Source organism: Hemibagrus wyckioides, linkage group LG01 (assembly GCF_019097595.1).
Source record: "Hemibagrus wyckioides isolate EC202008001 linkage group LG01, SWU_Hwy_1.0, whole genome shotgun sequence".
NCBI classification, from domain to species: Eukaryota; Metazoa; Chordata; class Actinopteri; order Siluriformes; family Bagridae; genus Hemibagrus; species Hemibagrus wyckioides.
In genome coordinates, this window is record NC_080710.1 from 18,245,007 (window position 1) to 18,382,788 (window position 137,782).

The 137,782-nt window shown below is 37.3% G+C and overlaps 15 protein-coding genes, 1 non-coding gene and 1 pseudogene across 26 annotated transcripts in view; 9 read left to right on the forward strand and 8 right to left on the reverse strand.

Annotated features, from left to right (window-relative positions):
- Positions 1-11,544, reverse strand: part of foxo6a (forkhead box O6 a) — a 27,734-nt gene extending 16,190 nt beyond the window's left edge. The window contains exon 1 of the mRNA XM_058406662.1: positions 10,199-11,544. Within this exon, the coding sequence (XP_058262645.1) occupies positions 10,199-10,672 (474 nt within the window). The 5' untranslated portion in view covers positions 10,673-11,544. The remainder of the gene's footprint in view (positions 1-10,198) is intronic.
- A 3,819-nt stretch (positions 11,545-15,363) lies between these two features.
- med18 (mediator of RNA polymerase II transcription, subunit 18 homolog (yeast)) lies at positions 15,364-17,077 on the reverse strand. Its single transcript, XM_058406544.1, has 2 exons — positions 16,516-17,077; positions 15,364-16,166 (listed from the first exon to the last, which is right to left on the reverse strand). The coding sequence occupies exons 1-2, from the start codon at positions 16,586-16,588 to the stop codon at positions 15,613-15,615; spliced, it is 627 nt and encodes a 208-aa protein (XP_058262527.1). The 5' UTR covers positions 16,589-17,077; the 3' UTR covers positions 15,364-15,612.
- A 4,399-nt stretch (positions 17,078-21,476) lies between these two features.
- Positions 21,477-25,852, reverse strand: LOC131357082 (uncharacterized). 2 transcript variants are annotated; one of them, XM_058396137.1, is made up of 8 exons: positions 25,568-25,852; positions 23,850-24,149; positions 23,480-23,752; positions 22,595-22,822; positions 22,133-22,267; positions 21,997-22,034; positions 21,834-21,851; positions 21,477-21,643 (listed from the first exon to the last, which is right to left on the reverse strand). In XM_058396137.1, the coding sequence occupies exons 1-8, from the start codon at positions 25,629-25,631 to the stop codon at positions 21,614-21,616; spliced, it is 1,086 nt and encodes a 361-aa protein (XP_058252120.1). In that variant the 5' UTR covers positions 25,632-25,852; the 3' UTR covers positions 21,477-21,613. The 2 variants fall into 2 exon arrangements, with proteins under 2 accessions (XP_058252120.1, XP_058252119.1); XM_058396136.1 differs by having other exon boundaries at positions 21,506-21,851.
- A 7,292-nt stretch (positions 25,853-33,144) lies between these two features.
- Positions 33,145-40,080, forward strand: LOC131359813 (cytochrome P450 4A6-like). 2 transcript variants are annotated; one of them, XM_058399986.1, is made up of 12 exons: positions 33,145-33,416; positions 34,849-34,993; positions 35,114-35,158; positions 35,460-35,587; positions 35,704-35,828; positions 35,925-36,079; positions 36,161-36,270; positions 36,798-36,988; positions 37,458-37,591; positions 38,160-38,224; positions 38,315-38,397; positions 39,166-40,080. In XM_058399986.1, exons 1-12 carry the CDS (start codon positions 33,216-33,218, stop codon positions 39,341-39,343), a joined length of 1,560 nt encoding a protein of 519 aa, XP_058255969.1. In that variant the 5' UTR covers positions 33,145-33,215; the 3' UTR covers positions 39,344-40,080. The 2 variants fall into 2 exon arrangements, with proteins under 2 accessions (XP_058255969.1, XP_058256033.1); XM_058400050.1 differs by lacking the exons at positions 35,704-35,828; positions 35,925-36,079; positions 36,161-36,270.
- A 1,283-nt stretch (positions 40,081-41,363) lies between these two features.
- On the forward strand, positions 41,364-50,302 carry LOC131351735 (cytochrome P450 4B1-like; annotated as a pseudogene).
- A 936-nt stretch (positions 50,303-51,238) lies between these two features.
- On the forward strand, positions 51,239-57,355 carry LOC131346273 (cytochrome P450 4A12B-like). Of its 4 annotated transcripts, none has more exons than XM_058381613.1 (13): positions 51,372-51,511; positions 51,793-51,883; positions 52,200-52,414; positions 52,538-52,582; positions 52,881-53,008; positions 53,123-53,247; positions 53,364-53,515; positions 53,597-53,706; positions 54,686-54,876; positions 55,089-55,222; positions 55,322-55,386; positions 55,500-55,582; positions 56,356-57,353. In XM_058381613.1, the coding sequence occupies exons 3-13, from the start codon at positions 52,339-52,341 to the stop codon at positions 56,531-56,533; spliced, it is 1,287 nt and encodes a 428-aa protein (XP_058237596.1). In that variant the 5' UTR covers positions 51,372-51,511; positions 51,793-51,883; positions 52,200-52,338; the 3' UTR covers positions 56,534-57,353. The 4 variants fall into 4 exon arrangements, with proteins under 4 accessions (XP_058236841.1, XP_058236038.1, XP_058237596.1 ...); XM_058382424.1 differs by having other exon boundaries at positions 52,270-52,414; XM_058380858.1 differs by lacking the exon at positions 51,793-51,883 and having other exon boundaries at positions 51,239-51,511; positions 52,270-52,414; positions 52,902-53,008; positions 56,356-57,355.
- Positions 57,356-58,594: 1,239 nt separating this feature from the next.
- On the forward strand, positions 58,595-66,311 carry LOC131352591 (cytochrome P450 4A7-like). Of its 2 annotated transcripts, none has more exons than XR_009204533.1 (12): positions 58,595-58,871; positions 59,384-59,528; positions 59,640-59,684; positions 59,799-59,926; positions 60,042-60,166; positions 60,258-60,409; positions 60,491-60,600; positions 61,858-62,048; positions 62,278-62,437; positions 62,816-62,880; positions 63,030-63,112; positions 63,887-64,026. XR_009204533.1 is itself a non-coding variant. In XM_058388805.1 (12 exons), the coding sequence occupies exons 1-12, from the start codon at positions 58,671-58,673 to the stop codon at positions 64,062-64,064; spliced, it is 1,557 nt and encodes a 518-aa protein (XP_058244788.1). In that variant the 5' UTR covers positions 58,597-58,670; the 3' UTR covers positions 64,065-66,311. The 2 variants fall into 2 exon arrangements, 1 of the variants encoding a protein (XP_058244788.1); XM_058388805.1 differs by having other exon boundaries at positions 58,597-58,871; positions 62,304-62,437; positions 63,887-66,311.
- Positions 66,312-66,917: 606 nt separating this feature from the next.
- LOC131352578 (cytochrome P450 4B1-like) lies at positions 66,918-75,905 on the forward strand. 2 transcript variants are annotated; one of them, XM_058388793.1, is made up of 12 exons: positions 66,918-67,337; positions 68,391-68,535; positions 68,641-68,685; positions 68,800-68,927; positions 69,052-69,176; positions 69,276-69,427; positions 69,510-69,619; positions 70,706-70,896; positions 71,063-71,196; positions 74,583-74,647; positions 74,819-74,901; positions 75,124-75,905. In XM_058388793.1, exons 1-12 carry the CDS (start codon positions 67,137-67,139, stop codon positions 75,299-75,301), a joined length of 1,557 nt encoding a protein of 518 aa, XP_058244776.1. In that variant the 5' UTR covers positions 66,918-67,136; the 3' UTR covers positions 75,302-75,905. The 2 variants fall into 2 exon arrangements, with proteins under 2 accessions (XP_058244776.1, XP_058244769.1); XM_058388786.1 differs by having other exon boundaries at positions 66,919-67,337; positions 69,273-69,427.
- Positions 75,906-76,184: 279 nt separating this feature from the next.
- Positions 76,185-85,736, forward strand: LOC131352598 (cytochrome P450 4A6-like). Of its 2 annotated transcripts, none has more exons than XM_058388824.1 (12): positions 76,185-76,535; positions 77,219-77,363; positions 77,745-77,786; positions 80,136-80,263; positions 80,381-80,505; positions 80,590-80,744; positions 80,826-80,935; positions 82,003-82,193; positions 82,385-82,518; positions 83,728-83,792; positions 83,998-84,080; positions 85,162-85,736. In XM_058388824.1, the coding sequence occupies exons 1-12, from the start codon at positions 76,335-76,337 to the stop codon at positions 85,331-85,333; spliced, it is 1,551 nt and encodes a 516-aa protein (XP_058244807.1). In that variant the 5' UTR covers positions 76,185-76,334; the 3' UTR covers positions 85,334-85,736. The 2 variants fall into 2 exon arrangements, with proteins under 2 accessions (XP_058244807.1, XP_058244816.1); XM_058388833.1 differs by having other exon boundaries at positions 80,593-80,744.
- Positions 85,737-86,632: 896 nt separating this feature from the next.
- LOC131351742 (cytochrome P450 4A12A-like) lies at positions 86,633-92,965 on the forward strand (the record flags this gene model as incomplete). The annotated part of the gene is given in 6 exon segments (XM_058387262.1): positions 86,633-86,871; positions 87,063-87,166; positions 87,169-87,195; positions 91,248-91,312; positions 91,518-91,600; positions 92,656-92,965. Coding segments are annotated over 6 exon segments (690 nt in total), but the record flags the coding sequence as incomplete, so codon positions are not given.
- A 433-nt stretch (positions 92,966-93,398) lies between these two features.
- Positions 93,399-97,860, reverse strand: ppp1r8b (protein phosphatase 1, regulatory subunit 8b). The gene is made up of 7 exons (XM_058388843.1): positions 97,739-97,860; positions 97,170-97,230; positions 95,483-95,636; positions 95,180-95,394; positions 94,911-95,055; positions 94,745-94,809; positions 93,399-94,173 (listed from the first exon to the last, which is right to left on the reverse strand). Exons 1-7 carry the CDS (start codon positions 97,789-97,791, stop codon positions 93,838-93,840), a joined length of 1,029 nt encoding a protein of 342 aa, XP_058244826.1. The 5' UTR covers positions 97,792-97,860; the 3' UTR covers positions 93,399-93,837.
- Positions 96,881-97,045, reverse strand: LOC131361839 (small Cajal body-specific RNA 1). Its single transcript, XR_009206103.1, has one exon. It is a non-coding gene; the product is annotated as a small Cajal body-specific RNA 1 (non-coding RNA).
- A 6,972-nt stretch (positions 97,861-104,832) lies between the features above and the next one.
- themis2 (thymocyte selection associated family member 2) lies at positions 104,833-108,851 on the forward strand. The gene is made up of 6 exons (XM_058400366.1): positions 104,833-105,210; positions 106,022-106,162; positions 106,482-106,907; positions 107,021-108,207; positions 108,472-108,586; positions 108,715-108,851. Exons 1-6 carry the CDS (start codon positions 105,105-105,107, stop codon positions 108,795-108,797), a joined length of 2,058 nt encoding a protein of 685 aa, XP_058256349.1. The 5' UTR covers positions 104,833-105,104; the 3' UTR covers positions 108,798-108,851.
- Positions 108,852-108,923: 72 nt separating this feature from the next.
- Positions 108,924-115,828, reverse strand: rpa2 (replication protein A2). The gene is made up of 9 exons (XM_058400382.1): positions 115,670-115,828; positions 113,815-113,909; positions 113,599-113,700; positions 113,356-113,469; positions 111,485-111,559; positions 110,798-110,914; positions 110,371-110,505; positions 110,021-110,115; positions 108,924-109,300 (listed from the first exon to the last, which is right to left on the reverse strand). Exons 1-9 carry the CDS (start codon positions 115,680-115,682, stop codon positions 109,213-109,215), a joined length of 834 nt encoding a protein of 277 aa, XP_058256365.1. The 5' UTR covers positions 115,683-115,828; the 3' UTR covers positions 108,924-109,212.
- A 352-nt stretch (positions 115,829-116,180) lies between these two features.
- smpdl3b (sphingomyelin phosphodiesterase acid like 3B) lies at positions 116,181-123,422 on the forward strand. 3 transcript variants are annotated; one of them, XM_058396514.1, is made up of 10 exons: positions 116,181-116,322; positions 118,657-118,734; positions 118,940-119,047; positions 119,427-119,643; positions 119,840-119,937; positions 120,040-120,183; positions 120,329-120,498; positions 120,606-120,786; positions 120,900-121,033; positions 121,626-123,422. In XM_058396514.1, the coding sequence occupies exons 3-10, from the start codon at positions 118,978-118,980 to the stop codon at positions 121,986-121,988; spliced, it is 1,377 nt and encodes a 458-aa protein (XP_058252497.1). In that variant the 5' UTR covers positions 116,181-116,322; positions 118,657-118,734; positions 118,940-118,977; the 3' UTR covers positions 121,989-123,422. The 3 variants fall into 3 exon arrangements, with proteins under 3 accessions (XP_058252497.1, XP_058252488.1, XP_058252507.1); XM_058396505.1 differs by having other exon boundaries at positions 118,962-119,047; XM_058396524.1 differs by lacking the exon at positions 118,657-118,734 and having other exon boundaries at positions 116,241-116,322; positions 118,962-119,047.
- On the reverse strand, positions 122,231-125,103 carry mecr (mitochondrial trans-2-enoyl-CoA reductase). Its single transcript, XM_058396538.1, has 10 exons — positions 124,728-125,103; positions 124,549-124,646; positions 123,870-124,001; positions 123,623-123,766; positions 123,420-123,522; positions 123,192-123,294; positions 122,955-123,028; positions 122,809-122,869; positions 122,631-122,703; positions 122,231-122,500 (listed from the first exon to the last, which is right to left on the reverse strand). Exons 1-10 carry the CDS (start codon positions 124,949-124,951, stop codon positions 122,337-122,339), a joined length of 1,176 nt encoding a protein of 391 aa, XP_058252521.1. The 5' UTR covers positions 124,952-125,103; the 3' UTR covers positions 122,231-122,336.
- Positions 125,104-129,251: 4,148 nt separating this feature from the next.
- Positions 129,252-135,197, reverse strand: lin28aa (lin-28 homolog Aa). The gene is made up of 4 exons (XM_058399329.1): positions 135,167-135,197; positions 134,398-134,573; positions 131,320-131,504; positions 129,252-129,471 (listed from the first exon to the last, which is right to left on the reverse strand). Exons 1-4 carry the CDS (start codon positions 135,195-135,197, stop codon positions 129,252-129,254), a joined length of 612 nt encoding a protein of 203 aa, XP_058255312.1.
- Between the last annotated feature and the right edge of the window lie 2,585 nt (positions 135,198-137,782).

A 137,782-nucleotide genomic window follows, 5' to 3' on the forward strand; every position in this document is an offset into this window, starting at 1 on the left:
CCTCTTATGAGCTGTTATTGCATCCATCTAATTATTGATTTATACCAGAAGCTTAGCAATCTTGTTGTCTGGTGAACAAACCATGCACATTTCAGCCAGTGAGTGAGTGCTTGATGGGAGCAAGTGTGTAGATGTGCCACAATGTGTGTGTGTGTGTGTATTAATGGATACACACTTGATTTAGAGTGTGCTATTTCCCTCTGTCTACCACACCTGCAACTCTATCCACATCCCTCTCCTTCTATTTCTTTTCACTCAGCAGGCAAAAACGTGGTGGGAGCAATATGGAAGCCTAGGCTAGAACCCTGCTCCAAAGCAGCAGTCACATCCTGGCAGAATGGAGGTTGAGACGACCCCAGCCCTGACCTTTCTCAATCACTGAAAAACCTGAGGACAGTAGTAGGCTGCAGCCAGAATCCCTGAGCCTGCAACACATGCCAGTTCTCTGTCACTGTGCTCTACCAGGTCACCAACACACCCTATCTAGACATGAACTGAGGTGAGTCTCAGGGGTAAATAGAGAGAGAGAGAGAGGAGAGAGAGAGAGAGAGCAATGAAGACTTTGCACTCTGTCAGGAGCTGCCCATAAGTGTCACTCATGAAAAGAGGTGTAGGCATAGCGAGACAGTCGTAGCACAGTAGGTGCAGGGGTCTCGAGGTTGCACACTAACCAGCAGACAGTAAGAAGACACAGAAGGCAGTGGAGTGAGACTGAGAGAAACAGAGTGAGAACTGGAGGGAATGAAGGAGATGGATGAGTCAGGGATTTATAGATTCTTAGAGTGCGCAGAAATAGTGAGAGGAATGCTAAACGAGAGGGGGAAACAAACACAAAGATGAAGATTGGGAGACTGAAAAGTGTGAGGGGGAAAAACACAGGAGACTACAAGTGTGAGGGAGAGCGGGAGCAGAGGGATGAATAGAGATAGAGAAACCAGCTGGGTTCATGACAGGCTATCTGCCGTCTCAGAGGTTAGCATTCACATGGTCAGAATATTAAACATATGCTCTGATCCTGACCTACTTTCATCCACACTGACACACAAATCCACCTAGGACTGCCACGTCTCAGCCATCTGACTCACCGCAACGTCCCCCCAATAACTCCACAATCACCCTGGCCAAATAGTGACCTACTGCCTAAGCAACACAATCCTGCTACCTAGTGACCGCATTAAATCCATAAGAAGCAAATGCTGTAAAACAGTGAAACCACACTTGAGTCACTTCCAGTGCATTACACCTCCTACGCCAAAAGCTGTCCCGCTCATAATAGGTCTGACATTGGCTCCTACTATACTCCCTTACCAAAGTCTGACCACATGCCACATCCACAACCCACTAGTCCTGCTAAATATTGCTCCTACACATCCATAAAACAAAATCAAACTGCTTGCTGCACAGAATAGTGCAGACTTTAGAAAAAAAAACATTTAGGGGGGTTTGATGCTTATGGGCGAAAGCAATTTTACAGAAGACACCAAATCCTGCTACAGATATGTGTTATTCTTTTTTGATAGCAATCAACATATGGCCACCTTTATGTAATCATTAAAACACTTAACTGAATATTTACCAAATGCTTGTACTGGCTGGACAGAAAAATGAAAAGTTTGTGGACCAGACACTTGAACCAGACACTCTATTTTGGTTACTCTAAATGTGTTCTTAGCCAACTATTTATAGTTATATGCTTACTTAACACAGTAATGCAAATCTGCGTCTGTACAAGCCTATAGAACCCGTTTTTAAATCAACAGGTCCAGGATTATCTAATACTTCTTGTGTCCTTCCATGCACTTATTATCTTCAGCCCAGGAGAAAGACCAACATGAAGAGAGTCAGCAGATGACAAGGGCAAGCAGTTCTCATACTAGCCACAGCCAGCATGCCCTCCCTTGGCCTGCCCTCTACTGTAGACGGTGGCATTGAGATGTCACACTTCATATTCCTCTCCCACTGCTGCAACTGGAGTACAGGATCTGAACTGATGCACTATTTCTGCTCCAGTTAAGCTACTGTGCACATAATGAATGATGCCTGAACAGACATAGCTGAGTCATAGCTGATCCTAGATCAGAGTTTCAGTTCAGGTATTTATATGAACCCAGTCTCAAAACTTCACATAACATAGGAGAGCTGCACGTCACCTTGGAGAGTGTGCCTAGCCTTCCTAAGCCTGTCAGTATGCTTCAGCTGGAAAGGAGAGCAGCGTGAGATATGGCACTCTCTAAGGCATAAATCACCTCAGGTTCCTCACAAGACACATTAATAGCCATCAATCAGCACTCAGCAGCAGCCTACGAGCGAAAGCCATGTCGCTGGGTCTGAATCAATCCACACATCTCAGCACTCTCCCAAAAGCATGCTGTCAAGCTGCTACGATCATTTCACACTTTCTCAGATTTCCACATTCTTTCCCTGATACACGAGAGTTCATGGGAGTACTAACATGCTGATAATTAGAACCTAGCTAGTAATGGGCACAGAGAAGCTCAGTAATGTTGTGCGTGGAATCTGAACTTTGCTAGAATCTCAAACCTTGTGACTGAAGTTGGGATGCACTTGCACTTACTCATGGCAGCACTACATCTTGTGCAAGACTTGAGCCAGGAATGCAGAGGATTATAAATATAGTGGATTAACATAGCATGTAATTTCACAACTACATGAGTAGTTGGGCTGATTAGCATTTTCTGGATGTCTGGGAAGAAGAAATGGGAGTCATTCCATAATTCTGTCTCTGTAAGAGGACAGAAGAATCTGTAAGAAGGAACATGCTGTGATTACACTGAAAGATACATGTTACATATGTGAGGCAATGTGGGAAACCTTGCTTTATGTAGCTTTTGAATTAATGTAAGAAATTAAGTCAAAATAACTTCAAAAGTAATAAAAAAAAGCTACAAATTTCTGCTGTATAAATATGGTATTAGAAGTTTTAGAATATAACATAAATTGGTTGGCTAGCTTTTTTAAGAGTAAATTTGTAACAGAGTTAGTACTCTCAATGCTTTAAATATATTTTGAAAGAGTAAACCTCAATATGTTGAGCCCATGTCAGGTCTCAGATATTCAGATTTAAACAAATAGGAATTAGTAGAACAACTACTAGACAAAGTAGTACTTTATATAACATACTTTATACTTTATATTTACCTTATTGTGATATTGGATGTTGGTAAAGGGAATTAACTGTCCTCATATCATGTATGATATGTTTTGTTGGCTAATATCCACATACCCAGGACAGTTAATTATGTTTCTCTATAATGTTTCTTGAACATATATTATGCCAGTTGCTTCTACGTACAATCAATGAAGGTTTGTGATATTTAATGAATTTAAATTTTGGTTTTTCCCCTTCTAATTTCTGCAGTAAACAAACTTTAAATTTCACTCTTAGAGAACCTTTCATTTAAACCTACATATTAAATTGAAAAGGTCAATATTTTCCATGTGAAGTGTTTTCACAGGCCACCACACAGGCTTGAGCTATGAGATAAGGAGCATATGCAGAAGCAGTATACTCCCCATAGTGCAAAGTATCTTCACTTTAGGAAAGCAGGTTCACTTTTCTACATATGTGTATACAGGAATCATATATCTTACACACATATACATAAACACATCAGAATTGATTTATATGACTAAAGCTGCAGAAAGCCTTAATTCAAATATATTTGCATGTTTTTTTTTCCGGTCAACAATGTTGTAATCTGTTTTGTATATAGCACCTAATTTCATAGGACTTTTACTAATTAGACAATTGGCTGCTCAGTCATTTATTTGGTAAGCAGTGTGTCAATGTATCATTAGTTCATTTCCAAGAGAGCAAACGGAAGTTCTGAAGCTGATTTGTATGTAGCACTGTTTACTCTCGGCAAAATACCAAATCCTGCAGATTATCAGGAGGCTGAAATATCAGAAGCACGGCTAAACAAAATAAGGTTTCTCAAAAACCTGGTGACACAGGTATCTATTATTACAAAAAAAAAAATTCCCACTTGTGAGACAATTGTCTCACCAGCAGCAGGATGAATTCTCAAGTGTATAAAAGCACCTTAACTGTTCAGAATTTAGTATTGTATGTATTTTACTATACAGTGATCTAGAACAAAAATATTTTGAAGGTGTGTGTGCGTTGTGTGTGTGTGTGCGTGTGTCTATGGGGGGGTGTCTTGAACACGATTAGGTATTTTACTGCATACAAGACTTAAGTTACAAAACCCAGAAACAAGCCAAAAATTGCTCCATTCCAGGTCTGAAGGAGCATCACCTGAAAAGATACTAAGCATCTGGTCATCCTCACAGGTCACAGACTTTAGGCAGTTATTGATTAGAAATACAACCAATTACTAAACATAGCTATTTTATTTTATGATAATTTGTTAATTACTAATGACATCACAATAATGGTCATTATGCATTAAAGGGACTATGATCTTAATATGGCTGTAGAATAATGTATAATGATGTAGAATGACGTGGCAGAGACAACACTGTTCATTTTATCCTCTTAGGCTTTCATTCCAAATCTGCATATATGTATATAAATTTGAGTGTGTTCAATGAGAAAGAGGTAGAGAGAGTGCGAGATAGAGCAAGAGAGAGAGAAGGAGAGAAAGTGAGAGAGCACAGCGTGACTACAGACTGCCTGAGTGGAGCAGGCTGCCTGCAATTAAGGTGAAATCAGGGAGAAATCTGCACTGCCTTGATAATGAGCCTCGTCTGAATTATTAACGAGAGTTATTCCCCCAGGACCCAGTCTCCCACTGAGCCCATCAACACACACGCACATGCGCACACACACGCAAACTCACAAACACATAGACATTCACATGAATGCAAGTGCACACACATACACACACATTCACAGTGCCTCCCTCCCTCTCTCTCTCTCTCTCTCTCACACACACACACACAGAGGTAGGTAATACAACATACCCAATGGACTGACAAATGTGCACGAAAACACCCCCCTACACACACATGCGTGCACACAGGTAGGTAATACAGCATACACGATGGACTGACAAACATGCACAACACACACACACACACACACACACACAAACCCTTCAATATCCACAGTATTTTAGATCCATGGAATGCCCACACACAAAAGAAATCTTCAAGACCCACTGAGTGAAAGGTCAAAAAATCACAGAGAGATAGGGACCTCAAAAACATTAAAATAGTTCAGACACTACCGTCAAATTGTCAGAGACAAGATATACGTTCTGTCTGCATTTTATGCATAGGCACACACAATACTTTTCTTTAGATTTCTACATACATATTTCATTCTAATCCTAATATTGCATTCAAATCACTTTAAGTAACACCTAGACTGATGAAAATATACTGAGGAGCAAATGAAGCCTTTATTGAAATCATCCACTTTCATAGGCAGAACAGTTTGTTCTTGGTTCTTATCCAGTTGAAGACATTTCCTAACCTCTCAATGGCACCTGGCCATAGAATCCTTTTTAAAAGTTTACTGATGTCAGAAGGTGAAGAACACGTGGCCTTTTTATAAGACATATGGAATCACCAAGGTCTGACTGATGGCTAACTGGACAGATCTTTCCAAACTATTCTGAATCACTACATAATTTCTTCTCTATGACTGCTCCCAGACTCCTTCCTGCATGTGAGCAGGGAAAAAGGCAAAGCTTTGGAAAATAATGTTAGGTGCTAAGAGGCAAGCTGCAGTCAAGGCCTACACTTATGGCTCTGTGGGTCCGGTGTACCTCAGGGGTCTGTGTACAACCATCTGGTTGGCACGTGCCCACACATTCTTCTGTTTGTTGGTCTCTTGGAATTTGCACACAATGCAGTTTATTCTCCTCACACATTATAACACTTCATATACAGCAAGTGAACAAAGACAGCTATGGCCAAATCAGTCATTCCAACTTAAGCACCCACTCCAAGGGCAGCTCTCTCTGCCTGCCTGCCTGCTTTCCATCTCGTAGTTACTAGTATGGCTGCACTCTAAGTTTGGCATGGACATGTGTTACTCTGTCCACTTTGTGTTCATAAAGTCCTGGTACATCAGTCCAATCCAAAGAGCCAGAAAAAAGCACCAAATCTGAGGAGGCACTTCAAAACCCCACAGCACACACCCTTCAGAGCAATAATTTAAAAAATAAGGGAAGAAGCAGCAATAAAAGCAGCAATCAAGCTGTTTCAGGATGCAAGAGCATATCCTAATCAATCAATCTGGAAATACTGATCTTGGATCACTTTCTGCACACCATGGGTGTTTGCACCTATATTTAAATTTTTAAGTAATTAAAATTTACCCTAACCACAAAATGGTGCATCTTATGCAGACTAATGTAGTCTTCACTAATCTATCAAATTACTCACAGATGAAATATGCATGAGTAACTGAAATATTCTATGACTACAGAGAACAGGGATTTGAGTCTGAGTTCTGGTCTGGCTCTGCAACATCCTGTGTAATCTGTGCACCATGTGTGGCTTTGAAGACTAGTGAGAAGCTATGTGAAGCCAAAGGCTATGTGTCATGGCTTGGATGAGTCCAGTGCAGCCACAATGTTCCCCTTTGAGCAAGGTATGTCACCTCAGTAGATGACATAATCTCAATGTAATTGCACTCACCAGAAAATATATTTCTGTTTTTCACTGTGTTGCTTCCTCTTCATCATCTGTCAGATTTGCTCACTAGCAGCAATAAAATATGGATAAGACCTCAGGTTACTTTCTATCTTTTATCTTTGATTCCTGCCCTTAAGAATGAGCTCCAGTGCTTATAGATTCACTCACGCACACAGTGTAACCACTTCAGAGTGCTAAGAGTCCATTTACAAGGACTGTGTTTTATATGACTCGTAAATACTACACCATAAAAGCATGGACTTCGGGTAATGGTAAACCAAAATGACAAAAGCAAGATCTGCCTAAACAATGAAAAATAATATAGATCCCATACATTTATTTTGATCATGTCTTTCTGAAACGTGTTTTATTTAGAATCATAGAATCACAAAGTAATATACACTGTTTTCTTAATAATAAAATGATTAGAATATTTAGAATAGACTTCCTATTTCCCTCAGTGTTTCAGCGTTTCCTTCTCCTTTTCTCACAGTCTATCCCTTCCCACTGACTGGTTTGCTCTCATTTTGACAGTCTGCATGCAATGGCAGGCTGCTGACCCTTTGCACTGCTGGCCTGTGCTCGTACCTAAAGACACGTTATAAATAACGCTCTCGTCACTTCAGATTAGAGCATCTGACTGACTGCTTGGCACACGCTCTGACCTGACTTGCAATCCCCTGGCACCAGAACACCAGCGGTCAGACACTCATACACTCCATCACTTGCTCTCTCCCTCTTCTCTCTCTCTCTCTCTCTCTCTCACACACACACACACACACACGTGCGTGTGCTTAAGGCAATAATTTTAAATATTTGCAAAAAACAGAAACCACAGTACACTGCAGAAAAGCTAATCTGACACTTGCATTCTCACAGATATCCACAAAAATCAAGATGTACTGTCTTTATTTTAAATACTTTCCTTCAGCCATGCCCTTGTACACAAAAATAAAAACATCTGAGCGGTACATAATCCGCAGCGATGGCATGCTGTCACACTGATCAGAGGATCCCCCTACACACACGTCTACAGAATACGACACCACTTCCTCAGCAGTGTCAGTAGGATTCAACCAACACATGGTCAACATAATTACACTAAACAACAGAATAGTATTGGCTCAGTGGTTATGGTTCTGTACCAGTGATCCAAAGGTTTTTAGATCAAATCTCAGGAATTCTCAGAGAGCCACTTTGGTGTGTTGAGAGAGCTTTGCTAATGTGTAGGTTTGCAATGTCTTAAACTGTGTAAAGGTAAAACAAACAGAAAACATGCAAATCTAATGAATTTTGATTACCAGTACTTATACAGAAAAATACACCTGACCTCCTAAACCAGAGCGCAGGGACAAAGGTCAAGCTGCATACTTAAATTATTTAACACTGTTGTTTTTCGTGTTATTTTGCACAGAAGCACTCTGCAGATTCCACAATATCAAATAAAGTGATACAGAACCTTATTAGACTTCCTGTTCCTCAGAATGTCTTATTATACTTATATGCTGCTTTTAAAGACATTTTTGAAGTTTTCTTCTTATACTAAATATGTTCCACTCCCTCTCAAGTGCTAATCATGCATAAGCTGCAAAAGAAAGAGTTCAGGGAGTAATTTCAGATTGTCACTGATAAATCACCAGTACACATGACAAAATACGAATGTTTTAGTCAGCAGGTCCCTACTCAATGCAGCCTATATGGCTGTGTTTATGGTATATTTAAAAAAATATATATATATTTATATTGTTTTTATCTGAAACAGGGTCACGTCTATAACTGAGCACAAGTGTGCTATTAAAAGCATGCCTAATCACCTTCATTACCTGGGCTCAGGCTATGTCTGGACAAGTTCTAAAAACTGCTGCAGTAGTAGACTAACAGTGCTTGTGGTAAACCCCTTAATTTACCCTTATGCAAGCCTGCACTGGGACAGTAGTGCTAAAGATATGGAGTCCACTCTGTGGTTGACTAGCACAGTGTCCTGTCACAGGGAAGGGATAATGGAGCTCAGACACCTATAGACACACCTCAGCACATATTGTTTATAGATAACCTTGCATCAGGCCCAGGTGCCTAAGCAAAGAGAAACTACGAGTCTATTGAGCACTTATAGGGTTTGGATTTATACTCAGTTCTTTTTTCTTCCCACAGCCCACAGAGCGGTGAGCCACAGAGCTGTGGTCATGGCTGGGTCTTCAGTGTGCATTTGTCTCCCATCAGTGGACATTTTCAAAACAGTCAACCTATCACTGCTGACAGTGAGTAAATAGGCTAAATGTAAGTCTGGTCTCACCGTTTCAACTGAAGTAATGGAACAGATAGCATGCTTATTGGAAAGTAGCACCCAGGTAAAATCATGTCTTTGTATTTTACACCAAATGTTTTGTATTATCAGCAGTGTTCTTAATGAATGGTGAACAGAGAGAACATTGTCAGAATGACTAAGCTGCAATATAGATGGAACCTACATGAGCAATCCTGGACCACCTTAGGGATAGAGTGCATGAGTGTGGCCTAAGTATCTGAAGTAGTCAAGTGTTCTGTGGAATGTCCCAAGGCTCGTTTGTCACTTAACTTCCTTAATCAAATCTACATTAAGACCTGTTCCATACAAACTGGCAAAGAAACATGAATTTAGTGATGCCCAGAAGTACAGAATAATATATATGATAAAAAAAAATCAAAGAATGGGATTACAAACAACAAGCTTATTATAGCAAATCTATTTGAATGAATCCAAAAGAAGTTGCAGACAAGCTCAGCAACTAGATGATGGTGTAATTAAACTACTCAAAGAGAGTGTGAAGGGATGTTTCACTGTGCACACCGCAAATGTGGAATTTGATTATTTTTGTTATTGTTGTTTGATGGCTTGTATCATTCTTAGTATGCTGCTTAGTAAATTACGGACTATAGTTGGCTGTGGAAAGTGAAATGTGTTAATATATGATATAATGTAACTTCATTCCATTTGATATCTTGTAATTAAGATAATAGTAATTCTAATAATAATTAGTCCAGTGTAGAGCTGGACCTCTGAAGCTAATTAACAAAAAAAAAAAAGATTACATTTAATTTTATATTGTAATTTTATATTGAGAAGATGTGCTTTATAAACAGAAAGCGTTTTCTAAAAGTGGTCTGATGCCACACATTGAATCTGGAATTTATTCAATAATTACTCAAATGTGTTTAGGTAGGGCAGTGTGATGAGTTAATATAGAAATGACTGGTAATGATACTACACAATACAGTGAGTATACTACCGCAGGTGTCCCAAGCACTAATGACACCTTTTGATTTAGTTCTTTACAAAATATTTTGACTTCTTGAGCATGCTTAAGAAGAACAAGCAACAGCCAAACTTCCAGTGTTCTTCATGCCTGATGATAGAGTAGTGTATAAGAACGAACTCTCTTAATAGACCAAGACTAAAGTAAATGCAATACAGATGCAAGCAAGAAAGTTAGAATGAAAGAATATATTTTTTTTTACCTATGTCATAAAACCCTGTCCCTATGGTGGTTGCAGCCTAGTAATTCTGCGTACGCGTGCACGTGCGTCTTACCTTCCATCCAGCCGAGCTGTTGCTGTCTCCTTTATCTTTGAAATAAGGTACGTATCGCACCATCCAATCGTATATCTGCGACAGGGTGAGCCTTTTCTCGGGCGTGCTCTCAATGGCGCGGGTGATCAGGTCCGCGTATGACAGGTTCCCCCACGCGTTGCGTCGTGAGGACTTGGCTTTGCGCAGCTGCCCGGCGACATCGAGTGCAGTGCCGCTTAGACATGGCAACGGCGCGGCTCCGGCTTCGCGCTTCACCTCGGCGGGGTTCACACTCTTCCGCCCTGATCTGCACGGCGGGCCGATCTCGGCTTCCGTCTTTAACAGTGGACAAGGAGCTCCGCTGAGCTCCGCTGCCGTGGGGAAGTCCTCGGGACACGGCGGCGGCCAGGTGCACGAGCGCGGCCGGCTGCGCGGCTCTAAGTCCGCATCCAGGTCAAGTGCACGCGTATCCAGCTCCTCGTCCTCCACCATCATCGTCCACAGTACTAAATTCGATGGAAGCGTGACTCCGCGGCGTCCACACTATCCGTCACCCGAGCCGAAATGTCTACTTCAGTGGGAGGACAGTGAACCGGCAAGCGAAGAAACACGGCATCTCGAATTGACAGCTCTCAGAAACCGACACGTAGAAACGATCTTCGATTAGACAATACAAGACATTCCATTTCTCCTGCTAAAATGACAATATATGAACTGTTCAGGGAATCCACCAAGCACATTCACCACTACAGTCTGTCCAGATTAAATGCACTCAGTGATTTGAAGAGCTTTGTAATCTGCTCGGGCTTTTAATTAAACCGACTGCAGCAACAGATGATATCTAGGATGCGACCAGGCTGTGATTTATCCTAAGCGCTCTGAAAAGTTGCATCGTTACTTTCTATTAAGAAGGTCAAGGGTGGAGAAGTCCTCGATGAATCATTATGCCATGACCAGTGAGGAGAGCGACGTCCCTTCATTAGAAATTCTTGAGTCTGAGTGGAGTATGCACAGTCATGCGTTCATTATTAGCCTGTGTATGGAGACAACTGCGTGGCTCAAATCCAGTCCAGGTTCGTCTTAGTTTAAAAGCTTAGTGTTTTACTCTTAATCGCCTGAGCAGGTCTTCCTCTCTTCGCTGTATTACTTTCGGTCCGCTGAGATCCCGTTCACGCGCCGCTACGCTCGGCCCGTTTGGCGGTTGTAAAAGGATGACGCACCGGCGGTGTGGAGTTGAAGAAACGCAGCTCGCCCATAATTGGCCAGTGAGAAGGGTGCGAGGCCATGCCCACCTATTGCGATGGAGGAGATTAGCGTTGAACAAATGCTTTAAGATGTTTCGATCTATGATGGTCTGTGTGTCTTCGTCAAACAAATCCCAGATTTACACTCAGGAGCTTTGGGTGATCGAAGTTTCCACAGACGTCTCACCCACGATCTGTACAATCACACGAAGAGCATCAGTGTCTCTACTGAGACTACTCAAAGGTTTCTTCTCAAAATGCTTGCGATCGTATGGAACAGAGCACATGTTATTTCAGAACATTAATATGTACGGTTGTATGTCTACACTTTCAGAAAAAATTACTAACTTGCCCTTTTTTGTCCCTGGAGTGGTACAAATTTCCCACCTTTAATATGTTTACCAGGGAACATGCATAAAATGATTTAAGGTAACTTACATAATGTGGACCCTTGAAGGTCTCACTCCATCGATAAGGAAAGATACACTTTGGTCCCCTTTTCTGATATTGTATAGAGGAAATTACACCAGCATCGAAGTTACTATAAGCGTATATCCAGTAGGATCAAACAGAGCCTGTGCTTGATAACCATCAGCCAAATTACAAAACAGCAATTTTATTTGAGTCCATCTGGAAAACCAGAGAAATGAAGAAGCAGAAGAGTTCATTCAGAACACTGGCCATTGCACTGTATCAGGCCTGGGTCTGTTCTTTCACCTGTCTGAAGAGAGGATAGAGAGTTCACCACCATTCAGGATATTTCACCCAGATATAGTCTACAGTTTGTCAATGAACAGATTTAAAATGAGATGATCTTGGATTAGTTAGTCTAGAGTGGAGTGCCAGGGTAAAGTATGAATTTTTCCAGTCTAGATATTGAGACTTTTTCAGCTTTTGAGACTTGTCTATTTGTATAATGGCCTATTACCACTGAAACAAGATTCTTAAAAAACACCATTCACTATTACAGTAACTTTACTAACAATCAGATATAGGACTTTAACTAGTGACTCCAAATACCTCTGCTGTAGGCTGCTTTTTGCTCTGCCATTTACATTTACATTTCTGTCATTTTTAGACACCCATTTCCAGAGCGACTTACATTTTCATCTCATTTTATACAACTGAGCAATTAAGGGTTAAGGGCCTTGCTCAAGGGCCCATCAGTGGCAGCTTGGTGGAATTCAAACTTCAAAAAAATAAAAGAAAAATTCCAAAAGCCTGGGCTTCAACCTCACAACCTTCTGATCAGCAGTCCAATACCTTAACCACTAAGCTACCACATGCCCTTCAAAAAATAGACTCGGTTAGTTTCGGACCAAGTCACAGCAATGTATTCAAATTCACACCTTACTTCTCGAATACTCATCTTAAATTTCTCTATAATATTCTATATAGATCAAACAGGTATTTGATATATGCAAATGCACAGAAGCCCAATGTTACAACTTTAAATACATTTTCAATTTCCTATACACAAAAAGATTAAACAACATTTTATCATGAATAATTAAAACAAACTACAATTGTGTGATCAGCTGTCAGTTTTCCTTGTTTGTCATCAGAATAATATCAAGATATCTTTTGATTTGTTTTTGTCATACATGTGTCAAGGAAATAGATTTAAAAATAACAATTAATTAAAAAGATAATCATGATTATGAATAAATAACTACACATGCATGTGTATATGAGATCCACAAGCCTTTCACATAATACACAATTTAAATACACTTCATGACTTAAATTTAACTAAAGACCTAGTCTTCTGTTTACTGCCTAATGTTTGGTGAAATCCCAGCCACAAAATATTGCAGTCTGTGGAAATGATATGCAAACTATTCTTGAAAAACTACATGCAAAATTTCACCTCATTCTATAGCATACATATTAGCTACACATTTTATTTGGTAAAATTTAATATTAAATATAAACATTTTAGAATTTTTTCAGAATTGTTAAGGTGGTAAGTCTGTGTTTTCTTAAGATATAATGAAGGATCTGTCCTTTTTTAAGTACACAATGCACTTGGACATTCCACAAGTGACAAAAGTTACCACTTCCTTAGAGACAAAGCCACAAATCACACCCCTACACATGGATGAATTCTTACTCATACCCACCCAACACACCTATGATTTGGACACACTCGGTTACACAATACACCCACTGAATCTTCAATGTGTGCTGCCATTTACTTTGGAAATTACAGTTGTGTTATTGCACATGCTAAACATAGAACAGGTATGAGGTGTTCTGATGAGTCATATGCAACCTGAAGTTCAGCACTCTCTTGGGATTTGGGTACCAAAAATTTAGCACACCACAATCAACAATTCACATCTACTAACGTCCCAAACAAAAGAATCTTTAGTTGGTGCTGATTAGAAAAGGTATTTTTACCATTTTATACAGTGAGATGTGCAGAACAATTAGACCCAGACCCAGTCAAGATATATCAACATAGATAAGAATCAACCATGTACAGTAATCCACCATATTTAAACTGTTTGTGTATTATTTAATAAACAAATGCATGAAATGAATGCCTAAGTCAAAAGGAGTAGTGCAGTCTTTGTGGAGCGTGCAGTCCAGAGCTGCGAGTGTGAGCATTACAGCATCACCAGGAATTGGCTTGAATGCTGATACCAGTACAGAGATACACTCAGCAGACTACTAACCCACTAGACTAGACATCGTTTCACAGTTTCCTCAGTTTCTGGTTATTAAAATTTCTCTGAAAAACACATTTAATTGAATCTACCTACAGCATGCACAATGTGAGATTAAGTACCTATGCATACTCCCTTTGACTGGACCTGCAACACTTAGCTAATCATGCTGGAGCTACTGGCATTGACCACTCACAAAATAGTCCCAAATTTCATGAAAAGTTTAGAGATGAAAGGATGACGTTCAATAAGCCAGGATGATGTTCAATTAAGACAGGGCACAAGTCTGAAAATAGCTGACTGCTGTTTAAAAGAAAGAAAAAAGCACGCATGCACACACAAACACGAGCTGAAAGAGTTCAACTAATGCGATACACTCGATAAAGCTTCCAAGGGAGGAGGAAATTTGGAATGATACCATTTTCCCGTATGCAGTATAATGGAAACATGCTCCATAGGGACTACTGATAATCTAGGGAATGTCATGTAAAGTGAAAGTTGAATGCATTTAGGTCCATTCATTTGCAGGGCGCAGGCATGAGATCTGATTAGGCTTATAAAATAGGTTTAAAAATACTTCCAAATCTAACCAATTGCTGTACGATTTTTGAGACTCTACTCAATTCTAGTAATAGTGCGGGTTTTTTCATGACTATAAGGTGGTATGAAACTGAGACTGACTAACACGTCAGCACAGGGCCAATGGGATTCTGCAGTACTATACATACTACATACCCAATCCACCTCTTTATGATAGGAAGCCAACATCAATTCGATTCATCTGAAACAAACATGAGCACTCCAGTAATTTCTATCTCCATTCAAATGAGTGTATGTACTAAAACAGAAATTAATGGTAAATTCTCTCATACATTTTAAATAGTGGGATCCCAGTTGGAGCACCGGAAGAGTAATGGCCTCATCTCTAGCTGCCATCTCTGGTGTCAGCTCTCATGAGTTAATAGTAGAGATGAGAGCAGATAAGGGGAAAAAAATATCTGCACTTTTCTGACAGGGAAGAAAGGAGAGCTTTCACAGGTCCATGTATCATTAAGCAATTGAGAAAGCTAATTAGAGATACTGGTGGTGGGGGTGCAGATCTCACTCCTAATTATTGCCATAGCAACTGCATCTCTCACTTGTGAGGTATAAAAGAAATGCCACTCAGTGAGGAACCAGGAAAAGCATAAAACAGGGTAGGAGAGCCACCTAGTGCAAAAACAGTGTAAAAACAAACAGAAAATTCACAGCTATAACATGAAACCCATGCAATGTTGAATGAGGCATGTTTTTATTTTGAAAATAACATTTACACAATCTTCATACCCAAAGCTGCATATCTTTCAGCCATAGAAAGCAAATTGTTGAGAAAAAGTCTTGTTGTCATGGATAAATAATTCAGCTTCAAATTAGACATGTTACAATCTATTACAAGACATGATGTTTTGGGGGTGATGTCAGTTTCTTCCAAATAACTCAAAGCTGCCACTTCAAGTTGAGTCAAGATGACTTCTGGCACCTACATGAGCCTTTTGGGATCGATTTTCTCCAAGTGAACCAGTGGCTTAAGCTGTTCTGCAAAGCTACGCATGTCCTCAGATACAGTGTCCTGTCCAGCTGGTGCCAGTACACTGAGTTCCACTAGGTAGGACAGAGACAGAGGTTCAGTGTTGTCTGTGTTGCCTGGAACAAGCACTCGAGACAGTTTGCTCACAACCACCTTGAGGACACCTTTGCGGAAAATGTGCCCTTTGGCAACAAACTCGTGATCCATTCGGAAGCCCATCTCATTGAGGAAGTCAGGCAAACTATGGGAGGCTGCAACATCCACACAGTTCCGTACCAAGGCATGACGACTCTTGTCACCCACCTCAGGCTGCCCAAGGTATCGTAGGTGCCAGGGAGCAGTAGGATGAGCAAGTGACCGTCTGGCTCGCAGGATGAATGGATTTCCCTGTTGACCTTTCAGAAGGTAAACAAGCTCATGATCTGCGAAGCTTTCTGGCTCAATGTTGTCACATAAACCTCTAAGCCGATGGAGTAGGCTGTCCAAGGACTGGTCCAGTACACTACCTGTGAGGAGGTGCACGCAAACATATACGTTATAAAGAGGTGTCAAAATCAAATGTTTAGCCATAGCATTTATGGTTTTTAAACCAATAGTAATACAGGACACACCTAAAAACCTTTCTGCTAAAACGGGCATCAGCCCAAACACTATACATTTAGCTACACTGATCAGGCATAACATTACGAGCACTGACAGGTGAAGTGAATAACACTGACTGTCTTCTCATCATGGCTGGAGCTGCATCTGATATTGTGGTTAGGAAAGTCATCGCACTGTACTGCACAATACCACTCCAATACCATGAACAAAGTTTTAAAAATTAGTTTAAAGCAAGAAAATGATTTAACTTACCTTGTAACAGGTACTCCATCATATTAAGTGTGCCCCCTGTAACAGGCATGACAGTGACCGGAGGAGCTTCCATCGTTCAAATTATTCGACGTACAAAAGCAAACAGCACAGGGAGAATGAGAGAGTGGTCCAGAAGCTAACTAGCTAGCCAGTTCCGTTCAAAATGCAAACACAATGATTATTTATTAGCTTTAGTGACCAAGCAAAGGAACGAGTATTTCATTGTCTATTACTCTGATCAGGAAGAGTCCTATGGCAGAACCACGGTGCGGTGTCCTGCAGCGTTATGACGCTCTGATCGGCCAAGCGCTCAAATGCACACCGAGGATGAGTAGGCCGCGCCGCCTGTAGTGCAGCGAGACTAGTCAACGATAATTACCAACCACTACGGAGGACTTTTACTAAAATATATTATTTAAAAGCATTCAAGCGTGGTGGTGTATGTGACTAAAACTCACACCACACTCACCTAGTTAAATAAATTTATATATGTATTTGATAACTACCTCACTCGTTAATTTTAGCGGCCTTTATCATGCGCATGCTCAGTTAACATTGACCGGGGTTGCCAGGTTCTGCCAAAATGTCCAAAAAATTCTATTTCTTTTTCTGTTCTGCACACGTATATAAACACGTGAAAGTCTACGTCTAAAAGCCTTTATACGATATAATACCAATATCAAGATAAATGATGTGTGATAATTACGAAGTAAGGATATCGTTATATTTTATAACAATTATAAGATTGTAAACTGTTTTTCCCTAAATCTGTAAAATTGCCAAATGTTAATGTTTTACAGAATAATAAAACATGTAAAAATATTTCAACAGTTGTACTAAATCTATAAAATTGAAGAAAAAAAAGAAAAAAAAACATTATATAAGTTTACTGCAGCTTTAATGTTTGGGTGGAGAATTTTCTCTCTGGAGAGTCCAAACGTTTATTACTCCAGTGTGTATTACACCATAGAGAAGAGAGTACACTCTCAGTGAATCTAATATCAGAGCAATTCAAGTAATAGACTGAATTGAAAATACATTACAGCTGTATCACGCAGATCACTCATATACACTGACCAGTCATAACGTTATGACCACGTGCCTAATATTGTGTTGGCACCAAGTTGTTAACAGCAGATTCTTTGCGTCCTGTAAATTGCAAGGTGGGACCCATGGAGGACTTAAAGGACTTACAAGATACTTTTGATCCTTTGGAAATGTTTGACAAGAGCTGCAGTTTTGGAGATGCTCTGATCCAGTAGTCTAGCCATCACAATTTTGCCCTTGTCAAACTCGAAGTGCAATCCTTAAACTTGCCCATTTTTCCTGCTTCTAACACATCAACTTTGAGGACAAAATGTTCACTTGCTGCCTAATATATCTCACATACTAGCAGGTGTCATGAAGAAGAGATAATCAGTGTTATTCACGTCACCTCTCAGTGCTCATAATGTTATGCCTGATCGGTGTACTGCATAGTTCTGACAGATGATTGGTTATAGAGAGAAGGAGAGTCTATAATTATTGGTAAATGATCAAATGACTCTGAAGAAGGTGGAGTAAAGGCAGGATTATATAAGATCAATGAACTTTAGGTGCACTCTAAAACTGGCTTAAACTGGTTCATTTTTTCCAGCTGGGCAATGAGAAATTATAACATTGAATATGTTTAAAATTTAAATGATCTGTGATATCCTTAGTGACTGGGGAAGACCAGAAGCTCCAAAAAAATTACTACGTTTGAAGGCAAAAGATCAAGCTATTGCCAGATATCTTACCTTACTACCTTATTTTTAGTAGCTCTAAGTTGCAAATTATGTAAAATAGTTTTTTATTTTATTGATTTCTTTATTGATTTACTTCATGTTGCTAAATATGTAATATGTGACAGGTTTAATATTAATATACAAAAGTGTTGATGAAAAAAGAAGAAGAAGAAAATATACTCTATCACTAAAGGTCACCTACACAGCCCTAAACAAAGTTCTATTTTAAAATGTTATTTTAAATGTCTATTTTAGGCAGAAACATTCAATATGATACATGCTACCTTTGTTTTCTCCTGAAAGTGAATTATAACTTTACTATACTGTACTATACCTATAACTAAGTAAAATGAGAATAATGTAAACAACATGGTTAGTTTCACCTAATTTTAGCTGAAGTTTCCTTGCATGTGACTAATGCATCTAGAGGTCAAAAAGCACTGTGGTTTTTAAGTGGAACGTGACAAACGTACCTGACCCACTTATACAGTATCACAGAGCAGCTCACAAACAGTAAGTTTCATGGGGGAGGTGTGAAGTATGATGTGGGGGGGATTGCCCATAATCATATACTATATTCGTTACTGATTTTTTTTTTTAGTGTTAAAGTGCTCTTGAATGCAAGGTGTAAAGTGCATGAATAATATCAACACTAGATTTAAAGTGCTATAACATGTTCACCCCCACTGTTCTGTGTTAAGACCGCACATGATGCACTGTTTTGATACCTCGCCATTTCTGCAACGCTTTGCACATTACTGCCATCCTACCCCATTGTCTCTGTTTGCACATCACACTTAATGCTACTTGTTGTATTCCACTTCTGGATAGATGCTAAGTGCATTCCATTGGCTTTGTACTTGCTTAATGACAACAAAGTTAAACACACACACACACACACTTACATACAAATCTGTACTGTTGTTATAAAGTAAGCAATTAAAATAAGCCACAGTATAAAACATGCACAGTAAAATATTTTATACAGGGTAGAGTTTAATGTACACAGATTCACACAGCCATTTATGACAATACAGTATGTGATCCAAAATAATGTAAAAGGCTTTTTTATGTCCTAAAGCAAGCAAGGACACAACTTGTTACAGATACATCTTCATCATGTCTTAATGTCATATGCTGTATTTATAATCTTATAATTTGTGACAACATTTCTGTAAACAATATAATTGTATAATAACAATAAAGTGGGCACAGTATCTGATACATATGCTGCATTTTATGGCCTACAAACATATGGGGCATGGGGGAGGTATGAGGTGTGGGGGGATTGCCCATAGTCATGTGCTATATATTCTTTACACTCACTGTTCAAGTCTGCTTGAGTAAAATGTGTGAAGAACATGAGTAATATCAGCACTACATTTATAGTGTTATAACACACACATCCTACACTGTGCATTGTCATGACTGCACATTATGTGATTAATAAAAGGACTGTAGTATTACTCCCTAGTGGGGAGTAATGTATGTACAATGTTGAAACAACAAAAGGAATGGGGAGAGAAAGCCATTACAACATAACTAAACCACCTCCTACAACTTCACATGAGTAGTTGATTTTGTTCAAATTGCCCAGTTTCTTGGAAACTCCAAGATTCAAGTTGTCAAATATACAATTATACACAGTATATAACTTGAAGTAAAATACAAAACTATGCATATAAATAACTTAAAAAATAAAAACTAAACAAAAATATGAAGAAACAATACATATTAATGTAATAACAGTATGGAATATGTAAACAGTACAAAATGGGCAAAAAGTGACAGTTATGTTACATCTAGTAAAAGTAAAAAGTGTACTATGTAGTGTCAGTGGTGTGCAGAGTGAAGTGTCTTTATGAAGTGCTAAGGAATGTGTAAGGTGGACATTTCTGCCCTGACATTTCTGATGACCTGAGGGAATAACTTCCTCCTGAGCCTCTCAGTTTTAGCCATGAACAGGCTAAAACGGGTGAACAGTTACCAAGGTGGTGGAGTCATTTAATGATTTTGGTTAGGATTTTCTGAAAATACATTTCAATTCAATTCAATTCAATTTATTTGTATAGAACTTTTAATAATGGACATTGTCTCAAAGCAGCTTTGCATAAGTATAGAAACATAGAGAAAAAAATTATAAAGTTTAAAGTCAAGTTACTATTTTATCCCTATTTTATTCCTAATGAGCAAGCCTGAGGCAACAGTGGCAAGGAAAAACTCCCTGAGATGATATGAGGAGGAAACCTTGAAAGGAACCAGATTCAGAAGGAAACCCATCCTCATTTGGGTGACACTGGACATTAAATAATGTAAATGTAAATAATGTCCTTTCAGCAACAGCAACCAAGGGCTCTTGAGGAACTATTAGGTCAGTGTAGTTTCTGAGTTCATTATAGACACTAATTCCTTGCTGTCACAAACTGACAGATGCAACGTCAGTTCCATGCCAGAGGGGAGAGCAGAGCCCAGAGATGTGCTCCACTAAACGTATCACTCTGTCCAGGGCTTACCACATTGAGATGGACTTGGTTATAGATCCACTAAAGAACATTGTCTGGATTGCTGGGGAGACCCTGAATTTCCTCAGCAGTCTCAGATGGTACAACTGTTGTCTGGCTTTGTTCACCTGAGCATGTATCGAATGAATCCAGGTCAGGTCCTCAGAGATGTGTACTCCAAGGTACCTGAAGTTGCCCACTCTTTCAACATGGATCCTGCCAATCTTGAGTGGGTGTAGTTTCACTGCTGCCTCTTCCTGAAGTCCACAACCAGTAACTTTAATTTTGCTGAATTTCGAGAGGGACCCAAAGCCTATCCTGGGAGCACAGGGAGCAAAGTGGGGACATGCAGTACATGGGACACCTGTCCATCAAAGGTCACAAACACATTCATAGCTTGAGGCCTTTTAGAATAGACAATCCACCTGCTTGACATAATTCACATAATACTGGCTACTGGAAGGTTTTTGGTAAAGAAACTGGAGAAAACCCATAGGGAAACAGGGAGAACATGCCAAAAAACTCTACACAGTCAACCTTAGCTCAGGATCAACCCAAGGGAACCTGCAGCTGTGGAGCAACAAATTTATCAGCTATGCCACTGTGCAGCCTGACCACAATGTTTATTGCTCTAATGCAACACACAAACAGATACTCTGTGAATAAATGCACAGTCAAATGTTTTATACAGGGTAGTGTTTAATTTGCACAGATTTACACAGCCATTTCTGAAAATAAGTACACAGAATATACTTAGTACAAGTTCAAGAAAATATTGAAAAAGACATATGTTTTAAACAACCAAGGACACAGCATGTTACAGATATATCTTCAGCAGATGAACATCTTCAACTTGATAATCTGATAAACAATTGACATCACAGTAGTGCTAAAGATTAATTTGTATTGCAATAAACATTATTAATTCAGGCCAAGAACACAACAATCAAATACTATTAGAAACCATAATCTGACTGTACACACACTCGGTGTCAGATGTAATGACATTCTCTTGTTTATATCTCGCAATTTGAAGAGTAGAATAAATCACCTGAGACTCGATTTCCCCCTTTAGAGATGTAAATAAATAAATAAAAAATCACAAGTATGTTAATTTTAAATGAAAAAGAATAATGTAATGTGAAAATAGTCATTTAATAGGCTGAAAAGGTGCAGAAAAATAAAAATGATGCAGGATCTGTCAAAACAGTTACCTCTAAATGTCCATTTGCACTTCTACTAGAGTTTTTGTCTGCATGATAAAAATGTTGAAGATTTATTATACACATATCTCCTACAGATATTTCTTACTGATCTTATTTATGTAAAATACATAAATACATTTCTCACCTGCCCTCTGTCGTAAAACACGCAGAAGTATAAAAAGAGCTATCATCACAATGAAAAGAAAAGCTGTAGATGTGGTTATTAATGCAGCTACTAGGAAATGGCTTCTGTTGTCTGCAGTTATGGATGAAATGGCATCTGAAAATGAATTCAGTTTCAGTAAACAAAAAGCATACAATTCATGAGCACTTTGCTTTTATAACAATAATGTAGCAATAATGTATAATGTATAAAAATGTATTTTTTAAATATTCGAAAATGTTTTATTATGCCTTTTTATATATTATTATTTTATAAATCTCAAAGTGCTATATGTAAAAAAAAATAATGTAACAGTTAGACAAATAAATGATATTTAACATGAATAAACAAATCCTCCAACTCTTCGGTATTATATAATACATTTGGTAGTAGATGAAAAATGTAAATGAAAAGGTATAATATTCTAATTTAAAGATTATTTACATGACTGAGTAGTAGAAGTGGCATCCTGAAGGCCAAAGGTATGTCCCCCCCCATCACTGTTTAGCAGCCTGCAACTCAAAGAGCTCTTTGGCTTATTCAGTCTACCAGCAACTGAGATATTCCACTTATCTTTTCCTACAACAACCAAGCCTCCTTCATCTGTATCCATATCCGCATCACAGTACAGGGTACAGTTCTGTGGCGAATAAGTCAGCTTTTCAGCATTAACTAGGAGAAATGTTAACATAAAGAAAGGATCATGCATCAGATTTTCACACTGTACACCAGAACCATTCTGTAATTTTATTAAATCACACTGCAATCAATGTGTCTTCTATATTAGATAACTGTAATATACTGTGCATGTATAGAGTTTAGTGGCACAATGACAAATCCAACAATCCCTACAGACATTCGTTAAAGCCCTGTGTCTGACAGAAAATTATTTATTTATTGTTTATATAAAATGTTTATTTAAAAAAGAAAATAAACTGTATATTGTCCTAAATAGAATTGTTTTACATAAAATATCAATTTTATAGAGTTCATTATTTTAAAAAAGCTAGCCTTAATTCACAATGAAATCATTTAAAATTAAATTAATTCAAAATCATTAATACAGATAAACTGACAGTTTGTCATAGTTACTGAGCTAGATAACTAAATATTTTGATGAATCTTTTATTTTATTTTTGATAACTGTGTATTCTAGTAAATAGTATCCTAATAGGTAAATTCTAGAAACAATTAAAAATATTTAAAATATTTTTAAAAGTCTTTTTTAACCATATTAATTTAATTTCTGCAGTATGGCATGGATGATCTGTAACAGGGAATATCTGAAACTTTTTATAAATGTAGCTTGATTGCTGTTAATAAACTTACCTGAAAGTACACACAGAGTCACAGAACAGACTCTCTGCTGTTGTCCAGTTGATGTCTCACCCCAGTAGCTGTACTTGCCAGCATTAGTTGGCTGAACATCCGGAATAAACAATGCATTTTTATTAGTAAATTCACGGTTTACAGAAATGGCAGTATTTTCTCCAAGTGCTTTAAATCTCCAGTCCGCTTTCCATGTTAAATTGTAGCGACAGCTATAACTGAATCGATCATCTTCTTTAACAAACAGTGTGCTTAATGTTGTAGAAGATATGTCTGTAAACAGAAGGAGTATGGCCAGTGTTACCTGTAGTATATTTTGAATATAAAATATTGTGTAAATATATAACGTGAGGGATGTACTTCCACTTACCAAACTGAGGTAATAAGGTTATTGGTTTGCTGTAAGTGCATTTCTTTGATTTGCACATTTGGCAAACATATGTCCCCTTGTCCAGCTCAGTGAAAGGACTGATTTCTAAAGCAAAGTTCTTGATAATCTTTTTCCCGGTTGACAGATGTTTGCTTCGGAAAATGTAGCCCGACATTTCATGAATAATAATCGTAAACTCATTGTCATCATTTCTGTGTAACCACTTGCCAGTCCTGCGTTCACCATAACCATCACAAGGTATCGTAACTTTGCTGCCCAGTGGCACATACTGAACAGGGGCTACCAGACCATGAAGTAAAACAGGAGCAATTAGTGCAAAGTAAAATGTGCAAGGTAATTAAGAAAAGGAGCAAAATAATATGATTGAAGGAACATTTACTCAATTAAAATCTATTTTAAAATGTTACTGTTGTGAAATTACAAAGACTTCTAATCATTAAACACATGGCTACACTTTCTATGCTTGTATTCATAATCTTAAAATCAAATCCTTGCAACAATCATGTTCTTCTGACAATAATTAAATTGTACTTCTACACAAAATTGTAGCAGCTGTTAAATAAATACAACTTGAACATGAACTTGAATTCCAAAGAAATTACTGTGTGCAAAATATTTAAAAATTTAAAAATTCATAAGACTCAATATCTGGTCTTCATTCCTCATCATTGTTATTATCTACAAAAAAAACTATTTTGAATGAGGTACAATAAAATAAGACATGTGCAGATACATGCACATGAAAAACTAGAATTATTAGTTTGTTTTAATTATTAGAATTATTAACTTAAATACTTAAATATATTGATTCAATAAGATCAGCATAAATATAATTGTAATCAAGAACATAAGTAATACAGTTAAATGCGATTAATTTATGATTTTAGCTAGTTAACTAGATTTTTCAATAGTACATTTTGGCAATAAAATGCTGATAGATGTTTATATTGATTAACAAAGTCAAATAAAAAAACAATAAAGTAAAGCCAAGACCCCTAAACATATGTTGAGTGATAGATAAATAGATAAATAGATAAATAGATAAATAGATAAATAAATAAATAAATAAATAAATAAATAAATAAATAAAATAAATAAAATATTATTTTGAAACATTTTTTAAACAAATCTTTCATACCACTGACCCATATATCTAAATGTTTAATATTTGATGGTTTTAATTGAATTCTGTTTATACATGTGTTATTAGAGCAACCTGTTATATAAAATAAATATAAAATATAAAAATATTAAAATATACAGCTGTACTGAACAACTATCAACAACTTTTTGCCATCTAAAAATAATTTCTTCATTATAAAATTATATAATGATCCTCAACACTATAATAAATACATTTCCCTATAACTATAATAAATAAAGTTATTAATTCACTGTGTCTTAAATATATAGAAATATAGTTTAATGCACACTATAGGCCTATAGTAAAGGTTTGCAGTAGATAATTTAATAATTATTTTGAAAAAGTATTTTTAATAATTTAAACAAATACAGTAAATTCATTTACTGTTGTTCCCGAAAAGCTCTATGTATTGACAAAATAAAGCCATGTGCATAGACCTATAGCAATTGTATAGTTATTCACACAGATATATACTAGTTGTTTAAAAAAAAGTTCATCAGTTTATAATACGAAAAAAAAATGGTCATTGTTACAGTGATGAAGAGTTACTCACCGTGAGTTGAAATAGCCAGGCTGATAGTACCTAAGCCCAAGATAACACAAAGAATTCTTCTCATGTTGAAAGAAGTGTGTTTCACATTCAGACCAAAAACTCAATTACAGAATAAATCACAATCAGGTCAATATAAACCATTAAATTACTAGAAAACAATAACAAATATATAGTAAAAGATTTTTTTTTTAAATGAAGGATTTAGCATGTAAATAAGCAGGCAATTTAGTAGACATAATTAAGCAAACCCTACTATTTAAATCAAATAGAAATGATTGGTGTCAATCTTTCATGAACTGTGACTATAGCTATGAGTGGGTTTGTTAAAGGTCATTGCTGTTAGACCACGCCTATGCTAAGCATTCACACTGCAAATCTTTCGCATGTCTGATGTTTGTATAGATAGAGCTAAACTAGTCACCACAAAGTGAAGTGACAACAAACAGTGATGCAAAGAGGAAGAAAACAATGTGATAAAGTAGCTACACATATAACGCATATAATGGGCTCTAAACAAATAATAGTGTTATTTATATATTTAATTATTGCTGTAATATGTGTACTCAGTTGAAAGTAACAGTAGACATTTTCACTCAGTGTAATTTAACTCATTGATGCCATTTTAGTAAGTGCTTTATTCTTTATATTGTTTAGGTCTTTGTGGATCCAGAACTTATCCCATCAACACTGAGCAGATTCCAGGAGAATTCACCCCACAAAGCACCATCTATTCACACATACACACACCTACACGCAAATTAAAGTAGTCAATCCACCAACCTTCATGTTTTTGGACAGTGCAAGGTGACTGGAGAACCTGGAGGAAACCCTTGTGAATACAGAGAGAACATGAAAAACTCCACAAAGTTAAATATAGAGTGTTTATGAAGAAAGCTAAATTTGTAGGAGTGTACTTAATGCACATAATCCTGAAGAAAGACATGCAACATAAAGATCAAAAATACAAAAAGAACACAGTGCTAGGACCAAGGTTTTTTTCCTAGCCACATAAAGTGCAAAGTGTGCAACTAGGTGCGAACAGTGCAAAGAGAAGACGGTGCAAAAACAGTAGGTACAAAAAGAAAAAGACAACACAAGAACGAGACACTTAGTGCCGAAAGAAAAAAGAACATGTGTAATGAAATGTAAAAAAAATGAAATGGAATAAAAATGAAATGATGTACAGAGTAGCAGCAGTTGAGGTAGTGCAAATTGAAATAGGTATACTGACAATGAATCACAGTTTAAACATGCTATGTTAAACACAAATTGTGGTAGTAATTTATTTCAGAGAATCAGGGAATGAAGATTTTATTATTCTTTTTTAATTTATTATATACAATTCATTTTAATATTTTTGGTCATACATAATTGGTCATAGATACATATCATGGTCATACATAATTTAATAAAATGGATGCATAGTTGATTTTGATCTAATCATCCAAAGTTTAAACCTGTTAAAAATATCAAATGTTTTGCCTCTCAGGTCCAATGAAAAAAACAGGTTAATGCTACAGCATACAGAAGATTCTAGAAAATCTGCATCCACCTTTACAACAATTCTTAAATGATAGATAGATAGATAGATAGATAGATAGATAGATAGATAGATAGATAGATAGATAGATAGATAGATAGATAGATAGATAGATAGATAGATAGATAGATAGATACTTTATTCATCCCAAAGGGAAATTCACACCAAAGGGAAATTCACAAATGATGTCAATTCGAAAAGCATGAATATGAAATTAGTGACCAAATCAAGAGATGGTATTTTTTTAAACAGTGTTTGCAGCATTCCACTTTTTTATTGATCCTCTTCAGAATTTTACGATAGTTGAGAGGAAAAATGTCAAGTTCACAATATAGTCCGATTTTCCAAGAGCACCTGTGTCAAAAACTTAGGTTTACTCTTCAGTACATCATATGCTGCCAAAGCAGTAGAGTGCACAGGCCAAGATTACTTGAACTCTGATTTAACTGGCATGTGGCCATGAATGGAAACAGCAGTGAACATGCACTTTAGCATGCTATCTGTTTATGTATGTTCTGCCTTAACACACAGTAAACTGTACAGCTTTGAATTAACATTGTTCAGTAAGACAGAAAGATGGAATCGTTTAATGCAGGCATTGTAAAAGTGGCATGCTCACTCAAAAACACTAAACCTGGATAAAGTTATATACACTTTTGATGCCAGTACTGTGTGATCTACTATACAGTACTATATAGATTATGGCACCATGCCAGGCCTTTAATATTTCACTATAATAATTTGCTGTTTTCACTGAGTTCTTTATTCTTTTGTTTTTATGTAATCATTCATTATTTGCCAGCTTTTGCTATTGTTATTTTTCCATTTTGTTTAGTTTTAATAGGGATTTATACTATAATCTAAGAACCAAGCCATTACTGTTTAACTGTTAAATCAAAATAAACACATGTAATATATACAGTATGCAAATAGATTTCTCTTCACCAAATTCACTTTACTTTCAGATGCAGGAACTAGACAATAACCTGAAAGAATGTCTGGTGTTGTTTTAATAAATTATCATTAACTGTTAACAGTGAAGTGTAAATGTACATTTCCTTCTGAGCAAGTATGAAATATATAGGTTAGTTAAGCTAAATTATTCAACTGAAATACACAATGTGGTCAACAAATGCATTTTACACATGACACTTGACATCATGACAACCATCTAGGTGTCTTTTATCAGCTTTTCCATTACTATATTTATTCTAACATCTAACACTTATTTAAAGTAAAAAGCTTACATTGGCATTCTCTTGTATCTTCAACATCCATGGTCTCTGACCAAATATAATTTTTGGTCAAAAGTTCAAGAACAAATGCAGCCATCATAATGATATATGTATGTTTTAACAAAGCATAGCTAATCAGTTTCCTCTGGGGGTGAAGTGGAAGGATAAATATGTTCCTCAACCCACAGCTTAAAATATTTTCCCCAACCCACTCTGCACCATCAGCATTACTTTCTAGACAGGTTTTAACTGTGAGTCACATCATGTCTGACAATTTCAAAGCCTGATAGTAATTTTCCCACTGTGGCTTTTTACATTTTTAATCCATTACTACATTACACTTGAAATTATCAGTCTGGCTAAAGAACAACTTTTTAAAAAACTAAAATACATTTTTGCTAAAAGTATTCATTTTTGTGTGTATAAACTTCTTTATAGTCACTGAATAGCTGTTTGTTGATAAATGAGTTCAAATGAAGAAAAAGTAAATCTAGGTGTTTCCAAGCTCACTAAAGTGAATAGTTTTATCTCCATAGTACTGCTCCTATTTGTACATAAGTCCTTATCTGTACATATTAGATTATCTACATTACTGTATAAAGCACTTGCTGCTCATCGCACTTCTGGTTAGATGCTAAACTGCATTTTGTTGCCTTGTACATGTACATGTGTAATGACAACAAAGCTGAATCTAATCTAATCTAATCTAGTGTCGATCTTATTTGTTGGTTGTTGCTCAGTTAGAAAGTAAATTATTTTAAATAAGTGTGCTGTCCTTGAATAGCTTTTAATGATAGTATATAAGGTAAGGTGTGACATGAGAATAAAATAATTTATATTAAGTAAGCTGGCCTCTTATGTCACAAGTTAATCTCTTTGTTGGGCCAAATATTGAATAAATACAAAATCTCTTCTCTGCATAGATAAAAGATGTAGTTTGTTGATATATCCACAATATTTGTTAATTAAGTGTTATGCAGGTTTTACTAAAATAAAAAAAAAGTGATTATGGAGAAGCAAAAAAAAAACAAAAACAAATAAACAAAAAAACAAAAACAAAACAAGTAATGGTCACAAAATCACTCCCAAAATGAAGACACTAAACGCTACTTGGAGCCCAGTGCCATGCATACACCACATACACTACACCAATCATAATCCATAATATTAAAACTATCTGCCTTTGTGTAACCAAAACAGCCAAAACAGCTCTGATGGTGTTCTGTTGTATCTGACACCAAAATTTAATAGCAGATTTTTTTAGACCGGTAAATTGCAGAATGGGGCCAACATAAATTGTTGAATTTGTTTGTCTAGCACAGGGGTCTCCAAACCTTTTTCCCCTGAAAGCTGCTTTGAAAAAATTAAGGTGGCTAAAATTCAAATTCAAATTCAAATTCAAATTCAAATTCAAATTCAAATTCAAATTCAAATTTTATTAGTCACATACATAATCGTACACAGTATGATATGCAGTGAAATGCTTACACGACTGTTTTGACCCTTGAAAAAGGAAAAGGAATAAGGACAGAACAAAAGAGAAGGATAAAAATAAAAAATACGAAATATAAAAAATAAGAATACGAATTATACTAAAAATACGAAATATAAAATATAAAAAGAACAAGTTCACAGTAAGTAAAAAATAAAATAGAATAAAAATATAATAAAATATAATAAATATAAATAAAGTAAGGTATGTATATATGTATATAGAATATGTATATAAAATAAGATAGAATATGTATATAAGACGTGTAAACTACAACAACTGTGTTTTGCAAAATTATATAAAATTATATAAAGTGAATAGTGTGTAGTGCAATAGTGTCCAAGGTGCAGACAGCAGCAGTACAAAATTTTGCAAAATTATATAAAGTGAAGTGTGTAGTGTGCAATAGTGTCCAAGGTGTCCAAGATGCAGACAGCAGCAGTACAGGGTGGTCACGAAGTGAAATAAGGTGATGAGAGCAATGGTATTGTCCATCTTTAAAGTGCAGATGTGCATAAGTCCTCTTTGTATGTAAACGGGAGCAGACTGTGCAACATGTATGTTTATATGTTGTATTGTGTGCACAGTCTTGAAATGTGCAAATGTGCAGATGTACATTGTGTGTTTATTGTGTGCCACAGTCCTGTAATGTGCAATGTCTGGTGTGGTTGGTTGCTATGTGAGGTTCTGATTGAGAGACTGTATAGCCTGCGGGAAGAAGTATTGGCCTTCTTCTCTCAACAGACAGAAAAGTCCATTGTTGGGATGGCTGAGGTCCTTCACAATCTTCCTGGCCTTGGTCCAGCACCGCTTGTTGTAGATCGAGTGCAGGTCAGGGAGCTTGGTAGGGATGATGCGCTCAGCTGATCGCACCACCCTCTGAAGAGCTCGTCTGTCCTTCATGGTGCTGTTCCCGAACCAGGTGGTGATGTTTCCTGTCAGGATGCTAAGAATTACTTATGTTATATTATTAGTAACATTTATTTACATAGCTTATTGCCTGAAACTAAACTTTTTTTGTGTTAACTTAAAAAAATAATAATTATTATTGTCAGATTTCGTTCATTTAAATGGATTCTTTTATTTGTCAGCAAATTGTTAATTTAAAGTCCTCTGGCACATACCCTGATGGCCTCAGCAAGACTGAAAAAGACTCTTTGTATAACAAAAGGGGGAAACATCTTTGATATTGAAGGCAGTATTAATTTTAAAAAACAAAGACCTGAAATTGTATTGTACTTTATGTGATTAAATAATACTATTTATATACATTTATATGCATGTGCAATGGGAAATATTCAAAAGTACTTTACTATGAAACACCACATGTACTAATAAGAAATGTCTACAGCTCACTCGCCCTGAATATTCAGGCAGCAGGACAGATTAATTCACCAGTTTTACTTTGGCAGCATCATAGCTTTATTCCCAGCAGGTTCCAAGTTGAATGGATCTGTCATGTGTTTTCTTTATCCTTTATCCAAACTACTTTAATTTGTACTCATAGATTTAAGTTTATATAACACTTCCATGTACAGGCTTGGTGCTAGCTGTGAAAACAGTTGATGAATGGTATTAAACTGTGTGATGAGTGTGCATGCACAGAGGAGTATGATATGTCCAGGGAGTCAGATTTTGCTACAACACAGCACAGGTTTATTGAGTTAATTTGAATTTTTTCAATTTGTACATATTCTATTAACCTTTAGGTGAGCTACTCAGTGACATGTTGGAGACCCCTGGTCTAGAACATCCTGCAGATGCTCAATAAGATTGAGATCTGGGGAACTGGGTGGCCAAGTCAGCACCTGTCATGTTTCTCAAACCAGTCCTGAACAATTTTTGCAGTGTGGCAGAGCACATTATACGAAAGAGATAGAGGCTACTGCCATTAGGGAATAGTGTGGTAAGTTCTGATGCCCAAATGCCCATCGAATTTGCTTTCAGCAGTGGACAGGAGTCAGCATAGGCACTCTAACAAGTCTGCAGCTAAAGATCTCTATATGCAGCAAGCTGTAATCACTATGTATTCTGACACTTTTCTATCATAGCCAGCATTAACATTTTCTGCAATTTGTGGTATAGAAGCTCTTCTGTGCAATCAGACCAGTAGGGCTAGCCTTTGCTCCCCACTCACATCAGTAAGCAATTGTCCATCTTTGGACCACAATTTTGTAGGTACTAACTATTGCATACCAGAAACACCACATAAAAGTTCTTGAGAGAAAGAAAAGCCCCTAAAGTTTTTGAGATGCTTTGACACAAGTTGGCCATTGACAAAGTTTCTCAAACTGTTAAATAGCTGCCTAATATATCCCAACCTGAGACATTTGCCACTGTAATGTTAATCAGCGTTATTCACTTCACCTGTCAGTGGTTTTAATGTTATGGCTGATTGTTGTATATTGCCAAAGGTTTGTTGACACCTTGACAAGAGTTTTGAGCCTCTCAGGTCCAGTGAAAGAAAAGCTTATTGTTACAGCATATAGAAGTTTCGGGAAAATTCTTTGCTTCCACCTTTGCAGCAATTCTTAAATAACGTAAATTTGAAAAGCATTAATTTCAAATTATTGACTAAATCAAGGGATGTTTTTTTCCCTCTTCATAAAGGAAAACCTGTCAAGTTAACAAAATAGTCAGACTTTTCAAGAGCATCTATGTCACAAACTGAGGTTTAATCTTTAACACATTATATTCTGCCAAATGAACTCAGATTTAATTGGCATGTGGCCATGAATGGAAACAGCAGTGAACTTTAGCATGCTATCTGTTTATGTATTTTCTGTCTTAAAACACTGTACATTGTACAGCTTTGAATTAACATTGTTCAGAGAGACACAAAGGTGGAATCATTTAACCCAGACATTGACTTGACAATGTCGCCGTTGCTTTTGTCCCTGTAAAAGTGGCATGCTCATTAAAAAACACTAAACCTGCTAAAACTCTAAACCTAATGCCAGTGCTGTGTGATCTATTATACAGTACTATGTAGATAATGGCACCATGCCAGGTCTTTAATATTTCACTATAATAATTTGCTCTTTTCACTCAGTGCTTTATTCTTTTGTTTTTATTTTAGTAATCTGACTGTACATCTATGCTGACTGTACATCTATGCTCTTGTTAATGCTCTTATAGTTATTTTAGGGTTCTGTGAATGAATTGTTTTTATACCTAAAAGTGTTCTACTAGGAACCCTCTCAGCAAAAGCCCTTGTTGTATGGTTATTAAGGTTCCACATAGGGCTCATGTCTCGTTTTTTCATACCCATAGAGGTCAGAACAGTTCTCTCTCTCTCACTCTCTCTCTCTCTCTCTTTCTGTGTGTGTGTGTGTGTGTGTGTCACAGTAGCTACTACAGCAGGGTGTTGGTAGGCGAAATATGGGGCTCTTTAACTATGTCGCGAAACTAACACCGTTTAACTTGGAAGCGTTTCGCTTCTATCATGTCTTCGCAGTCGTGTGCATTATCTACATTTCAGCAGTACTGATTAAATGGTCGATTAAGAGAAAGCAGTGGATGCGTGCCTTAGAGCAGTTTCCTGGACCTCCTGGTCACTGGCTTCTCGGACACGCCACACAGGTAGGAGTATAATAGGCTTAATTCAAACTAAAAAGATAAAAAGCTAAAAGATTTAATGACATTTTGCAGAGGGGAGAGCGGGGCACGCTGTAACAGACTTGATTTAGTTTCTCCATACACTGACGATGCGTCCTGGTTTCGTTACACAGTGTGTAAAAAATCACACCAAAATTCAAATAACTTTGGAGGATAATAAAGGAAGATCATTTGATCAAATTATTTTAATCAATAATTTCTAAGTTACAAATTTGCATAGTTTCTAGATACTTATATAGCCTGCAGGGTTCAGTAGTCAGATTCCAGTCGCAGTTGTGCTCTGGGGGTAAACTTTAATGCTGTGTTAGAACATGCCATACTATTTAAAGAAGCTATGCTATTATGTGCAGCCGTATAAACTCACACAGTTCCCTTTCTAATGACTGTATTTACTGCAGCATTAGAAACCTGCTGCTGTTCTGTCAATGTTTCCCTTTGCTTCATGTTGTTATTTATAAGCTTTTTTTTTTTTTTTTTTTTTTTTACAATGTATTGATAAGTTAATAAATGTTTATACAGACATAATATCATAGTTTATCTTGGGTTTTTTTTATATTTAAATCAGAATAAATTGTAAAGGGGGGATTTTAAGCTGTCATGTGGTCATGTTGCAACTTATCCCTCATTGCACTTCTCTTCTTTCCAGGTCAATAACGAAAAAATGTTTATGTTTTTATTCAGACATGAAGGCTACATATTTGTACCATATATATGTAAAAACAATGTAATGCTTTGAACCCTAAGTACTTTTCCACAAACTAGAAAATTAAAGTTTAAAATTGAGCCCTGCCCTTCCTGAGAGAGTGCAACTTATATCACTATTAATAATGTGTCAAAATGTAAACACGAAAAGCGTGAAAATGTAGCTGTGGACTATAGTATATGTAGACTTCTAAAATATATAATAGTATATAACAGATTCTTTCACTAGAGCTGAATGGGTTGAAAATCCACACAGTGGGCTATAACCTAGTATTACAGTAAAACTTAACCCCTTATCTAATTCACTTGTCCAGAAACTCAGGGTGACAAATCCAACTATTAGGTTTACTGAGTCACTGCTAACATGGTTAGGCCATTACAAAGAAAACAGAAAAAATATTATTTGGTGATGAGCTGAATTCTATTCTTAAACTAGAACAATGCACTACAGCCTCATGAATAAACTAGAACATTGCATTGCATACGTTCTTTTAAAAATCTGGCACACTGTTCTGTCTTTGTCTTATGTCTGATTTCTTCCTTGAACATTGTTGCTATTTCAGGAAGTTTTTCATGTATAATTCTTTAATCCACTTTTTTATTAAGTTACTTTTAGAAAATAAGTAGTCTATGTACTTCAGATTTTGTTTTACTATCAATACTTGTTTAAGTTTGACCATGTTTTTTCTTGCAGTTTAAGCAGGATGGAACAGATTTAGACAAGATACCCAAATGGGGAGAACACTATCCATTTGCTTTCCCAATACAGTTTAGCCCAGAGATTATTTTTCTGTTTGTCCATCATCCATCTTATGTCAAGCCCATACTGGCAACAACAGGTGAATGTGTCATTTGTCTATAACTGATTCAATCTATAGCCTTTATGATTCATTCAATTTGTCATTTGATAGACATCATGTTCACATAGAACTTCTGTTTTGTGGTTTTTTTTTGCACAGGACCAAAGGATGATTTTGGATATAGATTTCTCATCCCTTGGATAGGTAATGTTAGTGACATTTACATAGAACACTAATTACATGGAATAAAAAATAAAATTCACTGTGAAAAAAAGCCAGACATCATATAATTAAAGTAATTGTAATTGCATAATTTTGTCATTAACTAGTATTTTTTACTTTAACCCCTTTAGCATCACTGTTTTCACAGAGCTGTGACACAATCACTTGTGCCTCACATTTTTGTTCCAGTTAAACTTTATCATATGTACACAGCCATAATATTATAACTAAGGAGTTATGAAAAGTAGTATCTGTACTTCAGACAACTAATCTGTCTCTTCAGGACAAGGTTTACTTGTTACTGCTGGACAGAAATGGTTTCGCCACAGACGACTTCTCACACCAGGCTTCCATTATGATATCTTGAAGCCTTACGTGAACATAATGGCAGATTCAGCAAAGGTTATGCTGGTAAGTTTATTTTAGATTTTTTTTAGCAAATTTTTTTTAGTTAATTTGTTACATGAAATTTTACCTGCTCGATTTGTGCAACAGGTATGTTTTCTAATAATCACTCTTTCCCAAAGGACAAGTGGGAAGTGTATGCAAGAACAGGGCAGACCTTTGAACTTTTTCAGCATGTTAGTCTGATGACACTGGACAGCATAATGAAGTGTGCATTCAGCTGCCAAAGCAGCTGTCAGACTGAGAGGTGGGTTAAATACAAGTAACTTGGCTGAACTTTCAATTTTGAACAATTAATATGAATATATTTCAAATAGTATTAATCACAGCACTCTTCTTTCAGCAAGAACAACCCATACATAAAGGCAGTGTATGAACTGTGCTACCTGGTGAACCTACGATATCGTGTCTTTCCATATCACAATGACATCATCTTTCACCTGAGTCCACATGGCTACAGATACAGAAGAGCATGCAAAATTGCACACACCCATACAGGTAAAAGTGAATGCAATTGTTCAGACTGTTTGAGGCCACAATCAATGGAACATATTAATATCTGGCCTTTTAACCTTACAGATGAAGTCATACGAGAGAGAAGAGAAATTCTAAATAATAATAAGAAGAACCAGGATGATGCTCAGAAGAAGAGATATTTAGACTTTCTGGATATTCTTCTATGTGCTCTTGTATGTCCTTACCACTACCTTCTGCTTTCTTTTTTATCATCACTGATCAGCTATATGAATCAGCTGTAATATGTGCTACAAACGTCATTTGGTTACAGTGAATGCAGGGCTACTTAATTTAAAGCACTGGGCTGTTGATGGGTCACTGTAGGCCCATTGTTGCTGGGCAAACAATACCAGTGGTAAACCCAGTAATATTTTGGATTTGGCTGATGTTGCTGGAGTGTGGCACACACACACATGCACACACACACTCACAGAACACAGCACTCACATGCTCCTAGGGATAACACAGGGCCAATCTTTACATGTAGTTGAAGCCAAAGTGATAGTTTGATTCTGCTTCTTCATTCGTAGCTTCTTCAAAGACTGCATTATATAGAAAATCATTTTTTAAAAAGTAAAAAACTTAAAAAGTGTCATAATAATAATAATAATAATAATAATTATTATTATTATTATTATTATTATTATTATTATTACTATCTTGGAAAGAGAGTTTGTTTGTTTTGTTTCTGCATGTGTAGGATGAGCAGCAGCAGGGCTTGTCAGATGAAGCCATCCGAGCAGAGGTGGACACTTTTATGTTTGAGGGACACGACACTACTGCCAGTGGCATCTCCTGGATATTCTACAGCATGGCCTGCAATCCTGAACATCAGCAAAAATGCAGAGAGGAGATTCAGCAAGTCCTAATGGGAAAGGATACTATCGAATGGTACAGTTATTATACTGATAATAAGATATTAGAAGGGGGATTGTTCTAAGCAAAATGCTTATGTTGTTCTTTCGGTTGGTCCCTGTATGGGGTCACAACAACAGATCTTTTGGTCCACGTTTCGATTTGGCACAGGTTTTTACACCGGATGCCCTTCCTGACACAACCCTCCCATTTAATCCGGGCTTGGGACCAGCACTGAGAGTTAACTCAGCGTTTAGGTTAGCGCCATGCCCAGGAATCGAACCCAGGCCATGGCAATGAGAGTGTGGGATCCTGCCACTGGAACATCAGGAGGCTTCTAAGCAAAATGCTTATATTTATATATTATCTGTTCATAGTAGTCAGGATCAGTTATCTCTTACTGAATTCATCAGTTACAGACCGTCTCCTTTTAGCACCCTGATTCACTTCTGTTGTTTTCATCTGGGTGTTTATTTGTGTCTCTATCTGACTTTGTGGATTTTAGGGAGGACCTCAGTAAAATACCATACACCACAATGTGCATTAAGGAATCCCTCCGTATGTACCCTCCTGTTCCAGAAATTGGACGAATGTTGAGCAAACCTATTACTTTTTTTGATGGAAGAACAGCTCCTGCAGGTATATTTTTTCTCTTGATGATAATATGACCTACTAGATTTAAGGTAATTGTAAAAATAGGGAACTGTAGCCTTGTAGACATTTTCATTGGAATTAGTTTGCAAGGGACTATAATCTAGTATCCTATAATAATTTAACTTTAGGATTGTCTTTGCTCCACTCTCACAATTTAGGAAAGAAAGCATACTCATGATACTTACTGCATATTTTCTAGAAATATGAACAATTCTATTTAACATTAACAATTGTTTAATTATAGTTTTGTATTTTATATCTTTTTCATTTTTATCATTTTAAATTCATCAAATATAGCTCTACAGCTGCAATGTTTGCCACCATATTTTGCAGTTGTTATTGTAATTGTCACCTTATTGATCATTTAACAAAAATTATATCACACATAAATGCATACTGTACATGTACGTTATGTAAGAGGTAGTCTGGTGAAACATTAACCAAGTTAATGTTGGTTGCATGCACCATGAGAATGGTTCGGTCATAAAGGTATATTCCATGAGATATAGCACTAGATGTCCCATGACATTAAGTGGTTTCATCTTTTCCATAGGTTGTGTTATTGGAATCAATATTTATGGAATTCATCACAACCCTACAGTTTGGGAGAATCCGAAGGTATAAAATCTGTAGAAAATCAGGGTTTTAGAAACTGTTCTAACCTTCATGATCAACATTCACTGGTAACATTTTTCTGTGTTTGTGCAGGTGTTTGATCCCCTGAGATTTCTGCCAGAAAACACTGCTAAGAGATCACCCCATGCCTTTGTGCCTTTCTCAGCTGGCCCAAGGTTTGCATCTACGGGTGTTTTCATTGCTATCTTGTTGCAGCAGACACTGATATTTACATTTTAATAGTTTTATTTTTTAACTAAAATGTTTTTTACCACGTTATCATAATTTATTTTGTGTAAAGCTTCTGCGAAAGGCTTCTAATAATCAAAGTCTACTTCTTTTGAAAAACATTTTTAGCTTCTTTTAACATTTTAAGAGTAGCAGTTTATTTAAGGCATAAACCTTTTACATGAATTACAGCTATCAGATCAAATAAACAAAGCAGCCAGAGTATCACATGCAGCTCAGTTAAATGATGACCACATTGGAGCATTTTCATGGTCCTAGCCAGTCCAGTAGGGCTACTTGGCTGGTCTGTGCGATTATGCTGGTTTTGTGATTCAAAAACCTCTCCACTCTAGGCTCCTAGGTCACAGACCAGGGTGGACCTTGCAGGGTCATTTTACATAAATTTGAAAGTGCAGACTGTGCCAGCCATACCTGATGCTGTGATTTGGCCAAACTGGCAGAGAGTTTCCACATCTCTTGTGCCCTGCTGTTAGAAGCAAGGTCTTGATCAGATGTATTGTATATGAACTGGCCTCTACCTTTTGCAATAGGTGCTTTAGCCAGAAAATCACCATTTAATTGCCTGTGCATGTCATGTTTCTCTTAGTTCTGCCACCTGTTGCAGAGTACTCTTAAGCAGCTTTATACATACCTGTCCAGACTGTTTATTTCCATTGATCTTATTCTGTTTATTATTTTATCCTTATTCAATTTAGAAACTGCATTGGCCAGAACTTTGCTATGAATGAGATGAAAGTGGCCGTGGCTCTGACGCTGAGGAAGTATGTTCTCATCAAAGATCCAGACCATATTCCAAAGATGATCCCTCGATTAGTGCTCAGATCTCTCAATGGTATACACCTCAAGATCAAATTAGTGGAACATGAACTTTAAGAAGATACAAAGAGTACATAATAAATATACATGCATTTTTTAATTATATTTGCCAAATTCATGAATTAAATTCCATAACTAAGTGCATGTAAAAAACTCATCATACAAATAGTAAGCAATATTAATGCGCTTTTAATAATTCTTTTGGATTTAAAAAAATAGAAAGATGAATAAAAAAGATGTATATGAAATCACTGTTCATGTTTTTTAACACTTCATAGCACCTGTCTGAAAGTGTGGTGTACTGCAATTTTTAATGCATGGATGTAACATGCAACATATTTTGTTTTCTGCTGCACATAAGACATAAAATCAGAAATGGAAGAGAAAATGTACTGTGTTTTGTGAAACCAAAGCAAAAATGATTGCAATGTTCTTGTAAAAATGTTCTGACATGCTCAGCAGGAGTGAACTGTAAAATACTTAAAAACCATCATGCATTATTATGTGTGGTCTTGCTGTCATCTAGTGTCTGAAGTCAAGCATTACAGACATGTCATCTCGTGTTGAATAATTATTTCTATCTAATGATCTAATGGTTATTTTTCTTTTTTTCAATACAGTTTATGTTTCATAAGTACATATGCAGTGGATTTTATACAAGCAATGCGGTGTTGAACTCTGTATTGATCTTTCATGATTCAATGACAAAACCTGTAAAAGAATGCTGTTGATGAGTGATTTAACAGTAGTAATATGAACTTTAAGGAAATTTGAAAATAAACCATAAAAGCTCAGTGGTCCCTTCAGTTCTGATGATCAGCGGTGGCAAATGTCTGGGTTTCTCCCAAGTAGTACTATTTAAAAATAAAAATAAATATCTTGTTCATATTATAGACTTGGGATTCATGGGCACTTATTGTGTGTCACAAATTAAAGTTTACTCTGCATTGTAGTAACCCTAATTATATACTGCCAAATCACTAATACTACAATTACAAGTGACAAGTGACAAAGTTCACTGAAGTTGGTTAATACTAAACTACTGGCTTGAGAAGTGCATTTGTGGCAGATTCACTGCTCTTTTTCAAATGCAGTTTCACACTGAGCTTTGGATTTGGATCTCATCATTTTCTGTCTTCCCACACAGTATAATGTACAGCATGAAATTAATACATATAGTGTTTGGATAAGTCCAGAAGGACACAAAGATGGAGCTTTATATCATTACTCATTCATTTACCCATCCACTTCATAATTACTTATTTCAGTTTACTATTTATATTCATGCTAGGGCCAACAAAATCATTAAACCCAATATATGTTCAAGAGCTCCTTAAGCATATACCTGATAACTAATATACTTAGCATATACATATCTTGCAGCTAAAATGACCTAGCTAACTTAGTTGGCTTTCTTTTAAATGAGCCCTGGGTCTATTCTCTACTGATCTCTCCTTTTATGCTGCAGTTTTTAAAATCCTGATTATTTTTCATGTAACGGTGCAACTCAGCTGGGCTCACTGCAATCACACAACCTATGGACAGTGGACTAAGCTGGACAATTGGGAAACTAAAACACATTTCTTCACTATTTAGTAGTTTAGTAGTGTTGTTGTAATTATGTTTCAGTTCAAGCAAGTGTATGTTATTTTTTTGTTTGTTTCAGCATGTCTCTGTGGTTTAATGGTGACTTGTTTACCTGACACCTCCAAAGTTGGGGATTCAATTCCTACCTTGTGTGGTATATGCAAACAACTATTTGCTATGTGGCTCGGGTGAACTCTAGTTTCTTTCACCAAAGACATTGTAGTGTGAGTGTGCGCACAATTGTACCCAGCAATGAGCTCCAGGTTCCCTTCAACCCTGTGCAAGATAAGCAGTACAAAAGATGGGTGGATGGACGGATGGATGGATGGGTGGGCTTTGGGCTCCTGTAATTATCACCTTTATCCCCACTACTGATGCAATGTGAATGTCTGTTTCGCAGGGGTCACGCTGTAGTTTTCGCTGATCGATCTGTGTGTGTGTGTGTGTGTGTGTTGTGTGTGTGTGTTTGACCTCCGCGCACTCACACTAACAACAGCAGGGTGTTGGTAGGCGAAATCTGGAGCTCTTTAACTATTTCGCGAAACTAACACCGTTTAACTTGGAAGCGTTTCGCTTCTATCATGTCTTCGCAGTCGTGTGCATTATCTACATTTCAGCAGTACTGATTAAATGGTCGATTAGGAGAAAGCGCTGGATACGTGCCTTAGAGCAGTTTCCTGGACTTCCTGGTCACTGGCTTCTTGGATATGTTACAGAGGCAAGAGCAAATATAATAAGCTTAAATACAAAGTAAAATGTTTCGCTTTTGCAGCTAAAAAGTTGACAGTTTGGCATACACAATGCAACATAAACCACTATTAATAATGTGTCGAAATGCCAACATAGGCGTGAAAATATTGTCGTTGTAGCCTTATACAATATATAATAGTATTTCACAGGTTCTTTTAATACAGCTGAATGGTTTGCAAACAGAAGACACACAGTGGGCTTTGACCTAGTACGCTATTACAGCGCTTAATTCCTTACCCGCTTCTCTTGCATAGAAACTCTGAGCAACAAATCCAACCCTTTGTCTGTTCATGTTATTGATTTACTGCATAATTTCTTCTTCTTCTTCTTCTTCTTCTTCTTCTACTTCTACTACTTCTTCTTCTTCTTTTTCTTCTTTTTCTTCTTCTTGAATCTCAGTCAAAGTTCATTCAAAAACCCTTGAGGAATCCTTTTTGTTAAGATTGTCTCAGAAGATGCAGAATATGTAGATTCAGTACTTTAAATTTCTTACTAACAACATTTGTTTAAGATTGACCATGTTGTTTTGCAGTTCAAGGGAGTTGGATCAGACTTAGACAGGATACCCAAATGGGGAGAACAATATCCATTTGCTTTCCCAGTACAGTTAAGCCCAGATATTTTATTTCTTTTTGTCCATCACCCATCTTATGTCAAGCCCATACTGGCAACAACAGGTGAACATGTATTTCTTTAACTAAATGAAACAACAGCCTATATGATTTGTTAAATTAGTCTAGATATATCATGTTCACAGAGACGTTCTGTTTCGTATTCTTGTTGCACAGGACCAAAGGATGACTTTGGGTATAGATTTCTCATTCCTTGGATAGGTAATGTTAAACAAGAGACTTACATTTACATGTACAAAGTACAATAATTACAGAGAATAAAAATGTCGAATGAAATTCAGTGTAAAAACTTTTAACTTAATTCTGTCTCTTCAGGACAAGGTTTACTTGTTACTGATGGACAGAAATGGTTTCGCCACAGACGACTTCTCACACCAGGCTTCCATTATGATATCTTGAAGCCTTACGTGAACCTAATGGCAGATTCAGCAAAGGTTATGTTGGTGAGTTTGTCTTTAATTTGTTATCTATGGGTTAAGTTTTTACATGACATTTAGAATTTTATCTGCTCGATTCGTGCAACCAGTGTGTTTTTTAAATAATCAATCTTTTTCAAAGGACAAGTGGGAAGTGTATGCAAGAACAGGGCAAACCTTTGAACATTTTCAGCATGTTAGTCTGATGACACTGGACAGCATAATGAAGTGTGCATTTAGCTGCCAAAGCAGCTGTCAGACTGAGAGGTGGGTTAAATACAAGAAACTTGGCTGAACATAATTAATATAAATATATACAGTGAGGGAAAAAATTATTTGATCCCCTGCTGATTTTGTACGTTTGCCCACTGACAAAGAAATGATCAGTCTGTAATTTTAATGGTAGGTTTATCTGAACAGTGAGAGACAGAATAACAACAAAAAAATCCAGAAAAACACATTTCAAAAAAGTTATACATTGATTTGCATTTTATTGAGTGAAATAAGTATTTGACCCCTTTGCAAAACATGACTTAGTACTTGGTGGCAAACCCTTGTTGGCAATCACAGACATCAGACATTTCTTGTAGTTGGCCACCAGGTTTGCACACATCTCACATCTCAAGGAATTTGGGCCCACTCCTCTTTGCAGATCCTCTCCAAGTCATTAAGGTTTTGTGGCTGACCCTTCAGCTCTCTCCACAGATTTTCTATGGGATTAAGGTCTGGAGACTGGCTAGGCCACTACAGGACCTTAATGTGCTTCTTTTTGAACCACTCCTTTGTTCCCTTGGCCGTGTGTTTTGGGTCATTGTCAGGCTGGAATATCCATCCACAACCAATTTTCAATGCCCTGGCTGAGGGAAGGAGGTTCTCACTCAAGATTTGACGGTTCATGTCTCCGTCCATTGTCCCTTTGATGCGGTGCGGTTGTCCTGTCTCCTTAGCAGAAAAATACCCCCAAAGCATAATGTTTCCACCTCCATGACGGTGGGGATGGTCTTCTTGGAGTCATAGGCAGCATTCCCTCCAAACACGGCGAGTTGAGTTGATGCCAAAGAGCTGGATTTTGGTCTCATTTGACCACATGACCTCTGAATCATTCAGATGTTCACTGGCAAACTTCAGATGAGCCTGTACATGTGCTTTCTTTAGCAGGGGGACCTTGCGGGCACTACTGGATTTAAGTCACGGTATAGTGTGTTACCAATTGTTTTCTTGGTGACTATGGTCCCAGCTGCCTTGAGATCATTGACAAAATCCTCCAGTGTAATTCTGGGCTGATTCCTCGCTGTTCTCATGATCACTGAAACTCCATGAGGTGTTTCTTCCATTTGGGAATAATCGCACCAACTGTTGTCACCTTCTCACCAAGCTGCTTGGCGATGGTCTTGTAGCTCATTCCAGCCTTGTGTAGGTCTACAATCTTGTCCCTGACATCCATGGACAGCTCTTTGGTCTTAGCCATGATGGAGAGTTTGGAATCTGATTGATTGCTTCCTTCTGTGGACATGTGTCTTTCATACAGGTAACGAGCTGAGATTAAGAGCACTCCCCGAGACTGCTTCTACTGTAATCTCAGCTCGTTACCTGTATAAAAGACACCTGGGAGCCAGAAATCTTTCTGATTGATAGGGGATCAAATACTTATTTCACTCATTAAAATGCAAATTAATGTATAACTTTTCTGAAATGCGTTTTTCTGGATTTTTTTGTTTTTATTCTGCCTCTCACTGTTCAAATACACCTACCATTAAAATTACAGACTGATCATTTCCTTGTCAGTGGGAAAACATAAAAAATTAACAGGGGATCAAATAATTTTTTCCCTCACTGTATATTATCTAGTAATAATCACAGCACTCTCCTTTCAGCAGGACCAACCCATACATAAAGGCAGTGTATGAATTGTGCAATCTGGTGAACCTATGATTTCGTGTCTTTCCATATCGCAATGACATCATCTTTCACCTGAGTCCACATGGCTACAGATACAGAAGAGCATGCAAAATTGCACACACCCATACAGGTAAAAGTGAATGCAATTGTTCAGACTGTTGGAGGCCACAATCAATGGAACATATTAATATCTGGCCTTTTAACCTTACAGAGGAAGTCATAAGACAGAGAAGAGAAATTTTAAATAATAAGAAGAAGAAGAACCAGGATGATGCTCAGGAGAAGAGATATTTTGACTTTCTTGATATTCTTCTATGTGCTTGTGTATGTCATCACCACTGCCTTCTGGTTTCTGTTTTGTCATTACTGATGAGTAAGCCATAATATATGCTACAAATATCTTTTGGCTACATTGAATGCAGGGCTACTTAATTTAAAGCACTGGGCCATTGATGCTCACTGTTTTTCAGGGCAATTTTTATATCTAGTCTGATGTTGCTGCAGTGTGGTACACACACACAAACACAACAAACATGCTCCCAGGGATAATACAGGGCAAGTCTTTACATGCAGACTGAAGGAAAGTGATTGCTCCTTTTTCCTCCTCCTTGATCACCTACACACATTTGTGTAGAAAAACACTTGCCAGCAGGCCCACTCCCCGATATAATACCAGACTCTGCTTTTGGCCAAAAGACCATTAAGCTCAGAACCAATAACCACCCTAAACGACACTCACCATGCTTCAATTAGGCCAATTAGAATGGTTGGTTTTCTATGTGATTTGAGTACCTGAGCTGCATCGTGCTTGGGTTTCCTTGGCTTCAAGGACATAATCCATGCTTTGTCTGCTCTAATATCTCCGTTTCGGGTTGGGGCTCAGGAAGATAGATACTTAGATTTACACTCAAAGGCATACTCGCCCCACTTCCATGTTGGAATCAATAGACCTATCCCCAATGTCCCAAGATAACTGGGATATTCCAAGAGTTATTTTCCAAATGAAAGGCCCAGATGCTGCTGCCCCATAGGTTTTTTGAACCTATCCAGTGTTGGAATCCGATGGCCAAACTGAATGATTCAAGCAGGATTTGGAGCATTCTTTCAGGTGCCTGGCTTCTTCCAATGAATCAATATCTCACGTGCAAAACTTGTTGTGGGTGAAGTACACCCACAGCACCTCTAACACTCCTCACTAGCGGTGTCACCATTTGAGTGCAAATTTAGCTATCCTGCACCCATATTTGCAGAGCAGGAGGAGGAACGGTGGACTGCTGCAGTGGAACACATAGTGCACCATTACTTCAAAGTCACACAAAAAGCCCTCACTGCCAATTGGAAATGGCATCTGGCCCAAGGTTTTGTCCAGGTTAGCAGGCAACCAGGAACCTTCCATTGCAGTTAGTGCCCTGCAGTATATTGGGTCATTCAAAGTCAAAGTCAGGGTCAATCTGGTGGCCCTCAGATCACCTCACTACATTTGCAGACATAGTTCTGTGACTGCATGCAGAATATGCTACTTGCTATTTTGACAAAACTATTTAAATATTTAAGAAAATATTTATATTTAAAATAAGTTAATATTAATGATTCAGTTTTAAAAATGAATATTTAGGTTTTAATTTAGAAAAGTGATTTTGAGGTTCAGCACTGTAGAAGTCCATTGAGAAGGGGCTTTAATTTCTTCCAAGTTCAACCAAATGCAATTCTTTTATCATTTTCCTTGCCACACAGTGGTGCTTTCATGTTAACCCTTTACCAGTACACTGGCTTTCCATTCTGCCAGCAGAATGCAAATGAACTTATTTTCAATCAGTGTAAAGAAATTTAATATTTTATCACCACAAGTTTGATATAAAATTAGTCATGACATTTTTGGCTTTCAAGATGAAATGTTTTTATCTCTGTTCAACAACCTTACACAGATTTTTTGTGGTTGAAGCTACACCCTCTATAGTCAATTTTTTTAATCAAAATTTTATCTGTAAAAGCAGAAATGGGTTTAATATCACCATTTGTTTTGAAGATATAAACATTTGTGTGAAAAAAAACAAGTTTTTGTATATTTGGAACATTTATGTGAATTTATTTGGAACATTGGAACAGAAATACTGCAGATGTTTAAAGCCCTGACTGTTTACTTTCATATGAGCCATTAAGCACCACTGTGTTCAGTGCTGAACCCAGTGCAGAACACCAAGACCACCACCTCCACCACTTATTACAGGCAGAAATTTTTGGCATCTGGTAAAAAAAGCCACAAGCCCTGAGTTCCCAGTCCTGCATCCCTCATGGTATCTCCAAAGTATTATCAATCCCATGCCTGCTATCGCTGGAGTTATTTTGGCAGTTAACACTGCAGACTGGTACACTGACTGGGGGGAGAAAGTATGTCCAAGTATATAGTATGCTGTCAATATTCCTTTTATGATAAGAATGAATTTTCATATATGTGGTTAATGATTATAGATTGTTTTATTTATGTGCGTTATAAGAAATAGTCAATATATTTTATATGTAAAGCACTTTGAGATTTTTAACCAAAATAAAAAGTGTAAGAATTCCAGTTACTATTATTGTTATTATTATTATTATTATTATTATTATTATTATTATCTGGGAAAGAGTGTTACTGTTTTTTTCCCACATGTGTAGGATGAGCAGCAGCAGGGCTTGTCAGATGAAGCCATCCGAACAGAGGTGGACACTTTTATGTTTGAGGGACACGACACTACTGCCAGTGGCATCTCCTGGATCTTCTACAGCATGGCCTGCAATCCTGAACATCAGCAAAAATGCAGAGAGGAGATACAGCAAGTGCTAATGGGATAGGATACTATCGAGTGGTATAGTTATTATACTGATAATAAGCTATATTAGAAAGGGGATTGTTCTAAGCAAAATGCTTACATTTATAGGTTATCTGTACTTAGTAGTCTGGATCAGATACCTCTTACTGAACTTAGTTCCAGACAGTCTCCTTTTAGCGCACAAATTCTTTTCTGGGTTTTTATTTGTTTGTTTAATGTTTTTGGTGTTTTTGTTTTTAAATCTTTTTCATGTTGTTTATTTAAGTCTCTGATCAACTGTGTGGATTTTAGGGAGGACCTCAGTAAAATACCATACACCACAATGTGCATTAAGGAATCCCTCCGTATGTACCCTCCTGTTCCAGAAATTGGACGAATGTTGAGCAAACCTATTACTTTTTTTGATGGAAGAACAGCTCCTGCAGGTATATTTTTTCTCTTGATGATAATATGACCTACTAGATTTAAGGTAATTGTAAAAATAGGGAACTGTAGCCTTGTAGACATTTTCATTGGAATTAGTTTGCAAGGGACTATAATCTAGTATCCTATAATAATTTAACTTTAGGATTGTCTTTGCTCCACTCTCATAATTTAGGAAAGAAAGCATACTCATGATACTTACTGCATATTTTCTAGAAATATGAACAATTCTATTTAACATTAAACAATTGTTTAATTATAGTTTTGTATTTTATATCTTTTTCATTTTTATCATTTTAAATTCATCAAATATAGCTCTACAGCTGCAATGTTTGCCACCATATTTTGCAGTTGTTATTGTAATTGTCACCTTATTGATCATTTAACAAAAATTATATCACACATAAATGCATACCTACTGTACATGTACGTTATGTAAGAGGTAGTCTGGTGAAACATTAACCAAGTTAATGTTGGTTGCATGCACCATGAGAATGGTTCAGTCATAAAGGTATATTCCATGAGATATAGCACTAGATGTCCCATGACATTAAGTGGTTTTATCTTTTCCATAGGTTGTGTTATTGGAATCAATATTTATGGAATTCATCAAAACCCTACAGTTTGGGAGAATCCGAAGGTATAAAATCTGTAGAAAATCAGGGTTTTAGAAACTGTTCTAACCTTCATGATCAACATTCACTGGTAACATTTTTCTGTGTTTGTGCAGGTGTTTGATCCCCTGAGATTTCTGCCAGAAAACACTGCTAAGAGATCACCCCATGCCTTTGTGCCTTTCTCAGCTGGCCCAAGGTTTGCATCTACGGGTGTTTTCATTGCTATCTTGTTGCAGCAGACACTGATATTTACATTTTAACAGTTTTATTTTTTAACTAAAATGTTTTTTACCACGTTATCATAATTTATTTTGTGTAAAGCTTCTGGGAAAGGCTTCTAATAATCAAAGTATACTTCTTGTGAAAAACATTTTTAGCCTCTTTTAACATTTTAAGAGTAGCAGTTTATTTAAGGCATAAACCTTTTACATGAATTACAGCTATCAGATCAAATAAACAAAGCAGCCAGAGTATCACATGCAGCTCAGTTAAATGATGACCACATTGGAGCATTTTCATGGTCCTAGCCAGTCCAGTAGGGCTACTTGGCTGGTCTGTGCGATTATGCTGGTTTTGTGATTCAAAAACCTCTCCACTCTAGGCTCCTTTGGCCACAGACCAGGGTGGACCTTGCAGGGTCATTTTGCATGAATTTGAAAGTGCAGACTGTGCCAGCCATACCTGATGCTGTGATTTGGCCAAACTGGCAGAGAGTTTCCACATCTCTTGTGCCCTGCTGTTAGAAGCAAGGTCTTGATCAGATGTATTGTATATGAACTGGCCTCTACCTTTTGCAATAGGTGCTTTAGCCAGAAAATCACCATTTAATTGCCTGTGCATGTCATGTTTCTCTTAGTTCTGCCACCTTTTGCTACTTTTTACATACATCTAAAAAGTCCTAAACACTAATTCATTTAAGAGTACTCTTAAGCAGCTTTATACATACCTGTCCAGACTGTTTATTTCCATTGATCTTATTCTGTTTATTATTTTATCCTTATTCAATTTAGAAATTGCATTGGCCAGAACTTTGCTATGAATGAGATGAAAGTGGTTGTGGCTCTGACGCTGAGGAAGTATGTTCTCATCAAAGATCCAGACCATATTCCAAAGATGATCCCTCGATTAGTGCTCAGATCTCTCAATGGTATACACCTCAAGATCAAATTAGTGGAAGATGAACTTCAAGAAGATACAAAGAGTACATAATAAATATACATGCATTTTTTAATTATATTTGCCAAATTCATGAATTAAATTCCATAACTAAAGTGCATGTAAAAACCTCATCATACAAATAGTAAGCAATATTAATGCGCTTTTAATAATTCTTTTGGATTAAAAAAATAGAAAGATGTATATGAAATCACTGTTCATGTTTTGTAACACTTCATAGCACCTGTCTGAAAGTGTGGTGTATTGCAATTTTGAATGCATGGATGTAACATGCAACATATTTTGTTTTCTGCTGCACATAAGACACAAAATCAGAAATGGAAGAGAAAATGTACTGTGTTTGTGATACCAAAGCAAAAATGACTGAAATGCCCTAGTAAAAATGTTCTGACATGCTCAGCAGGAGTGAACTGTAAAATACTTAAAAACCATCATGCATTATTATGTGTGGTCTTGCTGTCATCTAGTGTCTGAAGTCAATCATTACAGACATGTCACCTCGTGTTGAATAATTATTTCTATCTAATGATCTAATCGTTATTTTTCTATTTTTAAATGCAAAATATTTTTGCAGTTTATGTTTCATAAGTACATATGCAGTAGATTGTAAACAAGGCAAGCAACAAATAAATAGTAAATATATAACAGGAATAATTGAGGACAAATTATGCCTGGCTGGGTTGTAACTTTTCCTTCTCCTCTTGTATGTGGTGTTAAACTCTTTTGATCTATTGAAAGATCTATTGATCTTTCATGATTAAATGAAAAAACCTGTAAAAGAATGCTGTTGATGAGTGATTTAACAGTAGTAATATGAATGTCTGTGTTTCTCCCAAATAAGTAGTACTATTTAAAAATTAAAAAAAATATCTTGTTCATATTATAGACTTAGGATTCATGGGCACTTATTGTCTGTCACAAACCAAAGTTTACTCTGCATTGTAGTAACCCTAATTATATACTGTACTGCCAAATCACTAATACAATTACTAACAATAATGGGACAAGTGACAAGGTTCACTGAAGTTGGTTAATACTAAACTACTGGCTTGAGAAGTGCATTTGTGGCAGATTCACTGCTCTTTTTCAAATGCAGTTTTACACTGAGCTTTGGATTTGGATCTCATCATGTTCCGTCTTCCCACACAGTATAATGTACAGCATGAAATTAATATATATAGTGTTTAGATAAGTCCAGAAGGACACAAAGTTGGGGATTCAATTCCTACCTTGTGTGGTATATGCAAACATAACTATTTGCTATGTGGTTCGGGTGAACTCTAGTTTCGTCCACCAAAGACATTGTAGTGTGAGTGTGCGCGCAGTTGTACCCAGCAATGGATGTTACACACAAGTGCCCTGCGATGAGCTCCAGGTACCCTTTGACCATGTGCAAGAAGAGCAGTAGAAAAGATGGGTGGATGGATGGATGGTCTTTGGCCTCCTGTACTTATCACCTTTATACTCACTACTGATGCAAAGTGAAAAAACACATACTCATTCACAAATCACTGCTTCAAATCTGTTCCGCAGGGGTCACGCTGTAGTTTTCGCTGATCGATCTGTGTGTGTGTGTGTGTGCGTGTCTGTGTGTGTTCTGTGTGTGTGTGTGTGTGTTCTGTGCGTGTGTGTGTGTGTGTTCTCTGTGTGTGTGTGTGTGTGTTTAATCTGCGCGCACTCACACCAACAACAGCAGGGTGTTGGTAGGCGAAATATGGAGCTCTTTAACTATTTCGCGAAACTAACACCGTTTAACTTGGAAGCGTTTCGCTTCTATCATGTCTTCGCAGTCGTGTGCATTATCTACATTTCAGCAGTACTGATTAAATGGTCGATTAAGAGAAAGCAGTGGATACGTGCCTTAGAGCAGTTTCCTGGACCTCCTGGTCACTGGCTTCTTGGACACGTTCCAGAGGTAGGAGTATAATGGACTTAATTCAAACTAAAATGTTTGGATTCTGCAGTTAAAAGATTTTCGGCTTTGTGCTTAGTGTTAATTTAAAACGAGGCAATTTATATATATAAGTAAATTATACTTATATAGCCTGCAGGGTTCAGTAGTCAGATTCCAGTCTCAGTTGTGCTCTGGGGGTAATCTGTAACGCTGTGTTAGAACATGCCATACTATTAATAGCTATACTATTATGTGCAGCCGTATAAACTCAGTTCCCTTTCTAATGATTGTATTTACTGCAGCATTAGAAACCTGCTGCTGTTCTGTCAATGATACAAAGGATCATGTATGCCTAAAATAATTCAAAGACACAGACACACAATTATTTAATAGGTAAGTGAGAAAGTAAATAAGTAACTATAAACAAACCACCTTTGCTTCATGTTGTTATTTATAAGCTTTTTTTTAATTTATTGATAAGTTAATAAATGTTTATACTGACATAATATCATAGTTTATATTGTATATATATATATATATATATATATATATATATATATATATATATATATATATATTATATTTATTCTGATTTAATAATATATATATATATATATTATTAAATCAGAATAAATTGGTGAAGGGGAAATTTAAGCTGTCATGTGGTCATGTTGTAACTTATCCTTCACTTCACTTCTCTTCTTTCCAGGTCAATAACTTTGTACTTCAGATTTTTTTTACTATCAACATTTGTTTAAGCTTGACCACATTTTTTGCAGTTTAAGCAAGATGGAACAGATTTAGAGAAGATACCCAAATGGGGAGAACAATATCCTTTTGCTTTCCCAATGCAGTTTAGCCCAGATATTATCTTTCTGTTTGTCCATCATCCATCTTATGTCAAGCCCATACTGGCAACAACAGGTGAATGTGTCATTTGTTTACAGTATACTTAAATGAATCTATAGTCTTTATGATTCATTCAATTTGTCATTTGATAGACATCATGTTCACATAGAACTTCTGTTTTGTGTTTTTGTTGCACAGGACCAAAGGATGATTTTGGATATAGATTTCTCATCCCTTGGATAGGTAATGTTAGTGACATTTACATATTACACTAATTACATGGACTAGAAATATCTGATGTAATTCACTGTAAAAAAAGGCAGACATTATAGAATTTAATTAATTGTAATTGCATAATTTTGTCATTAACTTCAGTGTTTCAAATTCCATTTTATTAACCACAGTAATCTTTATACATACTGGAGTGCCTCACATTTTTTTTGCTATTTCAACTTCATCATATGAATACAGCCATAATATTATAACTAAGCAGTTATTAAAAGTGGTATCTGTACTTCAGGCAACTATTCTGTTTCTTCAGGAGAAGGTTTACTTGTTACAGATGGACAGAAATGGTTTCACCACAGACGACTTCTCACACCAGGATTCCATTATGATATTTTGAAGCCTTATGTGAACATAATGACAGATTCAGCCAATGTTATGCTGGTAAGTTTATTTTAGATTTGTTAGCTATGAGTTAAATTGTGTCATGAGATTTAGATTTTTACCTGCTCAATTTGTGCAAACTGTATGTTTTCTAATAATCACTCTTTCCCAAAGGACAAGTGGGAAGTGTATGCAAAAACAGGGCAGACCTTTGAACTTTTTCAGCATGTTAGTCTGATGACATTGGACAGCATAATGAAGTGTGCATTTAGCTGCCAAAGTAACTGTCAGACTGAGAGGTGGGTTAAATACAAGAAACTTGGCTGAACATTTAATATTAATATATAATTAATTTAATATAATTAATATGGATATATGTCAAGTAGTATTAATCACAGCACTCTCCTTTCAACAGGTCCAACCCATACATAAAGGCAGTGTATGAGCTGTGCAACCTGGTGAACCTACGATTTCGTATCTTTCCGTATAACAATGACATCATCTTTCACCTGAGTCCACATGGCTATAGATACAGAAGAGCATGCAAAATTGCACACACCCATACAGGTAAAAGTGAATGCAATTGTTCAGACTGTTTGAGGCCGCAATCAATGGAACATATTAATATCTGGCCTTTTAACCTTACAGATGAAGTCATAAGACAGAGAAGAGAAATTTTAAATAATAATAAGAAGAACCAGGATGATGCTCAGAAGAAGAGATATTTAGACTTTCTTGACATCCTTCTCTGTGCTCGTGTATGTCATCACCACTGCCTTCTGTTTTCTCTTTTATCATCACTGATTAATGATCAACTGAACTAATATGTGCTACAAATATCATTTGGTTACAGTGAATGCAGGGCTACTTAATTTAAAGCACTGGGCTGTTGACGGGTCACTGTGGGCCCACTGTTGCTGGGCAAAAAATACCAGTGGTAAACCCAATAATATTTTGGATCTATGCTGATATTGCTGGAGTGTATCAAACACACACTTATAAACACACTCACAGCACAACAGACATGCTCCCAGGGATAACACAGGGCCAGTATTTACATGTAGCTGGAGTCAAAGTGTTTCTTTGCTTCTTCAAAGACTGCATTCTATACAAAATCATACTTGCAGAATCTGTCATTTTTTTGGTGGAGGTTATATTACTATAAAGTAAACTGTAAATATTCCTTTTATTTGGATAGGTTGTTTTATTCATGTGTCTTATCATAAGTGGTGTGAAGTGCTTTCATGTGTATAATAATAGTTATTATTATTATTATTATTATTATTATTATTATTATTATTATTATTATTATTATCTGGGATAGAAAATGTTATCAAGTTTGTTTACCAGTGGTAAACCCAGTAATATTTTGGATTTGGCTGATGTTGCTGGAGTGTGGCACACACACACACACACATACATGCACACACACACTCACAGAACACAGCACTCACATGCTCCTAGGGATAACACAGGGCCAATCTTTACATGTAGTTGAAGCCAAAGTGATAGTTTGATTCTGCTTGTTCATTCGTAGCTTCTTCAAAGACTGCATTATATAGAAAATATTTTTTTTTTATTTTTCTATAAAAATAAAAAACTTAAAAAGTGTCATAATAATAATAATAATAATAATAATAATAATTATTATTATTATTATTATTATTATTATTATTATTATTATTATTATTACTATCTTGGAAAGAGAGTTTGTTTGTTTTGTTTCTGCATGTGTAGGATGAGCAGCAGCAGGGCTTGTCAGATGAAGCCATCCGAGCAGAGGTGGACACTTTTATGTTTGAGGGACACGACACTACTGCCAGTGGCATCTCCTGGATATTCTACAGCATGGCCTGCAATCCTGAGCACCAGCAGAAGTGCAGAGAAGAGATTCAGCAAGTGCTAATGGGAAAGGATACTATCGAATGGTACAGTTATTATCGTTATGATACTAATATTAATCTTTATTATTCTAAGCAAAAGGCTTATATTTATATATAATCTGTTCATAGTAGTCTGGATCAATTACCTCTTACTGAACTCATCAATCCCCAGCAGTCCACATTTAGCACACTGATTCTTTTCTGTTGTTTTCATCTGGGTGTTTATTTGTGTCTCTATCTGATTTTGTGGATTTTAGGGAGGACCTCAGTAAAATACCATACACCACAATGTGCATTAAGGAATCCCTCCGTATGTACCCTCCTGTTCCAGAAATTGGACGAATGTTGAGCAAACCTATCACTTTTTTTGATGGAAGAACAGCTCCTGCAGGTACATTTTCTGATAATGTGGCCTACTAGATAAAGGTATATTTCTTGAGATATAGCACTAGCTGTCCCATGACATTAAGTGGTTTTATCTTTTCCATAGGTTGTGCTATTGGAATCAGTATTTATGGAATTCATCACAACCCTACAGTTTGGGAGAATCCAAAGGTATACATTCTGTAGAATTTGGCAGATTCTGCCTCTGTAAAATCAGGGTTTTAGAAACTGTTCTAACCTTCCTGATCAACATTCACTGGTAACATTTTTCTGTGTTTGTGCAGGTGTTTGATCCCCTGAGATTTCTGCCAGAAAACACTGCTAAGAGATCACCCCATGCCTTTGTGCCTTTCTCAGCTGGACCAAGGTTTGCATCTACGGGTGTTTTCATTGCTATCTTTTTTTAAACTAAAATGTATACACAATGTTTTTACCAAGTTATCTTAATTTAGTTTGTGTAAAGCTTCTGAGAAAGGCTCCTAATAATCAAAGTCTACTTCCTTTAAAAAACATCTTTAGCAAAGAGTAGCAGTTTATTTAAGGCATACAACTTTAACATGAATTACAGCTATCAGATCAAATAAACAAAGCAGCCAGAGTATCACATGCAGCTCAGTTATATGATGACCACATTGGCGCATTGGCATTGGCTTGGTCCTAGCCAGTCCAGTAGGGCTACTTGGCTGGTCTGTGCTATTATGCTGGTTTTGTGATTCAAAAACCTCTCCACTCTAGGCTCCTTTGGCCACAGACCAGGGTGGACCTTGCAGGGTCATTTTGCATAATTTTGACAGTGCAGACTGTGCCAGCCATACCTGATGCTGTGATTTGGCCAAACTGGCAGAGAGTTTCCACATCTCTTGTGCCCTGCTGTTAGAAGCAAGGTCTTGATCAGATGTATTGTATATGAACTGGCCTCTACCTTTTGCAATAGGTGCTTTAGCCAGAAAATCACCATATAATTGCCTGTGCATGTCATGTTTCTCTTAGTTCTGCCACCTTTTGCTACTTTTTACATGCATCTAAAAACTCCTAAACACTAATTCATTTAAGAGTACTCTTAAGCAGCTTTATACATACCTGTCCAGCCTATTTTCATTGAACTTATTCTGTTTATTATTTTATCCTTATTCAATTTAGAAACTGCATTGGCCAGAACTTTGCTATGAATGAGATGAAAGTGGCCGTGGCTCTGACGCTGAGGAAGTATGTTCTCATCAAAGATCCAGACCATATTCCAAAGATGATCCCTCGATTAGTGCTCAGATCTCTCAATGGTATACACCTCAAGATCAAATTAGTGGAACATGAACTTTAAGAAGATACAAAGAGTACATAATAAATATACATATATTTTTAATTATATTTGCCAAATTCATGAATTAAATTCCATAACTAAAGTGCATGTAAAAACCTCATCATACAAATAGTAAGCAATATTAATGCACTTCTAATAATTCTCTTTGATTAAAAAATTAGAAAGATGAATAAGAAAGATGTATATGAAATCACTGTTCATGTTTTTTAACACTTCATAGCACCTGTCTGGAAGTGTGGTGTACTGCAATTTTTAATGCATGGATGTAACATGCAACATATTTTGTTTTCTGCTGCACATAAGACACAAAATCAGAAATAGAAGAGAAAATGTACTGTGTTTTGTGAAACCAAAGCAAAAATGATTGCAATGTTCTTGTAAAAATGTTCTGACATGCTCAGCAGGAGTGAACTGTAAAATACTTAAAAACCATCATGCATTATTATGTGTGGTCTTGCTGTCATCTAGTGTCTGAAGTCAAGCATTACAGACATGTCATCTTATTTGTTAAATAATTATTTCTATCTAATGAGCTAATCATTATTTTTCTGTTTTTAAATACAGTTTATGTTTCATAAGCACATATGCAGTGGATTTTATACAAGCAAAGCAACAAATAAATAGTAAATATATAATCGGAATAAGTTGAATAATTGAAGTAACGTTTCCTTCTCCTCTTGTATGCGGTGTTGAACTCTGTATTGATCTTTCATGATTCAATGACAAAACCTGTAAAAGAATGCTGTTGAGTGATTTAACAGTAGTAATATGAACTTTAAGGAAATTTGAAAATAAACCATAAAAGCTCAGTGGTCCCTTCAGTTCTGATGATCAGCGGTGGCAAATGTCTGGGTTTCTCCCAAGTAGTACTATTTAAAAATAAAAATAAATATCTTGTTCATATTATAGACTTGGGATTCATGGGCACTTATTGTGTGTCACAAATGAAAGTTTACTCTGCATTGTAGTAACCCTAATTATATACTGCCAAATCACTAATACTACAATTACAAGTGACAAGTGACAAAGTTCACTGAAGTTGGTTAATACTAAACTACTCGCTTGAGAAGTGCATTTGTGGCAGATTCACTGCTCTTTTTCAAATGCAGTTTCACACTGAGCTTTGGATTTGGATCTCATCATTTTCTGTCTTCCCACACAGTATAATGTCCAGCATGAAATTAATACATATAGTGTTTGGATAAGTCCAGAAGGACACAAAAATGGAGCTTTATATCATTACTCATTCATTTACCCATCTACTTCATTTCAGTTTTCTATTTATATTCATGCTAGGGCCAAAAAAAATAATTAAACCCAATACGTGTTCAAGAGCTCCTTAAGCATATACCTGATAACTAATATACTTAGCATAAACATATCTTGCAGCAGAAATGACCTAGCTAACTTAGTTGGCTTTCTTTTAAATGAGCCCTGGGTCTATTCTCTACTGATCTCTCCTTTTATGCTGCAGTTTTTAAAATCCTGATTTTTTTCATGTAACGGTGCAACTCAGCTGGGCTCACTGCAATCACACAACCTATGGACAGTGGACTAAGCTGGACAATTGGGAAACTAAAACACATTTCTTCACTATTTAGTAGTTTAGTAGTGTTGTTGTAATTATGTTTCAGTTCAAGCAAGTGTATGTTATTTTTTTGTTTGTTTCAGCATGTCTCTGTGGTTTAATGGTGACTTGTTTACCTGACACCTCCAAAGTTGGGGATTCAATTCCTACCTTGTGTGGTATATGCAAACATAACTATTTGCTATGTGGCTCGGGTGAACTCTAGTTTCTTTCACCAAAGACATTGTAGTGTGAGTGTGCGCACAATTGTACCCAGCAATGAGCTCCAGGTTCCCTTCAACCCTGTGCAAGATAAGCAGTACAAAAGATGGGTGGATGGGTGGGCTTTGGGCTCCCGTAATTATCACCTTTATCCCCACTACTGATGCAATGTGAAAAAACACATACTTATTCGCAAATCACAAATATTAGCGTCACTGCTTCAAATCTGTTTCGCAGGGGTCACGCTGTAGTTTTCGCTGATCGATCTGTGTGTGTGTGTGTGTTGTGTGTGTGTGTTTGACCTCCGCGCACTCACACTAACAACAGCAGGGTGTTGGTAGGCGAAATATGGAGCTCTTTAACTATGTCGCGAAACTAACACCGTTTAACTTGGAAGCCTTTCGCTTCTATCATGTCTTCGCAGTCGTGTGCATTATCTACATTTCAGCAGTACTGATTAAATGGTCGATTAGGAGAAAGCGCTGGATACGTGCCTTAGAGCAGTTTCCTGGACCTCCTGGTCACTGGCTTCTTGGACACGTTCCAGAGGTAAGAGCAAATATAATAAGCTTAAATACAAAGTAAAATGTTTCGCTTTTGCAGCTAAAAAGTTGACAGTTTGGCATATACAATGCAACATAAACCACTATTAATAATGTGTCGAAATGCCAACATAGGCGTGAAAATATTGTCGTTGTAGCCTTATACAATATATAATAGTATTTCACAGGTTCTTTTAATACAGCTGAATGGTTTGCAAACAGAAAAGACACACAGTGGGCTTTGACCTAGTACGCTATTACAGCGCTTAATTCCTTACCCGCTTCTCTTGCATAGAAACTCTGAGCAACAAATCCAACCCTTTGTCTGTTCATTTTATTGATTTACTGCATAATTTCTTCTTCTTCTTCTTCTTCTTGAATCTCAGTCAAAGTTCATTCAAAAACCCTTGAGGAATCCTTTTTGTTAAGATTGTCTCAGAAGATGCAGAATATGTAGATTCAGTACTTTAAATTTCTTACTAACAATATTTGTTTAAGATTGACCATGTTGTTTTACAGTTCAAGGAAGATGGATCAGACTTAGACAGGATACCCAAATGGGGAGAACAATATCCATTTGCTTTCCCAATACAGTTTAGCCCAGATATTTTATTTCTTTTTGTCCATCACCCATCTTATGTCAAGCCCATACTGGCAACAACAGGTGAACATGTATTTCTTTAACTAAATGAAACAACAGCCTATATGATTTGTTAAATTAGTCTAGATATATCATGTTCACAGAGACGTTCTGTTTCGTATTCTTGTTGCACAGGACCAAAGGATGACTTTGGATATAGATTTCTCATTCCTTGGATAGGTAATGTTAAACAAGAGACTTACATTTACATGTACAAAGTACAATAATTACAGAGAATAAAAATGTCGAATGAAATTCAGTGTAAAAACTTTTAACTTAATTCTGTCTCTTCAGGACAAGGTTTACTTGTTACTGATGGACAGAAATGGTTTCGCCACAGACGACTTCTCACACCAGGCTTCCATTATGATATCTTGAAGCCTTACGTGAACCTAATGGCAGATTCAGCAAAGGTTATGCTGGTGAGTTTGTCTCTAATTTGTTATCTATGGGTTAAGTTTTTACATGACATTTAGACTTCTATCTGCTTGATTCGTGCAGCCAGTGTGTTTTTTAAATAATCACTCTTTTTCAAAGGACAACTGGGAAGTGTATGCAAAAACAGGCCAGACCTTTGAACTTTTTCAGCATGTTAGTCTGATGACATTGGACAGCATAATGAAGTGTGCATTTAGCTGCCAAAGCAACTGTCAGACTGAGAGGTGGGTTAAATACAAGAAACTTGGCTGAACATAATTAATATGAATATATATATATCATTTAGTAATAATCACAGCACTCTCCTTTTAACAGGTCCAACCCATACATAAAGGCAGTGTATGAACTGTGCAACCTGGTGAACCTACGATTTCGTGTCTTTCCATATCACAATGACATCGTCTTTCACCTGAGTCCACATGGCTATAGATACAGAAGAGCATGCAAAATTGCACACACCCATACAGGTAAAAGTGAATGCAATTGTTCAGACTGTTGGAGACCACAATCAATGGAACATATTAATATCTGGCCTTTTAACCTTACAGAGGAAGTCATAAGACAGAGAAGAGAAATTTTAAATAAGAAGAAGAAGAACCAGGATGATGCTCAGGAGAAGAGATATTTTGACTTTCTTGATATTCTTCTATGTGCTCGTGTATGTCATCACCACTACCTTCTGGTTTCTGTTTTATCATTACTGATGAGTAAGCCATAATATATGCTACAAATATCTTTTAGCTACATTGAATGCAGGGCTACTTAATTTAAAACACTGGGCCATTGATGCTCACTGTTTTTCAGGGCAATTTTTATTTTTATTATTTTATAATTATTTTATTTTTATTTTTTATCAATCTGGGTCAATCACTATATTTGCAGACATAGTTCTGTGACTGCATGCAGAATATGCTACTTGCTATTTTGACAAAACTATTTAAATATTTAAGAAAATATTTATATTTAAAATAAATTAATATTTATTATTCAGTTTTAAAAAAATGAATATTTAGGTTTCAATTTAGAAAAGTGATTTTGAGGTTCAGCACTGTAGAAGTCCATTGAGAAGGGGCTTTAATTTCTTCCAAGTTCAACCAAATGCAATTCTTTTATCATTTTCCTTGCCACACAGTGGTGCTTTCATGTTAACCCTTTACCAGTACACTGGCTTTCCATTCTGCCAGCAGAATGCAAATGAACTTATTTTCAATCAGATCTTTATTTCAGATCAGATATTTAAAGAAATAAAAATTTTTATTGCCACAAGTTTGATATAAAATTAGTCATGACATTTTTGGCTTTCAAGATGAAATGTTTTTATCTCTGTTCAACAACCTTACACAGATTTTTTGTGGTTGAAGCTACACCCTCTATGGTCAATTTTTTTTTCATCAAAATTTTATCCATAAAAGCAGAAATGGGTTTAATATCACCATTTGTTTTGAAGATATAAACATTTGTGTGAAAAAAAGCCCTGACTGTTTACTTTCATATGAGCCATTAAGCACCACTGTGTTCAGTGCTGAACCCAGTGCAGAACACCAAGACCACCACCTCCACCACTTATTACAGGCAGAAATTTTTGGCCTCTGGTAAAAAGAGTTAAGCCACAAGCTCTGAGTTCCCAGTCCTGCATCCCTCATGGTATCTCTGAAGTATTATCAATCCCATGCCTGCTATCCCTGGAGTTATTTTGGCAGTTAGCACTGCAGACTGGTACACTGACTGGGGGGAGAAAGTATGTCCAAGTATATAGTATGCTGTCAATATTCCTTTTGTGATAAGAATGAATTCTCATATTTGTGGTTAATGATTATAGATTGTTTTATTTAAAGAAGTAGTCAATATATTTTATATGTAAAGCACTTATTATTATCTGGGAAAGAGTGTTACTGTTTTTTTCCCACATGTGTAGGATGAGCAGCAGCAGGGCTTGTCAGATGAAGACATCCGAGCAGAGGTGGACACTTTTATGTTTGAGGGACACGACACTACTGCCAGTGGCATCTCCTGGATCTTCTACAGCATGGCCTGCAATCCTGAACATCAGCAAAAATGCAGAGAGGAGATACAGCAAGTGCTAATGGGAAAGGATACTATCGAGTGGTATAGTTATTATACTGATAATAAGCTATATTAGAAGGGGGATTGTTCTAAGCAAAATGCTTACATTTATAGGTTATCTGTACTTAGTAGTCTGGATCAGATACCTCTTACTGAACTTAGTTCCAGACAGTCTCCTTTTAGCGAACAAATTCTTTTCTGGGTTTTTATTTGTTTGTTTAATGTTTTTGGTGTTTTTGTTTTTAAATCTTTTTCACGGTGTTTATTTAAGTCTCCGATCAACTGTGTGGATTTTAGGGAAGACCTCAGTAAAATACCATACACCACAATGTGCATTAAGGAATCCCTCCGTATGTACCCTCCTGTCCCGGGAATGGGACGAAAATTGGCCCAGCCAATTACTTTTTTTGATGGAAGAGCAGTTCCTGCAGGTAGGCTTCATGATGTGACTTCTTTTTACATATAAATTATTAAGTATTATATCTATATATATATATATATATATATATATATATATATATATATATATATATATATAAATTAATTTTATACTAATAATACTTTGTAATTAATAGTTGTTAAAATGTTTAGTTTTATGTTAAGCTACTCTTCAGCATTTTAACCATCATATTTTGCATTTGCTGTTGTCACCTGATTGATCTTGGTCCAGTGCAACACATAATATATCACACTTAAAGTTTCTATGACCAGTTGCACGCACCATGAGAATGGCTCAGTCATAAAGGTATATTTTTTGAGAAATAGCACTAGGTGACCCATGCCATTAAGTGGTTTTATCTTTTCCATAGGTTGTGTTATTGGAATCAGTATTTACGGAATTCATCACAACCCTACAGTTTGGGAGAATCCAAAGGTAAAAAATCACAGCCTGACAAGCAGGGTGTTAGAATCTTCTACAGTCTTCATTATCAAGCTTTGTGATAACATTTTCCCAACCTATGTAAACATAAACTATTTCAGTCTTTCCTACATCATGGGAGTGAAATATTCTGTGGTTTGCAGGTGTTTGATCCCCTGAGATTTCTGCCAGAAAACACTGCTAAGAGATCCCCCCATGCCTTTGTGCCTTTCTCAGCCGGACCAAGGTGTGTATCTACAAGAGTTCTTATTGATATCTTATTGCAGCAGACACTGACATTTCAGTTTTAACAGTTTGAATTTTTACATATATAAATATTCACACTTAATGTATTTTTGCCCAAGAATCATACCTGAGTTAAGTTCTGGCGTATGTTTACAAAACAACAACAACAATAATAATAATAATCACCATCATCATCATAATCAATTATATTTGTGTAAAATAAAATTACTATCCCACAGTTAATAAGTTACAGTCATAATGATATTTGAGTTAATGCCACTTTCACTGAGGACATCCATTTGCAGCCATCTTCAAAGATTCATCCTCTTAACTGTTCAAATACAAGTTCTACTGGTGCCAAATATAAACCCTTTAATTGATTATACAGGTTGGTAATAATTAAAGACAGCATAAGGTCTTGTCTTTAAATTGATTAGCCAGTATAATAAAATTGCTTGAAGATGGTGGGGGTTACTAATTGCTAGTATTATTATGCTAGTATTACTCTTGCTCTTCATGTTCAAATATGGTTTAAGATGGAACTGTCAGTGCTTAATATTTTAGCCATGAGTTCACAGGTCAAGAGTGACAGATGAATGACATGTCATGTTTGTCTCTCCATACTGTTACTACTACTCTTTACATGCCTCTGAAATACTCCTAACCACTAGTCCTTTTAAGAGTACTCTTAAGCAGCTTTATACATAAATATCTAGTAAACTGTTTATTTCCATTGATTTTATTCTGTTTATTATTTTATCCTTATTCAATTTAGAAACTGCATTGGCCAGAATTTTGCAATGAATGAGATGAAAGTAGCCGTGGCTCTGACGCTGAGGAAGTATGTTCTCATCAAAGACCCAGAACATACTCCAAAGATGATCCCACGACTAGTGCTCAGATCTCTCAATGGTATACACCTCAAGATCAAATTAGTGGAACATGAACTTTAAGAAGATACAAAGAGTACATAATAAATATTATAATTCTTTTAAAGCCTATTTCTGTTTGATTCAGGGATTTAATTCCATGACTAAAGTGCATGTAAAAACCTTGTTATACAAATACAAAGCAATATTAATGAGTATTAATATTAAGCAATGGTAATGATTCTGATGACTTAACTTTAATGTAATAGCCTGTTTAATGAGAAAGATGTATAAAAATCATTGTTTATCATTTCACTGAAAGCACTTGTCTGAACTATCAGTGCGTGTATTGCAATTTTAATACATGGATGTAAAATACGGAACATGTTTTGTTTTATGCTGCACATGAGAGAGAAAATGAGGAACACAAGATAACATTCACTGTGTTTTGGTATAAAAGCAAAAACATGTACTAGAAAATATTACACATGTATCAGCAAATCTGCCATCTAGAGACTAAAGTCGAGCATTACAGCCATGTCATCTCATACTCTGAATGGGTTTGAGTTTCTATAGTAACTCCAAGGAGTCCTTTTTTACAAGCTTGGTGAGCAGAAAAGCATCTTAGAAAGCACAACACGTCAAACTCAGAGGTGGATGGACTACAACAGAAGATGATCAAGAAGTCCAACCCAGTCAGCCAAGAACAAGAGTTTTTTGTGTGTCCAGACTCAACCAAACATGGCAGTTGAAGACCGGAAAAAGACTGGGTTTTCCCCCCTAATCTCTAGGCTGTACATACATATATATACACCAATCAGACATACACTATATTGCCAAAAGTATTCGCTCACCTGCCTTGACTCGCATATGAACTTAAGTGACATCCCATTCCTAATCCATAGGGTTCAATATGACGTCGGTCCACCCTTTGCAGCTATAACAGCTTCAACTCTTCTGGGAAGGCTGTCCACAAGGTTTAGGAGTGTGTTTATGGGAATTTTTGACCATTCTTCCAGAAGCGCATTTGTGAGGTCACACGCTGATGTTGGACGAGAAGGCCTGGCTCTCAGTCTCCGCTCTAATTCGTCCCAAAGGTATTCTATCGGGTTGAGGTGCAGGCCAGTCAAGTTCATCCACACCAGACTCTGTCATCCATGGACCTTGCTTTGGTCACTGGTGCACAGTCATGATGGAAGAGGAAGGGGTCATCCCCAAACTGTTCCCACAAAGTTGGGAATTGTCCAAAATGTCTTGGTATGCTGAAGCATTCAGAGTTCCTTTCACTGGAACTAAGGGGCCAAGCCCAGCTCCTGAAAAACAACCCCACACCATAATCCCCCCTCCACCAAACTTTACACTTGGCACAATGCAGTCAGACAAGTACCGTTCTCCTGGCAACCGCCAAACCCAGACTCGTCCATCAGATTGCCAGATGGAGAAGCGCGATTCGTCACTCCAGAGAACGCGTCTCCACTGCTCTAGAGTCCAGTGGCGGCGTGCTTTACACCACTGCATCTGACGCTTTGCATTGCACTTGGTGATGTATGGCTTGGATGCAGCTGCTCGGCCATGGAAACCCATTCCATGAAGCTCTCTGCGCACTGTTCTTGAGCTAATCTGAAGGCCACATGAAGTTTGGAGGTCTGTAGCGATTGATTCTGCAGAAAGTTGGCGACCTCTTCGCACCATGCGCCTCAGCATCCGCTGACCCCGCTCTGTCAGTTTACGTGGCCTACCACTTTGTGGCTGAGTTTCTGTCGTTCCCAAACACTTCCACGTTCTTATAATACAGCTGACAGTTGACTGTGGAATATTTAGGAGCGAGGAAATTTCACGACTGGATTTGTTGCACAGGTGGCATCCTATAACAGTTCCACGCTGGAATTGAGCTCCTGAGAGCGACCCATTCTTTCACAAATGTTTGTAAAAACAGTCTGCATGCCTAGGTGCTTGATTTTATACACCTGTGGCCATGAAAGTGATTGGAACACCTGATTCTGATTATTTGGATGGGTGAGCGAATACTTTTGGCAATATAGTGTAACATTACTAATGTTGTGTTGGTCCCCCTTTTCGGCCCTGATCCAGTCGTCTAGCCATCACAATTTGGCCCTTGTCAAACTCACTCAAATCCTTACTCTTGCCCATTTTTCTGCTGCTAACACATAAACTTTGAGGACAAAATGTTCACTTGCTGCCTAATATATCCCACCCACTAACAGGTGCCATGATGAGGAGATAATCAGTGTTATTCACATCACCTATCAGTGCTCATAATGTTATGCCTGATCGATGTACATTTGTTTCAGTAAAGTTGTGTAACTGTAACTGCTGCCCAATTAAATCGATTGTTTTCATTGTTTATATTTCACAAGTAGGAATCATTCAAACACATTTTCACAGATTAATGGACTCATGAGTCTGCTATGTCTCATAATTCAAGGAAGACAGAAACTGAAAGAGAATACTGTTGATGGTTGATGAGTAATTTGAAACTAGTAATTTGAAATGGGAGGACAATAAAAAATGTGGTCGCTTCAGTTCTTATGATCACTGGAGGCAGTAGTGATCAGTTTCTTCAAATATACTAAGTGGGTTAAAATGAAAGTGTCTTGTTCGTATTATAGACAGATGATCACAAGGTCTTCTGTTCATTGTAGTAACCCTAATCTTATACTTCCATATCAGTAGGGCAACGATTTAATTCAAATGACCTAGCTAACTTAGTTGGCTTGCTTCCAAAAGAAAGCAGCCTAGTTATCCACTGGACTCATTTTCTCCCACTTTCTCTTTTTGCTGCTGTCTTTGAAACTCTGGATGTGTGGCTGTGGGCTTCTAAAATTGTCATATTTCTCTCAGTGATAGTCTGTAAAGAAGACATACTCATTCAGAAAATATTAAAAGTTGTCGACTGGATTGTTTTTGCTTTTAGCTTTATTCAGAGGGAAAAGCTAAAAACTCTGGAAAGAAAGAGAGAAAAGCAGATCTGCTTCCAATCTAAGCTACGGAGGTCGGCTTGGGTAAACAACTGTTGCGCTGCAGTCTCTCTCTCTCTCTCTCTCTCTCTCTCTCTTCGGCACACACGCACGGAGGGGAAGGACGCTCACACACTAACAACAACAGCAGGGTGTTGGTAGGGGAAAAGAGTTCAGTATGGGGCTCTTTAACTATGTCGCGAAACTAACACCGTTTAACATGGAAGCGTTTCGCTTCTATCATGTCTTCGCAGTCGTGTGCATTATCTACATTTCAGCAGTACTGATTAAATGGTCGATTAAGAGAAACCGCTGGATACGTGCCCTAGAGCAGTTTCCTGGACCTCCTGGTCACTGGCTTCTTGGACACGTTCCAGAGGTAAGAGCAAATATAATAAGCTTAAATACAAAGTAAAATGTTTCTCTTTGGCGGCTAGTAAGATAACAGTTTGGCATATACAATGCAACATAAACCATTATTAATAATATGTCGCAATTCAAACATGGATGAACAAATTTTTTGTTGATAAACTAAATGCTATTCTTAAACATGCCATACAATAGCCTTATGAATGATTTTAAAAACTGTGAAATGCATTGCATGATTTCTTCTTCTTCTTCTTCTTCTTCTTCTTGAATCTGGCACACTTTACTCTCTTTGTCACGTTGCATTTAATACACAAAGTTCATCCATGCTGCCCAATTAAATCGATTGTTTTCATTGTTTTTATTTCACAAGTAGGAATCATTCAAACACATTTTCACAGATTAATGGACTCATGAGTCTGCACCTCAGAGCGGGTCAATATCCTCTATAAGTACAAAACACAGAATATGCATATGGATTTTAAACACTGGGAAATGTAAATAAATAGCAAGACTGATATTAATATTTGCGGGACAATTAAGCTTATATCTGGGTTGGAGCTTTTCAGTCTCCTTTTGCTATGTCTCATAATTCAAGGAAGACAGAAACTGAAAGAGAATACTGTTGATGGTTGATGAGTAATTTGAAACTAGTCATTTGAAATGGGGGGACAATAAAAAATGTGGTCGCTTCAGTTCTTATGATCACTGGAGGCAGTAGTGATCAGTTTCTTCAAATATACTAAGTGGGTTAAAATGAAAGTGTCTTGTTCGTATTATAGACAGATGATCACAAGGTCTTCTGTTCATTCAGAAAGCAGCCTAGTTATCCACTGGACTCATTTTCTCCCACTTCCTCTTTTTGCTGCTGTATTGGAAACCCTAGATGTGTGGCTGTGGGCTTCTAAAATTGTCATATTTCTCTCAGTGATAGTCTAAATGCTAAAAGAACCCTTGAGGAATCCTTTTTGTTAAGATTGTCTCAGAAGATGCAGAATATGTAGATTCAGTACTTTAAATTTCTCACTAACGATATTTGTTTATGATTGACCATGTTGTTTTGCAGTTCAAGGGAGATGGAACAGATATGGGGAAGATACCCAAATGGGGAGAACAATATCCATTTGCCTTCCCAATGCAGTTTAGCCCAGATATTTTATTTCTTTTTGTCCATCATCCATCTTATGTCAAGCCCATACTGGCAACAACAGGTGAACATGTATTTCTTTAACTAAATGAAACAACAGCCTATATGATTTGTTAAATTAGTCTAGATAGATCATGTTCACAGAGACGTTCGTATTCTTGTTGCACAGGACCAAAGGATGACTTTGGATATAGATTTCTCATTCCTTGGATAGGTAACGTTAAACAAGAGACTTACATTTAAATGTACAAAGTACAATAATTACAGAGAATAAAAATATCAGATGAAATTTGGTGTAAAAAATTTTAACATAATTCTGTCTCTTCAGGACAAGGTTTACTTGTTACTGATGGACAGAAATGGTTTCGCCACAGACGACTTCTCACACCAGGCTTCCATTATGATATCTTGAAGCCTTACGTGAACATAATGGCAGATTCAGCAAAGGTTATGCTGGTGAGTTTATCTTTGATTTGTTAGCTAAAAATTGTTAGATGTTAAAATTGTTAGAATTGTTAGACTTCTATCTGCTCGATCTGTGCAACCAGTGTGTTTTTTAAATAATCACTCTTTCCCAAAGGACAAGTGGGAAGCGTATGCAAAAACAGGGCAGACTTTTGAACTTTTTCAGCATGTTAGTCTGATGACATTGGACAGCATAATGAAGTGCGCATTTAGCTGCCAAAGCAACTGTCAGACTGAGAGGTGGGTTAAATACAAGAAATTTGGCTGATCGTTTAATTTTGAACAATTAATATGAATATATGTTCAATAGTATTAATCACAGCACTCTCCTTTCAGCAGGACAAACCCATACATAAAGGCAGTGTATGAACTGTGCTACCTGGTGAACCTACGATTTCGTGTCTTTCCATATCACAATGACATCATCTTTCACCTGAGTCCACATGGCTACAGATACAGAAGAGCATGCAAAATTGCACACACCCATACAGGTAAAAGTGAATGCAATTGTTCAGACTGTTGGAGGCTGCTATCAATGTAACCTATTGACATCTGGCTTTTTTAACCTTACAGAGGAAGTCATAAGACAGAGAAGAGAAATTTTAAATAATAATAAGAAAAACCAGGATGATGCTCAGAAGAAGAGATATTTAGACTTTCTTGATATTCTTTTATGTGCTCAAGTACGTCATCACCACTACCTTCTGGTTTCTGTTTTATCATTACTGATGAGTAAGCCATAATATGTGCTACAAATGTCTTTTGGCTATATTGAATGCAGGGCTACTTAATTTAAAGCACTGATTTGAGATTTGCATGGTTGAAATCTCCGGGCCCAACCTTCTGTCCTGGTTAGCAGTTATGTTTGGCAACCAGGTACTTTCCACTGCAGTTAGGTCCCTATGGTAAATTGGACCTTTCAAAATCTTTAGGAGGGTCAATCCCATGCTCCACCGAGGTTTCAGTTTAGAAAAGTGATATTGAGGTTCAATAAAATTAGTCAGGATATTGTTCGCTTTCAAAGTGAGAAGTTTTTTGTTTTTTGTTTTTTTTTTACCTCTGTTTGAATAACCTTTTGAAGAATTTTTGTGGTTGAAGGAAACACCTTCAATTTTTACTGTAAAGTGTTTAGAGACTTCACAGGCCCTTCTGTAGTCAAATTTCAAAGTTTCAAAAGTCGAGGTTTTATCTCTTGTAGCAGAAATGGCTTTGATATTACCATTTGATAGGAAGATATAAACATTTGTGTGAAAAAGGTTTAGTTAAACATTTATGTGAATATATTACTCATAGTAAGCTAGGTAAAAACAGAAATACTACAACTGTTTAAAGGCCTGACTGCTTACTTTCGTATGAGCCATTAGCCACCACCGTGAAAGAAATTCCTTTTTTTGGCCTCAGGTAAAAAGCCACAGGCTCCTTCCCAATTCTGCATCCCTCACGGTATCTCATAAGTACTATAATCCTCATGCCTGCTATCCCCAGCGTTGGACTGGTGCACTGACTGGGGGGAGATAGTATATCCTAGTATATAGTATACTGTAAATATTTTTTTTATTATAAGCGTGAATTCTGATATTTGTGGTTAAGGATTATTGGTTGTTTTATTTATGTGCCTTGTCAGAAATAGTTAATACTTTATATGTTATGTATTTTAGCACAGTTTAAGAATGCCAACTATTCTTCTTCTTCTTGTTGTTATTATTATTATTATTACTATTATTATTATCTGAAAGAAAGAGAGTGTTACTGTTTTTCCACATGTGTAGGATGAGCAGCAGCAGGGCTTGTCAGATGAAGCCATCCGAGCAGAGGTAGACACTTTTATGTTTGGGGGACATGATACTACTGGCAGTGCCATCTCCTGGATATTCTACAACATGGCCTGCAATCCTGAGCATCAGCAGAAGTGCAGAGAGGAGATACAGCAAGTGCTAATGGGAAAGGATACTATCCAGTGGTACAGTTTTTATACTGATAATAAGCTATATTAGATAGGGGACTGTTTTAAGCAAAATGCTTATATTTATAGGTTTTCTGTTCATAGTAGTCTGGATCAGTTACCGCTTACTGAACTCATCAGTTCCTCTGATTCTTTACTGTTTTGTTTTGTTTTTGGTTTTTAGGGAGGACCTCAGTAAAATACCATACACCACAATGTGCATTAAGGAATCTCTGCGCATATGTCCTCCTGTTCCGTTAATGGGACGAAAGTTGTCACAGCCAATGACTTTTTTTGATGGAAGAACAGCTCCTGCAGGTAGGTTTTCTCTGTTTTTCACAAGTTATAATAGATTTATATATATATAACACCAAGCATAACATTATGAGCACTGACAGGTGAATTGCATATCACTGATTATCAGCTCATCATGGCACCTGTTAGTGGGTGGGATATATTAGGCAGCAACTGAACATTTTGTCCTCAACGTTGATGTGTTAGAAGCAGGAAAAATGGGCAAGAATAAGGATTTGAGCAAATTCTACAAGGGCCAAATTGTAATAGCTAGATGACTGGATCAGAGCATCTCCATCTGCAGCTCTTGTGGGATGTTCCTGGTCTGCAGTGGTCAGTGTGTATCAAAAGAGGTCCAAGGATGGAAAAAGTGGTGAGCCGGCAACATAGTCATGGGCAGCCAAGGCTCATTGATGGACGTGGGGAGCAAAAGCTGGCCCGTGTGATCCGATCGAACAGACAAGCTACTGTTGCTCAAATTGACAAAGTTAATGCTGGTTCTGATAGAAAGGTGTCAGAATACACAGTGCATTACAGTTTGTTGTGTATGGGGCTGCATAGCCACAGACCAGTCAGGGTGCCCATGCTGAGCCCTGTGCACCACTGAAAGCACCAACAATGGGCACGTGAGCATCAGAACTGGACCATGGAGCAATGGAAGAAGGTGGCCTGGTGTAACATTGCCGCTGGCATCAGGTCGCCAGAGGAAGCCCTCGCCCAAATGTTAGTTCCACCACCAAAGGAGTACTTCCGGGATTTAACCGGTGTGCAAACAATTGCTGGAGCTGTGCCAAGGATTTGAGCCGCTGGCGGATTATGCTTTTAAGTTCCACACACTGGCGGTGCAGAGTGGATGGAATGACACAGCACTTCTGGATGAGTTTCGAGAGGAGAGGACCTCACTCCAACGCTGCAGGCGGAGATGGTGTGCCGGGACCCACACTCCACGTTATTTGAATTCATCACCACCTCCATCCGCCTTGACAACCTGCTGCTCCAGAGACACTGTGTCCTGAGCCTACACTCCGAACACCAGCCACGGGAGGTGGGTCAGAGTCCCAGGGAAGAGGAGGTCGAGCCCATTTAGGCCAAGCATTCACCTCCCAAGAGGAGCACAGGCGCGGCGATTGCTGAGAGTGATGGCACTGTACACTTCGAAGAGACTCCATTCTTTGTAATCGCCTCTCCTAAGAATCCCCTCATCCTGGGTTTCCCTTAGCTCTAACATCACGACCGTCAGATCAACTGAAAGGAAAGGGAGCTGACCCATTGGTCTGTGTTCTGCATGGCTCACTGCTTAAGGGGTGTTCTCACACGACCATGCCTTGCCACCTCCATCGAGAGCCCAAACTCGGCTGATGCTGTCAATCCCCCGGGAGTACCAGGCACTATGAGAGGCGTTCAGCAAAGAAAGGGCCAAGTGGCTCCTGCCCCACCGTCCGTGAGATTGTGCCATCGAGTTGCTACCGAATGCCATGCCGCTGAAATGTAAAGTTTACCCCTCTCTCACTGAGTTTTAGGCTGTGGACGAGTGCATCGAAAAAGCCCTCACTGCTGGCTGCATCCGACCATTGACATCACCGGCGACTGCTGGCTTCTTCTTCATAGAAAAGAAAGATGGCAGTCTTTGACCATGTATTGATTACAGAGGACTTATTGCTTAATTCGATGGGGCTTACTCCTTTTCAGTGTATCCTGGGCTATCAACCGTCTCTATTCCTGAACCATCATGCCGGCCGTGAATGACTGGATTTGCTGCAGCCGAGAAGCCTGGGAGAGCGCCCACATCCAACTGCAAAGGGCCATCCGGCGCCATCCAGACGGATCACCGTCTAGGTTTCAAGTGGATCAACGCATCTGGCTGTCAACACAGAATCTGAAACTGAAACTGCCATGCCAGACGCTAAGCCCCCGTTTTATTGGCCCTTTCAAAATCGTCCACCAGGTCAATCCATTTATATACAGGCTGGAACTCCCGCACACTCCCATCAGGATGAGACAAAGTTAAGCAGTGAGCTGCCATCACCATTGGATTTCGACAGATCCCCGGCATTCCATGTAAATACCCTCCTGAACTCCCGACACTACTGCCGCTTGCAGTATCTGGTAGACTGGGGGGGGGGTTACGGTCTGGAGGAGTGCTCATGGGTTGAGTCCAATGATATCCTGAACCCCTCATTAGTGTAGAAATTCTGCCACCGCTACCCCAGCTGACCCGACCCACGGCCACGTGCAAACCACGCCGCGATTCGAAGTATCATTATGCTTAGCGAGGTACCGAGCCGTGGTTTACTGTCTGTATTGGATTCCTCGTGTTGAATTACCGTTTGTGTATTTTAGCTTGCGATTATTGGAATTGTGATTCGGACTGACGTTGTTATTATTGCTTCTACGGTTTACTGGATTATGAGCTGGTGTTACGGACTGAAGCTCTGCTAATGGATCCTAACCAGCCTGCTGTCGGTGAGTCGTCATACCTGGTCTGATGAATCATGTTTTCTTTTACATCGTGTCGATGGCCGGGTGCGTGTGTGTCACTTACCAGGGGAACACATGGCTCCAGGATGCACTATGGGAAGAAAGCAAGCCAGCAGATGCAGTGTCATGCTTTGGGCAATGTTCTGCTAGGAAACCTTGGGTCCTGCCATCCATGTGGATGTTACTTTGACACATACCACCTACCTAAGCATTGTTACAGACCATGTACACCCTTTCATAGAAAAGTATTGCCTGATGGCTGTGGCCTCTTTCAGCAAGATAATATGCCTTGCCACAAAGCAAAAATCTGTGGGATGTGCTGGACAAACAACTCCATTCCATGGAGGCCCCAGCTCACAACTTACCGGACTTAAATGATATCATCATCATTATTATTATTATTATTATTATTATTATTGTTGTTGTTGTTATTATCATTATTATCACCATTATCACCACCACATGGGGGCACTGGTGGCTCAGTGGTAGGTTTAACACCTACCATGCAGAAGGCACTGGTTTGATTCCCAGCCAGCTCCCAAACCCCAGCCACTGGAAGCAGTGCCAGTCCCAAGCCTGGATAAAAAAGGGAGGGTTGTCTTAGGAAGGGCATCCAGCGTAAAACCTGTGCCAAGTTGTTGTGCAGACCAGTTGCTCCACTGTGGTAACCCCTCGCACACGTAGGGAGCAGCCAAAAGATCATCATCATCAACATTATTATTACCTGATTGATCTTGGTCCAGCACAACAAAAAATATATCACATTTAATTATACATTCCTCTTATATAAATTTGGTAATCTAGTGAAACATTAACAAAGTTGTTTTCCTGTGACCACTTAAATGCACCATGAGAATTCAGTCACAAGGGTATATTCCTTGAGAAAGCACTAGATGACCCATGACATTAATTTGTTTTTATCTTTTCCATAGGTTGTGTTATTGGAATCAGTATATATGGAATTCATCACAACCCTACAGTTTGGGAGAATCCAAAGGTATAAAATCACAGCCTGAATTCTGTACAATCTGCCTCTGTACAAGCAGCGTGTTAGAATCTGCTCTAGCCTTCATGGTCAACCTTTGTGATAACATTTTCCCAACCTATATAAACCAACATAAACTATTTCAGTCTTTCCTACATCATTCTGTGTTTGATCTGTTTGCAGGTGTTTGATCCCCTGAGATTTCTGCCAGAAAACACTGCTAAGAGATCCCCCCATGCCTTTGTGCCTTTCTCAGCTGGACCGAGGTGTGTATCTAAAAGAGTTCTTATTGATATCTTATTGCAGCAGACATTGACATTTCAGTTTTAACAGTTTGAATTTTTACATCTAAATTATTTATACTTAATGTATTTTTAAACAAGAATCATACATGAGCCAAGCCATTTAAGATACATACATGTCCAGACCAGTAAACTGTTTATTTCCACTGATTTTATTGTTTATTATTTTATCTTTATTCAATGTAGAAACTGCATTGGCCAGAACTTTGCTATGAATGAGATGAAAGTGGTCGTGGCTCTGACGCTGAGGAAGTATGTTCTCATCAAAGATCCAGACCATACTCCAGAGATGGTCCCTCGAATAGTGCTCAGATCTCTCAATGGTATACACCTCAAGATCAAATTAGTGGAACATGAACTTTAAGAAGATACAAAGAGTACATAATACATTTTTAAACAACATTTTTAAATTCCTAAAGCGCATGTAAAAACCTTGGTATACAAATACAATATTAATGAGTATAAATATTAAGCAATGGTAAAGATTCTGATGACTTAAATTTAATGTAATAGTCTATTTAATGAGAAAGATGTATAAAAATCATTGTTTATCATTTCTAATTTCTTTTTGAAAGCACTTGTCTGCATTATCAGTGTGTGTATTGCAATTTTAATACATGGATGTAAAATACGGAACATGTTTTGTTTTATGCTGCACATGAGAGACAAAGATAACATTCACAAGATAACATTCACTGTGTTTTGGTATAAAAGCAAAAACATGTACTAGAAAATATTACACGTTTCGGCAAATCTGCCATCTAGAGACTAAAGTCGAGCATTACAGCCATGTCATCTCATACTCTGAATGGGTTTGAGTTTCTATATTTTTCCAAGGAGTCCTTTTTTTACAACTTGGTGAGCAGAAAACCATCTTAGAAAGCACAACACGTCAAACTGAGAGGTGGATGGACTACAACAGAAGATGGTCAAGATGTCCAACCCTGTCAGCTAAGTTTTCGGATTTGTTGTTTTGTTTTGCACTTCTCGGCCACCGTATAGAACCCTCTCCCACTGCTGTTTATGAAACTCTAGGTGTGTGGCTGTGGGCTCCTATAACAGTCATCTGTCTCTCAGTGATAGTCTGTAAAGAAGACATACTCATTCACAAATATTAAAATTAGCTACTTGTTCCTGTTTTCCTAGACAAATGGTTCATCAAGGATTATTTGAGTTATTAGATGTTCTTTACTCCCGAAAGGTGTTCTACTAGGAACCATCTCTGATTCGGGAGGACTCAGAGAGGAAAATTTGTTCCATAGAGGTCGATTTCAGCTGTCTCTCTTTCTCCTCTCCCCTCCCTTCCCCTCCCTCTGTGCGTGTGCGCGCGCGCGCTCCGAGTTGGCGCTCACATCCATTAACAAGAGCAGGGTGTTGGTAGGCGAAGAGAGTTCAATATGCAGCTCTTTAACTATTTCGCGAAACTAACACCGTTTAACTTGGAAGCGTTTCGCTTCTATCATGTCTTCGCAGTCGTGTGCATCATCTACATTTCATCAGTACTGATTAAATGCTCGTTTAAGAGAAACCGCTGGATGCGTGCCTTAGAGCAGTTTCCTGGACCTCCTGGACACTGGCTGCTTGGACATGCTACACAGGTAGGAGTGAACATAAGACGCTTTAGGAAGATTGAGTGACAGTTTGGCATTATATTTATTGCGTGCAACGTAAACCACTATTAGTAATGTGTCGAAATTCAAACATGCGGGTGAAAACATAGTCGTGGTCTACAGTATATGTTGACTTATATAATATATAATAGTATTTCACCAATTCTTTCAGTACAGCTGAATGGGTTGCACACAGTGGGCTATAAACTAGTATTACAAAACGTCTCTTGTCCAGGAACTCAGCGACAAATCCATCCCTTTGTCTATTCAGTTTATTGAGTTATAGCTAGCATTTTACCTAAATGATTGTGCTTTCACAAAAACACATTGTGTAATAAACTGAATGGCTCAGTGATTGTTGAACCCGCCTTCAGCCTTATGATTATGCTAGAAGTTGCAGCCCAAAATAAGTTGCAGTGCATACGTTTTTATAAATAAAAAAAAAAATCAGTCTGGTGCATTAGACTATTCGTTTGTCTGTCACTTTCTGTCTGTCACAGAAAAATCCTTTAAGGTGCTATGTAGAATGATATGTACAAAATGTTGCTTTTTTATGTTTTAAGTACAGTCCCCAACTTCCTCGAACCCTTTTCATTTACAATGAATCAGAGGATGTATACACAATGTGTTTTAAATGTCTGATAACTGTGTACGACCATGTTGTTTTGCAGTTTAAACAGGATGGAACAGATTTGGAGAAGATACCCAAATGGGGAGAACAATATCCCTTTGCTTTCCCATTGCATTTTGGCCCAGATATTATATATCTTTTTGTCCATCACCCATCGTACGTCAAGCCCATTCTGGCAACAACAGGTGAAAATCTTGTTTGTGTATAATTATAACAAACTATATATGATTTATTACACAAAACGTCAGTTCAACTAATCTGACTGGACATTCGGTGGACAAGGCATATAGTATAACAACACTAAGATATCTTGCTGTTTGTATAAGTCCACTTGTCTAAAATTCCAATTCTAGCAATAGTGTGTGACATTAAAACCATCACTGCACTTGCTACAGGCTGTAAGTCAGTTTGTGTGTTGGCTTGGCAGCACACAAAACACTACCAAATATCATATCCAATATAACTGCACTCTTGCTTGTGCAGTATTGCTTAATTATTAATTATTATCTATGATCATTTGATTGACTTCATGTATTTACAGACAAGTTTGTTTTCTTTTTTCACAGGACCCAAGGACATTTCATATAGATTTCTCATCTCTTGGATAGGTAATGTTGTACAAGAGATTCACATTTATAGCTAAATAAATGTAAAAAATGTGCTGTGGCTCAAAAAAAGGTTGAAAAACACTGGTGTAGAGCACCCATTAACTTTGCTTATGTAAAGTTACTGTTACTTGTTGAACCAAGTCTAATGACATTATTTGGGTTGCCTCCACTGTCTATTATTGTTACTAATTTGTATGTTTGGAATTTGATATACTTCAATGCAGATGGAAGCTAGTGAAGAACTTCAGACATTTGCCTATTTTGTGACATTAACGCATTTTGGAACAATTTCAGAATCTAATATTTGTTGGTTACAATAAGAATTCCATATAAATCCTATTTAGAAACTCAACCACTTCTTGAGATACCACACTAATGCGAATCTTGGATAGAGGAACAGATAGTTGGACACAGACACATGGATGGACCAAGGGCAAAAATTGTAGATACAAATATACAGAAAAGTTCTAACATGTAAGTAACCTATATAAAAAACAGGAAAGAAGCTATTGAAGGAACAGTTTGAATCAGTTCATCTGCTGGTCACAATACTTATTCCATATGAGATACTACAAACGTATAACCAACATTAACAGCATTGTGGACGACCCCACACACCCCTCACACACACTCTGCACCCTTCTGCTGTCTGGAAAAAGGTACTGAAGCATCCGGGGCCCACACCCAAACTGTGTAACACCTTCTTTCCTTAAGCCACCAGACTTTTTATTTTATAATATATTTAAAATGTAAAATTTTTGTCATTGTGAGTGTACAGAAATAAAAACAGACCCTTTAGTTTCGAATGATATATTACTCGTTTCTGTATAATAAAAAGTGACGGAGTGGTCAGTTGATTTACTGTAGCTGCTATGTGAAAAAATCCACTAAAATGCGTCTGCGCCTTCATCGAGCCCATAGTGTACTCAAGACCTGTATTCATAACATTCAGAACAAATTAACTAGTCTGCTAGCCATGGGCGTCGCTAGGACAATTTAAACCCCCCTAACATTTCTACTCAGTCCCCCTAAAATTCTGCGATTGTCCATAACTGTACACGAATAAGTGATCTCCTCAGTCCCCTTTAAATTTCATATGAAAACTCCGGCAGACTTCGGCTCTTCCCCGTCTTTCAGCGCGTTCTTCAATCCGCAGACCGCGGCGTCACAGAGCGAGGATCAGAGGACAAGTGTGTGTGTGTGTGTGTGTGTGTGTGTGTGTGATCAGGAAGACTCGTATTTGGCTTGTTCAGTACTCAAATGTTATACACATCTATGCAATACAGTGGAATGCTGCAATAAGTTTACCATCCTACCCTGTTAGTCAAACCTTTATTTTATTTTATTTCATTTTATTATATATTTATTTATTTATTATTTATTTTTACTATTATACTCTCACTGGGGGCTGAGCCCCCCTTAAATGAAAATCCTAAAATCGTCCCTGCTGCTAGCTGCCTTTACCAGGCACACTTCTATTTATGAACCCATTGACAGAAAATATATGGTAATGTCAGATCTAATATAACTTAGTTATTTTAGCACTGTATATTATGATGACTCCTTTCAGATTATGTTTTTTTTCAAGGTATTGTTATTTGCCAGTGTCATAGCTATGCAAAGATTTGATTCCTAAAAGAGTATTAAACAATTTTTGTTATGAAGTCTGGTTTTGTGGTGGCTGTGCTTAAAATTAAATTAATATAATCTTAATTCAAGTGATGAAAGATTTAAAATTCTAACAGTAAACAGAGTTGAGTACTACTGTAAGGTTAACCCTGCCTGGTATAAATGTTTGGAAATGATTTTGTTGAAAATATCCGTTGGAAACTTAAAAAATAATCAAATGTAATCAGTTACTTTACTTTTATAAAGTAATTGAAAAGTTACACTACTTATCACATTTTAAACAGGGTAACTTGTAATCTGTAACCTATTACATTTCCAAAGTAACCTACCCAACACTGATTGTATGTCTGCACTGTCATGTCTTGCACTGTTTGCCCGAGGTTGTACACTGTGCACTTTTTGTGGATAGGCGAACTTACTTTTTAGTCCTTAGCTCTGTGCTGTTTTATGTAGGTTTGTGTTTTTAAGTAGCACTATGGTCTTGGCGGAGCATTGTTTCATTTCACTATGTATTGCGTCAGCTATATATCGTCGAAATGACAATAAAGCCGACTCGACTAGACTTGACCACTCGCTCTTGAGACACTAACAAGACTCTCAGATGGATGCATAGACAGACAACCCAAAAACAATGTTTTCACACCATGAACACAAAATATTATAACTAAGCAGTTATGAAAAATGGTATCTGTTCTTCAGACAGCTATTCTGTCTTTTCAGGAGAAGGTTTACTTGTAAGTGCTGGACAGAAATGGTTTTGCCACAGACGACTTCTCACACCAGGCTTCCATTATGATATCTTGAAGCCTTACATGAACCTACTGGCAGATTCAGCCAACATTATGCTAGTGAGTTTATCATAGATTTGTTAGCTACAGGTTAAATTGTGACAAACATTTTTTCACATTTACTAGCTTGATTTACGCAACCAATGTGTTTTTTCTAATAATCACTCTTTCCCAAAGGACAAGTGGGAAGTGTATGCAAAAACAGGGCAGACCTTTGAACTTTTTCAGCATGTTAGTTTGATGACACTGGACAGCATAATGAAGTGTGCATTTAGCTGCCAAAGCAACTGTCAGACTGAGAGGTGGGTTAAATACAAGAAATTTGGCTGAACATAATTAATATGAATATATGTTAAGTAGTATTAATCACAGCACTCTCCTTTCAGCAGGACCAACCCATACATAAAGGCAGTGTATGAATTGTGCAATCTGGTGAACCTACGATTTCGTGTCTTTCCATATCGCAATGACATCATCTTTCACCTGAGTCCACATGGCTACAGATACAGAAGAGCATGCAAAATTGCACACACTCATACAGGTAAAAGTGAATGCAATTGTTCAGACTGTTGGAGGCTGCTGTCAATGTAACCTATTATTATCTGGCCTTTTAACCTTACAGATGAAGTCATAAGACAGAGAAGAGAAATTTTAAATAATAATAAGAAGAACCAGGATGATGCTCAGGAGAAGAGATATTTAGACTTTCTTGACATCCTTCTCTGTGCTCGTGTACGTTATTCCACTTCTTTTTTTTCTCTTATAACAGATAAGTATTCTATAGTATGTTCTACAAAAGTTAATTGCCTACTTTCACTGTCAACAAATTTGTTCATGTTCTAGGACTTGTAAAGTGTCACTAAATCAGACAGGGTACTTTTACTCTCAGCATCAGTGGTTTACAGTTTAACTGATTTAAATAATAAAAATGCTGTGTTAACTGTACATGTATTATCTATGTGTTTGACCATACAGTTAAATACAGTTTTCATAATATACCTAAGCAATACATATATCATAAATACTTCTCTTTTACATGTAAATCAGTGAGCTTGTGTATTCAAAACATAACATGACAATATACTACAGAGTGGGGCGCAAAAACTTCCCTTTTTTGAAGGTGAATGAAAGAAAAATTGTAGCTGATAAACAAAATTTATTTTTTGATAATGAAAGAACATAATTTCAAATTATGCTGTTTTAAACAAAATATCTTGAAGCTGGTGGTCACCGTTCTCTATGCACTGATGCAACCGATTTCTGACGTTTCCCTCTACACGTTCCAACATGTCCACCGAAATTCAGGCTATTTCCTGCCAAATAACATTCTTCAGCTGAAGCAGGTTTGTGGGGTGATGTTTAAAAACCTCTGCCTTGAGGTATCCCCATAAAAAAAAAATCACAGGGCGTTAGATCGGGCGAGCGCGCCGCCCACAGGATGTCACCTCTAATCGAGATGAGCCGTCCGGGAAACATTGCCCTCAAACATGTTGGAACGTGTAGAGGGAAACGTCAGAAATCGGTTGCATCAGTGCATAGAGAACGGTGGCCACCATCTTCAAGATATTTTGTTTAAAACAGCATAATTTGAAATTATGTTCTTTCATTATCAAAAAATAAATTTTGTTTATCAGCTACAATTTTTCTTTCATTCACCTTCAAAAAAGGGAAGTTTTTGCGCCCCACCCTGTACTACTACATCTATACTACTATTACTACTACTACTACTAATAATAACAACAACAAAATTAAAACAGGAAAAATCTCTGGAGAAAAATTCTTCTTGTATTGCTTTATAGGATGAGCAGCAGCAAGGCTTGTCAGATGAAGCCATCCGAGCAGAGGTGGACACTTTTATGTTTGAGGGACACGACACTACTGCCAGTGGCATCTCCTGGATCTTCTACAGCATGGCCTGCAATCCTGAGCATCAGCAGAAGTGCAGAGAGGAGATTCAGCAAGTGCTAATGGGAAAGGATACTATCGAGTGGTATAGTTATCATTAAAATTATGATGTTAGTAAAACATTAGACAGCCAATTATTATAAGCAAAATGCTTATATTTATAGATTATCTGTTCCCAATGCCATCTTCAGCAATTTGAGACATTTTTGGCGAAACACCATCTTCTGGTTTTTCTGTGTTTTCATTTAAGTCTCTAATTGACTGTGTGGATTTTAGGGAGGACCTCAGTAAAATACCATACACCACAATGTGCATTAAGGAATCTCTGCGCATGTATCCTCCTGTTCCGGGAATGGGACGAAGGTTATCCCAGCCAATTACTTTTTTTGATGGAAGAACAGTTCCTGCAGGTATTTTCTGTTTATGATATTATGGCCTTCTAGAGCTAAAGTAATTCTAATACTAGGGAAATGTAGCCTTGTAGACATACTAACAGAATAGAAGTTTGCATGTGGCTTTAAAATAGCAACATATTACTGCAGGATTGTCATTTTTCATTTTTAGGAAGTAAGCATAGTGATAATATTACACCTTCTTATTTATGCAGTTACTATATATGACCAGCAGTTCATGTGGAAGCAGCACAGTACAAAATACCATGTAGATACAGGTCAAGAGCTTCAGTTAATCAAACATCATAATAAAAAAATGTCTTTTTGTCTTTGGTTGTTGGTGCCAGATGGGCTGGTTTGAGTTTTTTTTTAAACTGCTGATTTCCTGGGGTTTTCACACACAACTTTCTCTACAGTTGACACATTATTTGTGTTCAACATTCAGTTTTTGTGTCTGTGCCCATGATGGATTCTTAATGTGGTCTTCTGCTGTTTTAGCTCATCCAGGTCAAGGTTTGATGTGCTTTCTAAGACACTTTTCTTCTCAACACATATGTAAAGAGAGCTTGGTTGTGTTAATATCGATTTCCTGTCAGCTCAGACCAGTCTGCACATTCTCCTCTGATCTCTCTCATCAACAACGTGTTTCAGCCTGCACACCTTCCACATACACAGGATGTTTTTTTTCATTTTTCACACCAATTTGTATAAATGTTAGAGACTGTTGTGTGTGAAGTTCTCAGATCAACACAGTTTCTAAAAATACTCAAACCAGCCCAGCAGCCCCAGCAACCATGCCACAGTTAAAGTCACAGAGATCACACTTTTTCTCAGTTCAGATGTTTGATATAAACATTAACTGAATCTGTTGACCCGTAACTGCTGCCACATGAATGACTGATCAGATGATGCAGGTGTTCAGGTTTTGCTATAAAAGTGGACACTAAGTTCATATTTTCATAGGTACATATTATGGCTGCTTGATTGATAGTCCACTGCAAAACAAAATGTGATAAATATGATTTTATGATTATTACATAATCCTCTGTGGAGTCTTTAATTTAAACATTAAACATTTCACTTTAAGTGAAACATTAACTAAGTTCTTTGTTTTTGTTGTGACATGCTATATACACCATGACCAAAGCATAAAAGTTAACAGTTATTAAGATATAATCCTAAAGAATATTCTAGCTTAACCAAAAAATCTTTTCTTTTTTTCTATAGGCCAGCTTATTGGAATAAGTATTTATGGGATTCATCACAACCCTACAGTTTGGGAGAATCCAAAGGTATAAACTGAGCCTTGCTTCTGCACAAGCAGTCTTTAGGTTCAGATTTTATTGCCATTCTTCTATGTCTGTAAGCTTAGATATTCAGCACTATTTAATTCTTTATTACTACATAATACTATACTTTATTACTATATTTTTCCTGCACATAAAGGGTAAAGTGTACTTGTATTATTGTGTTAAGGGCCTTGTGTTGTTTTTAAAGGTCTTTGATCCACTAAGATTTCTGCCAGAAAACACTGCTAAGAGATCACCCCATGCCTTTGTGCCTTTCTCAGCTGGACCAAGGTTTGTATGCAGATTATATCTTTGTAAAATAGGCACTGTTCCAGAAGGAGGGACAGTTGGTTTAACAGAAACAGACAGTTGGTTCTTCACAGAAATGTAATTATTTATTAAAATAGAGGTTTGCTGGTTTCTGTGGTTTTCCAGATAGCATTGCATTTAGTTTGAGAACAATGGTTTTATTTAGTTTGTGTTTTGGTCTCAACAAGGTGGTTATCATCATCATGGTATCTTAGATCTTACTTGGCTAACCTGCTCAGCACGTTTTGTTCTTGGCATGAAATCACAAAACCATGTCAGCTATCAGTCAGCACATTTATTTAAACCTAACCTTGAAGTTAACCATTTAGCTTTTGCTCCACAAACTTTTGCTTCACAGGTTGAGGAGAAGTCTTTGGAGCTCAGAGTGCAAATAATAAGAGCATTTTGAAGGGAAAGAACGTTTAGGGACAGACACAATGCCATGCCTTTTCCTGATTGCCATATGTATGAAAGATATCAATTATTGCCAGATGGTACAGTTGGTCTATACTGGCTTCTTGAGCCACACTTTAATAATTTGCCATGATGAAGCCTTTGTGAGTGTTACATATTTGCATGTGGTGGGTGATGCTGAGAACATCAGCAAGCATACATCCAGCCAAACAGTAGGAAAAGCGGTCATTGCATTGCAAGGATACATTGATGACATGCTGGCTATTAAAGAGGCCTATTTAGAATGATCCCATGTTAAAGATCTTAAAGTTACTTTGCATTAAAGGGTTCCCTATGGTCATTTGTGCTATAGATTGAACCCTGTTTTCTTCAATCCACACATTTTTCCTCTTTTCTATGGCAGATACAATTTATTATAATATGCACACAAGGACAATAAAGAGGACATTGCAATTATTCACCACTTATAATGATGTTTTTGCTTTTCATTTTAATCTACTGCTAGGATTGTGTGGAGTTTGTGTTTACTTTCTGAATGTGATACTTTTCTAAATGAACCTCCAATCTCTTTCACATTTTTTAAAAATTTTAATTTATTGCCACTCCATGTGGGCAGTCATTGATTACATTCTTTTTATGATATTTGTAGAAACTGCATTGGCCAGAACTTTGCAATGAATGAGATGAAAGTGGCCGTGGCTCTGACGCTGAGGAAGTATGTTCTCATCAAAGATCCAGACCATACTCCAAAGATGATCCCACGACTAGTGCTCAGATCTCTCAATGGTATACACCTCAAGATCAAATTAGTTGAAAATTGAGAAGATATACAAGTCTTAATTGATATTTGTGAATTTAACTTTATAACTGAATCTTTATATTCTTAATACTATGTTTATAGACAACCAAAATCTGTAAGTATTCTGGAAATCTGGCAATATTCAAGACCTACTAATCGCTCCTTTTTAGTAAACTAACTATGGAAAATGTATACAAAATGATTGTTCTACGAATTTTAACACTATTTTGGAAGCACTAGTCATGTATTTGGTGTGGTTTGGTTTACTGCTGCAGTACGTTTTTTTTTTTTTCCTTAATTTGTGCTTTATATTTTGTGTCTTCTGTATTAACTTGCATTCAGTTTTTCCTGGACACACCTTACATCCACTTAATGTGTTACTCTGGACAAACATCACTCTTGTAAAATAAAAAGATACTGATTAAGATCTGTCCTTTTATGAAATGCATCTCAGAATGACTGTTTAGCTAAACATATGTTTTCACTTAATAGACAGCAGCGTAACATTATTATTTTTAATACATTGATGTTAACTGTGCGTCATGTTTTGGTTTCTGCTGCACAGCAGGAAAATCAGGAACACAAGATAAAAATAATTTTAAGGTTTACTGACTGTTTTTGAAATACAAAAGCAAAAAATATACCAGAAAACATTACATATGTAAAACAAAGGATATCTCTGCAAGGTTCTTGTAAGAAAAAATTGGTTTGACATGTTCAGCAGGAGGGGGCATTATTGTAAAGCTCTTAAGAACCATAATGCATTGTTTCACATGGTCCTGCTGCCATCTAGTGACTAACGTTGAACATCGGAGTTTGAGGAATCACTTTCTAGGACATGCGTTGAATAACCATTTCATATCTCAGACGTTCCAATTGTTTCTACTTTCTAGAGCCTTGCTTCAACGGAATGTCTTTTATGTTTAAAAACCTCTGCCTTGAGGTATCCCCATAAAAAAAATCACAGGGCGTTAGATCGGGCGAGCGCGCCGCCCACGGGATGTCACCTCTAATCGAGATGAGCCGTCCGGGGAACATTGCCCTCAAACATGTTGGAACGTGTAGAGGGAAACGTCAGAAATCGGTTGCATCAGTGCATAGAGAACGGTGGCCACATCTTCAAGATATTTTGTTTAAAACAGCATAATTTGAAATTATGTTCTTTCATTATCAAAAAATAAATTTTGTTTATCATCTACAATTTTTCTTTCATTCGCCTTCTAAAAAGGGAAGTTTTTGCGCCCCACCCTGTACTACTACATCTATACTACTATTACTACTACTACTACTAATAATAATAACAACAACAACAAAACTTAAAAAACGGGAAATTTTCTCTCTGGAGAAAAATTCTGCTTGTATTGCTTTATATGAGCAGCAGCAGGGCTTGTCAGATGAAGCCATCCGAGCAGAGGTGGACACTTTTATGTTTGAGGGACACGACACTACTGCCAGTGGCATCTCCTGGATCTTCTACAGCATGGCCTGCAATCCTGAGCACCAGCAGAAGTGCAGAGAGGAGATTCAGCAAGTGCTAATGGGAAAGGATACTGTCGAGTGGTATAGTTATCATTAAAATTATGATGTTAGTAAAACATTAGACAGCTAATTATTATAAGCAAAATGCTTATATTTATAGATTATCTGTTCCCAATGCCATCTTCAGCAATTTGAGACATTTTTGGCGAAACACCATCTTCTGGTTTTTCTGTGTTTTCATTTAAGTCTCTAATTGACTGTGTGGATTTTAGGGAGGACCTCAGTAAAATACCATACACCACAATGTGCATTAAGGAATCTCTGCGCATGTATCCTCCTGTTCCGGGAATGGGACGAAAGTTATCCCAGCCAATTACTTTTTTGATGGAAGAACAGTTCCTGCAGGTTTTTTCTATTCATGATATTATGGCCTTCTAGAGCTTCACAGCAATGACGGGCCCTCGCACTATGGGCCATCACTACACGGTGCCATCGCCGCCCAGGCGCACCAGACACAGTGAGCACAGTGGGTACATGCATTAAAAGGGGAAATACCAAAAGGACAAGAGTGACAATTTGGGTGTACTGAAAGTGATCACAGCAAAGTCCACTGATGGCAAAACAAAAACTGACTTTCCTTCTAAACTATATAAGGACAAAAGGGACAGTTTGGGTGTAATGAAATAGATCATAGCAATGTCCGGTGATGTCCAAAGGGACAATGACTCTCCCTCTAAACTATATTACTATTTCAGTTTATTTATATACATATATATATATATATATATATATATATACACTATATTGCCAAAAGTATTCGCTCATCTGCCGTGACTCGCATATGAACTTACGTGACATCTCATTCCTAATCCATAGGGTTCAATATGATGTCGGTCCACCCTTTGCAGCTATAACAGCTTCAACTCTTCTGGGAAGGCTGTCCACAAGGTTTAGGAGTGTGTTTATGGGAATTTTTGACCATTCTTCCAGAAGCGCATTTGTGAGGTCACACACTGATGTTGGACGAGAAGGCCTGGCTTTCAGTCTCCGCTCTAATTCATCCCAAAGGTGTTCTATCAGGTTGAGGTCAGGACTCTGTGCAGGCCAGTCAAGTTCATCCACACCAGACTCTGTCATCCATGTCTTTATGGACCTTGCTTTGTGCACTGGTGCACAGTCATGTTGGAAGAGGAAGGGGCCAGCTCCAAACTGTTCCCACAAAGTTGGGAGCATGGAATTGTCCAAAATGTCTTGGTATGCTGAAGCATTCAGAGTTCCTTTCACTGGAACTAAGGGGCCAAGCCCAGCTCCTGAAAAACAACCCCACACCATAATCCCCCCTCCACCAAACTTTACACTTGGCACAATGCAGTCAGACAAGTACTGTTCTCCTGGCAACCGCCAAACCCAGACTCGTCCATCAGATTGCCAGATGGAGAAGTGCGATTCGTCACTCCAGAGAACACGTCTCCACTGCTCTAGAGTCCAGTGGCGGTGTGCTTTACACCACTGCATCCGACGCTTTGCATTGCACCTGGTGATGTATGGCTTGGATGCAGCTGCTCGGCCATGGAAACCCATTCCATGAAGCTCTCTGCGCTCTGTTCTTGAGCTAATCTGAAGGCCACATGAAGTTTGGAGGTCTGTAGCGATTGACTCTGCAGAAAGTTGGCGACCTCTTCGCACTATGCGCCTCAGCATCCGCTGACCCCGCTCCATCAGTTTACGTGGCCTACCACTTCGTGGCTGAGTTGCTGTCGTTCCCAAACACTTCCACGTTCTTATAATACAGCTGACAGTTGACTGTGGAATATTTAGGAGCGAGGAAATTTCACGACTGGATTTGTTGCACAGGTGGCATCCTATCACAGTTCCACGCTGGAATTCACTGAGCTCCTGAGAGCGACCCATTCTTTCACAAATGTTTGTAAAAACAGTCTGCATGCCTAGGTGCTTGATTTTATACACCTGTGGCCATGGAAGTGATTGGAACACCTGATTCTGATTATTTGGATGGGTGAGCGAATACTTTTGGCAATATAGTGTATATAGAGAGAGAGAGAGAATCACCCAGAAAAATGTATACACATGTATACATTTGTATGCAATGTATACACATTTCAGGATTTTATACAAAAATTTGCATAAATACTGTATTACTAAATTTATTGCTATACGTTATAGATTGATTTATATGATGATATTATGATAATATTATGATAATATTATTAATATTATACTAATATTATTTACATCACACTATTTTTCTTTTCCTGAAGTGTATATACATTTTTTGGTTGACTCTGTATATATGAATTGTGAAAATGAAGCCATATTGTAAAGAAATTAAAATAAAGGGGAAAGAGCTCACAGCTGAACCGTTTGAGATATCAAAAAATCCCTTATCAACTTTAGATCCTCAATGTCTTCAGATCATATTGGACCATGTTTGGTCAAAATCCTGTTTGGTCAAAAAAAATAACTGACTTCCTGTTAAGCAGATCCCATGACAGGTGGATGAACCACATTTAGCTCAATGAGATCTAAATGTATACTGGGTCTCATGCATATACGTGCAAGTGAATATGAGCTGTGCAGCTATATTTCTGACAAAGTTCCAGGGGGCGCTGTGACAGCCCTGTGCCACAACCGGAGACCAGCCACACTGGACGTTCTCATACCCATTTACACTCTCTATGGGAAATATTTTGGAACATTAGGCCTTTCCACTCGTAAGATATGAGAAGATTCATTTTCTTCTATTATGTTCTCATGTAAATCGTCGCCATAGTAACACGATTCAAGGTATCAAAAATTCCTTCACAGTTTCACATCAGCCATGTCTTGACATTATCCTGACTGATTTTGACCCAAATCAGGTGAAAGTAAGGGAGAACATATTAGAGATTTCAAAAAAGTGACACACTTCCTGCTGCTAGTTGGTGGCGCTATGACCGAGACTCACAGTTGTCATATCAGTGTGATCAGCTTTCAATGCTTAACATAATCCTAAGGTTTCATGTAGATCACTTAATGTACACAGAAGTTATTAGCCACTTCCTGTTTCGTTTTATTCGCCATAAGTTTAAGGGCTTCTCACGGCTGAACCGTTTGAGATATCAAAAATCCCTCATCAATTTTGCATTATCAATGTCTTGAGATCATTTTAGCCTGGGTTTGGTGGCGGTTGTATCAATTCCCTAGGAGGAGTATTTCAAATTCCACTGGGTGCATTTTGCAAACAACTCATAATAACTCACTTCCTGTGGATTAGACTTAATGACATGCAGTGTGAAAGTTGTTCAGTTCAATGAGATCTAAGTGTGTACCAAGTTGTACGTGGATACATGCAAGTGTGTATCAGCTATGCAGCATGATGTTCCAGGGGGCGCTGTAACAGGTCTGTGCCACGCCCAGGGCCGAGCCACGGTGACTTCCTAATGGCTGCAGATTGCTGATTTTCAAGAGTTTTTGAGCATGTTAAGTGGTCCAAAATGCCCCGAAAGGTTGAGAAAAAATTTTTTAAAAATAAATAAATAAATAAATAAATATAAAATTCTAACGAAAACAACAGGGCTTCCGCACCTATGGTGCAAGGCCTCTGGCCTTGCTCCTTTGGTGCTCGGGCCCTAACTAGGGAAATGTAGCCTTGTAGACATACTAACAAAATAGAAGTTTGCAAGTGGCTTTAAAATAGCAACATATTACTGTAGGATTGTCATTTTTCTATACTCAAAACATAAGGAAGTAAGCATAGTGTTAATATTACACTTTCTTATTTATGCAGTTACTATATATGACCAGCAGTTCATGTGGAAGCAGCACAGTACAAAATACCATGTAGATACAGGTCAAGAGCTTCAGTTAATCAAACATCATAATAAAATGTCTTTTTGTCTTTGGTTGTTGGTGCCAGATGGGCTGGTTTGAGTTTTTTTTTTAAACTGCTGCTTTCCTGGGGTTTTCACACACAACTTTCTCTACAGTTGACACATTATTTGTGTTCAACATTCAGTTTTTGTGTCTGTGCCCATGATGGATTCTTAATGTGGTCTTCTGCTGTTTTAGCTCATCCAGGTCAAGGTTTGATGTGCTTTCTAAGACACTTTCTCAACACATATGTAAAGAGAGCACAAAAATGCAGGTTTTCAGGTTTTACTATAAAAGTGGACACTAAGTTCATATTTTCATAGGTACATATTATGGCTGCTTGATTGATAGTCCACTGCAAAACAAAATGTGATAAATATGATTTTATGATTATTACATAATCCTCTGTGGAGTCTTTAATTTAAACATTAAACATTTCACTTTAAGTGAAACATTAACTAAGTTCTTTGTTTTTGTTGTGACATGCTATATACACCATGACCAAAGCATAAAAGTTAACAGTTATTAAGATATAATCCTAAAGAATATTCTAGCTTAACCAAAAAATCTTTTCTTTTTTTCTATAGGCCAGCTTATTGGAATAAGTATTTATGGGATTCATCACAACCCTACAGTTTGGGAGAATCCAAAGGTATAAACTGAGCCTTGCTTCTGCACAAGCAGTCTTTAGGTTCAGATTTTATTGCCATTCTTCTATGTCTGTAAGCTTAGATATTCAGCACTATTTAATTCTTTATTACTACATAATACTATACTTTATTACTATATTTTTCCTGCACATAAAGGGTAAAGTGTACTTGTATTATTGTGTTAAGGGCCTTGTGTTGTTTTTAAAGGTCTTTGATCCACTAAGATTTCTGCCAGAAAACACTGCTAAGAGATCACCCCATGCCTTTGTGCCTTTCTCAGCTGGACCAAGGTTTGTATGCAGATTATATCTTTGTAAAATAGGCACTGTTCTAGAAGGAGGGACAGATGGTTTAACAGAAACAGACAGTTGGTTCTTCACAGAAATGTAATTATTTATTAAAATAGAGGTTTGCTGGTTTCTGTGGTTTTCCAGATAGCATTGCATTTAGTTTGTGTTTTGGTCTCAACAAGGTGGTTATCATCATCATGGTATCTTAGATCTTACTTGGCTAACCTGCTCAGCACGTTTTGTTCTTGGCATGAAATCACAAAACCATGTCAGCTATCAGTCAGCACATTTATTTAAACCTAACCTTGAAGTTAACCATTTAGCTTTTGCTCCACAAACTTTTGCTTCACAGGTTGAGGAGAAGTCTTTGGAGCTCAGAGTGCAAATAATAAGAGCATTGTGAAGGGAAAGAACGTTTAGGGACAGACACAATGCCATGCCTTTTCCTGATTGCCATATGTATGAAAGATATCAATTATTGCCAGATGGTACAGTTGGTCTATACTGGCTTCTTGAGCCACACTTTAATAATTTGCCATGATGAAGCCTTTGTGAGTGTTACATATTTGCATGTGGTGGGTGATGCTGAGAACATCAGCAAGCATACATCCAGCCAAACAGTAGGAAAAGCGGTCATTGCATTGCAAGGATACATTGATGACATGCTGGCTATTAAAGAGGCCTATTTAGAATGATCCCATGTTAAAGATCTTAAAGTTACTTTGCATTAAAGGGTTCCCTATGGTCATTTGTGCTATAGATTGAACCCTGTTTTCTTCAATCCACACATTTTTCCTCTTTTCTATGGCAGATACAATTTATTATAATATGCACACAAGGACAATAAAGAGGACATTGCAATTATTCACCACTTATAATGATGTTTTTGCTTTTCATTTTAATCTACTGCTAGGATTGTGTGGAGTTTGTGTTTACTTTCTGAATGTGATACTTTTCTAAATGAACCTCCAATCTCTCACATTTTTTTAAAATTTTAATTTATTGCCACTCCATGTGGGCAGTCATTGATTACATTCTTTTTATGATATTTGTAGAAACTGCATTGGCCAGAACTTTGCAATGAATGAGATGAAAGTGGCCGTGGCTCTGATGCTGAGGAAGTATGTTCTCATCAAAGATCCAGACCATACTCCAAAGATGATCCCACGACTAGTGCTCAGATCTCTCAATGGTATACACCTCAAGATCAAATTAGTTGAAAATTGAGAAGATATACAAGTCTTAATTGATATTTGTGAATTTAACTTTATAACTGAATCTTTATATTCTTAATACTATGTTTATAGACAACCAAAATCTGTAAGTATTCTGGAAATCTGGCAATATTCAAGACCTACTAATCGCTCCTTTTTAGTAAATTAACTATAGAAAATGTATACAAAATATTGTATACAATATTTTGGAAGCACTAGTCATGTATTTGGTGTGGTTTGGTTTACTGCTGCAGTACGTTTTTTTTCCCCTTAATTTGTGCTTTATATTTTGTGTCTTCTGTATTAACTTGCATTCAGTTTTTCCTGGACACACCTTACATCCACTTAATGTTACTCTGGACAAACATCACATTATCATTAAATATCATAAAATTATCATAAAATAAAAAGATACTGATTAAGATCTGTCCTTTTATGAAATGCATCTCAGAATGACTGTTTAGCTAAACATATGTTTTCACTTAATAGACAGCAGTGTAACATTATTATTTTTAATACATTGATGTTAACTGTGCGTCATGTTTTGGTTTCTGCTGCACAGCAGGAAAATCAGGAACACAAGATAAAAATAATTTTAAGGTTTACTGACTGTTTTTGAAATACAAAAGCAAAAAATATACCAGAAAACATTACATATGTAAAACAAAGGATATCTCTGCAAGGTTCTTGTAAGAAAAAATTGTTTTGACATGTTCAGCAGGAGGGGGCATTATTGTAAAGCTCTTAAGAACCATAATGCATTGTTTCACATGGTCCTGCTGCCATCTAGTGACTAACGTTGAACATCGGAGTTTGAGGAATCACTTTCTAGGACATGCGTTGAATAACCATTTCATATCTCAGACGTTCCAATTGTTTCTACTTTCTAGAGCCTTGCTTCAACGGAATGTCTTTTAAGCCACCGATATAAAGAGGGAAATATAAGTAAAAATCACAATCTATGCATAAAATCATGAGTAGCTTCACTGTTAAGAGACGGTCATTGTCCAGGTTAACCAGCAGCTAGAGAAGTAATGATGGAGTGGGTTTCTTGCCAGGCCATGCCTCCTTGGCATACTTCTTCTTGCGGGGTTCGCTGAGCCCCTCTGGAGCATAGGGGCCTGTGACAGGAGTTGGATTCAGTATAATGGGTGGCAGAGGAGGATCTGGGGCCAAGTCTACCTCTGGAGCAGGGTTTGGTAGAGGGAGTCCACCCAGCATTGTGCCTCCTGCAGCATGAGCCTCGTGGCCGGCAGGTGGGAGATCTCCATACAGCCCACCTTTCATGGGGAAACTGTGTGCATGATGTGCGCCAGTGTCCTTAATCCCTAAAGCATTGCCACTCTCCAATTTTTTCTTCTGTTAATGTAGCAAGAAGGGGAAAAAATTTGAAAGATGCAATGAGTTTCTTTCATAATTAACTTACACAGCACTACTGTGCTATATGAACTTTCCAGATTTTCAGTAACATGACAATATGTAATGTTTTTGTCAGATTTGGTCACACTTTTCTCCCTATTTTTTTTATTCATGGCCAATTCCCACCCATCCAGGTTACATGAAGCCGGCATGCTTGAGATCATATACACCAATGACTGGCACCATGGTCACTCATTTCAATCTGATTGATGGATGCGAGAGTATGCTACCCCTCCATCCCTGAGGCTGAGCCACCATTGGGATTCAAGCATGCAGTCTCTATGATTTTCTGTTGCCCCAATTGGGAGTCAAATTTTTGCCTTATAAACTTTTTCATGATCATAAAACTATTTGTTTTGTTCTAGCACATTATCCATTCTATCTATAAATAGTTAAAAAGGGTGTGGAATGATAATTTTAAACATTGTCAAATTGCTGTGGTGTTTTTATGTTGTATTCCTAGCACATCACTGAACAAGCAAAAGCATGCAAAATACAAAGCCACATTTACCTTTAAAGGAACAACAGCAGTCTGCACCATGTTTCGGAAGCGTCCAACAGAGGGGTCAACATCCTCTATGTTAAAAGAAAGGGGGGGGGGCTGTTAATCACTGATTATATTTCAAGAAAACAACCAACAGTAATAACAGGAATAGTTAAGGGAAAATTATGCTTGCCTGGATTGATAATCTCCTCATCTTCATTGAAGCTCACTCTGGAACTTTTCCTTCTCCTCTTGGGCCTCTGGATATCCAGATTGCCCTCCTCTATGGTCAGAGTGGAGATGCGCTTGTTGTGTGCAGTGTTGAACTCCGTCAAGTTCTTTCATGATCCATGGCAGTACAGAAGACACATGAAGATTAAAGAAAATGCGACCAATTGCACTGAAATAAAAGCTTTTGAAAACAAGCAACAAACCATCAGTAGTACCATTCAGCATACACACCTCCAGCTCAGTCTCCTCCTCAGGAAGACCCAACAGTCCTTTCAGTTCCTCATCATCTCCTGTTTTGTCTCCTGCACTCACGTTAGCCTGGCTTTGAGGTTTCTCACGGATGATGTAGACACGTGTGGATGCACCAAAAGACATAGTGGAGTCGATCGGAACCTGCTGTGGCTTATGGGGCTCAAGGCGAATGTGTCCAAGAAATGTGCCATGTGCTGTTGTGTGTGTGGAGGAAAAAAAGAATTATAAGTAAAGTATAGTAGCATGTTATGCCATGGACTACTGTAGCCTGTCAAGACTTACTGCTGTTAAGGTCAATGAGAAAAAGCCTCTTTAGGTGTTTGTGGTAGACAAGCGCAGCATGGACACGAGAACACGACTGATGATCAATGGTGAAGTCACAAATGTCTGGATTTCTCCCAAACAAATAGAACTTTTTTTCATCAATGATCAATTTCTGCAAAGACAACAAATCTGTTGGTAGCATGTTGTCAAGCACTCAGTTTGTGACAAATAAGTTTCAAAGTACACAACTTAAAAGAGGCAATACATGACATCCTCTGTGCAATAGAGCCAAAGTGAAGCTCTGCAACTTTGTGTAAACCTTAAAAACATGATGGTGGGCTAAACTTTACCTTGTGTTTGATCAACGTCACAATCATGTCATAAAGTGCATCATTCAATCTGATCCCTTCCATCTTTTTACAACCCTAAACATTACAATATTCTTTGACCAGTGGTTTGCCAATATTTTAAGCCTGTGTAATGTCAATTTCAAGACTTCTTTGAATGTAATCCAAATACTCAAATATCAGACTGATGTATACAAAAATATTTTGGAATTTTTTCAGAGCCAGAAATCTTTTACTCCTGAATTTTCCAGCATTCAATATGGCATTATTTGTAGGCCTACTTCGGTAGGAACTAGGCTCTGATTTTATTCAGTAGGAAGTAGGCCTTAAATTTGATGTGTTTAATCCAAATCAGATTTGGCTTTAACACATTCATTCAAATGGCCTAATACAGTGGTACCTTGGTCCTCGACCACCCCTCTGTTTGAATTTTCGGTATTCGATTCAAATTTTCAAGTCAATTTGACCTCGGTGTCGAAAATATTTTCAGTGTACGACTCAACCATCAGGAACGCCGGTTCCTGTTTCATACAGGATTGCAATGAATATCAACATTTCCAACAAAATTTGAACAAATATTAATGGGCACTGTATTTTTGACACAAATTTTCAAAAATATTTTTCTGTGTTCGACCCCACCTGAAAAGAACTATTTTGACCACACATGCTTTCCATGCGGTGTATCCTGGCATAGACAATAGAGATGAAGCAGTTTACGTGGGTCATCAGTTCTGAAAGCATCATCTGTGAGTGCGTGTGTTATAACCCCGCGTTATCTTTTGTGGTATAATTTCAGTAGCCATGTCTCCGAAAAAGGGGAAATCAGGCATCAGTGTTGCCGAGACAAAAGTTGTGGGATCAGCCATTGAGTTGAAAGATTAATTCGTTATACATTATTTCCTAGGGGGGAAAATTATTCGGTTTTCGACCAAACTTTTGGAACAAATTAAGGTCGAACACTGAGGTACCACTAACTATAAAAAATAAATATGTTGATGGAGCTGTGGTTTTCAGCACTGAAACAAAACACAAATAAATAAAATTTTGAAGGGCACTGATTTAAATCAATTTGTGTGTCCCTGAGTAATAACAGCTGAGGTAGTGACTTCCCTCTCAGTGCTTAAATCTCAGGGCTCATGTTTTTTATTGCACCATTCTGGACCCAAATGCCACTGAAGTGCACCAGTACAAAAAGCAACTGGGCAGCAGACATTCAGGTTAGTATCTAGTGCATACATATCAGTTTTTTTTGTTTTTTTTTTAAAAATGCACAAATATCATACAATACAGTGAACCCTTTCATAATAATGAATGCAGAGTCAAATTTAATAGCCATTAAGATGAATAGGATTGCCCACCTCAACCAGTTTGTCTCCTTTTACCACGTCCAAATGCAGCCCCGGTGGGGGTTTACCTGCCCTACACACACACACAAACACACACACACACACACACACAATGTTGTTTATCTGTGTTGATGTAATAGCATATATACAAAAGTTACAGACAATGGTGATATGCAAATAAATAAATAAAAAACAATCGTTTGTTTTACGCTATTTTAAATCAACTTGGTGTCGAATAGAGAGAGCAAAACAACCACAGTGAACTAGCGACACAGCTAAAGCTACTGCTAAATAAACGGGGGGGGAAAAATCAGAAAATTAATTATGTTTGCAATCTCGTGCATTATTGTTAATTAAGCATAGTCGTTTGTCTCGAGACTTCTTTCACTGAATGCCATTAAATTTACTTACAAACTTACACATCTCCCTAGCTAGCTAGCTTAAAATGTACCAGCATTATGCTAGCTAGTTATGCAAAATGCTTCGGGAGCTAACATGCAAAGATAATTTTTCATTTTACAAATTTAGTAAACAATTAATGACACGCTCAGGGTACGATATGATAAAGAAAAACTCCTTACCACGAGGGACAATCAAAATTTTGACTATCTGCTGGTATATTTTTTGCCATCATTCATTCCTAAAGCTGCATGGCACTATGGGTAAATTCGCCTACCATCCCTCCTCCTTCTTCTTCTTCTTCTTCTTCTTCGTCCTCGGCCCAGGCGTATTGTTTAATTGAGCATCTATAGCGCCCCCTGACGTGTCGGGCATTTAGATACAACTTTAGAGCAACGTAAAGGTACATAGCAAATGTAAATAAAGGTACATGCGAGGTGGGGCCCATGGAGGATTTTAAAGGATATTTATAGGATTTAAAGGATGCTTTGATAGATACTGACCACTGCAGACCGGGAACACCCCACAAGACCTGGAGCTTTGGAGATGCTCTGATCCAGTCGTCTAGCTATCCCACCCACTAACAGGTGCCATGATGAGGAGATAATCAGTGTTTTTCACTTCACCTGTCAGTGCTCATAATGTTATGCCTGATCGGTGTATTTGTGCAATATGTGTGCATTATGTACATTGTATGTACAGCAGTAACAGAGGTAATATACTGTGTATATACAGATAGTACACACACACAGAGAGATAGATAGATATAGGGTATAGGGTAATCTAGGAAATTAACAATTATGTACATTATAATTATATTATACTGAGAAGATGTAGCAGAATGTACAGGCTGGTGAAGTGTTAGTGAGACATGAGTGTCCTAGCGGTGTAGTGTAGATTTAGGTAGATTTATGGTTGTGGAAAATAAACTGGCCCTGATCCTGCTGGTTCTGGTGGAGATGGTCCTGTATCTCTTCCAGGATGGAAGGAGGTTGAACAGTTTATGACTAGAGTGGGAGGAGTCCTTGATGATTTTGTGTGCTCTGCGCAGACATCTGCTGTAGTGAAGAGACTCAATCGCAGAGAGGTGGGTGCCGATGATGCGTTGGGTAGTTTTCACAAAACTTTGCAGAGATTTTCTTTCACACACTGTAGCACTGCCATACCTGTGATGGAGCTGGTCAAGATGCTCTCAGTGATGCAGTGGTAAAAAAAAATCTTCTCAGGAAGTAAAGACATTGTTGCACCTTCCTAACCAGAGTTGAGGTGTTCTGATGATGAAGACAGATCCTCAGAGATTGTGGAACTTAAAGCTGGAGACACGCTCTACTTCAGACCCATTGATGTAGATAGGGGGAGTGTCTGCTACTGTTAGATTTACGGAAGTCCACAAAAAGCTCTTTGGTCTTTGTGGCATTGAGGGTGAGGTTATTAGGGGAACACCAAGCTGACAGGCATGAATTATTATTATTATGACTCTGTATGCACTATACATATAAGTATGTGGACACCTGAGCATAACCCCCATAATTTATGACTTCTAAAAGTTTAAGCCACACGGTTGTCTAAAATATCATTGTATGCTGTAGCTGTAGCATTATGATTTCCCTTCACTGGAGCTACGTTTTCTACACAGAAATTTGTATTTCATGTACAGAGTTTATATTATTTTATATTGTACAGTTTATATCATATCAAGAAATAAATTAGAAATAATAAATTTACCCTGTGAAACCCTGTTATTGTTGTTAGTGCTGTAAGAAATAAATGTAGACAGTTCGTTGGTCAACATTTTAATATGCAGTAAATTGTAATATTGTGATATTGTAATATTTGCTGGTGGCTTGAACAAGTATGTTACAAATAAAAAATGATTTGTAATAAATATATTTGTAATATTTCTAAATAATTTTTATGTCATTGAGGTTGAAACTAAAGACATTTACCAATGGAAACAAATGTCACATCTGTATTGTGTATGTGACCTGTATTCACAGTTTTTGAAGATGACTATAAATGGCGTGTGTGTGTGTGTGTGTGTGATAACAGGAAATATATTACAAGTTACCCCAATGCAGCAAATATTTAATAAGTGTGCACTGTGATGCACTGAGGCATGAATAGAGCAGTATTGTGCAGTAGTATGGTTGCAGCGAGTTTCTATTCATATTCAGCCACAAGATCGCAATTAGTCACAAGAGCATAAAATATAATGAAGATCTGGGGTGCATCAGAGTTTCAGTTCACGTTAAAGGTGTTCAGTGGAGGAACACTAAACACCTGAAGTTAGGGCTGTGTACAGGCCAGTCAGCTTCTACCACAGTTTTGGTAAACTATGTCTTTATGGAGCTTGCTTCATGCACAGGGACAGTGTCATTTTGGAACAGGATTTGTCCCCTTATTTTTAGTAAAGGGAACTCTTAAATCTATGGCACACAAAGACAGTCTAGAGAGTTGTGTGCTATCAACCATGTGGTGACAGTTTGGGGAAGAATCATGTTGGGAAAGTATTTGAGTAATTGGTTGTGGTTGCATGATCTTGTTTCTACATTAAAGGTTGTATGTTTACTTTATAAAAGGAAGCTGTAGTGAAAACAACACCTTAATTTAACTTATGAACTTATTAGTAGAGCGTACCTTGTGATGTGAATATCTCTAATTATGGCAAGGTGTCCAACAGCAGGTCCAAAGGTGTTTTTTCAGGTATGATAAACTTTTATAGATGAGGGTGTTTGTGTGTGTGTGCGCACACTTCTTTTCACCTGTGCTTTTAATCAAACCTGCTGATGTCTTCAGAAAATGAGTAACACCAGTAACACCATTATTTAAAAAAATATATGTTTCCTATTTCAACATAACAACAAAAGGTTGAGTGAGACGGTTAATGATGTTTACTTAGATTCAGCATGGGTGCTAATCTTAACTGACAAGAGTTAAAAAAAAAAACATTAATTTCATGGAATCATCCCTGTACACATAACATTGTGCAATTATTTTTAAACTACAGCATTGAAACCAATGAGAGGTGCTTGAGACTTCAGATTATTGCTTATTTTAAAAACAAATGCGATAAATCATCAGTAAATTAATACAGTTCAAATATGTATAGCACTAATATGGCTAGCCTACACATTTAATAAATATAAAGTTGATAACTATACACTGACCAGGCATAACATTATGAGCACTGACAGGTTAAGTGAAAAACACTGATTATCTCCTCATCATAGCACCTGTTAGTGGGTGGGATATATTAAGCAAGTGAACATTTTGCCCTCAAAGTTGATATGTTAGAAGCAGGAAAAATTCTTATGAAACTCCTGTACATGAATGAGATGCCACAACAGGCTCTTGGGAAAGTGTGGCTGAAAATGACACCTTAGTCCCTTCAGAAAGGCTGTGAGAGTTTCCCTGTGATAGGGAACCACTTCCAAGGAGACCATTTTTAAGAGAAAAGCCTTGCACCCTCTCGGATTGCAGACTTGTTCCTCTTGAACTTAAGATTTAGTCACACTTCTGAAAGTTTCAAAAGACCCAAAAATTACTACACACAGAATTACCTGAATTGGACTGGTGAGCATGATTATGTCTATCCCATGCTGGGGTGACAGGGTGGCTTGCATTCTCAATGAATCTAACACATAAATGAGTACACCAGGAAACACTTGTATACATTCCACCCATTGTGCAAGAGAGACTGAAAGATGTTGAACTGGCCTATCCTAAAACAAAACATCTCCAGACCCCTGGAAGCATGAAAATATGCATTACACAGACATATCTTTATACATGCATTACACAGACATATATCTTTTGCCTGCACAACAGAAAACCCTCTGATCGGCACTTGAACTAAAGACGTTCTATGTCAAAACAGATAACGTAGAGCAAGTGCTTCTTGGTATCCAGGGAGCTTAGACACTGCTCACTGCATTTGCATGAATCCTGTAGCATGGCTCTGTAAGTAAAAGATGGGGAACAAAGGGAAATTATATTTCAGGTCCTGTATGTGTGGTAACTTAATCTAGTCATACTGTCAAAGTATAAGTGTATAATAAAAGTATAATTTGACATAAGTGTCAAATGCCATACTGTGCAAGAGGACAGTACAAACCTAAATAACAAGGAAACCCAACTCAGGATAGTAGCCATGCAATTCTAAAAGGCTCACTGCTGTCTGAAGAGATGAAATGACAGAAGTATTACAGCAACTTTGAGAGACAGGTAGTGCTGACCAATGTAACTGCAACACAGATTGGTCCTAGGTTTATTTGAGGTCAGGTGTCTATATAAGGCAAGAAGAAGAATGATGATGACCTCATGACAATAGAAGATAAGGTATTGAGATGATCCTTACCATCACTTGTGGTTAAACCAAGGTGAGAGACTTCCCTTAGATTAAAAAATAGTAATGCTGGGGGCTGGAGGGGAAATACTTACCACCATACTAGACATTAGTAATAGCTAGAAAAATGGTTAGAAATGGATTAGATGTAAATGGAAAGAATTCCAACCGGGTCCAGAATTCCAATGTGAATCCAGATAAAGACAAGAAAGACATAAGCATACAAACATTCTGATGTGGCAAGTTCATATGCATTGGAGTCTCTTCATCAGATTTCTTGTACTGCCTGCTGATCTACCAGACATCTGCTGGAGGCAGTATCTGCAATGGGCATGAACTCCAAAGTAGGGGATAAAGGTGAGCTGCTCTCCAGATTAATAAGCTCAAACACCTCATAGTTATCCTCTGACACTGTCTTCTCCCAGGGTGGGGCATGTGGGGGTCATGACTGTGGTCCTCTTCATAAAAAGGAATCAGTTAAAAACTTTTTTTAGAATATGTGTTTTATATATATATATATATATATATATATATATATATATATATATATATATATAATTTTATTAGAATATGTGTTCTGGACAGCAAAAACTCCTAATTAAAAAAAAAAAAATTATTTATTCTTTATTCTGTATTTATACTAGATATGTTACTGAAACCAAACCATAATATTGCATACATTCTCAGTAGGTATGTTTAAGCTGCTTGCATCCATGTTAATCCTTCAATCCTTCTCTCTGGACTCGCCCTAAATCAACACTACTTCCTGAGCCCCAGTAAAATTTTAAAGAGAAATCATTGTCTGATGAGATAGATTACAGTAGAAATGTCTAGAAATAGGCCTTTCTATTTGCTGAATGCTGCCATTTACTTAATTTGAATTATTGTTCAAGTGTGTCCTTTTCCATCGCCAGCCACTCGATGTGCTCCTTCCTCTCTTCACTTTTCCCTGTAAAAACCTCAACTTTCAGTTACCACATTACAGTTTATGAAGAAGTGCCTATTATAGGCTAGCTCTTATCTGTGTTAAAGAGTAGAATGTGAATTTACTTGGCACATATTTAATTGATAATGTTAGTATCAATTAAATAAAGTATAAATAAAGTATAAAGTAGTATTATCTTTGCTAACTAGCTATTTAAATACATCACTGTACTAATGTTGCCAGCTAGTTACCTTAACTAATGTCCCTCCATAGTGTGTCTATCTGACATTAGTAACTTTTAACAAGTTCACTAACATAAAACTTACATTAGGCTAATTATCATTATCTTAAATCAATAGCCATGCAGTTCATTTCTGCCCACTCTTTTATTTCAATTCCTTTCACTGTAGTTCATGATGATGTAATCATCAGTCGTGTTTTAACATTTCTAATGCCATTTAAGCTGCTGGTTTAAACCCTGTTAATGCTGTATAGTCTGTTCGCAGTGTTTTAGCCAGATTTAGATAGATAGATAGATAGATAGATAGATAGATAGATAGATAGATAGATAGATAGATAGATAGATAGATAGATAGATAGATAGATAGATAGATAGATAGATAGATAGATAGATAGATAGAAAGACATCGAGCAAATCACTTTTACAAAACATCTTAATGCTATTAACAATAGTCCTTATAGTGTTCCTGCCGATTCAGTGTTATTTTGATAACACGGTATATAAAATTGCTAGTGATTAAATGAAAACAAAACAATTTGGTAGTTTAGCGTTTCTGTCTCTCCTGAGGGTCATCGCTGAGAAGTGGTGTAGGAATGATCGTAGAGTAAAATTGATGCATAAGTGATCGTAGAGTAAAATCACACATGTAATCCAGAGCTTCAGAATTTCAGAAATTGATTTCATTTTTAATTCTTATTTACACTGAAAATGAGAGGAGGAAGAGCCAAATATGAACTCAGATGATTAGGTCATTGAACATTAACTTATTTTAAGATGTTTTAATACCTGGAAGTGCATGCATGATCAATTTAAGACCATTCACACTTGAATTTCTGGAAAAAACAGACAGCTGAAAAGCCATCAAGTTTAACACTGATTAAGTAGCAAATGGTAGTTGCTTTGTAAAAGGTAATCTTTGAATTTTAGATGGTTGAGCTGTTAATATTTTACAATAGTAACTTGATGTTTCTTACATTTTATTTATAAGCAAAGCTTTATAGGGAAATAAAGACAGGGTGGTGTGATGGCACATCCCCAAAGTGTTTTATTTCTACAATATTCCCACAGAGGTTTAGTGAAAATGTCCTCATTTTGCAGTATTGTATAAACATTTATAGATGAAGAAACTTGACAGAAAAAAGCTCTCAAGAAAAGTTCATAAAACTGTAACACTGAAAACATTCTGCTAACCTACATTTATTAGCTGACAGGGTGACTTTCTCTCAGTCTTGGGATCTGAATCGGTAACATTCTAAATACTAGTAGAGAACTATAAACATGAAGCTACCACCTTATAAAAATACAAAAAAAAAGTACTGTTGCAGGTCTGGATTATTTTATCCTCTCTACAAGCCAATACTAAATTTGAAACACTGATTGATAAAACCATTCTGATCAGCACTAATGCACTACAGAGATAAAAACATGAAAACATCCTTTTATGTGCAAAAGTGTATAAATGTGTTGATGTTCCTGTCTATGAAATCTATCACCTTCACTGTGAGGGCATTTATATATGTGAAAATGTATTGCATACTAATACTTTGATCAGATCCCAGCTTGTTTATCAGAATAGCCTTATCAGGGTTCTGAAAAAAGTAGTCTAAAAGTTATTACCCAAGTTTATTATTTCCTTATGGCTTTTCTACCAAAGACCACATCTGGGTGTGTGCGCGTGCGTGTGTGAGTTAGGAACGTAATTTTAGTTTTCATACGTCATAATTTTAACAAATCCTTCAGTACAGTTATAAGACTGGGGTGCATTTCTGTATTCAAGCATTTCGACTTGTTTTCACGGTAGTTCACATAAAAAAAAAAAAGTTAAAAAAAATTCACAGAAGTTGAATGGTCTGCGTATTTCACTGGGACTGTTAAAAAGAAACTAACGTGTTAGGAGGAAGTGGCCAGATCTCTGGTTATAAAGTATACTGAAGCGGAACCAGTGACATCTCAGATGCTTTGTCGGAAAAAAAAACCCTGTGCATTATAAATCGCATTTGTAGGCTCTAGTGTCGAGGGTTTTATGATTTTTTAGGGATGGAGGAAAGTGACGATGTTTTGGGTCTGCAGGATTACATCAAAAATGTAGACCATTCGTCCTTACCGCGCATATTGCAGGTCTGTTCTGGAGTTTATTTCCAAGGTAAGAAGGCTGTTGACAATGCATTGCTTTATTAATTCTTTAATCCTGACTTTTGAATGCTGCGATCTTTATGTAATATATTCATTAGGAGCATAATAAGATTATGAAGCTCCTATATGTCGCTATTAAGAAGGATTGCTGAACGCGCCTTAATTTCCTTCTTGTTTCTTAACTTCATTGGAGTTCTTCATCATCAAAACACAGGTCACACATGATCAGACATTTAGGTCAGTCAACCTTTATTTTTTAGCCCCACAGTCCATTTATGATTACAATGTTTTATAGGGTTTTTTTTGTTGTTGACTGATAAAGTAAAATGCTGATTATCAAAAATAAATTTTTAAATAATAGGCATTTAATAAAATAAATATAAAATAAAATAAGTACCATTACTTGTACTTGTACTTATACAACACTACTTGTACTAATGTTACCAGCTAGTTACTTTATCGAATGTCCCTCCGTAGTGTGTCTGTCTGACTTCAGTAAACTATCTAGTTAACAAGTTCACTAAAATAAAACTAACATTAGGCTAATTATCATTATCTAAAATCAATAGCCATGCAGTTCATTTCTGCCCACTCTTTTATTTCTATTCCTTTCACTGTAGTTGCTGAGTAAGTAAATCATCAGTTGTTTTAACACTTCTAATGCCATTTAAGCTGCCGGTTTAAACCCTGTTAATGCTGTATAGTCCAACCTATATTTTATTAGAGCTTTCATTCTCAGGATAGTTAGGTATAATTTCTTGTCTGCCAATGGCACTGCAATACGTTGTTTAATTAGTAGTGACTGGGGCATTGTTTTACAGGCTCAGTGTATGAGATCTCAGGGTGTGAAGTGTGTTTGTCTACTGGTGACTTGGTGAAGATTACAGGCATTAAGCTCCTGTCTGTCTCTTGTGAGGACATTATCAATAACACCTCATTTGAGCTGCCCCTCAACCATTCAGGTAGGTCTTGAAATAGTAATTGAATAAACATGGTTTCACACACTTGACAGTGGTACAAACAATTTGTCCAAAAAAAAAAAAAACCCCTGAAACATTTACTCTAAAAAAAGAAAAGAAAACATAAGGTTAAAATAAATTCTTGCTATTGTAAATCCAGTAGATCTTTAAAAAAAATTACAATGCAGTGAAGGGAAAATGTTATTGAATGCACAAGGACAAGTAAAATTTGAAGACAAAACTACATGCAACACTTTATATTCAAGTACCACTGGAACTAAAATGAACATTCCTTTTCTTTACTGTTCATGCTCATCCTCAGGTCTGTTCACACTGGTTCCTGAGGAGCTACCTTACAATACAATAGAGGAGATAGTAGGCCTGCTACCTGTTGGTGTGGATGCCTTTGGCTCATTCACCTTCTTTAGCAAAAATGAGCTTGTCATTGAGAACCTCACAGTTCCAGCTGGAACAAAGATGACTCTTCTAACTATTGAGCTCAATCAGAATGGGGAGAGTTTTGTTCGCTGTCGGCTCCTGGGCCAGCAGGAAGCCTCTGCAGAAGTGCACATTCCCCTCTCCTGTCACGGAGAGTTCTATGAATGCCAGAATGACCGTGGCTACACCCTTCAAGAGATCATGTACTCAACCAGGCTGTGCAGGAGACGATTTTCTAAGGGAACACCAAATAATTGTGGCAGCCCCTTGTTTTTTAACCCAGTCTATGAAATCCAAGGCATCATGCACAGTATGTACTACTGATTGAACTCACCCAATAATTCTTTCTTTCCAACATTAGTTTGAGTATGTAACTAAGTATCTTTGGTATTTGAAGCATGGTTATTATTGTTATTTTCACAGTGAGAAAGAACATAGTGACGTTTCCCTCCACCCTGGAAGTGGATGTAATTGACGTGACTGAACAGTGTAAGAATATAACATTCGTAACTCCACTATCTCTAGCTGAGGTAGCTGCTCAGTCAGAAGAGGCCTTTCCTACTATGGCAGAGATCTTGGAGGGACCTGTGGCTAATTCGTTCTTTTGCTGCAGCTGGTTCAAAGAGCTACAAAAAGGCAAGCATCTTGTGCTGCACAAGTGCAATAAAACTCACATGGTGTTAGCATGTGCCCCAAAGGGGAGAAAAACCAAGCAGTACTTCCTGCTTTCTCAGGGCTATAGCGGCCAGATACGAAGAAGAGCAAGGGAGTTTAGCTCAGTGTATGAAGTGTATATGGCAAACTGTCTCTCTCCAGGACTGAAAGTATCTGTGACAAAGCACTTTGAAGGTGTCGAGGAGGAAGGAGTGCCTTCTCTTACTGCTGGGGAACAGCTGGAAGTTTTGAGATTACAGACAGCAAATAGTTCAGAAGTGTTAGAGGCTGCACAGAGTGTGGAAAGCTTGATCTGCAAACGGATTGAAGATGAGGATGAAGATGATGACGATGACGATGAGAATGAGAGTGAGAGAACAGAAAGTGAGGTCTGCCTCCCTCTATTTACTCCAGCCAACTTTGTTGAGAAACTGTCAGACAAGAAAAAGTATGGTTTAGCCGAACTGGTCAAGAAGTTCTCCTTTCCTCTGGATGTCAAAGTGGTGAATCACGATAAAACCTTGGAAAAAGATCCACTGGCAGGTTTAGCAGCTCTGAGATTGGAAGGTATTCTAGAAGAGACCACTGTGCTCGCCAGCTTGCCTGATACTCCAGACAAATGCTTTGAATTGCCTGTTCGTTGGCTGCAACTATCTCTATCATTCATCACAGACCCCTTACCCTGGCCTGATTGCAAGAGTCCAGGGGTTCAACTACAGTCAGTCACTGAGGTAACAGAGGAATTCTACCATGAATATCATAAGCTTACCGAAAAACCTATGGCTCATCCTCCGCCACGTCCTCCTAAGCGAAGATCACTGGCCTTACCATCATCAAAAGCGTGTGCTGAGCCTAAAGATGCCACTCTGCCCATCAAAAGCAGCCACACTGCAAAACTGGACCGTTCGCCTCCATGCCAAACAAATCGTAGACCAGCTCCACCACCACCAAATGAAGTAAGCATTTTTCACATGAACCTCTTAAAACCTTCATTTAATTTCTGTCTGGTAAATTCTGATGCTTTTTGTTTTTCCTTTTTACTTTGTGTTCTTTCACATTTTAAAGATGTGCCTTAGCTATGGCTTTATTCAAATTTTTTAAAACCAAATCAAGTCTCCTGAGCACAATGTATGAACACTTCCCCTTTTCTTCAGCTTAATTACTCATAAATGTTGGCATCTTTACAGTCCTTCTCCTTCTGCTTCCTTTATGCAAATTAGAAAGAAGATGTACCCCCTCCTTTGGTTCCTAGAAAGTCTGTCACGGAGAGTTTAGCCATACCAAACATGTATGTGAAGTCCCCAAGACAACAGCATGAAAAGCCACATAATACAGGTCAGTGTTCATTAAAAAAATGCTTTAATCTATTTCATAGATGTCTAAATAAAAAAAAATATCAAGGCCTACAGAGAAACATTGCTTCTGACTAATTTTGAACCCCCTCCCCTTTTTAACCTAAACAGCAAGAAAACCATCAGACAGCGACCATGACTATGAACCTGTGGAAGACTTGCTAACTGCTCTTGATCATATCATGTTTTACTAGTCCTTTATAATCTTGAAAATGACACTTCATAGAAGATAGTCTTGTGGTTTGAAATGTGTAATGCATATAGAGATTGTATTTGAACTTTTTTATTAGGAAGTATGAAAATAAACAAATAATAACATCTAAAGAAGAAAAAGAATGAACCATTTATTAAACGATATAAATGTCTTTTAAAGGATAATGTGTACATTTATATTAAAATGTTTACAAAAAAACACTTGTTTGCTATTCTTTTCTGGATTTTCTATTTCCGCTTGCAAACTACACTCATTTTGAATGTTGGCGACGACACGACTCTTTCCTGTCCAGTATATGCTTCTTGCACTTGTTGAGGAAGTGAATACAATGTGTGAGCACAGACAGATTTAGGTGTACTATTATTGTTGCAGTGCTTAAAGTCGCAAGATGGGTCTTAGGCTTCTTGATCTGTTGATCTGAAGTGGTCCTCATCGATAGTAGAGAAAATGTGTCCTTCATTGCTGAGAAAGTCCACAACCTGCCTGTGAATACAATGAAGTGTATTGTGGTGTTTAGTGAATTCACTCTCGTAGTCTAGTGCAGTAGTTCTCAAACTGTGCGCACACACAGAGTGTGTGAAGTAAAGTCAGGGGGCCTGTCACTTTCATTTATAGTGGTGCAAATCACAACCCGTCATAATCAATGATATATGTTACATCAATGATGTAACAATTATTATGAAGTCCGTGTTCTTAGACTGATCCTTTAAACAAGTATATTTATAACTAAAGTTAAATTGGACCTAATGTGTTTTGTTGGTTCATGAAAAGAAATGTACACGGCTATGATAAATAGTAATAATTTTAAAGAAATCGGTCTGTAATTAGGGAGTCTGTAGGTGTAGGGGTCCTTTGGCTAAAAAAACAAAAAAAAACAAACAAAAAAACATTTCCCTGAACTAGTGAAATTGGTACATATAATTACTACACTACACCATTACACAACATTAGCAGCAGCCCATTGTTCATAAAGAATTGCATAAGAAGTATAGAAGTTATTGATTTTTTAGAGTGGTTTTAATTTAGGTCCTTATTTGGAAGCACCAATGAGTATTTAAAGCCTTTAATGTTGCATGGTCCAACCTTAGTAGTGATCATGCTATACAATCGTTCTCCAATCCATAATTCTGGCCAAATGACAGAAAAAGGTATAGATGTGTATTTATAAGTGTAAAAAGTATGCAAAGAGAAAGGAACAGGTACCTGATTACAGTCATGCTCATGCCACTTAGTCTTTGTTTTAGCTCCTGTATACTGATCCCCTGAGGTTCTGGGCAGCTCTTTATAAGACATAAAACCTACACAACAAAAAAAAAAAATCACAAACAAATTGAGTGTTGTGTCTTTAATTCTTTCATTCGCTGTTATATAAAGAGTAATGTCAATTTGTTTCTGCAGTAACCACTTCAATGACTCAAATATTAAGTATGGAATCAGACTAGAATGAAACCATTTGCACTACACCACAAAACATTTCAGTAACTTAATCATCTTATATTTACATTAAAATAATAATATACTCTGGTATTCATGGATTTATTATAAATTTTTACCTGATTTTGATTAGGGTTTAATCCATTATTTGCCATGGCACTGGCACCAGCGTAACTACCACTCATGCCCATGCCACCCAGGCCAGGGCGGGACATAGGCACCATGCTGCTGTTCATGCCGCCTCCTCCTCCAGTCTGAAAAAAATAGAGGGGAAAAAATTTTTCACTTGGTTCCAGCCTATTGACAGTGCATTCACACAGATTACACACAACAGACTTTAAAAAAAACCCCAAAAAACCTTTTTTTTGAGTTCATACCGTTTAGTCATGCTAATTTTACGCATTATATCCTGTATATAATATAGATGAGCATGCATGTTTCCAGCAGTACTAACACATTTGTTATATGAACTACAACACATTGGTAGGAGTTTTGTTGTTGCACAGGAAACACAATTGGTTTTGTGGCTGAGCAGAGGACTCTCACCATATTGTGTGGCTTGCTAAGCAGCATATGAGCTTGTACAACCTCCAGCATGTGAGATGTGATCTCATTCATATCCTCTAATGGCCGGACACTGAATGCCACCAAAGACCTGTTATTCTGTTACAGGAAAAAAAAAAACTTTCAGTTTCAGCTACCATGCTATGTGCAGAATCTATAAGCTGCATGCTAACATTAAGGGAGCTGCTATATTCAGCTCACATTAATGATATAAAAACAGACAATAAGCAAGAGGAGCTCAAATGAACATGGGGGGGGTTCCAAGGTGTAATATAATAACAGAGCACCCAAAACACCCTTTTAAAATTATTATTATACACTTATATTAATATACAATTATTATACATTCATGTAACTTGTATTAACTGTCAGTTCTTTTGCTGTTTTTGTGAATTTTTGAGTGATAACTTGTAGCAGCATAGTCCAAAATTAAAACAGGAAGTTCCTAATGATGTTTTGATTTTTCCTGGTCTCATAATGTCATCTATCAGGGAGCAAAATCTTAAACAAAAATAAATGTGGGAACAAATACTCAACACTCAACAGTGGCAGAATTCTAAAATGCATTCAACACAACTGCTTGATTTTAATACAATTCATAACTGCAAATAAAAATAAGTAGTAAAGGAAAAAAATAAATACAAATCAAAAGTAATCATTGTTCTTTACCTGAAACGAACGCAGATTGCCAGAGACTTTGACATAGGTGTCCGGAGGAATGACTGAGCTGTCCACACTGGGATCCTAAGAGTGACAAGTTGCACTTTTTTTTTTTTTTTTATAGAAAAAATATTATTTGCATCTACACTTATCGATGCAACGTAATTCAAATTTGTATCAGAATCAAATTTTAAGAAATGGTCATATACTAAACACCACAATCAAACTGTTTGTATACAATTGCACAAATAATAGCAATTTATATGCTTTTCAAATGAAAATATCAGTGAATGAAACTGATTACAGTGGTGGATAAATCATTAACCTGGGCTCCAAGGCCAAGATAATTACATGTCATTATTATTCACACTAATTATTTCTAGTTACATTTAACATTAGGGAAGTAACGTTGAACCTTCACGAAAGAGGAATCTGTGGTTCCTGGGGACAATCTGATTTTTTTTTAATAAAATCTCCTTCAACTTTAAGAGAGGAGTGTGAAAAAGTGCTGGTGAGGAAATGACTGCATTTGGCTTCTATAACTAGAATGATAATACAGGGTGGGGCGCAGAAACTTCACTTTTTTTGAAGGAAAATGAAAGAAAAATTGCTGCTGATGAACAAAATTTATTTTTTGATAATGAAAGAACATAATTTCAAATTATGCTGTTTTAAACAAAATATCTTGAAGCTGGTGGTCACCGTTCTCTGTGCACTGATGCAACCGATTTCTGACGTTTCCCTCTACACGTTCCAACATGTCCACCGAAATTCGGGCTATTTCCTGCCAAATAACATTCTTCAGCTGAAGCAGGTTTGTGGGGCGATGTTTAAAAACCTCTGCCTTGAGATATCCCCATAAAAAAAAAAAACACAGGGCGTTAGATCGGGCAAGCGCGCCGCCCACGGGATGTCACCTCTAATCGAGATGAGCCGTCCGGGAAACATTGCCCTCAAACATGTTGGAACGTTTCTGTGCCCCACCCTGTAGAAAATGATGCCTGTGTCAGGACTTTTACAAAGTGCTGACACTTCTACTTCCATATGTGTTAAATAAAATGCATTTTAGAATGAGCAAATTAATATAAACGTATAATTATGTTAGTCATGCCATTGTAGAATTTAAAATCAACACATTTGCCTTAACTATGCTGTAGATAGTCATTGGAATCAACACATTCTCTCTTCAGTCTATAAAACAACTGAAACAGGAATGAGAACTAAACTAAGAATTAAGAAATAACTTTTCCTACTCTGCATTTATCTTAGCCTTACTGAAGAGGAAGTTCATTCCTCTTTTGAAACATTTCAGTGCACCTAAATGAGCCATGCACATACAAAATGGTGAGATAATTATGAAAAAACATCTAAAACTTATAAAGCAAAATGCTTTGTAATGTAAAATCTCAATTTACCAGACCAATCTAAACTTTAGACTATGGACTTATTGCCATCGAATTACTCTTGATGTAACAATAGCATGCTTTTTCTATAATGGAATAATTAATTTTACTGTCACCATTATAGTTTATTATTTCTATTTAACTTATATTATGCATTAGGTTGCACACTATGCACTTTATAATAACTTCACGTTATTTTGTGTAGCACCCTGGTCCCAGAGAAACGTTGTTTCATTTGACCATGTACTGCATCAGCTATATATGGCTGAAATGACAATTTAATTAAATTTTTTAAAAAGCTTCTTTACTTTTTACTATTTTATTTTACACTATTTTTGACATATATGGTACTAGTACTCCTCTTAGCTATGCCGTGTGTTGACTTGGATTTCCCCTACCGGAGATTAATAAAGCTAAATTTTCTTATGTCATGTCATCTGCTACACCAAATAAGGAAGCATCTTGCTTTGGCCCTACCTCTGTATCTACCCATTGCTTTACATCCATGGGAGCCGCTGTCATGTCATCCACTTTGTACTGAATGTTAGTCATGGATTTGTCTGTGCTTCTGATGATTCCAACAATAGTGACCTATGAAACACACACAAATCACTGCATCACTTAGGGAAAAAAAGAGAAATACTTTATAAATGTTTAATACAGGATGCCATAGGAGAAATTAGTCATACATCATATTACTTTAATGGAAGTGAAACTCACTTGTGCAACCTCCACCTCGCCTACTCTAAAGACATCCTCTGCCTGGGCTGCAGACATGAGCTGTGACACTGTGCAGGGGACTATCTGCTGTGCCCGTGTCCTCTACAAAAAGCACACAAATGTAATACACACTACTAAATAAAGGAACAAAATGATGGGTGGCTATTTGAAACAGCAATGGTCTGTCTGTGCTTTCACTATATAACAAATACAGACCCCTTTTTTCTCTCCTCCCTGGGAAGCTGCAGGTGAGCCAAAGCCGCCTGGTGACTGAGTGTATCCTCCACCCATGCTAGCCTCTCCATATGATCCTAAAAGATAAGAAGAAGAAAACCACAGAGTTAACTCAGGCCATTTACAGTACATGAGACTTTGTCTTTGATTGCTTAATTTAAAAAAAAAAAAAAAAAGAGCACAGCCAGCAACAAGTCTAGTGACTTTTTGAGTAGATGTTGGGGTTCAATACACCAGAGATCAGGATCAGTTGATTCACCACCAGCATATAAATTCTGTCTGATCTGCACAAGGGCGATCCTCAATCATCACTACTGTCTGTTTGGCTGTACTTACAAGTAACACAAACAAGTTATTCCATCTATAACATTTCCTTTGTGTCTATATCCCAAATACTTACTACCACTACAGTGTTTTTAAATAATTCTTTTTTTGAATACACTACATTGCCAAAAGTTTTCGGACACCCCTTCAAATCATTGAATTCAGGTGTTGGGCTTGGCCCCTTAGTTCCAGTGAAAGGAACTCTAAACGCTTCAGCATTCCAAGACATTTTGGACAATTTCATGCTTCCAACTTCGTGGGAACAGTTTGGGGATGACCCCTTCCTGTTCCAACATGAGCCCAACCAGCACACAAAGCAGTCATGGATGAGTGAGTTTGGTGTGGAGGAACTTTACTGGCCTGCACAGATTCCTGACCTCAACCCAATAGAACACCTTTGGGATGAATTGGAGCAGAGACTGTGAGCCAGGCCTTCTTGTCCAACATCAGTGCCTGACCTCACAAATGCGCTTCTTAGAGGAATGGTCAAAAATTCCCATAAACACAATCCTAAACCTTGTGGACAGCCTTCCCAGAAGAGTTGAAGCTGTTAGAGCTGCAAAGGGTGGGTCAACTCCATATTAAATTCATGTGCATGTAACGGCAGACGTCCCAGTTTTGCAATGACTCGCAGTCTCCTCTCTAATTCATCCCAAAGGTGTTCTACTGGGTTGTCTTCATCCATGTCTTTATGGACGTTGCTTTATTCACTGGTGTGCCGTCATGTTGCAACAGAAAGCGGTCATCCCCAAACTGTTCACACAAAGCAGGAAATTGTCCAAAATGCCTTGGTGTGTGGAAGCATTAAGAGTTCCTTTCACTGGAACTAAGGGGCCAAGCCCAACCCCTGAATTCAATGATTTGAAGGGGTGTCCCAAAACTTTTGGCAATACAGTGTATATACTTTGTAGAACCTTGATCACAAACAGATGTTTCTTATAATCTAGTACAATCTGTGATGATTAATTTTTTTTTATCGTCATACAGACAACTTTTATGTCTTCCTTCTTAATGACATGTAAAAGACCACGACGATTTAACTAACATTAGATGGCGACTTCTAGTGGCTTTTTGATGCATTAGCATGTATTAGGTATTAGTAAATTTATTTAGTAATTTAATTTAATTCAATGATTAGTAAGTAGTATTAGTAATTCACATAAAACACTGGCAACCCCTTTTTATGTGTGTAATGAACACTCATCTGCTACACCTTCAAATTCACATCAGAACAGATGAGTATAGCCATCCATAATAAAGCTAGACTGCTTTTATTTATATTGAGTTGATGACAAGTCCGCCTCAATAATCTCCTCCAAGTGTAGCTAGTTAAGCAAGAGGAGTTAAACTCACTATAGTCTTAAGAGAATAAATTAGCTAAAGGAGTCCGTGTGGTTGAATATATGATGCGCTAGCACGGTATCATCTCTTCATAGAGCATACTTCTTAGCCGACTTAGCCCTCAAACTTTGTGAAGAAAGTTACGGACATTAAAGTTATTAAAGCTGCATACCTTGATTCCACATTTTATCAATATGAGCCAGAAGTTCTTCCAACTATAAGAATGAAGTTAGCAGCCTCCACAAACAATAACACTTATGTTTTTCGTGCCGCGCTCAATGCCTGTATTCCCCGCGCATAGGATATTCACAGGGGCTGGATTACAATTGGCTCCCTGTAGGTTTTTGAAGAACACTACGTAGGGCTCAGAAGCCATTACTTTAAAGGCTACGCAGTGCACTTATATAGGGAGTAGAGAAGAATTTGAAAAGCAGCCACTGAGTTCGCGCATGCGTTTCAAAACTGCCGGGAAAGCCAAGTTTTGAAAATGAAAACTTTATTGATACGAATGTGGTACAACTTTTGATAAGAAAAAAATAATAAAAATAGAGCGCTTGCTTTTGATGAATAAAAATGTTTTTATTTCATTATGGTAAAATGTTATTTGTCAAAATTTGTCATGAACCATTTATCTAATAGATAAATACTGCTTATAGACTTGCTTAAACAGTTGTCGAGTCAAGTGGAGAAGCTTTTATTATAGCCATTGCAACTATATATAACTGAAGCAATACATAGTGATATGACGTAACGTTCCTCCGGGACCATGGCGCTGCTTAAAAACAACATAGGGCTACACGAAACAACACAGAGTGTGAAATAATTGTAAGTATCAACTGTATTAACATTATTATAATTATAATATGACCACCTGCCTAATATTGTGTTGGTTCCCCTTTTGCTGTCAAAACAGCCCTGACCCGTCATACACTCTGCACTGTGCACACCTTTCTATCAGAACCAGCATTAACTTCTTCAACAATTTGAGCAACAGTAGCTCGTCTGTTGGATCGGATCACACGGGCCAGCATTCGCTCCCCACTTGTATCAATGAGCCTTGGCCGCCCATGGCCCTGTCACCAGTTCACCACTGTTCCTTCCTTGGACCACTTTTGATAGATACTGACCACTGCAGACCCGGAACACCCCACAAGAGCTGCAGTTTTGGAGATGCTCTGATCCAGTGGTCTAGCCATCACAATTTGGCTCTTGTCAAACTCGCTCAAATCCTTACACTTGCCCATTTTTCCTGCTTCTAACACATCAACTTTGAGGACAAAATGTTCACTTGCTGCCTAATATATCCCACCCACTAACAGGTGCCATGATGAGGAGATAATCAGTGTCATTCACTTCGCCTCTCACTGCTCATAATGTTATGGCTGATCAGTGTATTGGCTTAAGGGTTTGTTTTTAATTAATGGTTTTTCTGGATGGCTGCTTTTACCATACCTCAACCAAAAGTGTTTTAGTGTTATACTCAAACACCCGAATGCCAGGATTATTTGCACCATCTACCACTCCAGGTAGTGTTGTTTTCCAGGGTGTAACTCCTGGACTCAGGAACATTGCACTGATTGGAGATCCTGTACAAATTAACTTAGTTATTTTCTACTTATTGTCATTAATAATGTTTTATGATTTATAACACTACATATGTTCACAATCAATTAATCAATCATTTTTCCTGCCACTAACACATCAACTTTGAGGACAAAATGTTCACTTGCTGTCTAATATATCCCATCCACTAACAGGTGCCATGATGAGGAGATAATCAGTGTTATTCACTTCACCTCTCAGTGCTCATAATGTTATGCCTGATCCGTGTAGTATCAACTTTTAGGAATAAAACAGGTGGAGTGACTAATTATATCGGATTACTGGTGTCACTGTGAAAGAAACCACCAAATGGCTTAAAACTGACCAATTTTTTGAAATCAACCCAGCAAATGTCATGATACAATATTGAGCAGAAAATCATAGTGCACTATAAAATGACTCTTGGCAGTTAAGTAACCTTGCCATTGGCTCGTCCATTAGATTTCTGAGTTGACGCCCAATTACGAGATCAAGATGTTTTCCCATTTAAAATTTTATATGATATTGTGTTTTTCTGCCAAATGCCAGAAATGTTAAATGCCAGAAATGTAAATGTAAGATATTTCAGTGATCTCTATAAGGATTGTACTTTTGCAGTTGTGTAAAACTTTCCTCTGTATTTAAACAGCCAATTTGTCACCTGTTCTATTATCCTATTTATAAATTATAATTGTTTACCACAAATGTGGGCAAATTTCCCTTAGTTCAACCTCTCTCAAAAGTCATCATTTCAAGGATCTACTGTCAACTTTTGGATTTAGTGTTTCTTTCTTTTGCTAAATCTAAATGTGTCTGGGAGCATGAGCTGGGTGAGGATTTGTGGATGAATGGTGGGAGTGTGCCTTTAAAAGAATACATAATGTACAAACACAATATGTACACAGGATTCACTGTTCAAAGGCTTGGCTTTAATATATCCTAACATGGATGACATCTCTGACAGATGCCACACTTCTGTATGTAATTTGAGCCATATATTTTTTTTTGTCTTATGCCTCAAAATTATTTTAATAGCTACTTAGAGACTATACTTAAAGTTTGATGTGTGCCCTACTACTGCACCTCTTTATTAGTAAGTTTATTATTTTTCTGTAGAAGTCCACCAAAACCACAACTATTTTGCTATGCTTTGTCAATACTATGGTAGCTGGGTATTTTTCTATGATGGATAACAACCACTTATAACCTACTTAAATTCCACCCAAACTTTGCCCTCTGCCTGATGTTCTTTCATCTCACCCTTTCCCCCCCTTTTCCCATTTTTATTGTGTCAGTATAATATTTGGATATTTGGATTTAGAAGCAAATTATCAGTAGATAATGAGACACATTTTAGAAAACTAATGAAAGATATTGTGAATATTATTTATCATATGCAAATATTATTAATAATATGAGCACATTATTATTCATGTTATGCATTCATTTAGGCTCTTTTGCCAGGATATTGATCCAACTTATACTTATGTTGCAACAACATATGCCTAGCTTTGGGTCGGCTAATTACTGTTCACTTTCATAGCATGGACAAAGTCCTCATCTCACTTTCCCCTTTAGGCTGTTGGGTGTATGACTTTACTCCAGTTGATTTAAAAAAAAAAGAAGAAGAAGCAGAAAACAGTGCTGGGGAAACACGTATGTTGACAACTGATTTTTTTTTAATGAACATGTACTAACATAGGCTTCAAGAGTGTTTGTTACTGATTACATATATTTTGCTAGTGGTGTTAAATGGGTTAAGATATTAATGTGAGTCAGTCCACTTGCACCATCTGCTTTATCTTATCTGTCATTTTACTGGCAGTTGTTGATTGCATGCCTTTGCTAAATCATGGGCCAGCTGCTTTCTGCTTTCACTGTAGTTGGTGAAGTCTCACTATGGACTGCATCTTGAAAGTTCTTGTTCTTGCTGTTTTAAGTATCTCTGGGCAAGGCAAGCTGTTGACCGGTGAGTACTGTAAAAAGCTTATCTGTAACATATACATCTGTGAAGATGAAATAAGCTTAAAATGATGATGATTATTATTAAGTATTTCAAGAGTATGTAACCAGCTAGTGTACTATATAAATATTAAAGGCAGTATTATAGGAATACAAAACTGGTGGAGAACAAATTTTAAAAATAGTCCTTGGCTCTTGAATCAAGTTAGGAGTTAACTATAAACATGTACAGCAGTGGTAAGTTAAAATATAATCACAAGTTACCATGCATGTTAACATTATTGTTGAGATTGTGTGGTCTGGCTTAGAAGTAAAGACATGAAAGTGGCTTAGGTGTCACAGTGTAGATTAAAATGATACAAGTACATTTCATTTATGCATTTCAGGTAGCTTTTGGCATATCACAGACCTCCACTGGGATCCTACATACAAATTAACAGATGGAAATTTAGGATCAGTATGTGATTCAAGTGGGAATCGTCCAACCCCACAAGCGGGGAAATTTGGAGACTACCTTTGTGATTCACCATGGGACCTCATCAGTTCCTCAGTGCATGCTATGAAGAATATCCTACCTGATCCAGACTTCATTATTTGGACTGGGTATTCACTGTCATTCGGGATACGTATTTCTTAAGGATACTGTAAAATATACAGCTGTGAACTTATTCCCTTTTAAACACAGAAATCTAGTTCTTTAATTTTATTTACATTGATAATAAATGTCATCCATGAAATGTGTTTCAACCAGCATATAGTTTCTGACATTTAATACTAAATATTTGAACCTTTTCCACAGCGATGATACACCTCACGTTCCTAATGAAGAACTGGGAGAAGAGGCAGTTTTGAGAATAATTGGCAATCTCACGAACCTCATAAAAACACTGTTTCCTAGTATGTACTGTATATATATAATATATGGATTACATACATACCTAGGTATATCCAGTGCAATTAAAAGTATAGATCATGAAACTTTTTTTTTTGCTTTCTCAGAAACAAAGGTCTACTCAGCTTTGGGCAATCATGATTACCATCCAAAGAGTCAGTTGCCACCCACACAAAGCAACATTTATGAGCAAGTACAAAAGCTATGGGAAGACTGGCTGGATCCAGCATCAAGGGATACTTTTAGAAAAGGTAAAACAGTCTGTGGAAGTCTTTCCAAATGTGCAAAGATATTGAAGAAACCTCTGCAAACACATTTAACCATGGGTCTGATTGATTTTTAATGTAAGAAATGAATTTCAATATTTAAGAGGAATTCATTTTGTTTTGTTTTCAGGTGCATATTATACAGAAAAGCTGCTAAATCAAACCGGGTTCAGAGTTCTGGTCCTAAATACTAATCTGTATTATGACCAGAACAAAATCACAGAAAATATGAAAGATCCAGCAGACCAATTTAAATGGGCAGACCAAGTGCTCACTGAAGCTGTCAAAAACAAGGAAAAGGTCACATTTTTCTTTATATTACACAAGTTATCAACAAAGGGTAAATAATGGACGTTTGTATTGTATAATGTTCATATGAATAGTACTGCCTCTTTTCCCTTAATCAGGTGTACATTGTGGGTCATGTCCCTCCTGGTTTTTTTGAGAAGAAACGACATAAGCCATGGTTCAGGCCTGAGTTCAATCAACAATATATAGAGCTTATTCAGAAACATCATGACATTATTATCGGCCAGTTCTTTGGTCACCACCATACTGACAGCTTTCGGATGTTCTACAGTTCAGCAGGTATCATCAGTCATATTGATTGTGAACATATGTAGCGTTATAAATCATAAAACATTATTAATGACAATAAGTAGAATATTTCTGTCACAAAATAACTAAGTTAATTTGTACAGGATCTCCAATCAGTGCAATGTTCCTGAGTCCAGGAGTTACACCCTGGAAAACAACACTACCTGGAGTGGTAGATGGTGCAAATAATCCTGGCATTCGGGTGTTTGAGTATAACACTAAAACACTTTTGGTTGAGGTATGGTTAAAGCATCCATCCAGAAAAACCATTAATTAAAAACAAACCCTTAAGCCAATACATTAATCAGGCATAACATTATGAGCACTGAGAGGCGAAGTGAATGACACTGATTATCTCCTCATCATGGCACCTGTTAGTGGGTGGGATATATTAGGCAGCAAGTGAACATTTTGTCCTCAAAGTTGATGTGTTAGAAGCAGGAAAAATGGGCAATTGTGAGGATTTGAGCGAGTTTGACGAAGGGCAAAACTGTGATGGCTAGGATCAGAGAATCTCCAAAACTGCAGCTCTTGTGGGGTGTTCCTGGTTTGCAGTGGTCAGTATCTATCAAAAGTATCCTTTAAGTCCTATAGGTTGTGGGGCCCTACCTCCCAACTTACAGGATTTAAAGGATCTGGTGCTAATATCAACACCTTCAGGGATCTAGTCCATGCCTCAACGGGTCAGGGGTGTTTTGGCGGGGGGCACATAATATTAGGCATAATGTTATGGCTGATCAGTGTAATGTTAAACATTTTCATTTTAAAACTCCCTCGTTTTTTAAAGACAATCTGTGTGACCAAGTCTCTTCAATTCCAAAATCTTTTAGGACATAGTGACCTATTACCTGAACTTGACCCATGCAAACATGGCACGTGCACGCTGGGAGAAGGAGTATCGTTTGACTGAAACGTTCAAAGTGCCGGATGCTTCCCCTATCTCCATGCACCAAGTGTTGGAACAGATAGCACATGAGAACTGCTACCTGCAGAAATATTATGGCTTCAACTCTGTAAACTATGACTTATCAGTATGCAACGCAGACTGCCGTATTGACCATGTGTGTGCTATGAGAGAGGTTAGCTTTGAGGCTTATGAGCACTGTGTGGAGAAGGAAGGGGCTTCTTCTGCTATCCCAGCACTTCTACCTATAATGTTCACACTTGCTATAAGCCTGTGGGCCAGCTACTAATCCTAATGATTGTACATAAATCTATATGCTCTGCATTGTGCAATATTGGTATTGAAACTCTACTCATACTTATGTTTAAGGTTTAATCAGAAAGAGACATATCTCCATTTATCAGTGTATATGTAAAAGAAAATAATTCATCCTCACAAACATACGCATAAACTGGGTGAGGTGCAAAAATTTAACCTATTAAATAATACAAAGTATCCGAGGCTTCAAATAATATGAAACATTTTTGAAGATAACACAAATTGATAGTATTTATTGGATTTTAATGTTAAAAGCACAATTTTTGTATATGGATATGGTGCAATAATTTCTATTGTTAAAAGCTGAATTTGTGAGGGATCACATGACCAGGATTTGTTTAGAGGAAATATATGGCTTCATGGCATTGTCCAGAGCTTTGTGGAAGTCCTTCATTTCCACTTCTGTGCAGGATGGGGCTGACAGCTTTCCAGCACGGATTAGTGTACTTAGCTCTTCCAACATGAAACGCAACGCCTCTTCATCTATGCAAATCACAGAAGAAAACAACAACTTATTGCCATGTCCCATCATATGTCAAGTGTATTTGTTTTCCATACATGCACCAGGATAATGAGGTTTGTTAATTCACAAAGTAGGAGTTTTTGTGCTTACTCTGCTTATTGTCTCTTTTCCACTGAGTGACCCAGAATCCTCGTACTTTTACATCCTTGAAGATGAGAGCACTCTAAACAAAGAAAGAACAGCTTAAACAGACCCTTTTAAGACAGCTTAAAAGACCCTCAGTATATACACGTATGCCTTGTATGCAGTTTAAAATATATGAGGTTACCACAGGCACAGTAACTGGTTGCTTGGCCATCCCCCCATATGTCACCATGGTGCCCCCAGTTCTACACAAAACAGAGCACAAACAGTATCAGCAAAACTCTTCCTTGATCATTAAATCCACTTGCTTTTCTTAGCAATGCAACTTACTGTAAATGTCGAAGAAGCTCTGTGGCACTTTTTCCTCCCACACCATTAAGGGCCAGTTTGGGTCGAGGACAAGCCTGTATCAGATAAACATCATTTAGATTATTAGTAGCTTTCTTGGGTTTTTATTTTTTATTTTTTTATAAACTAGCCATTGTAGTGTTGCTCTAGTTAAACACACACACACAAATGCCATCTAAAACTAAAATCCTAGGTTAATTATTATTTTTGGAAACCAACCTTGAAGATGTCCTTAATTTCCGGCTTTCTTAACATCTCCTCTGTAATGACGTAAGTGGCTCCCATTGCTCTTAGTCTGTCAGTCAGCTGTTGTAGGTCCGGTCTGGAGAAGCAAATCATACACTTTTGTTTTCACTTCATCCATGAATACAAATGAACTGTAAACTATTTTTTGAGCTAAAAAAAAATTGCAGCCAAATTATAACAATCATTAAAGGATCTTTTTACCTGTCTCTGACTACATTGATTGTATGGACACCCTTTGCTGCTGCTATCTGGATCACAGCCTGTCCAACTCCACTGTTAGCTGCATTCTGGATGACTGTGTCTCCTAAAATCATAGGTTATAATAAACGCACATTTGAACAGTATTCACTTTTTAACATGAGGCCAAAATAATACTGAACCGTTTATCACTGGCATAAAATTACCTGGCATGAGACACTCAAAATCAGAGAGCATTCGGAATGCAGTGCAAGGGTTGACTCCTAGAGTGGCAGCTGAAAGGATGGAGATATCACTGGGCACTGTCACCAGATCATCTTCACTGAAAACAGCAGCAGTCCTCCATGTGCCTATACAAAAATATGTAAATTAAAAAAAATAATAATAAAAAAAATAAAAAATATGACAAAAATTAAGCATATTGTGGATACAGGAGCTACATTACAGACTTACCTAGACCAGCATCTCTAGGAATGACCCAGTCACCCACTTTCACCGTTTGGACCTGACTGCCCACTTCTAAGACCTGACCCACTCCCTCATTACCACCAACAGCTGGAAGATCAGGCAGTATAGCGTAGGTTCCTATTTAAGCAGACAGAGCATGTGAATAGCAGTGGGTTAAATTAACCTCAGCAGTGATGCATATTTGCTTGCGCATATGCAGTTTATTATGATATAGTGCATTAATAGAAGAGTTTTAGTTGTTTTGAACAGGTCTGAAAAAATTCAGTTTAGTCTGGCTAGTTACCAGCTGACAAAACGCAGGCCATGCTCATCAAAGTGGTAGACCATCTTTGCCGGTAAGCAAGATAATTTCAAGCTTCCTTATACCTTGATCAAACTGATTATTAAATGTTTCAACATTACCATTCTCTTTTTTTAAAAAACAAAACAAAAAAACAACACTTGTATGATGTTGCAGTAGTAGTAGGGGATTCCTTAATACTAAAATTAGAGGAGTAGACAGATGGTAGCTGGTCAGAACAAGTTGGAGCAGAGATACTTCTTTTGTTTCATGTATAACTTTTTTTGTACAGTTATCTGCTCTAGGTTTTCTCATGAAATCAAGTAAAATGTGAAAGCTTGACAATGAAACCACAATAAAGTCTTGTACTCGCATTGTTCTTGCCTTGGATCATGTTTATATCCGAAGGGTTGATGGGAGCTGCAAGCATTTTCACAAGGGCACTTTTAGCTTCCAGTTCGGGAAGTTTGCGAGTATCCAACCTGCCAATGACAAAAGGCAACAGAACTGATGGCAGGTGTCTGGAGGTGGGATCGTGTTTATGTTATGTAACCCGTGCTTACTGGACCACTTGTGATGGATCTCCATGACTCCTGTACACTAGCTCGGTGCTCTCTGTGACTGGTGGTCCTGTTGAAAAGTAAGAGCGGGAAGTGTTGCCCTGCAGCACAGTCGTACCACTGGAGAGAACCCAGGAGGGACTGGTGGTGACCAAAGCTCCTCCACACGCCGATTTCTTAAGCGACAATGCCCGGGACAAAACCCGCGCAAGACGCCACACTCCCATCTTACCGCGAGGCTTCCTAACTATATCACTCGCGATGTTTGCATCTTTGTATATTAACCGCAGTCTGAACTGTCAACATTCCTCAACAACAAAACCTTGTACACTAGGCAGCCATGTTGTTGCGCAATAGGTCTTTATCTTCTTCTACGGTTTTTAAAGGCTGTTGGCAAATTAGCATCAGTGCATTACCGCCACCTAATGATCTGGAGTACTGTGGCCTGAACTAAACGGTTCAGTTTACACTACAATATAATAACAAAACACACATGGAGGAGGGGTTAATGAGAGGAAATATTATCCATTCTTTAAATTAACCCCTCTGTTTTTGAGGCATTTCACTTTATTTCTACTTACTATAATTAGTGTGGTTGTGATGATGGTGTAAAAGCACCATGACAAACATCCACATGCTTGTATGACACCCTTTTTAATTCTTTTTGATTGTTAATGACAGTAGAAAGAACATTATTCATAATCAGACTTTCCGGTGTTTATAATGATTTATAATCACACCCTCTAGTGTCTCCTAAATGAGTCTGGTTCCTTTCATGGTTTTTTCCTCTTACCATCTGAGAGCTTTCCCTTGCCACAGTTGCCTCAGGCTTGCTAATTAGGGATGGTTTTGTCAAACATTATTCTTGGACTATTTTACTATGTTCCTTGTTTATTTGTTTGTTTGTTTGTTTGTTTAGCATTGTCAACAGTGACAATTCTTTCATGTTCCATAACATATCATTCTTTCCCTCAGCCATTAGACTTTTAAACAGGTAGCCACAGGACATAGTCTCATCTCATCTCATAGTCCAATTTAGTTGGACTAAATTGCTCCTTCTCATTTTGCACATTTGTTAATGTTACTGCTGCTATTATTATTATTATTATTATTATTATTATTATTATTATTATTATTATCAAGTAGCTGCATCTCAATTTCACATTGTTAATGTTACTGCTGCTGCTATTATTATCTACAGTTCAATTTGCACATGTTACTGTACTATTGTTTTGCGCTATTGTAATATTGTGCACTTGCACATACAGATATACATAGTCTATATTTCTAATTATGTGGAATAGTTTTATTTTTTATTGTGTGTGTGTGTGTGTTTATTTTTTACATAGCTTTTGCACTTGTCTTGGCATTCACTGTGGACAGCAAAAAAGAATTTCATTGTACAGGGAAAATTGTTTTTCTCACAGTGCACATGACAATAAATGCTTTGGTTCTTTCATGTTTTCCTCTCATAACTCCCTTTTGGTTATCATTTTTATGAGTATTGAAATGGTTGTTATGAAAAATGGTAGACACTGGAGGTGTGATGCCCTGATTATTCTCTGATGGATAGCCTGCTTTGTAAAAACATTTGCATCCAGAAGAAGCTGCAACACACTCATCTGCTTATATTACATATATTTGGAAGATTTAAGAATTCACTAAATTGCATTTCTAGCCTAAAACATCCCTGTCTGTCTCAAAATTAAATATGATTGGGTTTTTTTTATTTTGCCACTTTAGTGATTATTGTCACTATTATTGTCTATTATTGTCATTGCTGTGTCTCAAACAGAAAACTCACCTTATATTCAGAGGTATTTAGTATTTCTCTATCCAAGACTGGTTTGTAAAACAAACCTTTCGGAAGGTTGTTCCTTGTGAATTTTTATTTAATTTAAACACTAACTGTGAAAGGAAAACCCATAAGTATTTGTTGTTCATAATAACTGTCAGTACAACAGTAAAATGAACAGTAAAATGATGTGATTTAAGTCATGAGGCTAGTTACTTTAGCAGACATGGATGTTTTTTTTGTTTTTTTTTATTGCTGAGCTAACCTGAAATAACAGGCATCCTCTTTATTTACATTCACTTTGTCTGAATGTCATTTAAAAATATCAGCACACAAAATAAGTCTTTGGTAATTCTCATGTTTATTAGTTAAACAAATAAATAAAAGAAAAGAGGAGTGTTTCTCTAGCGACCCCTTTTGTAAATGAAGCAACATTTAGCTTGGGAACCTCTGGTGTATGTGAATTTATATTCCACAAACCTCCTAATTTAATGTTAGTTGTTTATCTGCTGGGTCCAAAATGGTTACCTTAATAGTAGTAGTAGTAGTAATAATAATAATACTTGTGTATATTTCCAATAAAATTTTGTTTACGTTTCAATTTTTCCTAATATCTAAAAATGTCTCACAGACACTACTTAGTGTTTCATATTCTTTGTAATCAGTGAGGTGCATTGCATTAAGGACATTCATATTCATAAATATTTAAATGTAGTTCTGAAAACCAGCTGAATGGTAGCAGGCTACTTATGTCTTTATTCATGCCTTCATTAAATCTTAAATCTAACTAAAAAAATAGACAGCCTGTTTAAAGTTGTTTTATAGAACTGAATTTATTAAACAGTATCAACGGGGGTTTCCTGAAATTGCTTTAGACCCAGCCATACTGCAATGCATACTTCACAATCAATATGCTTTAGAACAGAAACTCATATTGGCAATTCGGTCATTTTTTTTGTTTTTGACAAACACACATTCAGAAAGCTTCGAATGGTTTTTAAAGAATATAAATTTTAATCGTCAGAAAAGTATTTACCAAATTAGCCCCAACAGGACAAATGATAGACTGTGATAGAAATAAAAATAATTACAAAATACATATATATATATAAAGTAATCAAAAGCTATCAAAAAACATGAGGTAAATATTTGAGGGTTTGTTTTTGCTATGTGATTGAAGTTGACTTTTTTGCCTGTAATATCTGAATTTAGAATAAAATTCCATCATAAACGCATTTGGAAAATTGTAATACAAATGGAAAAAACAGCCAACAAAGGCAGATGTGCTAAAATGATGTTCCATCTTTGTGCAAATACACAAGTTCCCTTATGCCTTTAAATGGCCTGGAAAAAAAACTAATACATTTTGTAACACAACATATGTTCTATATGTTAAAAAATAAAATATTTGGTTAATTAAGTGTTATAATAATAGAATGATTGTTGGTAGTCATATATTCTAAAGAAATTACTTTAAAAAATAGAAGAAACATAAGGTTACATAACATGATTGTTAATGTTACAGTTTAATAATGCTGGTGTGATACTGGAATTGTCATTTTTTTTCCTCCAACATGCATCACTCCTAATGACTGTATCCAACAAACATCTGACAATCTTATGTGTTCCCTGAGATTTTTAGGTTTGTGGTTAATTGACATAGGTTACAGCTATGTCAAAACATATTGCTCAGAACAAATAAAAACAGCAAGAGTAAAATGAGCAAAAGATGGCAAATATAAGCTCCATGATTAATGCAAACTTGCACTGATAAACATATATAAAGTACCCAACACTCATTTTCAGTCTAACAAAACTGTGCATAGTAGAATTATCAGTCTGTAAATTAAACAACATTAACATCTCATAAATAATGGGAGAAGATGGATGTGTATAATAAAATCAATGTAAAGGGAAAGGTATTTGAGGAAAAGCCATAGCAATAAATATTCTTCTTATAGGTTGACATATATGGTATATATTAAATGTATAAGAAAGTCTGCTAGGTTCTTTTTTTTAAAGACTAGTAAGGCTAGATCTGTATGCACCTCATCTTCCTAAAAGGGAAAGCAGGCAACGTCTTCATGAATTAAACATGGTTTTTATCAAAAGAATAAACTCTTAGAAAAATGGCAAACATTAGTAGAACTGGCAGTAGCAGATGAATTCAGACTATAATTTTAAAATAATCAGTGAAATTAATAACTGAGGTCATTATTTTAAAATAATCACAATCTATAACTTAACAGGGATAAAACAAACAAGAATCACTGGCAAGCCATGCCAACGTAACATTCATTTGGCCCCAAGTGTTGAGGTCAGTCGATTGTAAACACACCCCAGCCCTGTTCCAGACCCTGAACCTCATAATAAATATCCCTGAAATACACATTCTTTACAGAGTAGTGTCTCCACAGCCTCTGCTCTTTGTCGGACAGTCAAAATGTCACATTCTCCATAACATTATCAAAGCATGTAGAAAAGTATAATCACAAGTCAGATACAGTGAGGTCACTTCTGTTATTGAGATTCAATAATGCACTGTGAAAATTCCTGAGTATAAAACAATTTTATCCCTGAGTTTTACACCGAAGACAAAATGGTTCGTTCTTCTGACATATCTGAGGTAGTTCCAAAAGCAGCACTGATTAGGAACCCATGTTCACCTTTTTTATTGTAGTGGTATGATTGACTTGTGAGCTCTATCCCAAACTCCTCTGTGCACGTTTGCCTCAATTGATGATCTCTGGGGGTGGAGGGGAATAATTATCCATTTCTTCCTCTCCCTTCAAAGAGAAAGGTGTTTCCTGAGAGCTCAGTGAGGACTGCTGGGCTTTGATGGGGCAGTTGGCAACCATGTGCGAAACACTCTGGCAGAAATGACACTTTTTTGGCTGAGGAGGCAGCTTGCACTCTTTCGCATGGTGGTCTAAACCTCCACAGTTGTAACACCTGAGAAACAGAGATTAAATAATTTTTAAAAGACAACAGGACACTGGAAGAATAATAAACTAATTTGCTAACTATATTTCTATTGAAATAAAAAAATAAAACACTGCATAAGAAATTCAATAATGGGTAATATGGAACCTACACACCAGTAGCTGGGCCTCATAGCTATCCAATATAAGGCTTAATAAAGCAGATGTAGTCTTTGTTGTATAGAGCACACTTTCCTTTATTCGTACATCTTCTGTAACTGGTCAGTTCCAGTTTCCAATTCAAACCAAATGTATAATCATTGGCTCTAAATTTATTTGGCCATTGGTAGCCATTGCATAGATTCAGAGGGGGTTGGCTTTGGAAAGTGTGTTAGATCATGGCCGCGTGTGGTCAACGTAAATGACAGATGGGTGGTGGGTGCACTCTGTCACCACTGCATTGATGCATATGCAGATAAGGACATGTGGGGACACAGGGGAGTGCAGTGATGCTGCTGGTGGTTTATAGGCACTGAACTGATAGTCCACATGGGTCCACCATAGCAGCAGCTTGGGGGTGTGGATCAATCACAGAAAGCGTGTGCAGAAAGTCTATAGATCCCTTTGTCAGAAAAAACTGCAATGTTAACCTATGAACTATGACCTCTTGCTCCTCCAACTTCACCCCCAAGCCCTAAACTTATGCAGTTTCCATGGCAACAATGACCCCTGACCATTTTCACGCACCTACATCTGTTATCAATTAAATGAGCTGCTGTGTTTCCTGCTCAATGCATCAAGGGTCCTGAACAGTAGCATATGAAACAAAATTTGTATTTGTGCATGTATAAGTTGTTTTTGCAACTCTCATTAATTGTGTGTGTGTGTGTGTGTGTGAGAGAGTGAGTGAGTGAGAGAGAAAGAAGAAACCAGGTTTTATCTTAAATATTGATGTATACAAGATTGTTCATTTTTTATAGCATTTCTTGTGCTGCATAGCAGTGACATTTTATTGTGAGCTTAGGGAGATCCCAGTGGATAAAAATATTTTCCACTTTTCTCTAGCTGTTATCTTGCTACATGTCCATGTTACAAGGATGAAGCATATGGACAATGCTGCTCTAACAAAAACAACTTGTTAAAATGTACCGTTGTCATTGACAAGGATGAGTAATCACGTTAGACAGCTGTGGCACCTCTTAAAGGACCAACGCGGTCCAAGGCAGTTGTATCAAAGACAGGCCACTTGGGACTATTTGGGGCTGTAACAATCCCTACTCAAATTCAACTACATTTTGTTCTTTACCAAAACCAGATCTCAGTGACCAGGAGGCCACCCAATACACCTCTAACATCTGTCCATATTTATAATCCAGATAGTGGTCCACATCATGCATGTTGTGAAAGTGTGAAATTCCAAAATCTTGGTTAGGTGTTTACCTCGATCATGAATGGATCGCGAGTTCTAAAATTTCTAAAAACCAGAACCTGCATACAGACACAAGGCAGTGGTCTAATATGTAAAGGATAGCCAAGGGGGTGGGGGTGGATATTCAGCTAAATCTATTGAATAGAATTGCACTAGTGGCCAAAAATTTTAAACAGCTATTGATCCAGGTCACATATCAAGCCAGTCTGTTTGACCCCAACCATGAGATGAGTTATCTCATGGATAGTGAGAGTGGAGGCCAGAAGAGAGGAAAAGACCAAATCACTTTACAAACAAAACTCAAGTGTGAGTTTAAGATCTCCTCTTGCAATAAAACAAGGACATGCACTCTTTCAGAATTAAGGTTGTGAGATTAAGCACTCATGTACAGTTGCTAAGACAAAGCCCAATGCACAACAGCTTTGGTAATATAATGCTTAGTCTACTCACCTGTCTCCTTTGGAGCGGCGTTTCTGAGCACTCTTGCCTTTGGGTCTCTTTTCACTACCTATACAGTGTGCTCCTCCAGGCCCTGTCACCCGCACAGACTCCAGGCCCTTGGAAGACTTCTTAAAGGTAAACTCAACTTCCTCACCTTCCTTCAGACTCCTAAACCCCTCCATATGTAGCTTACTCTGAGAAGAAACAAATAGTATTCATTAGTATTTACTATTGAGAATCCTGACAGGAAGTGAAACCTGGTCCCAGACTACATCTAACACATAATGGGATGTTTTAACAGCGATACCTAAAATCTCTAAGGAAAGTGATTTTATTTCAGTTACAATTCAGCTTTGAGGTAATTATTTCAGCATTGAGATAATTACTTCTGGCCAGTAACTACCTGAAAAATATACATAAATGTGCACAAAAAATTTTGTTCCATTCAAGACGAAAAACTTTAAGCCACTTTATATTCTATTTTACTGTATGCTCTATACATGCATTACTGGCTTTGTAGTCATTTGCATACAGGTCTGACCAAATGTGCATTTTTTAGTGCATCAACTAAAATTGTCTCAGTTCAGAATCACACAACTGATTCTCTGCTTTACTGAGAGGGGCCACAAACTTAGAGGATGGGGTAGAATGCGTATTAACCCAACATCTACGTTTCCTGGAGATTCTGCATTCCACACACCCCATAGTAGAGGCTCCCTCACACATACCCTCCCCCAATACTACTCACCAATGCCTTAATTCCTGTCTCACTGACACTGACCTCTAAGTTAGATGGGGTGGGGGCCCAGGAAAATTCCTTAAATGGTTCCTCAGTACAGATGCATGTAAAGGTTCACACCTCTAGTCCTGGAGACCCCACTGTCCTGTGGTGGTTCAAGTTTTTACTGCTTCCTACATTACCAGTTCATTAGATAATCAAGTTGGTTCATGTATTTTGAATTGAAAGTATAGAAAACTTGAAAGTGTGCGGGGATGGGACTGGCACTGAAAAAGCCTATACAAGAAAATAACCTAACACATTTGCATGGTTTCATTTGTAAATGGACAAATTAATGTGCATCATCAATATCAGCTCAATGCTAAAACCATGTTTCTCTTCCTGAGAAACATTTCATCTTGAGAAAACTTTTATTCTAGATAAAAGGATATATACAAATCCCAGATATTTTCACTGATAAGACAAATAATTACAGCTATGGGTCAGTGAGAAGTGTCAAGAGCAATGCTAATATTAGCTGGGGACTATGAGGTGTTTAATGGCTGCATGAGGCTTAGGTTAGGTAAATACTTCAATTGAACAAAAAGTACTTCATACTTATATAAAACACTATTTATACAAAGTAAAGAATCACTTAAATGTCAAGTCTACTCTAAGGCTTTCTGTGTTACGTACTCATTATTCATCAATTGTGGACAGCAGACTGAAATAAAACATTTAATGGAGAGCCTCAAATGACTCAAATTCACTTTTTCAAAAGGCACTTTCTGCCCCTGAATAGCTTGATTTTGAAGTAAACACAATCCCCAACAGGTTCACACTGCCCAATAATTTAAATACATCAAAAACAGTATGGATAATATTGGAACCAAGTAAAACAGTGTTTTAAAGTTGTTCTAGCATCAAGTGATGAACCATATCAAATGCAGCGCCTAGTAGGGACTAGTAAACACAAGTTATACAACACAAGTCTCTGCAGTAATAAATATTAACATCTTTCTCCATCCCTAAAACATTAGAATGGAACCTTCAACTGAATACTTAGAAAGGGGTCCTACAACCTAATTCTGAGCCTAGTCTAAAACCTATTCTTCGCACTTGTTTTACAAATGTATTTTATATTCTCTGTTATATTCTTATGAGCTACAGTTTTTCAGAGCAACTTTTTTTCCCATATTGCCCAGGTAAATTAATGTACAGAATGTACAAAATGTACAGGCAGCTTTGGAAAATGAAACAATAACATCTTAAACAGCAATTAATTCTTGAGCATACAAAAATCCTTCTAAATAGGACATCTAAAAGAAAAGCCATAATAGACTTTAAAAATATATATATAATGATTAAATTGTTGTAATGAATCTTTGCCTATATATTTTTGACCTTTCTTAATATTTAAGGAGTATAATTTGTCACACATGGCTACTTTGAGAAGTAGGGGAGAAGGAGAGGAAGACATCAGAGGACAATGGGAGGGATGGCTCTCTAGATAAAGTGGGGGTCGGTCATGGGTGAGAAGAGCACTTTTTATTGGGATACAGCTTCCTTTGTCCGTCTGTACAAAGGCTAGCGGATCCCAGCAGTTGTTCTCTCACATGCTGTTACTCATTTTGGTCCATAACAACTGTGGTTCCTACAGACCCAGCATGTGGACCACTCTTCTGCTAATTGGTCATGTATATTTATCATGTATTGATAAATATGCCTGACTAGTTATTGTATCAAAATTCATTGATATGTAATATACATTTTTGTTTTACATGTCTTTTCTACTTTCCAGATTTCATAATTTTTTTAAAAAAATATGATGACTTGTTACAATCTACACAACATGGATACATCCTAAGCTGCAGAACATATCACTGGCCATAGAATGCTAGCTGACTACTTCAGAAAGAGTGGTGGCTCCCCAGTGGGTCTTAGTGACTTTAAGAGAAAAAAAAGCACAATCTCCCATTTCTATGAGCCATTAGCATACTGTAGTTTGAGGGGCATGGGGGTGGGTCTCAAAAGACCTCAGATAGCCTTTAATGACTTTTCAGCAGAAACCTGGCCAGAGGAAATCAGGATGAAAAAGGTGAAACAAAAAAACCACACCAGTGATTTTTTTTTAGGGGTGGAGGCAGCAGTCTTGCATGGGAAACAGATCAGCAAAGGTAAATACCCCAGCATGGGTGGGTCATTTCAGGACATCCTGGTTTCTGTATATTGTTGCGAGACATCATTCCAGTAATCAGTCATATCACAAGCTTTAGCAGTTGTAGCACAGTCCAAGCACAAGGAAACAACTTTTTGAGGTGTGGGGGATTAAAATTATTTTTTTTTTTTAAAAAAAAAAAAAAGGTCACCTGGTGGACAAACACGTCGACTGGAGCTTCAAGCGGCACTCCCTCTCTACTGTTCATGGACAAGAAGCCGAAACCCATGCGCACATTGAACCATTTGCACACACCGACACCGTGGAACGACTGCGTGTCTTCCCCAATGCTCTGTCCCTCCTCTTCCTCGGGTTTAGTGCACCCTCCTGCAATGATATATAATGCCATTATTGGGGGGGGGAACCATAAAATACAAACACAGACCCATTTCTAGTTCATCAGAAAGCACCTGAGGCCGAATTAATACAGTTCCGGCACAAAGTTTTGATGCATTAAATTAACCTGTTTACATTTTTATTGGCATATATAACCAAAGGTAGCAAAAAATGTGAATTGCCTGCTGAGAAAAATACAGCTAGTTCTATGAATTAATGATGAAATTAAACATTTTAATAGACCAGTTGTGATAGGCTACATCTGCAACACAGAACGCCTGAGTAAATTAGTGCGAAAATTGGGTTGGGGCACTCTTCATTTTCACGGATACAGAATCTGAATTTGTGGTACAAAAAGTTACAGATGTTCGCATCAAGACAATGTAAATTATTTCTTAATACACGTTTTAATTAAACGAAAATCTTTACACCACACAATGTTTCATTACACAAACACACAATCCTGGCTACGCAGAATTTGCATTGTCCGGCTTTGGGCCCCTGTAGATTTCTGTCGCCTGATAAAATGTTTTTCTAAAGTAACATATACAATTAATCATAAGGTCGAAAAATGGCAATTTCACCTTGAAAATCGTGGTGTGAAATCGAACCCATCTTCAGTGAAATTTAAACCTTGCGTTGCTCGTGTCCTTTTTGCCCCCAGACCAAAGTGACCTTTCAGGACAAACCTTATCTTGAGCAAAAGGGTAAAGAGAAAACAAAGGGAGGCTTGACCATCTATTCGCCTTCCAGGAGTGAAAAGTGGGAGGGTCAGGGCGAAAGATTTGGGGAAGAAACCCTAAAACCTGACACAATGTAAAGAAACCCAACCCCCAGCCGCCCTAATCTTGCGAACTGCTACCTTGATAGACCTCCATCACATTCACCCATCACCGTGTCCACGTACCCTCAGCCATAGCTTTTCCGAGCTCCAGTCGCAGGGTTGCTTCTTTTCCTTTGAAACTCAGTATTCAATTTCTGCGTCAAAAAATATGCGTTTTTATATCGTCTCTTCAGGTGATTGCACCAAGGTCCTGTTGTCACTCTCGTTACGGTCCCTCTGCATCTAAAGACCCGAGTCTCTGCTTCGGTCAAGTCCACATGTTTCTCTATTCCTCTTCCTTTCGCAGTAAACAACGCATACCATAGTGAATGAGTGACTGGCTCCTTTACTCGAAGGAGGGACCAATCACAAATGGGGGGCCAGTGCACAGCTGGGTCCGTGCGTGAAAGTGATCAACACCCCCTCTCCACCACTACCACAAAGCAAAATACGCAGTGAACACCTACAGTGTTGATATAAGTACTCCTGGAATTTGTTAATTTAGCTATGCGGAGTTTTCTACCTTAACCTTTTTTCTCATCCTTGTTTGGTTAGTTTCCTGCTCTAACACATCCACTTAACCTGATAATTAACCGGTGAGTTGAATCAGGTGCCTGCTCAGGGAAATCTGGCGTCGCAGGATTAAAATCACTACAATAACAATGAAATGCTTGCTGCTAAAAACGGCTAGAAAATTTCCCTGAAAGTGTATTTCTGAATACTGTACTGACATTGTATGACTAATGGTACAAGTGAGAAAAGAAACTAAAAAACACATTTGATTATTCACATACTAAAGAATCCCCACCCACCCACACACTCTCTATATGTGGTTTACATTTCCTGAATGCTTGCACTTTTTTTAATCAAACAGACATCCGATTTGGCTTGACTCAAAATATGTTCTAACTGTAAGTATACAACGACAATCTGGCGCTATTGATTAAGTGTAATAGAAACCGCCCAGTGATTGCTGCACGAAATCCTCTGGATTCTGTAAGATAAACAATGTAGCTGTGGAAAGGAAATGATGGCTTAGTCTTCCCTTTGGTAAAATAATACAGGAATAGATATGCGTTACCATTTCCTATTATTTCTAACAAACACCACCCAGCCAGATGTATAATATAAAGGAAATTTTCAGACAAATAAGCCTATATACACACACCTTCCATCAACAATCAGTGGCACATAATTCCTATAATATTTATAGCACATGTTACCAGTTCATGTTCCAAAGTATTCCCTGTGCTGTCTTTTTTGGTGTAAGAGAAAATAATAGGACAGGAATTTTTCCAGGACCATTGTTGGGAGCCTGGGATGGTATAAGTTCCGCCCTCTTGTGGGGAAGTTTAGTATCTTCTCCCTCTCAAACCGTAAATTCGTGGGACAAAGATAACTCCAACGCTTAGGCATGTTTCTTTTAAAAGACAAAGATTACATTTTGTATTGTTTACTCATGCAGAGTCTTAAAGTCACTGGAGGTATAGGTTGGGACAGTGTTACATGTTAGCTGCTGAGTAGAGCTTTTCTTATTTAATCTAACATGACAGTTGTTTACTGTGGGATACGGCACGTGTTAATCAGTTGCAATAAATAAATTCATACTGTTCAATAAATAGAAATTATTTCCTTTTTTTTCCCTTTTTTATCATTGCACTATATTTTTCAAATAGCCAAATAATCAGCATTGAATGTGCTCGAATAATCACATGAGAAGCATGTAAAATACACTATAATGAGCTCTCAAATTAACAATACCCATTGTGCTGAGTCACACCGTCAGGTTATAAAACTCTAATGCTGGAATTATAGAAACAAACAGTATATATTTATATCTCTAAACAATATTTAATGTTCAATAGTATACCAAAACAATATTTTACAAAGTACCAGAAGCACTGCTAACTTAAAATCCTTCACATGAAACGAGTAGGATCGATTCAAACCCATTCAAATCGAACTGTTGTTAAAATAACACACAGATTTCATGTTTTAATAGCAATGATATGCGAATAATGAACATCGATAGAAAAGCATTTTAATAGGTCAGATCTATTCGGTTTCATTCATTAAAGGGTGTCAGTGCATCATCGACCATCAGTGATTTCGAGTTAAGGACCACATGAACTCATAAAGATAAAAATATTAACAGAACACAATCCGCGTTCCTGAGCTTCGTTTTTTATATATTTTGGTTTTTATCTTTTTGCCGTTTATCTGTAATTAACATGCGCTTGGTCGGACCACATTAAATTCGATTTAATTCAATTAGGAACTGTTTATAAAGTGAGAGCAATTAAACCTATTTTTCGTTTAAGAAACGAAAACCTACCAACCTAGACTACCGGTTGTTCCTCCAAAAGATGGGAAAGAT

What these genes read in the sequence shown, in the direction of transcription:
- med18 (XM_058406544.1), bottom strand. Translation starts at nt 16,588, where the DNA reads ATGGAAGCTCCTCCGGTCACTGTCATGCCTGTTACAGGGGGCACACTT. An exon ending in GATGGAGTACCTGTTACAAG is followed by an intron (nt 16,167 to 16,515) that starts GTAAGTTAAATC and finishes ACCTCCTCACAG; the next exon opens with GTAGTGTACTGGACCAGTCC.
- LOC131357082 (XM_058396136.1), bottom strand. Translation starts at nt 25,631, where the DNA reads ATGAGAAGAATTCTTTGTGTTATCTTGGGCTTAGGTACTATCAGCCTG. An exon ending in AACCTTATTACCTCAGTTTG is followed by an intron (nt 23,753 to 23,849) that starts GTAAGTGGAAGT and finishes TTCTGTTTACAG; the next exon opens with ACATATCTTCTACAACATTA. An exon ending in GACTCTGTGTGTACTTTCAG is followed by an intron (nt 22,823 to 23,479) that starts GTAAGTTTATTA and finishes CATTTCTCCTAG; the next exon opens with TTAATGCTGAAAAGCTGACT.
- LOC131359813 (XM_058399986.1), top strand. Translation starts at nt 33,216, where the DNA reads ATGGGGCTCTTTAACTATGTCGCGAAACTAACACCGTTTAACTTGGAA. An exon ending in ATATTCTTCTATGTGCTCTT is followed by an intron (nt 36,271 to 36,797) that starts GTATGTCCTTAC and finishes CTGCATGTGTAG; the next exon opens with GATGAGCAGCAGCAGGGCTT. An exon ending in CAGTTTGGGAGAATCCGAAG is followed by an intron (nt 38,225 to 38,314) that starts GTATAAAATCTG and finishes GTGTTTGTGCAG; the next exon opens with GTGTTTGATCCCCTGAGATT.
- LOC131346273 (XM_058380055.1), top strand. Translation starts at nt 51,311, where the DNA reads ATGGAGCTCTTTAACTATTTCGCGAAACTAACACCGTTTAACTTGGAA. An exon ending in TTCTTGGACACGTTCCAGAG is followed by an intron (nt 51,512 to 52,269) that starts GTAGGAGTATAA and finishes CATTTTTTGCAG; the next exon opens with TTTAAGCAAGATGGAACAGA. An exon ending in CCTTTCTCAGCTGGACCAAG is followed by an intron (nt 55,583 to 56,355) that starts GTTTGCATCTAC and finishes TATTCAATTTAG; the next exon opens with AAACTGCATTGGCCAGAACT.
- LOC131352591 (XM_058388805.1), top strand. Translation starts at nt 58,671, where the DNA reads ATGGAGCTCTTTAACTATGTCGCGAAACTAACACCGTTTAACTTGGAA. An exon ending in ATTTCTCATTCCTTGGATAG is followed by an intron (nt 59,685 to 59,798) that starts GTAATGTTAAAC and finishes CTGTCTCTTCAG; the next exon opens with GACAAGGTTTACTTGTTACT. An exon ending in CAGTTTGGGAGAATCCAAAG is followed by an intron (nt 62,881 to 63,029) that starts GTAAAAAATCAC and finishes TGTGGTTTGCAG; the next exon opens with GTGTTTGATCCCCTGAGATT.
- LOC131352578 (XM_058388786.1), top strand. Translation starts at nt 67,137, where the DNA reads ATGGGGCTCTTTAACTATGTCGCGAAACTAACACCGTTTAACATGGAA. An exon ending in ATTCAGCAAAGGTTATGCTG is followed by an intron (nt 68,928 to 69,051) that starts GTGAGTTTATCT and finishes TCTTTCCCAAAG; the next exon opens with GACAAGTGGGAAGCGTATGC. An exon ending in CCTTTCTCAGCTGGACCGAG is followed by an intron (nt 74,902 to 75,123) that starts GTGTGTATCTAA and finishes TATTCAATGTAG; the next exon opens with AAACTGCATTGGCCAGAACT.
- LOC131352598 (XM_058388824.1), top strand. Translation starts at nt 76,335, where the DNA reads ATGCAGCTCTTTAACTATTTCGCGAAACTAACACCGTTTAACTTGGAA. An exon ending in CAGTTTGGGAGAATCCAAAG is followed by an intron (nt 83,793 to 83,997) that starts GTATAAACTGAG and finishes TTGTTTTTAAAG; the next exon opens with GTCTTTGATCCACTAAGATT. An exon ending in CCTTTCTCAGCTGGACCAAG is followed by an intron (nt 84,081 to 85,161) that starts GTTTGTATGCAG and finishes TGATATTTGTAG; the next exon opens with AAACTGCATTGGCCAGAACT.
- ppp1r8b (XM_058388843.1), bottom strand. Translation starts at nt 97,791, where the DNA reads ATGATGGCAAAAAATATACCAGCAGATAGTCAAAATTTTGATTGTCCC. An exon ending in TCTCATTGACCTTAACAGCA is followed by an intron (nt 95,395 to 95,482) that starts GTAAGTCTTGAC and finishes CACACACAACAG; the next exon opens with CACATGGCACATTTCTTGGA. An exon ending in CTGCTGTTGTTCCTTTAAAG is followed by an intron (nt 94,174 to 94,744) that starts GTAAATGTGGCT and finishes CTACATTAACAG; the next exon opens with AAGAAAAAATTGGAGAGTGG.
- themis2 (XM_058400366.1), top strand. Translation starts at nt 105,105, where the DNA reads ATGGAGGAAAGTGACGATGTTTTGGGTCTGCAGGATTACATCAAAAAT. An exon ending in CTCCACCACCACCAAATGAA is followed by an intron (nt 108,208 to 108,471) that starts GTAAGCATTTTT and finishes TATGCAAATTAG; the next exon opens with AAAGAAGATGTACCCCCTCC. An exon ending in TGAAAAGCCACATAATACAG is followed by an intron (nt 108,587 to 108,714) that starts GTCAGTGTTCAT and finishes TAACCTAAACAG; the next exon opens with CAAGAAAACCATCAGACAGC.
- rpa2 (XM_058400382.1), bottom strand. An exon ending in AGCAATGGGTAGATACAGAG is followed by an intron (nt 111,560 to 113,355) that starts GTAGGGCCAAAG and finishes TGTCACTCTTAG; the next exon opens with GATCCCAGTGTGGACAGCTC. An exon ending in TAAACCCTAATCAAAATCAG is followed by an intron (nt 110,116 to 110,370) that starts GTAAAAATTTAT and finishes TTTGTTGTGTAG; the next exon opens with GTTTTATGTCTTATAAAGAG.
- smpdl3b (XM_058396514.1), top strand. Translation starts at nt 118,978, where the DNA reads ATGGACTGCATCTTGAAAGTTCTTGTTCTTGCTGTTTTAAGTATCTCT. An exon ending in GCAAGGCAAGCTGTTGACCG is followed by an intron (nt 119,048 to 119,426) that starts GTGAGTACTGTA and finishes TATGCATTTCAG; the next exon opens with GTAGCTTTTGGCATATCACA. An exon ending in GACTTCATTATTTGGACTGG is followed by an intron (nt 119,644 to 119,839) that starts GTATTCACTGTC and finishes CCTTTTCCACAG; the next exon opens with CGATGATACACCTCACGTTC.
- mecr (XM_058396538.1), bottom strand. Translation starts at nt 124,951, where the DNA reads ATGGGAGTGTGGCGTCTTGCGCGGGTTTTGTCCCGGGCATTGTCGCTT. An exon ending in GGATATAAACATGATCCAAG is followed by an intron (nt 124,002 to 124,548) that starts GCAAGAACAATG and finishes CTGCTTAAATAG; the next exon opens with GAACCTACGCTATACTGCCT. An exon ending in GAGCTTCTTCGACATTTACA is followed by an intron (nt 122,870 to 122,954) that starts GTAAGTTGCATT and finishes TGTTTTGTGTAG; the next exon opens with AACTGGGGGCACCATGGTGA.
- lin28aa (XM_058399329.1), bottom strand. Translation starts at nt 135,197, where the DNA reads ATGGGTTCGATTTCACACCACGATTTTCAAG. An exon ending in TTCACACCACGATTTTCAAG is followed by an intron (nt 134,574 to 135,166) that starts GTGAAATTGCCA and finishes ATATCATTGCAG; the next exon opens with GAGGGTGCACTAAACCCGAG. An exon ending in TCGACGTGTTTGTCCACCAG is followed by an intron (nt 131,505 to 134,397) that starts GTGACCTTTTTT and finishes GTTTCTTCTCAG; the next exon opens with AGTAAGCTACATATGGAGGG.